Raw genomic sequence first — 144,179 nt, 5'->3', positions numbered from 1 at the left:
AAATAACCAAAGACAAAAACTGTTACTGGTAATTGGCATCCATTTCTTGTGATAGCACGCAATTATTTTTGCAATAATTGTAACCAGTAACACACTACAGAAAGTTCTCATGGGACCGACTCTCCTTCCAGAAATGAACTGTAGAATATGCTTTGCATTTCTTATTATTCTACTTCCTTATTGTCATTCTCATAAAATCAATCAAAATGATAACTGGAATATCTAGAAACAGCCAGAATTTAATCTGGAAGAATTATACACAAGTATATCAGCACTGGAAGTGTATCTGCCTAAAGGAGCCATGTATCACTACAGAGAATGCGATCTATGTTTGAAGCATTGGCATATATCTACGAGATTATACTAATTTCAGTGTAGAAAGGTGACATTATGGAACACTGCTTGGAAACATGCATGTTATGAAACTAAAAATAAATATATGCTACAAAATTTGAAACTAATTGAAAATACTTTAATTTTGTGACAGACCATATTGTAAATGTTTACATTGTATTCAATAAATATTAGCCACAAATCCTAATCTAACCCCAGATTTCACTTGGCCCAAGACTTTGGGAAAATCCAAGTGTCAGCTCAAATTTTGTACCCCTTTGACTACCAATTCCAGTCCCCGTTTCGGTAGGTAAATCCTCAGTAGTGGGGCCATGTGGCCAAGGAGCAGGGCCAAAACTGCCTTGGAGGCACTTGGCCTCAGTGCTCCAGTGGTCCTGTTTGCCTGTAGATCCTATGATTTCAGGATGTCCAGGAGGTTTGTGTGTGAATCTTGTCATCATCTTAGAAGAATACCAAGGAAATTTTGTAAAGTTTCCCTTCAAGCATTTTTTTCAAACCACATGGCTGTTACTGGATAGGGATTTAGGCTATCCCAATGGAAAACAGCTGCACTTTTCAATACATAGCACACAAATTTATCAAGTAGCTCAACTGCAATGTATTCTAGGTTCCTTGAAAATGAAAGGCTGGACGAGATGATCTTTCAAGGTCCCTTCCCACCCGGGCTGTTCTATGATTCTATGACAGGGCAACGTGATTTTACACTGGACAGTATTATTTGCATATTTACTGCTTTATTATATCTTCCAAAATCAAATAATCAATATAATTTGGATTTTACTGTGGGAAGAATGAAACTGCTTGACTGACACATGATGGTGAACTAACTGCATTAGAAGCTCTGGCTCTTTTATTTTTCTTTCACTCAGGAAAGGGCAAAAAATCTGGATTTGTTCTGTACAAAATTGCAATACAGCAGGCTAAAACTTTCCCTCTCAATCTAAAAACTTTCCTTCTCAATTTAAATTCATTTTAAATTGTTATGCTTTACAAACTTCCAAATGGGATTCTAATTGTTGACAGACATTTTACATTACATGTGTCTATCACTTTGATTTAATATGCATTTTCAATGAAATTTAAAAAAGGCCTCTAAGGTGGCAATTTAACAGCAAGACATGCTGTGAATTTTAGATATAAAAAATATCTAGTTTTCAAGGGGTTTTTGTACATGTGAAAATGGCCCTCCAGAAAAAAAAAAAAAAAAAAATCAGAGAACGTCTGTATGGCTGAATTATCCGAAGCTAAATATCTCCAAGAATATTACCTACTGTTTTAGTCAATCACAGTCATCAGAGGCAAACCAGATTTTACATTTATGCAGCATTTCAGTACTGCACTTCAAAAAGTATTAACCATGAAAGAAATAAAATGTATTTGGAAATCCTATGTCTGGTTTATTACATCTCATGACCTGATTTAATTTTCTTCTACAGAAAACCCGCATTGAAATGTCTGTAAGTAATAGGTACTCCTTGTCAACTTTGATAAGAGACATTTGAAAGGAATTCCAAATGTATTCTGAAAGATAAGAGCAAAGCTAGCTTTTCTGTGTCCCTGTAAGAGTGGAAGCCAGACCTAGGAGAGCACACAAGCTACAGGAGAGACCTGTTCTATATCAAGTCTACTTTTGAAATCATCAGAACTGTAGTTAATATATTGGCCTTAAATCTATAGACATCGACAGCACAGTGGGAACAACTCCGCATCTTTAACTTAGAATTTGTTAAACTAAATATTAGCTACTTTTAAATACTTGCATTTTCTTCATAACTTTAATACAAACATCTTGGCTTTGGCTGATTTTATATAAATAGCTTTAGATCATCTTGGCTTAGTGGTCCTGCAGGGTGTCCCAAAAACTACACTTGATGGCAAGAATAAACAATCATTAAACTTCAAAGACTCCCAAAAAGTCTAGTTATTTTGATTTAGGGGAATCATTTAAATTAATCCCTATGTTTGTGTGGAAAATATGTAATGTAATCCATTTCTCTGTCTCCAGCTTCAAGTCACTTACCATTGCATTGGAAAAAAAACCTGCTTTACTAATGTTTCCTGTCTTGAGAAACTGGGGAAAAAATGAAGACTTCATATCTTTTTAAAGAATTCTGGAGAAACAAATATTATAATACACAACTGTGTACTTATATCTCCACATAACTGCTGTTAAAACTAACACACACAATAGAGCTCTTCAGTGGGAGCAGTAAAACCAGATTTTATGTACGTGTGTGTACGTATATAATCTTTTTCTAACAAAAGAGCCAATTACTTTTTTTTTTGAATGGCTTTCTGCCTTAGCACCCCAACTCAGCTGAGTACTGTTGTGCTACAGAAAACTCAAGGTCACCTTTGTAACGTATCTTCTGTTTTGCTGAGCCTCTTTTAAAATTGGGGAGAAACTTTAATAGGATGAAGAGCTTGGGTTTTAATTTAATTTTTACTTTAAAATTAATCACTCTTCAGCCGAAAGAAGTATGTAGAGCATACTCTGTCAGAGGCACCGAGGAAAAAAAAGAAGGAATGAGAACCTCAGCTATTGTAAATCACTGTAATGCCACTGAAGCCAATAGGACTACGTCAATTTAGACTAGTTGAGGTTGTGGCCTAATATTTGTACTGAAATGTTGAGGCTATAGCTGTATCCCTGAGCTGTATAAATATTTGTTTAAAGCTGACTGTTAGGGTGCAGGGGGTAGATTGCTCATCAGCAAAGAGTTAGGAGCCTTGTCTTTTCACCTTTCTTAAGGAAACCTACCATTTTTTTGGGGTGGGAATTTTGCCCGAGTAAAGAGTACAGACAGATCCTTCTTACTTCGTGCAGGGATTATACTGTGTACAGTGAAACAGTCATTTTCATCTGGACTTTTGAACTTGCCCCCGTCTGACTGTCCTACACTGATTCATGCAACGTACTGTACATGAATGACCAGTAATGTTTACAAAATGAATTAGTTTGACTCCAACTCTCCAGCCAGAAAGTAATCAAAGTGAAGAGCAAAGCTATTTCTGAAATTCCAGCTTCCCTAGCTACAAACTGCATGCTCTGTCTTGCCAATCAGCGTATTAATGAAAAATGTACATGTTCTATACTGGAGGACAATTAATAAAATAGTGATTCTGAGCAGCATACACACATTAACTATTCCACTATTCCAAGTCTGATTGCAGCATATGGTACAGAGACAAAAAAAGTGAAAATGTCTATCAGTAAGTGATTAATCTACAAGTTCTAGTGTTGTTTTTTATTCTCCCTAAATTAAATTCCAGTTAACATTTTATTTCACTTCTTTCAAAGCCAGTACATGCATTCATAGACATATATTCAGGAGTCTTCTTATGCAAATATTTTTAGTAGGGGTATTCATAGCTGGTGTCCCTAAAGTCTTGGAAGCTCTGGTTTATTTTCTCATCAACCATCCTAATTTAAGCATGCAGCAACATCAGAACCATCTTCAGAATAATCTCATCCTATAAAACCCATCAGCCTTTGTTAGATTCAGCATAAAAATTATTATGAAAGAAAGCAATGATATTTAAGCATTTTCTTTGGGATAGTCTGAAACTTAAAACGAGTCACAGAAATTTCCCTCAGAAAACCAGCCTCCTAATCTGAAAAGCACCACCTTGTATAAAGCTGGAGATGTCTCAGAACCAAACTGTTTGCTCCTGTAAATAGTTAGAGCTTCACAGAGGGAGCGTATGAAATAAGGCTCTGTTGATTTTCCAGCAGAGCACCTGAACCGCTTCCCCCGCCCTAGTGAGTTAAAGGAAAATTAAAAGAAAAATAAATCCTGATTAGCATGTGAGCTCTTCATTTGATGCAAATCAGCACAACTCTACTGGATACCTGACTTAAGCAGAGTTATAATGGGACTTACCACCAAGAAGATCTGGGCCAGGGTATTTTAATGGTGATTCCGTGTGGGTGGGTGAGAACCTGATTCTTCACCCTTATTCAGGCTGGAAACAGGGAACGCGCTACAGAACTATAGATCAGTTGAGAAATTGATTTTTTGCAGGGAGGGAGGGTAAAGAGGCTCAGTTCTTCCAAAATTAGCAACAGCTCGTGTGGTGTATAGCTCAGGTCAAATGACAAGTGACCACGATGCTGCCCAACACCTCCCCATCTATATCACAGCTGCATCCAGCCCCTGCTAGGTTTTATTTCCAGACTAAACTTGCAAATCCAGAGGACTGACTGGTAAAAATGAATAACATCTGAATAAAAGAGCTTGGCAGGATATCTTTAACGTTACCTAAAAATCAGAGGTTAATAAACAGTTAAATTTAGCTGTAGCTTCTCTTAAGTAGTTTAAACCTAAGTCAATATTTTTTTCTTTTGTTGTCTCAGGTTTTCTACAGGAGCACAGAAAATTTCATCAATGATCTTTCCACAGTTTATAGCATTATGCCTTTGTACTGTTATCCATCTATACCCTTATCTAATGTGTTATCAGCTGTATGAAAATAACTACCCGTCCCTTCACCACACAGCAAGTATCAATAGGAAGAATGGCAGTGGCTAGTTTGCGCACTTGAAATGGTTTATTTGTTGCAATCCTGCGCACAAGATGTTTATCAGTAAGCACCAGACAGCCATGCAGAAGAAGGAGCCTTAATTCTGTCTGAGACAGCCTCTTATTGCTATTGATAGTTAGCATCAGTGTCCGGTCTGAGAAATGGAAGTGCTGCAGGCAACTTCAGTCAAGACACCCTATTGATCTACTGCTTCCCTTGCCTCCCTGAAGCTAGAGAAGAAAAATAAAAAGGGGAGGAAAAGCCTGCTGTACGAGGGGCAATGCAGCAGTCTATGACTTGCCATCATTCAAAAGGGGTGTGTACGTGCATGGATATTCCTGATATTCAGTGCCTCAGACAACTGTAAATCACGTGCACAGCCATGATAAATATAAATGTCAATGTGTTGGAAATGTCCTTTATATAAGAGGTGTCACTAGAACTACATTTTTAGCATGAAACATTTTTGCTGCTTTTTATTTTTCATTGACTTATTGTGCTTCTGTTATATCCTGTCTAACACAATCAATCTAAAGCATAATATCTGAGAGTCCTATTCATAAATAATACATATTTGGGTCATTTTCATTTGTATTCTACAATGAAGATTTACAAGCCAGAAACAAAACAAGAAACAATGTGTGGAATGCTCTTATTCAGTGGATAAGAATATATTACTGTGATCAATTAATCTGCTTTTCTCTGCATTAGGTGGACATCTTTATGGTACATCCATAAGGGTTTATAACTTAGAAGAGACAGAATCAGCTCTAAGGCTCTAACATAAAATGCCTGTACTCAGAAAAGAGAAACTTTTCCGAAGTTTTTTTTTCCAATGGGAAATGTGTTAATTTTGGCAAACTCAACTACAGCAATACCCCATCTAATAACATAGTAAGTCGCTCTGCCCTATATACTACCTCTCATGGTAAATGAAACAAAACATTGACTACATTATACCATAGATAAAAGTCAAAATAATATTTCTGTGGATTTCTATATTGCCATTCATACAAAGATAGTCACATGCTACTACAAACCATTAATTCTACAGGAGGGCAAACTGACACACAGAAAGGTCCCAGCTCAATTTTTTTTGGCGAAAAGTTAGTAGGCAAAATTAAGTAAAAAAAAATTAAATCTGTGTGCGTATAAATTGTGGGAGCAAATCATAACAAGAAAGGTGAAAGAAAGACTTAAACCGGTATTTGTATACCAATATCTCATATAAGAAACTACAGTCACCTGTGCAGTCACCTGGAGCCACGTCAGAGGAGCAGCAGTAATGGCCCGGGTATTTATAAATTTTGCCTGCACAGAAGGAACAAAAGTTAGAGCTTGATAAGTGAAAAATCAGTCAGTGTTACTTTAGGAAGGAAAGTCAGACTGTGAAAGACCTTTGCAGGCAATATAAACTGGTGAGAAGAAGGCGGGGTGAATGGTGGGGGTGAGGACAAGGCTGGCCACTGCGGTGGTTCCCCCCTTTGCCTCGAGCACCGAGAGATGCAGGCTGTGCCGTGCTCAGTGCTCTGGACTGTGGTCCTCAAAGTGGGTTATTGTATTCGTTTTTCAACTCTGGAAATTTGCTACAAGCGCATCTCAGATAAAAAGTGAAATGAGTTTTGCAACTATGGCAAAAAAGCAATTTTACATTTCATAGGCCTTTTAAAACCCTTTTCAATAGAAAATAAAAATAACAGTAAGGGAAAAAAAAAGGCTACATTTCCATTCCCGTTTTTATAGTTTGACGTTGCAGATGTTTCTGGGTCAGAGGTGAACATGTCTTTAGGTGTCAAAAGATGCAATAACCTGAGTCAAAAATGGCCCAGTCCCCAGAACCGTGACTGTGTGCCAGAATATCCCCACCTCAGAAGCTTGCTGGCAGCAATGTGCTCCAGGTGTCTTACACTACACAGACCTGGTAGTCGTTTTAATATTTTCCATGCTCAAGTAAATGGACTTGATGTGTGTTCATCAAATGTGGGAAAATCCCACAGAATTGTGTGCCATCTGTTTATAGGTAAAAGGTCTGCTTTGCTGACAATTTAGTGCAAAATCAGAAAACAGAATGAAAGCAAGCATGCTTTTGTTTTGTTCTGTTTTGGTTTTATAAATCTGAGGCTTAACATCATATCAAAAAAACTAACAAAGTTCAAAGGTTCATTCTGTTCGGATAGCATTGTCCTTTTCAGATGTACGAATATTACCTGAGCCCCATGGAGCTCTTAAATCTGCACCGCGTGGCTACAACCTGCAACCTAGTGAAACCCTGAGCACACGCTGGATTCGGCAGGATGTGGTGAGGGTGCAAGGGCCACCTCTTGGGCAGCTGGATGTCTGCACTGGTGCTCCAGACCTCTGGTTGGCCTTAAGTGAGAAACTCAAACTGAAGCAAAAACTAAAAGGCTCATTTAGAAAAAGCATCGCCTTATTTTATTTAACACCCAATACTGCATTTGCTTTTTTGTTAGAATTAAAGCCAAGTTTAATGCAATTGATATGGTAAGCACCAATCAAAGTGTCCATCTTTATTGTTTTGTTAAACAAGACTGTTGGACAAAAGGGAGTTATGTCTCATGTCCTGGAGGCAGCTATGTCATTAAAAGAAAGGTTGTGGTCACAATAGTCTTCAGCATCAGCTGATAGACATCAGCCAGTCATCAGAAGAGGAATTTGAGACCTTTCTTGTCCTTACATTGCATGTGGAACACGCGCTTATACTTTTCTACAGAGAACTGATAACTAGAACTGGGAAATTTATACCTGAATGTGAGTGAGACGTTGTTGGAGACTGTTTCAAAAGCTTATTTTCATTATATCCCATCGGTGAGGGTGAGATCTTGTCTTGGGTGAAAGACGAGTTAACATAGCTGTCAGAGGAGAAAGACATCAGAAGAAAACAAATTGACAAAGCTAATCAAACCCAGACCTATGCAACCTAAAATCTCAAACGGGGCTCAAGGTAAGCTAAAAGGACACTAGAGCATCAAATGCTGTTAAACCATCCAATACAACCTGAAGAGAAGACTGAACAAAATCTCTGTAGAGACACGCGCCAGATGCTCAGCAAGGTAGGTCAGTGTGTCTCCATTGAGATAGGCTCTATTGCTTTACATGGACTTAACCCTGCCCCTAATGGCCTAAAATGGATAATTTAACCTTGCCACCAGCATTGTACTAGGGTATAAAAGTTGAGAAAAAGAGTTTGAAAGTGCCTATGGTCAGTTAATTGGGAAAACAACCAGTTCCCCACAGTATAATCTACCCCGTTTGCCAAAAGAGACAAGTTTTACATGTTTCAATCAGAAAAGTGCAACTCCTCCAGTAATGTGGCTAAGACATTTACTTTGATAATGAGGAATCTTATTTCCAAGGTCAATCTGAGGTTTCCTGGGTTCAGGCTAAAATACTTTGTGGGGCCAAAGAAATATTTACTGGGTTCTAGGGAGCAGGGAGTGGATGTGTAGTTTGAATATATTTCAAGTCAGCCTGGGAGGTCTTTTTGTTTTTATATATTTGTGTTTCCTCAGACAACCTTTTTTTTTTTCCTGAGAAATTGGAAGTGAAGAAAATGATGGCATTTTTCGCCAGTGCATTTAAAGTTTGGTCATTTCCTGCACTGAACCAGATAACCTGCATTATTGGCACCCTTTCCAGAATGTATTTCTTTCCAGTGCATCATATGAAACTGTATAGTCAAATTTTGCCCAAGGGCTGCCATTCCTTCTGTGTTAAACTGGAAGGAGTTTCTGTATAAAGCAAGGGTTTGCTTTATGTGACCTTTGACAGTGGGAGTGTTGGGAGAATGACATTATATGTTGTAGGGCTAGTGCTAGGCGGAGCCTTGTAGGCAGTCGTAAATTAAACGGCAGCATTTTACAAATGAGCTCCATAATGAGTAGGTGATTGGAAGATGTGCTACTGCATGTTGGAGATTAACATCCGAATAGAGAAACTATCACATAGCCCAGGAATTGCAGTAAAAGGTGAAAAGAAATATTCAATATTATCAATCATATTAAAAAAAAAAAAAAGAGAACTTCTTACGGCTGCCAAAGGAGCTTGGGAGAATTAATGTGTTTGTGTCAAAAAGAGTGAGAACAAGTGAAATAGGACTACAGTGACTGCCAGAATCTTACTTGCCTGGAGAGATAACATTGGACATCCAGTTTAACTAGGCAGGTGCCAAGAATCCTCTTGTGGATGCTATGGACCAGCTTTCAAATGTAAGAATGTACAACAGCTCCCATCCTCTGGCCCTCTCTGTGCTTTCTGAGTTGCTCATTAAACCAGGGAAGCCTCCAGTGAGGTGTGATGACCTGAAAACAGAGAGGAGCTAAAGAATCAATGTTTTAAGTAAAACAGCAATTATAAAAAGATCTACAGCTCCTTCCATGTAATCAGGTAAATTACCAGGAGTGGCATAAAGCACCTAAATCGGAGAAAGAGTGGAGGAAGGGGGAGTAGGGGGGAAAGAGGGTCCCTTGGGAGATATCTGATAGGATGCTTAGTCTGTGTAGAGGGCAGAAGGTTAAGTGAAAATGAGATGAAGGAATGATCAGATATAGTCAGATCAGAGACAGTTAAATAAAGGAATGTGCTAACCTAAGACAAATGTGAAGAAGCGTGCCTGTGCTGAGTGTGTTGGTGCAGCCATTCTTCAGCAGTTCAGAACCAGAAAGGGGAAATTCCCGGTTCCCAGTCCACATCAGACCCAGCTGAAGCACTTCCCAGCAAAGAAACAGAAAGGATAAGAACACAGGTTTAAGATTTTTCTCTGCTACTCCAATAGTGTAAAAAGATATTAAAATGCTTCTAGCTACATCTCCACTTTTTGCAGGTCCCTTTTTACTACTGGCATGATATAAATCATCCTTAGTGATGAGAAAGAAAGTCATGCCTGTGCCATCTGTTGTTTTGGACAATGTGAAAGATGCTGTTTAAAGAATACGAGAAGTACTGAGAATTACTTGAAAGCTGCTAACTTTGTTGGTTGGCTAATGCTTTCATGGGTCAGGGAGCTCTCGTTAGAATGGGTTTCCATAACAACAAACAACATTTGGTTAAAAGAGGTGCATAATGTAGCAAATAAATGCTTGGGACACAGTCTAGATAAAACTTCATCAAAATTTTTGGTAAATCTCCATTCTTAGCCTACTCAACAAAAATGGCCTGCCATAACAGACAGCACCAGAGAGCTCAAGAATTATTTGTACTGACCGGGTCTGGAAATGACCACAAGAATTTTGTTCAAAAGCCTTTAGTGGCTTATAGCCTTTAAATGTTTTTAAGAACAGCCTTAAATTTTTAAACATAGTTTAGAGGTCAGTACTTTTTGTGTATCCTCAGGAGCTTAATTAACATATAAAACTAGACCAGGGAATTAGGAAGTTGAAGCTTTAACTCGTCTGCTAGATGCTAATACCTGGGGAATACCCAAACAAGATTTCTGAAAATAAGTTTTGGTGCTCTCAACAGTTTTGGTATTACAGCTTTTTGAGGGGAGAAATCGTTGCGTGCCTTTCACATGGAGTTTGATTAGTCATGGAATTCACTAAATCTAGCTGAACTTCTTATCTTTAAGACTAACACAGATCCCACATATATTTATGTCGACCCTAAGCTACAATGAAAGAAGTGTGAGTCTGTAAATGAGGAGTTTCAAATGAAAGAGGTGGTTGACCCTATTCAATCAAGGTCAGTTTTCCTCTGAATTATACCTGTTTCCTTGTCTAGCGTTTTAGATACCTTCCAAGTGTCTATCGACAGACTTTATAAGTGGCATTCAGCAATGCAGAAGAAAGAAAGCTGCTCACAAAACTCCCCCTTTCCCCATGTGATAAAAAGCCGCGTTCCAGAGGAAGAGACAAAGGAGTGTTTGGGTCCCAGTCGTATGTGCCTATGGGAAAGGAGTGGTGAAAAGAGGCCAACAGCTCCGGGAAACAGGGAGGGGAGGGAAGAGCACAAATCAGCTTTATGAGCTAGCAAATGATGGATGGCTAAACGCCAATGGAGCGCAATACATACAATTGAGTTTGCATTGTTGCCATTATTAAAGGTTATTTTACTTTTAATTTTTTGTGGTAGGTGTTCTTTCTCCTTCCTTACAGAAACCCTTGATTTTCACTCACTAGATACTTAGATGCACTTGTCATACCCAAAAGGTGATTTCAGTTCTCGGATGCCAGGAAACCTTTCTGCTGATCAAAACACAGCTGCACGGGCTTGCTGGATCTATTAATGGGTGCCACAACTCTGGGGTATGTCTGTCTATACCTGTGAAAATAGATATAATTAATATAACAGATATCATACGTATATGCAAATCCATGGTAAAAATGACTTATAGTAAGACAAAGTTTTCATTTGCCAAACCAAATCAAGATATCTGAATCACTTAATCAAGCACATACAATCTGCACTTGGACTACTGCTGCAGTGACATCAGCATGCTCTTAATTTATTTTATTTTATATTGAGCTCATTTTTTAATGAAAGATCTTAAGAAACACAATTTTTTAAACATACTTTAATTAGGTTTTTCCAGGCTGTCACCTCTCTGCAGCCTTTAAAAAGCTGTTTCCATTATTTCCCACAAGTTGCTTGGACAGAAGATGACAGACCATAGGACTGCATGAATTGCCATTCAGTGGACACTGATCCTAGGTATTAAAACAATGAGCAACTTTCTATCTGTTTTATATAAAATGCTTTCAGTGTAAGACAGGGAGCAGAATATTTTCTTATAAATAACCTTTTTATCCATTACAGAAATGGATACCGTCTCCTTTACTAACAAATAACAGAGAGAGGCAATATCTTCAGTGTGCTTTATTATATTAATACATTTTGCATTACAATTTTATCTTCTTCACTTTGACATTTATTTCCCCTTTAATGAGTCAAAACGCCTAGCCAAGAGCTCTTGACTTTAAGCACATTCTTAACATCAGCATATTAACTGTCACATTCAGGCTAATAGGCTTAACTTAGCTGTTTGAGATCTTTGTCAAACAAGACCTAACCCCCCTGATTTTAAAAAATTGATGTAAATGGAAACTTTCGCTTTAGTGACACTGGAAAGACAATAATGCTGCTTCATCTTCATCATAATGCAAACATTCAGTATTATGGTTTTGCTCCCAGATATCTTTATTTGTGATAAGCGCCTCTTCTTGTAATGAAAGATACTGAACAAAAAGTAGTTTAACGGAGATTTTGAAGTCTTGATTTCAGTTAGTCCATTACGAACCCTTCATTTCATTTCCTTTTGTATTGCGAGGGCAAACAATTGTTGTAGCTTTCACCATGAGCACAAGCATTGCATTTTAGCAGACTGAGCTTAAGTGCATGCAGATGGGTGCAACATCAACATTTTTAGGGATACTACAAAAACAACTGTAAGCAAATTAATGCAAAAACAGGAGGGCATTTTTTCATAATCCTGGGTAATTCTTAGCAAAGTTTCAAAGGACCTCAGGTTCCTCTCAGGAATCTAGATGAAGCAATTGCAGTTATGAATATTTTTGAATTCTGACTCTTAAATCACATTAGCCTGAATCACATTATCAATGCAAGGGAAATAATAAATGGAAATATACCGCAGATGTGATTTAAGAACAATTTTAGGATCAGATTCCTCATTAATTATCACTATTTCAATGGAAGGAGATAAAACAATCTACCTGGCATTTAGACAAAACTCCCATCCTTTTCCTTCCTCTTAATCCAAATCAACTCTGCAGGACTTGGAGTATCTGAAAAAACAATGGTGATAGATTTGCCGTATATAAATTTATTTTTTTCTACTAGCAGAGCGGTACATACAGTAGTTGAAATTCTCTGTGGATTTAATCTTTGCTCATAGATGGCTGAAGGGCTATTTCTACCTTTCTCAGTGGCACTGGGTCAGAGCTCATGGCTCACGGGAGCATGTCTCCGTAGGTCAGAAGTGCCTCTCGATGTCAGGGAAACTGAATGCATGCTTCAAGACTGGGTCCACCAAAGTGTTTCTATATTCAACCTGACTTTCAGTGGCTATGGTATTTCTGACTTCTTACTCTCTTCTTGTGAAACTGGGAGATAGTGTGTGCTTGCTTCCTTGTTTGCGTGTATGAGGAAGTGAGAGAAAAAATAAATTCTTTTAAGAATGAATGCCACATGAGATAATTCCATCTGCCTGCCTGATTTGGCATTTTCAACTCAATTTCTCAGTTTCTCCTGATGAATAATCCAGCTTTTCCCAGTAATATGCACTGTTTAAGTGCTGGACATATGCTACAATAATAACACTTACAAATAATTACTCTAGTGGGGTAAACGAATAACACCAATTAGATGGTGTGATAATGTTGTCATGACAAACTCCAGCTTTATGGAGTTGTTCATTTTTAAGCTTAAAAGCTTTCTGATATCCTTTGTCAGGCAACAATGTGACTTGACCACCTCAATTCATCAACCTCTCTTGCCAGATACATATGGTCATGGACCGTGCTACTACTTAAGTCGAGATTTCAATCAACACCTAGTGCAGAACTAAATTTAGGCTTAACTGTAAACACTTAGATATAATAAAGCTGATTTCCTCATGAATAGTTATGAAATAATTTAATTGCTTATTTCCTGAGGAAACTTTAAAAGAACAGAAGTGTTGGTGTGCACATGTACGTTGTTACATGTTGCCAAATCAAGCCTGGTTCAGAAGAACACTTCAGCCTGCTGTTAACTCCAGGCTTATTAACCCCAGTTACCAGATACAATGGACTTACAGACATGTCTAAACTTAAGCTTAAGTTACATTCAGAATAGAAATGCTTTACTGAGCTGAGAGCTAAACTGAGGCATGCTCTTGTTCAACGATAGAAGACAGAGCTTCTTGCTGATGGAATACATAGGTGAAAACAGGTCTGTGCAAGAGACTAAAATATTTGGTGTCCTAATAGTACTTCTGGAATTGAATATCTATGAACCTAATTCTTAATGCATTCACATTAAGCTGTTCCTCCCAGCACTGTTAATAGGTATTACAGTAATACTGAACAGTAGAAATTAATTAGTATGATTTTTAAAAGCTTTACATGTGTTTAAAATTTAAACATTACCACACCAGTGATACTAATAACCCTGAAGGTCCTTTGTGCTTCTCACCCCTCCCCAGCCAACAATTCAATCAACAAATCAACCAATCAATTTTTGCATTTTATGTGCGATTTTGTTCCTTTATGCACCACATCTTGACTGTAGAGAGAAAGAAATTCAAGAGTCATGCAGCAAATCATTGGTAAACTTTTCAGGTCTGCTGAAAAAAACCCCACAGGTTTACAATGATTCACATGTATCTGCACCATATTCTGTCAGAAGGGATGGATGCTCTTCATCCACTCTGGTATAAAAACCGAGACACATCAATATGCAATCTAGGCTTACCCCCCGATTTACTGCCACACCTTCCGTTCTGCAGCTGACCTGTGATAACCCCTTGCTCGCAGATACGGAGAGGAAGCTCACCAGCAGTGCTTCCATGGTCAAAGGCTTTCGGAGAGAGACAGACCTGTGCTTTGTTAAATTAGGCACTTAAAACAGGAAAATGACTTGGGAAGCCACAAGTCAAAAGCATGGTGACTGTTACTGTAGAAGTCCTACCTGGTTCACCCAAACACAACCAACAAGTGACCAGAGTTCTTTACTGGATATTAACTCACTGAGATGTTTCTCCACACACATTTTATGCTTCTTGTAATCAAGGAATTGTTTTCTCAAAGAGCACCCTTACCAGCCACTAGCACGCTTGGTCAGAGTTGGAGGCCTGGCTGTAAAAAAGCACTTTCACAGGGCTGTACAGTTGTTTCTCCTGCCTGATGTCTCAGTAACAGGCGCTTCAGTGCAGCTGCTGGAGCTTACAACTTTCTCATTTGCTTGGATAGCTTCTTCACTGCTATAGTGATATCACTGCTAGAGTATGTCAGTCACTAACATCTTGGAAACAGAGGAGGAAAGGAGACAGACTTAAAATGCCCAGATGAAATAATAACACTATGAATATTCTTATCACCTTTTGGCAAAAGGCTACAGCAGTTCAGAGATGAACTCCATTGATTCGGTACCTCAATGGCGTTACGCTAGTACATATGGTGTCCTGGAGTGTTAAAAAAAGTAATCAGACTGGTAACTTCTAGTTAAGTAGTGATAGGTCAGAGAATAGACTCCTGTATGTACTTCAGCAAGTCAAAATTGTATCCAGTTGATACACAGTGTTTAAAATACTAATTTTTAAAGATTTTTTTTGTTGTTGTTTTCAGACTCAAATTTCAAAATATTTGACAAGTTCCCAAACTCGCTTGTAAAAATCCCCAAGTCACAAGCCAGTCAGATAAAAATCTGTTCATTGTAAAAAGGGAAGGGGGTAGGGTGGGGAAGGAAAGGTTTGTTGATAAGTTTGCTACACTATTAAAACGTTTAACCACGGCCTGGAGCTCAAATCAGCATTCATGTGAAGTTCCTATTTATTAGAGTATATGAAAAGTATTCACAGAACTATACATTCTGTGATTCTGTGATGTTGTTTTTGAAGGAGATGCACCCAAGTAATTAGGGTGTAAGACTAGATCCATTTCTTAGGAATACAGAAATGCGAGTGATAAAAACAGCCCAAAACTCTGTCCCATTTAAAGTTTCTTGAGGACATACTCCTATTCAAAATAAGCAATAAAATAACACAGGAGAAAATGCACAAGGGAGAAATCGCAAAAGCATTTATCAAGATGAATCTAGGACCACACTGACTTGTCTAAATCTATACAAAGAAAATGGCCTGCAAGTCACTCTGAAAGTGATGGGAACCCATGCTTCAAACACATGTCTTGAAAGAATGTCGGAAATCTTGTTCCTCTTTTGGCTGCGGTTACAGATGCTTTCTCCAGACAGTGCTCACTAGTTTCAATTGTCTGGAGTACTCAAAAATACATTTTCCCCTGGAAGATAGTCTGCATATGCTTACAATAAACATTAACGAAATCAAATGACTTTCACTTCAGGATAAATACTTTCAAGTAAGTCTGTTAGAGACACTAGTAAATTGCTATTAATTAGTTTTTCCAATCTACTTAGGTTGTACTAATGAACACAATCGCTTCTAACGTATTTATTCGCAGGATAAATCCTGCCTCTCTCTATATGCCTGTGAAAGGCTCAAGGTAAAATGGAGATATTCTGCTGCAGGAAGGCATGGGAGCCACTTTAGGACAGGTGAATGATCCTGCTGGTTTTCTGTGTCTCTGAACTCTGCTGGTTGAGGAAGAGCCAGGAGAAGCTGCCTGCGCCCGCTGCCAGACAGGCGCCCTGCTGCCTGGGCTTGAGCGGGACAAATTCTGTAGCTTTCTGGCCACAAAATATCTAAGTTACATAACATGGAAACTCTCAGCTCTGCAAAGCCAATGAACCCACATATTCCTATAACCGTTACTTCCCCTTTTTGCATGTTACCCGCTTGTAATGGCTTGTTGTAAATTATATGATAGTATCTCTAGAGATGGGAACTTCTTCTCTTATGCTTGTGAACATAACCCAACACCAAGAGGTCCCCAGCCCTGACGGGACATTTCAGGGCATTACTGGAAGGACAGCAGTCATACTAATACCTCTCAGCTCCCTTCTGCTAAGCCTAAATACGGAACAGAAGTAAGAATTAGAATTACGTCTATACCACAATTTAAAAACCAATAATGTTGCCTTCAGCAATTTGAAGCTGGTTACTGGAAAATCCCATACAGCAGAGCAAAGCTCCTGGTAATTTGCTTCACCAAGTCCTAAATAGTACTGAAATGCAACCCCATTATTTTTAGAAATTATCTGCTCTATTTTTGTGTAATTTTTCTTCACAGCTCTGAACACCTAAAGCAGTACTGCAGCAGACCATAAGGCCTAGATCTGGCTGAGAAACCTGCGTGCATCACATAAAGTGTATGATTCCACAACTCATTAAGTCTAATTTATGGCATATGTAATTAAGCACCTTTGAATTGAACCCAGGTCTCTAGAGATAATAACACTTAGAACTTATATAGGGCTTTTCATCTTCAAAGTGCTTTACAAACATTAACTAATTAACAACATAATAAGACATGAAAGGCCAATGTACTTACCCATAGTGCTGCACAGCCTCTGTATAATTCAGATTTTGATGTTTTTCAATGGAAGATCCAATCTGGGTGCACACGGAGGATTTACTTGTGGTCTCCTTCACAATCAGAAAGCATGACTTTGTATACATCATATATCTGAATTCCCAGAGTACTTCCCTTCTCTGCTATTTACTGCTGAGTCAGAAGAAACAGCTCCCAAAAGTGAAGGAAGCTACGGAAAAGAGCAGCTCACAGCAGCCTGAGGGTGTTTGAGTTTCCTGGGCCAGAGGAATGGGGCCCAGCGCAGGAAGGAGGTCCTGGAGAATTCACTGCACAAGATTTCTGGTACCACCTAAGTCCAAATCCTTCCCAAGGTAAATCTAACAATAATTACACAAAGTCTCTAGGGACTGGATAAACTATCAGAGAAGACCTTATTTCAGCTAAAATACACTTTACTGGTAAAATCTGCAATGTTTTCTTGCTTCTCTTTGCTCTTCTGAAAAGTCTGGAATATCTATCCAGTTTGTTAGGTTTGTTTTTTTTTTTTTCTAAATTTTTTTTTTTTATTGCTTGGTCTATTTTACGCACAAGCCTCTTGAGACAGCGCACATTTCCCTTATTATCTCAATGAATGTTTTCTTGATGAGAGCAATGTTGCAGATGTTATATCAGGTTACTTGAATCCCTCCTGAATGTTACTAATACAGAAAGATGAAGCATAAAAGGGGAGCAAATGATACAGACAGTTTTAGCAATTGGTCCTTCAGACATCAGCCTGTGTCAGTGATCGTTTTCACGAGCTCAGCATGTTGACCATTGTCTGTGCATATGCTGTGTTTAAGCATCACCTGTCCACCGGCTAAAGAGATATCATGGCAGTATCTCGTCTCTCTCCAGACAATGTCTGCCTCTGTCCCCTTGGGGATTCTACTGCGCACCAAAAATTGAGAATTTGGAGACCAGTGGAAAAATATACCAAGCATGTAAGAGAGAACTATGCATAGGTATCTCCTATACCCTGCACATTAAAAAATCTCAAAACCAAAGGCAAATGACTCAGCGGTAGTGGTACAGGTGTAGCCCCATGAGAAATTAAAGAAAATGAGACATACTGTGGACCAGAAAACAAAACGTGTGTGGAAGCAGGAGGCTTTTGTGCTTCCCCTACAGACAGGCAGTCCAGAACAAATCCTGAAAGGTAACAATCTCACAGTAGTAAAATGCCTACAAGAGATCCTACGATAAACATAGGGTCTAATTAAAAGCGTTACAATTTTTAAATGCAAATGTAGAATAGAACTGTCAAAATGTTTTATCCCTAAAGTGTGAATGCTAACCTTCCCATACTTATTATATAGCAGTACATTTTAATTTGCCTAGAGCCGAGTCGAATAAAGCAAGCATCACAAACACAATCAAATGGATATTTGAAAGTACTGCTCTTCACAATAACTGTGTGTCTGAGCAAAGCTTCAAATGTTGATCAATTGATTACCAAAATCAAAGAATACGTTTCCCAAATGAGCTTCTAGAAAGCACTCAATAGCACCAGAGAAAACAGCATAAAGCTCCACAGAATAGCAGACTTCTCTAAAATTATTTACAAATGCAACTTTTTACTGCTTTCCTGGTTTATAGCTTAGACCTGCACAGATCTAGAGTGAAGAATAAAGCACTTCTGATAAATCAATGGTTTGATTCCATTTCAGTGTGGCAAATTTAGTTAAACAAAGATGGAAAACAGTTTGAAATGATCCAAAGGTATACTTTAAATCTTATGGCAAATCACAGTCTCTCTGGTACAATTGCTCAAATGACTTTTGAATCTTTAATAAACAAAATTACGGCAAATATATAAAATGCTTTCTAATTGCAAACTATATGTGAACAGTCTTATTTCATAAGACACGGCTCTTGATTTATTTTTCCTTAGAAATAGGACAGGTGTATTCACACTTATCTTTCCCTTTGGAATTTGCTTTCCTCACAAAATTGCCTGCAAGAGGAGTACTGCGCAGTCCTTATAAAGGTACATAAAGGTGAGATGCTCACAGTTACTATTTGCTCAGCAGAGGCCTCTGTTGAGCTAATCACAGTTGACGAGAGCGCTCATGGGTATTCTCCCCACACTGGGACAGCTATTATTGAGAACACCTAAATCTTAACCATAACTACTAGCGTTCTGTCCATCTGCCATCTCCAGGGAGTTGGTCGTGATGCTGTACTTCCATTGTTTCCTTTTTCATAAATGGGTTCCTCTGTCAGTCAACTCCAGAGAATGACTGCCCACCAAACACACACAGTTTCCATTTAGTGACTTTAACCTGAAAAAATAGAATGAAAAAAGGAAAACAACTTTCAACCTGAAACGAACCTGTTACTTACATGAGTTCACTAACACTTTTATCCTCCTCCTAAAGGCAGGTTTTCTTGTACCACCTCTGTCGTGCTGCGCTGTCCTCACGATGATAAAACCTGAGCTGGGGTGCAGATTCTGCAATACACTCCCTCTATAGAGCAAAATTCAGAGTTGTTCATAAGCAAGTAAGCTCTGAGCACCCTTGCCTTTACTCCCGCATCTCAGTAAGAGGCATTTGTCCTGAAGAACACGATGGGATTTTGACCCCATCACATGACTGCTGTCTCAGTTTGGAAATTTTAAGGGGAAAGCCTGAAGATCAAACCCATTTTGTTCACTTAAATGAAAAGTTTGCTCAGCAACAACTTTAAATACCCATTGAAATGCTTCAGACACTTGATGTTGCAGTTCTGACTCTATTAGGATGCAGATTTTATAGCCCTTAATTTTTCCCATAAGCCACTGCTTCATTAAAGAAAAAAAACCCCAACAACCCATGTCACATTACGCTCTCAGTATTTCTTAGAGTAACAGAGATTACACTGACCTGCAGAATTTTTCCCTTTTCTACATGTGCCTCTATGCTGAAATCCTCTTGTGTAAGCAAAGAGCTCTCCAGGACTCACTGCGTCTTAACCAAGTGAACAATGTTTTGTGTTACGACAATTAGGCAGTCGACTCTCCACCTGTACCTTTCATCTCCGATCCGGAAAAGAAACATGGTTGAAAAAACCTGTCAGGAAAAAAAAGGAGAAAAGGACAGAAATGGTGAATGGCCAATGTTGACAGATGAGCCAGAAACATCGGAGATCAACAATCTACAAGGAAAGGGATGTTTTTGTTCTTAAATTTTTGCAGATCATTTCAGCTGAGCTGCATTTCACTTTAACAAAAGAGGATTCATCCTCTATTTCTCTGTGCGTTATGGCAAGGAGAACTTTCAGTGATCACCCAGATAACACAGGAAACTTCCCACCATTCTGTACGTCCTCAGGGTGCCAAGGGAGATGTCACAATTTCTGTCTCTCACTGGTATTTGCCAGTTTTCCCTGACACTCACCAGGAACACCCACTCTTCCAGCAGCAGCTGGGTGGGATAAGACACATTTTATTCTACGCTGTTCTCCCTTTGTTAGTTAATAAGAGAATTTGGGGAGTAAAGCCAGGGACAGTTTTCTTCCAGTGCTGTTATTCCCATACTGCACATGGACCTGCCTTCCCCTCCGTTTGACCCTGCACTACTGCATCGTGTCATCCTTCAGTATCTCAGTCAGCTCCTAAGCTCGGGAGGAAATGGCAGCAATTCTGCCTCTGGATCTTTTTTATATAGGTCTACTCATCACATGAGCATCCTTAGTCTTGCAACAGGTGATTTAATGGTATCATTAATCCCATTTTAAATCTACAGAACCGAGGCACACCGTAATTGCCTGGACAGGAGGCTTGGCACCAAACCCAGATTTCCTGTTAAACTCTGCAATGTTCATTCATTTTCTGATACTTCAATTTTTTCTTTTTGCTCTCAAGTATTTGCATAACGGGTACAAAAAAAGGCATCAGAGACAAAAACAAGTCAATGAAAGCAATTAAATGAAAGTATTTAAATAGATCATGGCGTTTCTTCCTCCATATGACTGTCTTTCCGCACAATGAGGCAAGATGAGGTTCTTCCCGTGCTAGCAGAAAGCTGTAACTCTGCAAAGAGTCACTGAAGTGCTAATATTGACTGGACAAGATGGAACACGTTACCGAGGCAATTGGTCAGGCTGAAGCAGCGATGGCAGCACATAGGATATTATGGATGGTTGAAGGAGCTGAGGATATCAATCTTTCTGTCCATCTACCTGTTTTCCAAGATGTCTATCATCATTGAACATAGCTACCAAGGAACAACAGCAGCACTTAATCACCAATAGATAAATACTGGTTAGGCCATTAATTGGGGATCGGGTCAGATTTTCCTTGTTTGTACCTTTGCTGCTCTTTTTTTTTCTCCACAGTTGTGAGACAGTAGCATTTTCTCACAGCCTGTATGCGTTGTTTTGGGACTCGGGTCAGTGGCAACAGCATGGCTCTGTGTGAGTGCCAGTGCTTATTCAATTGAGCTCCTTTCCAGGAAAACAAAATAGCTAACTGATGAGAGTGGTTATAAAATCTCAAACTCAATGCCTTTTCATAATATCTGGGATACGATTTGGAAGTGGCGGCAGTGTGACTGGTCTCCGCACCTGCTGCTTCCCCGGCAGTGTGACGTGGCTGAAGGGCAGAAGGAGTTTCCCAAGCGATACCTGCTGTAAACCCACTACTTCCAATGCTGCATTTCCTCTATCGTTAGTATTCAGCAAAGAGACTGCAACAGTGCAGAGCTGTCTATTTGCTGGTATTTCTCTTGTTCAAAGCTTTTGAGAAGACTTTATTGAAGCATATAATGCTGCCTTGAAATTGGCCTCTCAACCACATTTTGAGAAGAAGAAACACAGGCACTTGGCTGGGTGTTTCTGCCCTGTGCCATGGCTTGCTCGAGTCAGAAAAGCACCCTGTCTCCCCCTTCCACACTTCCTCTCAGCTCAATTCTCGTCAGACTATCTGTGATTACGAGATTCCTCTCTGATACAACAGCGTCCATCTTTTTTTTTTTTTTAAATATCTTTTTGGTTTCTACATTACTTTTTTCTCCTTTCACTCTGAGATTAAGGCTCTTATATGGTTTTAAACTCTTAGGAGAATTCATTTATTAAGAGCCTTACATTAAAACCAGTCCTCCAGGGGTAACGTTAGGAGTAATCGTGGTGCCTCCTGTTTTCATCTGAAGTTTTCCAAAAGGAGAGTTTGATAGTCTAAATTAGGCAATGGAGTTTTCGCCTTGACATTTGGGAGGTTAAATTTTGCCTCTGACTGTCAGCCTCTCAGAAGAGGAGATGGCATTTGGAGTAATCCAAAACTCCTGCAGAGTTACATTACTGTGGCAGCCAGACTGGAGTAAGGCTAGTCTGAAGATCTATTGGTTCAATTACTGCTTGGGGTCAGGACATGCCATAAATTATTAGATATGCAAATGGAAAACTCTGACTGTTGATGAAAGAAAGATGGATGGATTTCTTAAATACTCATAATCAGTGCTAAGACTGATGTATAGTCATTTGCTTGTAAAAGAATTCTGTTCTTGAATTTTACCTGTGTGCAGGTAAAAATAAATTATTTTTTTGTTTCACAAGTGTGTAGTATTTTAAAAATAAACTTAAGAAGTCATTTGGAGGCCTGTTTTGAACAGCTTCTGCAACGCCCCGTAATTTTTAGAAATAAGTTCAGGAAGGAGTTCAGAAGATGCTGATTCTCATTCTGTACTCACCACAGTGTAAATCTGAAGCACTGCTCTATATTCAGTGAAGACACACTGATGGAGCAGTATTTGGGAGGAGAATCAGTTCCTTTACTCTAAGGAGGTAGAATGTCCAAAGAATGCCACAAAACTAACTCAGGCTGTGGACGTGCTGCAGAGTGAACAAGTGCTGGCACATGATAAATGTGACCTTATCACAACGTGAAGTCTGAGGTGCTTCAGGAGGATTTTGTCGATAAAAAAATAAAAACAAAATGTAATTAAGATATTATTGTATCCCACCTGTTTTTGATGTTCCTTAAATATATTATTTATAGCCTTATTTCTCAGTGATTAAAGTTGGAAGAATTTGACCCCTACTTTTGTCACATAGAAAGTCTGCTACATCTATAAGAACTTGTTGAATTTCTCTTGTGGATTATCTCTTTGGGGAGAGAAGTTTTTACAAGATATAAGACAAAATGATTATGAGTATGAGAATAATGTGAGCTATTCAACGCCACCTGCTGCTGCAAGGGAAAATATATTCCCAGATGCACCTTGACTGAGCAGAAACAGCTGCGGAACCATAGGAAAACTTGTTCTGCTTGATAGTAGGCTTGCTTTGCAGAAATACATCACAACGCATGAGGGAATATACTTTCCAAAACTGCCGCTAATTTTTTCCAAGCAGTGTGTGAAAGCCAACACTTTCTAAAGGATGCACAGCATTCCTCCCCTGGATGGTAGCTTCTAAGCAGTTTTGACTTTTGTCAATCTAGATAGAACAATTTTCAAAACTATTACAGGCTTTCTCAGGGCTCCTGTTCACTGCCTGTATATAAATCTCTTGGCCATCGCTGTTGCTATTATTATTATTATTATTTTAATAGAAGAGCTTACATGGTGGGGGATGACAACTAAACAGCAAATTGATATTTACTTAAGCATCGTCCAAGTAGACATCAGGGATTAGTTCATATCACGCAGTTTCTGTAAGAGAAAAAATATTAGGAAATACATTTTAGTTAGCTATAATATATACTACATTGAGATAAAATTATTGTTTATATATGCAGGTGTGGAGCCACCAGAGGCAACGGAATAAAATCTATTTCCCCAACCCTACAGATAGGACGTTGCAGCTCACCACTTGTACCTTTTAAATTTGTGAAAGCCAGTGATGTTGTTTGGTTAAGAGTGGTCTGTGTTTGGGGTTTGAACTGGGATTATTTGATTCTAGCCTGACACCGATATAATTTGGAAACAGCTCCTTAAAGCCAGTGAAACTGTACCTGGAGAAACATATAAATGAGATCAAAGAATCAGATTTAAAATCTTTTCCTGTGCAATTCTGACAATCATTTTAAGTTTGTGAGCAGGCTACATGAAAAACCCAAGGTGATAATTCATAATTTCTGTGTGGAAATACTAATAATAATGAAAAGGAGTATAATTTCTTAAGCCTTTTAAAGATGTTTCATTTCCAATTTTATCTGTTATTACTGTTTTTTTAAAATATTAATTTTGATCTTACTAGTTCTGGTCTGAAACAATCATGAAAGTATCAAAGACAAAATGCAACCAACTCTCCATTAACCAGACAATGTACTCCAAAGTGGATGAAATTTGAGCAAAACATCCTAAACACAGCAGAAAAACAAGCAAACTACAAACAATAATGAATACCATCTCTTAGTTTACGTTGTTAAAAAAAAAATAATCGTATATGTGCATGAACTTGACATAATTTGTAAAAAAGCAACCAAGCAAAAATCCACCTTGGGGAAGCGAAGAACTGAATAAACTGTATTTCTGCTTGACTTCTAGACAAAAACCAAGTGTAAATTCTGCCTAATGCTGCTCAGAATCTTCGGTGTTCTAATGAGCATGGTTACTTGGTATCAACTTCGGGTCTATTTCTATAGGTAGGCAGGTTTTAGGAAAGAATAATGCTAATTTCACAGAAACATTGCTTTAAAACTTAAAAGAAAGATGCTGTAGAAGTTCAACAGTATATTGGTACATTCTTTAATATTCTTTATTTCTATAACCCCAGCTCCCTCTTGTGCCACTCATTTAATAAACACGAATTAGATTTACTATATATAACTGCTATTTTACAACACAACAATTCAGTGCAAGGAAAAAAGCATTTTTTCAGTAGTTATAATAATCTGTGGCAAAAAAAGCTCTCCACTAAACCTGATGGAGTTGCAAAAAAATGTGGTTTATTGATCAGCTGGTAAATATTTTTAAATAATATCATTATTTTATTTCCATAATGTGGTAAAATGGGCCCATTCTACCCGGTTCTGTCTCATTCTTGTACAGAGATGTTTTTAGATTGTGTTCAGTAATGAGAACTTTTTTTTACAGTTAACTTGAAGTACATTTTATCATCTGGCCCTCTGCCCTCAGTTTGCTTATAGCCAATGACAAAAATAATTATAATATATTGAATGCACCGTCACTTATTTTATTGCTTGTTTCTTTACAGCCTTCCCAGGAAGTTTGTAGTTAAAACAATTTTTTCAGCTTTAAAGAACTGAAGCAAATTCATATTTCTAGAACTTAAGCCAAAAGTAACTATATTTTCAGCAGTGGAATTTTCACTAAAATTTACAAAAGACCTCTGCCTTCACTGATTTATTGTTGCATTAGGTAAAACTACACACAGTGTATAAAATACTGTGTTACTCCACTTGTAGTCTGATCTAACGTGTTATCAGTGATTGCAAGTACATTTTATAACCCCAGCTGCTGAATCGGAAAAAAGGTGATACAAGCATCAATCTCCAGGATAAAATCAGAGCACTTTCTACCACAGTTTGACCTTAGTGATGCCTTTGGATAGTCTTACTTGTCTAAGTCCTTGCAACAATTACCAAGGGACGGTTAGAAAATGCAGCTTTAATGGTGCAGACTGGAATTACTAGCAGCATCAAAGACTTGAACACTAACCCCGGAGATTTCCAAGCACAGGAAGAATTTGAGGGAACTCTGATGCCACTGCAGCAATGAAATGGAACAGGGCTGCAGACACCGGCCACGGATTTTATTTGTGCTCTTTATTGTCTGCGTCCCCGAACTCTGCAATGTCATTAGCAAATACAAAAAGCTATAAATAAAGAAACAGCTACAGATAACTAGATCTCAAGATACAGTTGACTCCAGCTATAGCTGCCAAATCTTATTTATAGCATGAGGAAATACAGTTAATTACAAGTCACAAAAATGTTAATTTCTGTCATAATACAAGTTATAGTCTAAGAATGAAAAAAACTCGGTTTTGGACTGAAATGATTTCTCTTAATAGAGCTCTGTTAATTTGAAATCCCATCTCATGTTTGTAGACTACAGAATAGGAACAGAAAAGTTAAATGTGCCTTATCAATCTATTTCATGGTCCTATATACAATAATATTGAAATTCAAATAATAAAACCAATCCATTTCCGGCAAGGCAAAGTACAGAAGGCAAAAAAAAATTAGAAAAGATAATCATAAAAGACTATTTTGAGCAGACTATTACAGCAGTTATACCAGCTTATAATTAACATTAAATAATCTGTTAATTAGTACAACAAGATTTTAAAAATGTTCAGTCCTGGTGACCCAGAAAGTGAATAAAAAAAATAAACCTTACAAAAACCCCTAAATGCTCCCCCCCAAGCAAAGAATCACCAGTCATTTCAATGATTCTAAAGCACATCGGATAATTATTAAGATAAACATTATGTAAAAGATGGAGTTAATTATATTACATATAATCAGACACTGGTCACTCCACAAGTTGTAATTTATTTTACCCTCATTTGCATTTAACTTCAAAGGTATTTCAGGAAATGTAAAATAACCTGATCTAAGCAGTTACAAAGATGAGATGTATTTAACTTCAAAACTATGTTTCAAGCTCTTGAAAATAAATTATTTACAATTTCAGGAAATAACACACCATTCTCATGCAACCTGTAATTGTTGTCGCAAAAATGGTAAACTCATTTTTTTGGAGAGGAAATATCACAATTTATGGCAACGGTATCCATCTGGCAGGTCTTAGAGAGACACAAGAAAACAGTAGGGTAATTTGCATCAATATGCTAATCCAAATTTATATACAGAGTCTACTCAGTTAAAAAGGTCATGCAACTGTAACTTTATATGAAAAATCAGCAGACTGGTTTGAATTAATATCCAACTCCTACTGCAGCTCAGTCTCTTCAGTAAAATGGGAAGGGCTGCAGCCTTCTATAGCTCATGTTCATCATCACAACTTTTTTCTTTTTTTTTTTTTTTTTTTTTTGAGGGGAGAACTTCTTGTAACCTCTTTGAGTCCTTAGTACAGGTTTACAATCCTTATGTATATGAACACATCTAAAATTCCAGCATCTAGGTCAGTACTGAGCTTTCTAAATCCTTAACAAACATCTTTTTGTATCCCTTCGTGTCAGATTTAATTGTCCATGGTGAAAGGAAACCCTAATCAGAATTCAAGAGAAGTACTCTACGACATTTATCTTTCCAACCTGAACTATCCTATGACCCTGCGAAAGCATATAAGGAAAAAAGCAACTTCTCATCTTGTTTGAAACACCAAAACAAATAATTTAAAATTCTCGTTCTTAACTACTGTATGGCTTTTATTCAACAGCTGTATAACAGTGAGGTGCAACGAGGCACACTGAGGGAAAAGCTCAGTTCACAAATACCTCATTCCTTTCAGAATCTGGCCCTGGAGGACGGTATTTGAAACATAGTATTAAATGATACGCTGCTTTTACAAAATAATTTTACAACCTATCAAAGAGATCTGTTTTCTATTCTCTGTTCCATGGTTTCCCCCCATATTCCTAATATCTGTTCATTCTACTCATTTGCCCGCCACAGCCAGTTAGGACCATTGTGGGGGCTGAGAAATAAAATAAGCATAGAGACTCGCTGCTGCTTCTAAGTAGAAACGCCACTAGTGTAATTCTAGTTTTAGTCATTTACTACACTAATACCAAGCTCAGCTTCATACCTTACTGAAAAAGACCTAAAGCAAAGATGAAGACACACAGTTGGAAAGCCACCTGCAGTTACCAAGCCCTTCTGGCCAACTTACATCAGGAGAAACCACAACCACAGCCCTTCATTCTTTGAAAACTGGTGTCTTCTGTGGGACTGACGCCTTCTGGGAACCGTTGTGGTTCTACAGTAGGTCACACTCAGGCCCAAGTTGTGTGTAAGCACCTGTGTATGTCTTCCGCTGGATACAAGGAGGAAAGCCTGGGCCCATTAAAGTCACCAGAAGCTTTACAATTGTTTCTAAAGCTGCTCTAATGTCATCCAGAGGGAACAGTTCTGTGCATGCTTCTCGGGTCCACACCTGTCCTGTGTAACAAGGACAAATCTTTGCAACTGAGATCTCTCTCAGTTTTCTTGTGTGGCCCTATCTAAACAATGATAATGAAATTCAGCCTGAATATTATTTGTTAGAGAGTCTTTCTCTGTCATATCTGGAGCACCTCTCTTATGAGGAAAGGCTGAGGGATTTGCGTCTCTTCAGTCTGGAAAAAAGACGACCGAGGGGGGACCTTATCAACACTTATAAATACTTAAAGGGTGGATGTCAGGAGGATGGGGCCAGGCTCTTTTCAGTGGTGCCCAGTGACAGGACAGGAGGTAACAGGCACAAACATGAGCATAGGAAGTTCCACCTAAACATGAGGAGGAACTTCTTTCCTTTGAGGGTGGCAGAGCCCTGGCACAGGTTGCCCAGAGAGGTGGTGGAGTCTCCGTCTCTGGAGACATTCCAAAACTGCCTGGATGCGTTCCTGTCCCACCTGCTGTGGGTGACCCTGCTCTGGCAGGGGGTTGGACTAGATAATCTCCAGAAGTCCCTTCCAACCCTATGATTCTATATTGAAAAGTGTTAAAAGAAACTTTATTTTCATAGATGATATGTTTTCATCTAAAAATAACTAGAGATATTTAAGAACATTTCTATATTTCTACATAAAATGCATCAGAATCTTCAAATAAAAGGCTTTATAAAAATGTAAATGTACTCTACAAAAATTGCAGTGACAATAGGTTTTGTTTACAGCAGTCTTGCAAGCACACGGGCAGTTGTAGCAGTGATGGTTATACAGCCCTCCCGGCCTGCAGCCGTTTAAAGACACACAGGAAAGCAAGGTCCTCGACTGGCAAAGCTGACAATTTCAATAAGGCTGACGATCTAACAAAAAGTGACAATGGCTGTGTGCAGTGGCTAGGAAGGGCAACGGTGAACAAAGAGAAGGGGAAAAGCGATCTTGCGAGAGCGCTATTTTGAAGGAATCCAGATGAGCACACTGTTGCAATACCTTAGGGTTGGTTGGTTTGTTTGCTTTTTAATTTTAGGAGTGGCAAATACGAGTGTGACCGCCCAGATACCAGCAAGGTGATGCAAAAGGGAAGGGAAGAATTTTGGCTTGGAATGGATGACGACAGAGCAGAAGGACAGGAAGAGCATCTGGTAGAAAATGCATGGGGAGGAAGGACCTAGAATTGCAGCATTTTCTCCCAGGTTTGGGTACATCTGTAAAATAGCAAAACATCCTCAACAAAGTGCTGTTGGGCAAGTGCTTGGGAGCGACAGGGGTGGTCAGGAATTGCAGCAGTACAAGTGAATACCTATCTTAATGAGGTCTCATACAAGTTTTGCAATTGCCTTTTAGAGCAATCGTAGCCCACGGTTCTTCGACAGCCAGTTTGGCACAGCTGCTGCTTATGTAGGAAACCGTTCCTATAATTTCCTTTAGGTCTAGGACTGAAATTATCCGCTGCAGTAAATTCACAAGTTTAGCATTTGTTGCCACTGTGACCAAAGGTTAATGTTTCATTCACTGACTGAATCAAGATCACCAGTTGCCCGTTACATATTTTTGAGGTCCTTACTCATACATTTGATTTCAGCAGATTTTGAGTAACCTAATTCTCTGAATGTTAAATGAAAGCCATGTATGTAAGAGATTAAATTCTGTTACTGCAGAACAGAGCAATTTCACAAATTATTTTCTTTTGCAGCCGATTGGGTCACTGAGGGTACACCCAGCCAGCACAGGCAGTTTTTGGCTGGAAACCTGATGAATGACCATCCTCCCAGTGAAAACACAAAGCAGGAAGGAACATAGCAGTCTTCAGCAAACACACAGCACCGGGGCTACAGCACCTTTTGGCACAGATGGCTGTGGGCAGCGGATCTGACAACGCATGGAGCTGTGTAATAGCCATCCCTGATGCAGATGAACACAGAGTATGAAAGACTTTCAGGGAGAAGAGTGAAGGGATTTGGATTACTATCTTCTTTGAGTCGACTTCCAAAAGCTACAGAAATTGTATACAATTTTTTTAAAGGATTTTCTAATCCAGATGCTCAATAATGTCCCACAAAACCTTGCTTTAAATACTCTGCAAGACTTGAATGAAGGCCTCTTTTATGAATTTGTCGAAAAACAAGAGTAAAAACCTGAAATTCTTTAAATTGATATGCTATTGCGTGGCTGTGCTCCTACTCAGAGTAACTAATTGGATAATTCAGCCTTAAAGTGACCTAAACAACGTTACTCTGTTGAAAGTTCACCTTTCTGTCAAGTTAGCAGTGAGTTAATTCAAGCGATTTGAACCTGTGCTTGCAAAGTTGTGCCTGAGCAGGGTCAGGGAAAGCAGCTGTGTGGGACAGGGGGCGAAAGCGTTAACCAGAGATGTTCCAGTTGAGAGCACAGGTCTGCCAGCTTCCCGCTGAACTATAAACTTGCTATGCAAATGCCAAAATAAAAAGCCCTAAACTTTTCTCCTGAAAATACGGTGAGGCTGTTAGTTCCAGCAGGCGAAGAATGGGAGTCAGTGAGGATGAGGAGGTGCAGTGCAAAAGCCAGAAAGCAAGCCTGAAAGGTAGAGGCAGCAGGCTATTTCTCTTTGTTATCGAGTGAAATGACTCCACAAATATGACAATAAATCACTGCGGGAATCAATCTGAGTGGAGGCAACTGCTCCATGCTGATAATGCATCAATCAATATTTAATGTTTACACTTTAATTAATCTGCACATAGGAAGCATTCTTTCAGTGACAAAAAAGTGATGAGAAATAAAACACCTTTTATATCAAACAGCAACGAATGGCTGCCTATCTGTTAGGCTTTGATTGGGCCCTCAATTGATCATTGCAGCCTTTTTCGATTGCACCAGTGTGCAATGTCACATTTGGGTATAAAACAAACACAGCCTCTGTGAAGGAAGGAGGGGGAGCTTCCGAATCTGCTTTTGAGTGATTACAACTTAATCAGAACAAAGAAAGACTGATAGCAAAGTATGAGTTCTTTGAAAAGACTGGGCAGAGGCAAATAAAATAAAAGATTTTCAACATCTGCATCGATGACACCTATCTGAACAGATTTTTACTGTGTATTACAATTACTGATACCTACTAAGGCTTTGTATAGAAAAACAATTCAGATGTTGACTGGCAAAACTGCCTTCCCTTATCAGAGGTACCAGCAGAGACTGACGATCGGTTTATTTTGTCGCTATTTTGTATGGCAGCAAAGTGCCAGGTGCTGTGTGGACACAGGAGAAGTCACAATTCCTGCCTCAGAGTGTTTTTCCTCAGTGCTCTGTTTAACCCTTGTAAACTCTAGTTTCTTCTTCTTTTTAAAGGGCCTGATTCATTGTTCATTGATGTCAACTGAATGACTTCTATTGACTTCAGCGGGCATTGCATTAGTCCATAGATGAATGGTATTGAAAGGCATAGTGATGAAAGACAAATGAAAAGACAGTGATACTAGACCAGTAATGTTCAATTATTCCTTTAAAAAAGGGGAACTACAGCAGTACATTCTCCATACATAACTAAAGCTTTCCTATGCTTATTTCTAAAATAATTGTTTGAAATGTATAGGCTTTTTACATTATAAATACAATAGTATGTATTTAAAAATACAGAGAGCTTAGCTTTCTGGAGCTTAGTTCAATTTAAATTGCCATAAACTCACAGAGGGTGGAACTCTGGGAAAATTCACTGTATTTTGTATGTCACATCTAAGTTATTTTGCAAAGCCTTTCATGAAGTTAGCATCATGCAAAGGACCTATGCAAATGTCAAATCATTTTAAGCTTCTAATTAGACCTGCTACTAATTAAAAAATAACTGCAATTTTATGTGTGGTTTTTTATTTTTTTCCACTGAAGAACTTTTGTTGTTTCGCTAACCAACAAATAGGAGGACTCTACTTAGGACCTAGGGACAACATGTTGACGAAATTCCTGCCCAGATTTGTAACTGCCTAGTTTAGAGTGCTCTGACTGTTGGCTTAGGCAATACTTGAACAAAACCAGAAATAATATTATGGTATAAAGTCATATACTAGAAGGAATTTGAAAATATAATCCTCGGTCCTTCTTTTTTCACTGAGACTGGATGATCATCTTCTGTGATTCACAAAATCTTTTCTGGCTATTCCAAAAGTCTAAAGCACTCAGAAACACACTCCTAAGACATTTTTGGATACCAAGAGCAGCAAAGTATTTAAAGCATGAATGACGTCAGAAGACTTCCATTTATTGGTCAAAAAGTTTTGAAATATAGTAGCATACAAAAATTGGAGGAAGTGTTCACAGAGGAAATGAAAGAAGATGAATATGGCATTTAAAATGCAATAATAGAACTTATGCTAACTTTTTACTTTTGGTGTTTACTTGTCATTCCTACTTACTTTTTTTTTTCCGCAGAACTTTGCATTTAAATAAACAAAACGCCAAAGATTTCATTTGCTCCATAAAAATGGAGACAATGCCTTCTCACTAAAATCCATAAATAGCTTTTCAGCAGATTTACTAACATAACACACACATTCACACAAAGAGTTGAGTCTGCAGTTTATCTTTTCCATAAAAACTTCTTCCCCCTTCTGTGCAAATCAGTTGAACAAGCTAAAAAAAAGGGCAAAGTCAAAAGAGAGGAATGCTCTATTGTAATGCATGATCAACTGCAAATATTTATAGAAAAGATGAAAACACTACTGTGTGCACATCGGGACTGCCCTAGGACAGCCTTAGCACGCTTAGTTAATGTTTATGGAACAAACCTAACTTACTGAATGTGAAATCTTCATTTTCCTCATACGCACCCAAAGTAAGAGTAAATTAACAAAAAAAAGAAAAAAATTACTTGCTTGATAAAATCCTGAGGGGACCATACAGAGCACTTAATGTTGTGTACAGCTTGCTGCACAGCATTGGAATAGCAGTCCAACGGGAAAGCCAAATACCGGCCCCCTATGAACTTCAGTTTCTTTGGAGCTCCAGAGAGCTGCATGGTTTGTCTGCAGCAACAATCCTGACACGCAGGGAGATCAGTCCCATACTGTGGTTTTAAAGCCCCATTAGCTGAGCTTCTGAGAACACAAGTCCGTAAGGTTCTTTGCTGTACAGATGCAACATTTCAGCTAGCAAAGGACACCTTTCCCAGCCCTGGACAGGGCTACGGTGAGTTCCCAGGTCTAATCACTGTCTCATACTGTCAAGCCCAAGTACCAGGGCACTCTCCCAGCATCACTTCTGGCTACAGGTGTGGGCATTAGCCTAAGTACCTGCACCTTAGTTATATGAGGAGCACCCAGTGCAATCTAAGAGTACCAGTCCCTATTTAGCACCAAGGCTTAGGCTACTTTTCCACCTCAGCCTTGTCACAGCTGTCTGCTGCATAAAAAGAGACTGAAATGTACTAAAAAAACCTGGAAGACTAATAATTCATTAACCTGACAAATGAAATGTAAGTCCTATCGATCAAGAGTAGAACTTCTTCGTTATAAAGGAAGCACATATTATTCTGACAGTATTTTCACAAGATAAACTGAAGTTACAAAGAAGGCAACCAATTTGATTCAAATAACTGTCTCTCCTCAGAAACATTCATGATTACAGTCATCAAGCACAAGTTGGTGGGGTAGCGTTACTACCCCCGTTTTTACAACTTTAGATAACTGCATAATATCAAGGAAATGGGGCTGTATCACTCTCAGAGCTTTTCTGACTGCTGATGCTATGGAAAATGCTAAGCAAAAGACTGACTCCTGCACCACTGAATCATAACGCTGCTAAATGCCAGCGTGGAAAGATGTGCAACCACACACACACGATAATCTCTTCTCTCTTCCATCACCAGCAGTGAAAAGTTCAGGGACTATTGTACAGCTAATGAGAACAAACACACTTGCGGCTGGCTTCCACCACCTGTAGAAGGTGAAAGTCAGCCAAAAACCTACAAGACTCTCCAGTTCCGATGAATGGATGGAAACCAAGAGTGTGGCTCAGATTCAAGTCCTAGACTAGTTATAGTGGTATAATACTGGTGCCAATAGACCCACTTAAGAGTGGGGGGCTCAGAGCAAGAGGCAGTCTCTGGTATTCTGTGATGGTAAAATATATTAGGGCAGGCATCAATTTACCTTGGTTAGTTATGTTTTTAGTTATGCTGTATTTTAGTGCCCAGGGGCCTAATTTATAATTCTAATAATAAAATGTATTATGAAGTATAAGCCAAGCACATGCAGGCTCTAATTCTATTTCCTCTCAAAGGAAAGAGCTAAGCTGTTAAGCTCCAGGTTCTTTCAACATTTCCTATTTGCGACAAACACAAAAATCTGAAATCAGCGATGTACCACTGCAAGCCTTTTACAAAGTTCACAAGAGCAACTTAAATGTCTGGTGCGTTTTTTTGTTGTTGTTTGTTTGGTTTTGTTTTTTTTTTTGTTTTTTTTTAAATCCCCAAGTGATGTTCCTGGTACCTCAGTATCACAGCTGTCACAATGCCCTGTTTTGCAGATAAACTGAAGTTACAGAGAAGCAAACTGATCCAGCTGAGACATCCTCCCCACCTCAGAAAAATTACCGTCCCTAAGCTTGCAGGGTAGTACTCCTACCTACATTCTTACAGAGAGAACGTGCAGGTCAGTTGAGGGATCTCCCCAGTCCCCAAGGATGGGGGAAGTCCTCATCCATTTAGGAGAGAGACTTTTTCTCTGCTTTGGTTGTAGAAGTTAACTGAACAGCCCAGCTGTTAATGTTATACTATATTTGCCCTTGTTTGTATGTAAGAGCTGGGGGAGAATGTTCCACCATTTCCTTCCCCCTCCACTGGAGGACACGGCACCCTGTGCCAGGCCCAACCAGGTGGCTGGTCCCAGCTCTCCATGTCCCCTTGCTGAACGCACGCACTCGGACATGTTTAGTATGACAGAAAAACAATTTGTATGCATGTGGGACCGAGTTAATGTTAACAGAAAATTAAGTTTAATGATTCAGATTGTTAGTAACTTATTCAAAAAATATGACATCAAAGAGCAAGACCAGCAACTGTATCATTAATAGTTTTTACATTACATAGTATTTATGCAATAAACATAAGTTAATAAAAAAATCACTGCAGTCATTTTCACTCTAGTTTCCACTGATTAATGTTAAAATTGACAACCAGGTAATATTGTTCATCTTATTTAAGTTGAATAAATAACGAAGAAGAGTTAATAGGAATACAGTTACCAAACATAAGAACGGTCCTTAATATTATGAAATTATTCTTTACTAAACGGCAGCATCCAGTCTCACTAATGTCAGTGGCCCAAATTCTGCAGTCCTTAATCACATACTGTTACCTTCAGGAGGAGTTGTTCTCAATTTAGGATCAAAGACCACAGTTCGCTGGGGCCACTCTTTCAAGGGAGGATTGGGCCCAGACTTTTAATAAGGGGTTTGGTGGCTTACAAAGAGGTGATTAAGATCTTCCTTTGAAAAACACAAAACGTAGAGTTCTTCTTTTGGATTATAACAGCACAGATAGCTGTAGCTTGTGGGTTTCAGAGTATTAACTGCTAATCCACCAGTGAACTGAAAGGTTTTTGTTTGTTTGTTTTGCTATTACAGTATTTAGTTAAACTTATCAACCTTCAGTTCTCAGTAAGTCATATTTAAGTTTCTTAGCAAAATATTTTATTTAAGAAACTCAAAGTTTCTGCAAGTTCTTGTTCTTTTTCATAAATTCCTCCCCACTGCCCTGAACATCTCAATGAGTATGTCCAAGAGCTTGAGAGATTTCTTGTTTAGATGCAAAACCTAGGGTAGTTTTTTTTTTGTTTGGTTTGGTCTTATTTAATGAAAAGCTTGCACTTATTCCTGAGAACTCAAACCATGAAGTTTTGGAAACTAATCCACAATATAAAAGTTTCTACTTTCCTTAAGTGACATTCAAGGATTGCTGTTTGTCAGTGACAAACAGAAAGTACTTAGTGTAATTATTATAGCACCTCAGTAAAAATCAGATTCTAGCCGTAGGTGATTGCAGCTATAAAGTTTCCAGAATAGGAACAATGAGCCCTATGAAACTAATGAAAAAAATCGCCAACTTCCTCACTCCAAAGTCTGATTTTTACAAGGACTCCATTTCTTTCTGTTTGCCAAAAATGAACAGTTTATTTGAATCTAGCTTAGGTCTCCAGGAAAACAATTTTAATGTAAAATTGAATAATGTTGCACCAATGACAGGATAATTAAGTGGTTTCAAAATCGAACGATATTTAGGTGCATTTACTGTAGCATGTCCCAATAATGAAAATAAAGAAATCATATTCTAATGATAGCATAGCAGAAGATGATAAATATCCAGACATACTCCTTGCTGTATCACTGTACTGTAATCAAATGAATTAGAAATCTAATGACTACTTTGACACAAACAGGTATTTAATATGCTGAAAATGTACCAGATTTTCCCCCTCCAGCATTAGTAAAATCCCCAAGAAAATTAAAATCCAGGTCATAGCTAAATTCCTTTGAAACTGGGATTTAAATTAAAAAAAAAAAAAAAAAAAAAAAAAGAGTTTAGTCACTGTAAGAATTCTTTGTGCTGTTACATTTTTATAAGGTTAAAGCTAAAAATAAGATCAAAATCTTTTTGGAGGTTACATTAAAAAATAGACCAGGTGTGTTCAGAAACCCATCACACATATGCCTGTTAAACAGATGCTGACCAATAAATTAATTAAAGTTACTCTCCTTTCAAATCAGAAAAGAGGAAAGAGCTGTTAGGGACATTTATGGGGTGAGGTTCTCTTGACTGACAAGTTTTTCATGCTTGGCCTCTATTGTACAAGTTACTGATACTTCTCAAACATTTTCCGACAGGAAAATGAAATGGCTGTCTGTCTGTAAAGCAGCGAATTTAGTAACCTGTTTCTAGGTAGTTGGATTGACTCTAGAGAGAGATGGCATGGCTGTTTATCAGTCACGAAAAGCGAATAAGGAAACAAGGTTTCAACACTGACCTGATGAAAATCCTTGCGAGTAATCCCTGGCATCACACTCACTCAGGAAATCAGAATTTGCATGTGAAATATCTCACCGTACTTAGCATGCTATATTTCATTGTGACAATTAGCATCCGAGCTGATCAAGTGAAAAAGTATCTTGTGCTGACCTTAAATCCTACTATACTTATAAGACTTGGAAAAATAAACAGAAAGGAATTTGAGGAACAGTAAATGGTCCTGAAAGGGCTACGTGACTGCTTGAAACATAAGCTGCTCTAGCACTTTAAGGACAAACAGCATTCATTTCTACATTTCTTCTTCCAATTATACAAATTTAATTTTTTTGGAAACCACACAATTGCTGGAAAAAGGAATTAGTCGGTATAAGGGGTTATTAAACATGGCATTCACCCACTGCTCTTACACAGAAAAGGCAGCCCTGAAAAAAACAAAGCTGATTAATATGAAAGGCAGCTAACCTAAAAACTAAAACTTGAACTGAATGGTGTGTGCTAATCTTCCTCAAATACACTTATGAAAGCTAAATTTGCTGGTATTTGTCATTGCTATGCAGGCTAAGTGTTCATGTGAATGATATCTCCTCAGTTCTGAGCGAACCAGTAAAAAACAAGGAATTCTGTCCTCAGTGGTACTTTTCTGAATCTCCTGTCCATCTACGGCTGCTTGAATAGCAAACACTTCACAATCCGGGGTCATTTGTGATAAACTTTGTTAAAAACCTGCCATTCATTACTGGTAATTTCCTTAATCCTCAAGTTGCTTGTAAGGAAAAGATTGAAATTCTGTGTTATATATTTCCTCTATTGGGTCTACAATCAAAATAACGCAACATGCTAGCCACATTAATAAAATACTTGCCAGATCAAAATCTTAATAGCCAGTCTTAGACTTGCCATTGTTTATTGATGTTTGTTTGCCAGCCTATCTGGAGACATAAGGAAAATCTTAATAGCTCTGGCCACTCATTAGCAAAGTACTGTGGAGTCTTAATCCCATAAAGATATTAAACTATTTTTCCTTACAACAGCAACAAATGGAGGGAATTCTCATTACTTATTAAGATGTGGTACATTCTTTGCATATTGAGTTTCTTCTTATACTTTGAACTCTTATCCCTCATCATTCTATTTCTGAGGCTAAGATCAAAGTAGATTGGCCTTACAGAGCTACAGACGAGCGGCCGCCTCTCGGAGAATATTAATGCCCTCTTGAAGAGCAAAGCTGGGAAGGAGGTGTAATCCCCTGAAGAGCGAGCCCTGGGAGCCCAGTCGTACCGAACAACCCTGGCACGCTCGCTGGATCAGCTGGTAAAGAGCGCAGCCTCACTGAGGTGGAGCTGCTTCTCCCAGCTCTACAATGTGGCCCAAATCTCAAAGCAATAGCAAGGCTAAGTCTTTTTTGGAACTGGAGAATCGCGTAAATGTGGATTCTGGCAGACTGGCGCAGAGCAATGTGTTTTTATAGCAGGAAAATGTGTGACCAATTTTGTATTTTGCATTGCAAAATTTTCTGGTCTTTCTGATTCAGACTTGTGACTTCTCCAGTTGTAGTTTTTCCTTCTCGCTACCTCATCCACTCAAGGACTGGTGTTATTGATGAGCTTGTTGGCAGTGGGCAAGACAGCGTCGCCCTTCAATCTCCCACTTCCAGCAGCGATCCTGCCATACAGGGTTTCTTTCTTGCTTTCAGATTGCTTGCGAGCCTTTTAAAGGGGAATTACTTTAGACCCTTGTTAAAGGTAAGAGTAAACATGCTAAGTACCAAGACATTCAGTGGGTATCGTTATATGAAAAGAAGAAATGTTATATTCATTACAGAGGAAAATCTAGTAATAAAAAGTATTACCTGCATTTATAGCCCTGTAACCTAATTTTTGTGACAAAGCAAAGAAGTAAAAACATTCCTTTCTGCCTTTCAGTGACCCCTATAAGAAACCCCCCATGGAGTCATTTAGGATAGTAATTTGAGTGAAAATATATGCAGCCTTTACTTTGCTCGCTCTTCTTAAATTAATAACCCTTACCAATGATAAATTTGGAAGTTTCAAAAGACATTTGCAAAAATGCCCTCAAATTAGTAAGCAATTAAAAGAAATAAAAACTTAAAAGACATTTTCCACAACATAAAAGAGTGACAGAACACGGAGCTGTGTTGTTCAAATGTTAAAACTGTACATAAAATACCCCTTCAATATATGCTGCCAGTAAAAACCAAGGCAAAGCAGGTCATTAAAATGTCAGACTTGGGGCAGAGTGGAAAAAATGCTGTGTTTAAAAGTAAACATGTAGACCTTTTATAATTATTTCCCCTTAAAGTTAACTGTTTCAAAAAAAAAACAAACCCAAAAAACAAAACAAAAAACCAACCAAAACAAACCAAAGCTAACCCCCAAACAAACAGCTCCGCATCATCAGGATGAAGAGTCAAACTCCATCCCTAATCTTGTTCCTAAGCAAACCTAGGGAGACATTTGGGGTCTATATGAAGTCTCTGGATGTCAGCTTTGTGTATGAAATGTCATTTTCCTTTATCCAGTTTTTCCAAAGCAAAGCCAGAGTGATGTGTTCCTGCCGTTAATATCGATGTCACGTTTATACTAAGGCTGCATATGAATAACGGGAGCGTTAGAAGCCTTGGGAGCCCCATGTGCAGCAGCGGAACCCTTGGGGAAGACACTAAGGTGCCACCGACCAGCGGAAAGACTTCCACGTGTCACTGTTGTGATGGTGTTAGTGTCCAACCGCAGGGTTTTAGCACTGCTGTAAAGAGCTCAGGCTAGAAAACTGTGCTCAATCCCTTCTTCTCCCATGAACTAAAACTGCCCATTGAAACTGGGAGAAGATTCAGTTAGCATAAAGGAGACGCTCTGCTAGTTACGGGGGAGCTGAAAGCCACATTAATGCTATTGGTTGAATTAATCCATTTTGCAGTCCAATGCCAATGAACTAAGACAGCAAAAGGAAAACCAAAGCCTGTGTCTTCAGATATGAAGTACTCTGCAGTACTGAAAATAAAAAGGTTGTATTCTGCTGTCACTTTTCCCATTTCCAAGCTTTTTGAGACAGTATCAAAGACTGATATCCTTCTGACTCATCAGTCACATTCCAGTTTTGTTTCCTTCCTACTGGAAAAAAGTCCATCATGGCCCTGAAGAAAAATATTTCCATCTCATTAATTTTGCGTATTTTAAGCAAAGTGTCTGCATATGAAGTCAGAATAATATCTGCACTGTGTGTTTTACTGAGCTAAATTCCTAAACTGTGTCTAAAAGGTGGCAATGCCCTAGTAACAACACTGTCCAGCAGGCGCACTTCCACGTTAATTGTGCTAGTGTGTATCTGAACAACACCGCTGATGCACACGAAGTAATTCACATTAACTTAGGCCTAACCAAAAAAAAGTAGTTGGCTCATAAAACTCAGATAAATTTAATGATTAGAAAATAAAAAGGTTGTACCCTCAGGCAGTTTCTGGGACTCCCACTGAAGTCCATGCAGGAACATAGGTATCTTATTTTGTCCTCTAACTTCTCCATATCTCTGTTCCCTAAAACTAACAAATACCACCGCTGAAAGTACAGGTTGTCACATTTACAATCAGTGATTAAAACCAACATTCTTCAGGTTTCCATCTGATAAGAGCAGAGCTCAAAGTGGAGAGACAATGGAGAAACACAGAACAGCACTGAGAGATTCAGCTGTTATTTAACTAGTCATTTTTCTTTAAACTAACTTCTACAATGCAAATATTTTTAAGTTGGGAAAAGGGCCTGTAATCATGGTTTGAGACATGGTATACTCAGAATACAACGACCATGGGAGAATATTAATCTTTTTACTTCGGCTATCTTTTTCTAGTTTCTGGTGTTTTATATAGGATAATCAAATATGTCAGGAGGAGACAGAGCAGTAGACCAAGTTTTAGACTGGTATAATTGACTCAGCAGAGAAAAAAAGACTTGTATCTTTAGACAGCTGGTTCCACAGCTGTTAATAACAGATCTGTTAAGATCAATACTTCCTCAGTATGTATGATCAGTATTTCTTAGTCATAGGCTTACAACGGCAACTCTAGGAAACCAGCCAAAGCATACTGTGTATATATTTTTTGCCAGATCTACAGTTTTCATTCTGTGACAAAAATGATGAGCAATACTTAAACAGGATTAAAAATAGATGTTGCAAAGATGGTTTCTAGTCACGCATAAAGCCTGCAAGTAAAAAGTCAAAATTTTTTTTAACGACTTTTGAACCAACAGGGTAGGGTGGCTTTCGTTCACTTCAATACTTAGCATCATTTCATCGCACCATTTTGATCCGGTAATAGAAGCCTAAAGCCGGGCTTAATGTATCATGGCTTGTGACCTATGGCTTTAATGAAGGCAGCACACCATGAACGTGGAGGGCTGGTACTTAATTAAAATGGTAGGTTTGAACCCCATTTCTTTTCCTATTATCTACAAGTATTCAGGATGACAATCTCAGTTTAATAGGATTTACTAGTTTTACAGCACCTCTAGAAGCTTTCATTTCCTTAAAGGCAAGCAAAAATGTTATTTTTACCTGTACTCTTTAATGTGGAATCATCTTCTAGTAATAGCAGGGATTCCAGAGGTGAGAAGTAGGTCTTGTTTTGGGTTTTTCAACCTAGATAAAAAGAATGAAATAACATTCTCAGGAAATACTAGTTTGCTTGCAGTTCATTGTGAGAATGTCAAAAGCTGGTTCTTTGCTAGTTTATTATATAAGGGCTGTTGCTGTCTTCCTAGCCATGGGCTAAAACCAGCAGCCAACCCTCCATTACCAAACTACCAAAAAAATGCACTTTGAAAGTACACGTTCAATATTTCATAAATTTTAAGATTTTCAAAAAGACTTGCCATACATCTTCTGAAATTCTGTGCCATATTCCAAGGAAATGCCTTAGAAAGATGTTTTTCATGAGTATTTGGCTTTGACTGCTCAGGAGTTTAAGGAAATTGGGCTTCCTGCTCTATTTTCAGAGCACAGACTCAATTGACACCCAAATGGAGGCAACCTGCTCAGAGTCCTCAGGTCTCCACATACCTAATACTTCTAGACATCCAGCAGCAAAAGTGTACCTCCCCAAGCACCACCTATATACATATTTTGAGATTTAAGAGCATATGACAAATGTAACATTAAATACCACTCACCGTCCACCATCACAGTCTTTCTTTAGGGTTCCAAGCTCCTACAAATTAGTAATATAACCAGCACATAGCCCAAATATGAACTACAATAAGTCATGGACATCAAAGTACTTTGTTGTTCTTATAATTGCAGAAGTTATTTTAGAGAGCTAATCAGCAAGGTCTCTAGGAGACTTTTCCCAGAACTGCCATTTTTCTGGAAGTTCCTTTTCACATTCTCAATTCTGGTCAACCCTGAAGATTGTGGTCCTGGGTTTTTTTTAATCGATGATTTGCCTTGTACTCAAACTGGCATTGCCAATGGAGCAAAGAATCACACCTACCTTGCCAGCAGGTATTTATTTCCCCAGTGTTGCCCCCTGTGCCGCAGAAGGGCAGGCATTCCTATGGGAATGTAGCGAATTCAAACAGCAGGTTAATCCAGATTAAAAAAAAAAAAAAAAAAGAATAAAAAGAAAGTGTGGGGGGAAAAACAAAAAAAGATGACTAAGTATCAGCTGTTTGCCCAGAGACTGGAAGGTCAGCAGACTCTGGGCAGGGAAAGCTGCAGCATGGGAAGACGAGGCAAGACACCTGTGCTCATGAACCTGTTAACCCAGCACAGCCGCACGTAATCTGGCTGATTTCCCCCAGTTACAGAAAGGGATAAGTTAGGAATAATTCAAATGGTCAGCCAGCAGAACTGGGAGAGTTGCAAGCTTCTACCAATGGATGGTGATAAAACATTTTCAATCAGAACAGCCGCTTATAGATGTAATGTTTGGCATTAAGAAAAGATGACTTGAACAAAGCCAGGCTGCCTGCAGTGTTGTAGAAAATGTGCATGTGATCACTTGTGCCAGAGGACACGTGGAGTTGTATGTCTACAATCAGCATTATGAGCTGTTCATGGAAACATCTTTAACTGGCACAGTTATACCTGGAAAATTGGGCAATTCACACCTTTACTTTCTCTTCTGTGTTAACTCAGTCAGTCTGTTTCTCTGTGCTGGAGTCAATAGATCTTACAAAGCAGCCCTGTGTCCTGCAAACCGCTCCACAACTTTAAACGCTGTGCTGAGGTGTAGAGCTATAGATGCCTTCCACTTGTTTCTTAGCCTCAGATTGGGAGAACACTTTCTAAGGAACAGAAGGATCTGATTTACCTTCATTTATGTTGTCATTACAGCACTGAAGTTGGAAATCAGTATTTCAAGGCAATGGGTAGAAATCTAGCAGCATTCCTGTATGAGCTGTCATCGCCATCTGCACTGCCATTGACTTTTTCTTAGCTAATCCAGTTGAAAAATAACCCAGCTGAAAAAGAAAGAAAGAAATTGTTAGATTAGTTCGAGTCCAGTTCACTGTGCCTGTGCAAACGCCTCTGTTGGAACAAGGCAGGAGAAGCAGCAGGGGCCGAAGCTGATGCAGAAACGCAAGTGTAGCCACATTCCTTGATATTTGAGTAGACGCCCAGGCTGACCTAAAGTAAAATGTTTTTAGGTGGATTCTAATCTTTTTTTATAATCATCAATTTTTTCACATTCCAAATAGAACCCATCCGCAGAAATGGTGCTTTTCCGGTGGATTTGTTCACACAATACTTTATGTTGGCAGCTCATTTCTGTCTTAGTCATGTTTTCGTTTTTTCTTTAGCAGATGTTTACAATTACTCCTTAAAATGTTTCCATTTTCTGTGATCATTGAATGTGAATGAGGTGACATTTTTAAAAAGAATTGTAGCTTTTTCTGGCCAGAACCCATGTTGCTAGATTCAAATAGTCTTTGTCTTTTAAACTGTGGTAAAGGTCTTATATCTTTGTAACAGCAGCATCTGCACTAGTTTGCCTATTCTTTTTTTGCCAAAATCAAAGTGTTATTTGTCATTATCTGACTATATCTTGTATCTGGTAATCAGATGTGTATATGTCTTTTTATTTAACCTTAAAGACACGAGGCCTATTCTTCTGAATTGGTGCTTGAGGATTTCTTGGGAGGACTGCAGAACAAATGGTATTACAGCAGCCCAAGCTTCTGAAATGCGGAGGAAGGTTTCTTTGCTTTTCTTTCAATTGTTTTTTTCATTTGTTTTTATTGACCTCAATTTAGATCAAAGTTCTCACAAATAATTGCCATGTTGCCAGCACCTGCAATTACGTTGCAACGTTTGTAACGCTTCAAACTTTCTTCAAAAAACCCATTTCTGGGAGTCATGCAAATTTTTCAGACAGCTCATTTGTTTCTTCTTTTTTCTTCTTTTGTTTAGAAAAATAAGATTTCCATTTGCAGAAGAAGTATAAAAATATGCCATGCATTTACCATAAAGGCTCAAAAAAGAGCGCCGCATATATATTTTAAAAGATCACTGTTTTTTTTTAATGCAGTCTCGTGACTTTTGGAGTGCTGACTCACGATTTTTGCATGCTTGACATCAGCAATACCACAACTGAGAGAAAATCTTTGTGAAAGATTCCTTTCTAGTCCTCTTGAGACAAAGGGATCCTCCAGGAAAAAAAACAGAGAAACAACTGTTTCTTATTCATGATAGTTCTAAGTTAAAAACAAGCACAAACCCCAACTTTAAAGCAAACAATCTAAAATATCTGCCAAACCATTCCCGCTTTCTTTCTTCACCATAAAGACTCAAAAAAGGTACAGACACGTTTTTTTCTTTTCTTTGGTAGGATGGTATTAAATCATATAATGCATGAAAATGAAACTTCAAGTATAATTTAATGTTTTTCAATAAACAGCTTCTTTTAATATGCCAAATTCCTTTTTCTTTCTTGTCAAGCAAGAAGTCTGGCATTAGGGACAGACAATGACTTTTTCATTAATGATCATATGTTATTTTTAATTATATATATATTTTTTTTAGCTTCCATAAAAGAAATGGAACAATTTTATGATTACATTCCTTCTGCTTCATTAAAAAATGTTTTCCTTTACTAGGAATTAAGTACTCTGAGAGAAACATGGAAATTTCACTCAAAAAAAATATTATAGAGCCTTTTTGCTATTAAATGAGAATATTGGCCCATGAGTTAATGCACTTTCATGGCTGTACACTAGTTGATCCGTGACCTCAAGCTTCTGCTTGTTGAAAACAATTAGAAATATTCCCTATTCCTAATAATACAGAAGGTAAGCAGTAGCTATCATTAAGATTGCTGTTAGTAGTAGTAGAGGGAATATAATAATATATTCCCTAACAGTAAAAATTTGATTCTGGAACTGGCTGATTTAGCAGTCAAAACTCCTTTATCAAGCAAACCTTCCAATTAATTCCAAATATTATTTCTGCATTGAGACTCGAGGATAAATTGCTTGTGGGTGGGATAAAAATGGTCGGTATGCGCCTGTATTAAAATAAATATTTTTGGCATAAACTCTTTCGGAGGCAAATCAGGTCAAAGGATGATTTACAAAACTGTCATTGTCATATGGCATTAATTTGATAGCTCATTTCAATTGACATCTGTGAGAAACAGTTGGACATGCTGTTTCTCTTGCATTAACCAGACTTTTTAATTAATTATGCAAAGCTGAAAGCAAACAAACAAAATCAGACTGAAAAATAAAACTATACTCGTGTAAAGGTACACATTATTCAGCTAGATTAACACTATAACTGAGTATAAATGTGTACTGTGCTATGAATTACCTTTGAATAGCAAACACCATCAGAATCATCAGTCATCGAGTGCTGCTCGGCACACAACACGAACCCTTCTCCAGCACCATAGATCACCCCTTTCTTTCCAATCATTTGTTCTACATACAGACATGAACAAAAATACTATTACTACTTCTAAATACTTATAATATTTCTAATACATTCACTAGTACAAAAGTACTATTATTTCTTAACAATTAGTCTTTCAGAACAACATTGAAATCAGAGACAATTTAAATATCTGGTTCACAAAGTTGGACCTACTGAATAGCAGACTATAAAATTTGTTATTTGATCTATGCTTCACCAGTCCTTTAGCTGATCACAAAACTCATGCTGGGTCTCTCTAAACACCAGTAAGCTAACACTGATTTAAGAATGCCAGAGCATCACTCCGTAACTGCTCCTTAATAATATTATCCCATATTCGTACTAATTCTTTGTAACCCCTATTTTACCCAGAAACTCAATTTTTCTGTTAAATTCAGTGTTTTTAGAATGACACCGTATGTTCACGCTAGCTTAGCAGAAATACATCTGAACAGAAAATATTTCCAATTTTTTTTATGTTCTCACTTGGCAAGGTGTCATTAGGACACCACAAGCTTCAGATATATCAATACTAAGTACAGGGCACTTGCCCCCCGCCCCCCCCCAAGAGATGCAGATATCCAAGATGATGCTGTGCTATTTGATCAAGATGGGTGGAAAAAATCCCTTACAAGACAATGTCTAGAAGCTTTCAACACTCTTAATGTGGCTTGAGCTTGTCTAGATGAGATCTTTTCTTTTGGGACTGCTCTCCCCCAGAATCAAAATCCTATTCTAAGATCTCAAGCCACCAGCCTTTCCCTTCTTCCCAATAAAGAAAAAACAAAACACAAATCTTTAAAGTCTCCACCTCAGCTTGTGCTTTGGCTATATAGTGCATCACTCAATTGATGTACAAAATCTCACAGAGAGGAGCAATTATTTCTGCGTATATATCACTTGGTTAAAAAAGATAAAGATTATTTACAAGTTTAGTATGATTTCTGGAAAGGACTCTATGCCTGAAATCGGCATTTAAGAAATAAATTTGTAATATGAGTTCTTGGCTATACGGATTGTTGTTGTAGATACGGGGTGGTATAGACTGAAAGGACTGTTTGTTGACTGTTTCTTTCTGACACAGTATATGAATCCCATTCTGAGGTGGTCTGCTGGTTGCCTGCAGTGCAGGAGAAGAAACTGCTTCCCTTTTGATGTATAATTTGGCTTCTGGTTTTTGTTTTGCTTTCCTTAAGGCACTGACGACTGACCATGACTGGAGCTGGTAGAGGATGTCAGACTGATATGCAGTTGCTCTTACTCACCAGAGTGCCCAGTCGGGGCGTCTTCCTCATATTAAAACAAGCTTCAGATGTGAAGTCAATTAAGCTTTTCCCCCAAATCGGATTGGTACAAACTATTAGATTTTTTTGGGCTTTACTTTTCTCAGGAGTTTTGAATTATCTGAAATAATTTGAGAATTTTTCCCCCCTTCCCAACTAGAAGTGAATGAGTCCAAAAGCAAAATATTTAGGAAACAAGTTCTTGTTTACAAAGATGAAGTAAAAAAGTTTTCTTTCTGATCTCATAAAAGCTGTCAAAGTATGACATGCAGAGCTATTTATGTTATTATGCTTTTAAATAAAATCCGTACAAATTTCCAAAGAACGTACTGTGTTCAACTACTGCATTATGTTATCAGAGTTGCCAAACTATCAAAATAAATCTCTAAAAGTCCTATATTTATGACACTAAGATTCTGAGCAAGTATCGACTGAATAAATGTCTCTGTAACAGTGCACATGTATACAATTATAGTGACTTATAAGAGGAGTAACACCATCACTCGGTGACTGAAAACTACTTGTTATTTACAGCCAGGCCTGTTTATCTGGCACCTGGCTGCACAAAAGTCCCCAGTCATGCCAAAAGGTGTCCAAACTTGGACTATCTTTGCTTGGAAAAAGCAATGTTTAATTGATAGACTGACACAGATGTAACTGTTTTGACAAGTCGAAGGGGAGCAAGAAAATAAAAGCCACCTGAACGTGTTTTCCATAGGAACTTATTATCCATAAATATCAACAATCTAAAGAGAATACGAAGGCAGTACAGAGAGAAGGTACTCTTGCACACTCTCCATTATTGACACCACATGTTGAAATACAGTTCCTTAGGAGGAGAGTGGAAATAGTTCAGACGTGTATTTTTTTTGTTTAGTGCCCAGGTATTTGTGTTAGCAGTAGAAAACACAAATGTAGAGGATTTTCTTGGCACATATTGTACCACACTGCAACAACTTAATATTGTTAGCTGGCAATTAACCTAAGTATATGCATCCTCTAATTATCATAGAAGTTACAGTACCACATAGTCTGGGGAACAGATTTAAACATGTTTATCCTATAGCTACCCAGTGGTTTGTTTTCTGTAATACAATAAACAGCGGTTTACTGATAAAGATAATAAACTGTGTTGAACCTCTCACTTTGATTCTAGCCACGTCATGTATCACTGAAATTACTGGGACTCAACATAAGATTAAATGGACAAATACAAGCCCAACCTCTTTATTAGCATCCTTTTACCAGGGATTTAGTAACCAGCCACTACTTAGAGACCCCTGCAATGAATTCAGCTACAAAACACTTCAGTCTTGCAGTATAAATAAACAGCTTGCCAACGAACTGGCATTTCACAGATGATTCTCTCATGTTCTCAAGAAATGGGTAAAACAGTTGCGATGAAATGTCAACAGAAATATTGGCAGATCAGAGATGAGCGAATGGGCTCATGGGCAAGAAATTATAGTTGTGGTAACAAGCACTAACTCTTCAGAAATCCAGTTATCCCTTTCATCTACCATTGGGAGAACTAAAAGAAAGATTTTATTAATGAACAAAATGTTACCTGAGAGATTAAGTAAAAAAAATATTTTCACATATCTAAAAAATATATACCTATTTAAAAGTTCATACAAAGCAGCATCTACATAGGAACGATGCAAATTGGTCTCCAGTTTCTGCACAGATACATCCTTATCTTTGATAGATTAGAAAAAAAATGCTATGTCAGGACAAGGAGTACATAAATTTGACATCTCAGACACATTCTAGAAGCTCGTATTTCAAAAACTGATGGCAATCTCTTGCACTATCTAATTTAGATTTCCTGTTTCATTCAAATGTTAACATATACAGAAAAATTAGGACTACAGGGGCCATTGGAGGCCTTCTGGTCCAGACTCTACCACTGCCGAATGTTCCCTTCCAGCATTTTCCCAACAGTAACTCTGTGATAGCAAGTTATGTCCTTTTTTCACGCAGACAGCCGTTAGGGACAAAACTCCCCACAACTGGAAAAAGACATTATACTACCATTGCTCGAAGAACTTATAATGGGTTTCTTACCACTATGTGGTGGGTTTTTTTGGGGGGGTGGCATGGGGTGTGGAGTCTACAAAACCCACCGTACAAATGTAGACTATGGTGAACATTTGTAGCACAGTACAAACATACTGCAGGGTACAGTTTGCTTCTGGCCAGCTGGAGTGGAACAGGTGAAAACATCTAAAATTACCATCCCTGTTTTCTACTTGCTGCCTTTTGAGCATTATACCAGAATGTCAAATTAGTGCAGCTCACGAGCTCACCAAAGCTGGAATTGCTGGCTTTTTGTGCAGGGACAACAGAAAACCCGTCATGACTTCTTTTCCCCACAGAAGGTTACATGGGAAGGCTGGTTCCCATTTGACACAAACTTTATTTTACACTCATCTCTCTTTTTATATCTAAGGTCATGAACAGAAACTATTGGAACTAGTAAGAGCTGAAAACACTAGTGTGAGTTTGTTTGGATTTTTTTTTGGTTTTGTTGATTTTCATAGCACAAATGTAGTGATCAACAATATGTTTTATGACCTGCCTTGGTGAGACCCTCCAGTCAGCATTCCTATTTGGTGGCTATTTTGAAAGAAACCTGACTAAACATTTTAACAGACTAAGTTAAAAACTTCTTAAAACTGCTTAAGATTTTTATCTGAGAAGACTTGATTTGGTCAGGCACTTTTGCCTTCCCGTCAAAAGGCCACCAACTAGTATGAAATAAACTACATATATAGCTGCTTTTTTTCTGTTCACCTAAGGTGGCAAACAGCCATAAGAAGAACGGTGTCTGCGAGGCTCTGGCAGACAGTACTTCATGTAACTTTCATGACTGCATTTACTTTTAATTGATCCTGCAGTCCTGTGCCCCTTATGGAGTGTTTTAAATCAATGTCAACCATAAAGGGGTACTAAACTGTACAAGATCCTTTTTTGGTTGCAGTTAAAGATAACTTATTTATGAGGACATGAATAAAACTCTAAGTGTGTGAATGTAAACACGGCCAAAACTTTCAGAACTCTTTTATTTCATAGATGGGAGAACATCAGGCATCAAAGCATGGATTTTTTCCATTTTCCATCATGAAAGATTCAACAGGGCCCTTTGAATGTTTTCCCTCCCCTTATGTTTTTCCCCATCCCTTTATCAGCTGGATACGACATTGATTTTCTCATTACAGAACAGAACTTCCAAAGCAAGTGGAAGAGAAGCTCCTCCAAAATTCACAGTGCTCTGGCATTCACCCAGCACTTTCATATTACCAAAACATGCACTCTGCAAGATAAGCCAGATAAGCCATGAATGACTCTCACCAGAATCAGGTCTTCTCAGCCCCTAAGTCCCAGCATAGACATTACTAGTAGCTCCTGAAAGCAATTCCTTCAGAAGAGCTATTCCATAGCAACTTCATTTACGAATGCTTTTAGCCCACTTGCACTGTACAGTAAGAATGTCAGCTCAGGGGGTGACTATGGATCACTCCATCAATCAGATCCCTTTATTTTGGGATAGTCTTCTCAAACATATTTCACAGCCTGATGTAACTCCAAAGTATCACAGTAAACAAGAGGTTTGCTCTTAATACAGAGCTGAGGAAGCAAATGGTCCAAAACCCTGGCTAAACCTGCTATGGACACTGTATTTGCGTTAATTATACAAAATTAATTTCTCAATAACCTGTCAAGGGAAGAGAACACATGGAAGAATTAGTGAAGTTGTGCTATATGGTCTTTCTCTGGAAACTTAAGAATCTCATACTGCTGAAGTATTGCTGACAGAGAACTGATGAATGCATAGTGATGAAGTGCAGAATAAGAATGCCTATGTATTATATTCTTCCTTTCAGAAAATTAGGAGAGAATAAGTCAGTATAGGAGACATCTGAAATCTCATCATAATCAATATGAAAGAAATTAAAGATGGTGAATTAACTATAAAGACTATTAGTGCTCACGAGTTACAAAACAAAGTAAACTGAAACAGAAATTGAAGAGAAACACACAGAGAGCTCATTATCTTACTTCATTTTCCCTTTTGTGGATTAGATTCTACACTTCTAGGAGTTCAGGGTTTTTTTTTCTCAGTCAGAGCATAAGCTTTATAACTCGCCTAGACAGGGAATTTTTATTCTGCAGAAATCTTCAGAGTTACACACATTAAATATACGACATATTATTCCACTGGCATGAGGCAGTTTGCCTCTGAGAATGTAGCAGAGAATAGAGTCCAGAATTCATATATTCCTCAAACCTGAGTTTTACATGAATCTCAGGAAAGATGCTGAATTGCACCTACTCAGAATTCAAAGTTAATCATAACGTCCTTAAAACCTCCATCCTGTATTTGACAGTTTAGCTCCATGTGCTTGGAGATTTTTCTACAACTGTTCTTTGAAGAGTTGAATAGGCAACCTGTGAGGGACAGTTAATAGAACGGCGGTACATGTCTCGCCTTGCAAGGGATGATGCGCAGGGGCCCTGCTGTGCTTACGGCAGCGAGAGCCAAAAAATCCTACTGTGTTTGCAAAAATAACTAACTTATTTTTGAACCAGAGCTGGTTCTTTTACATCCTGACCTAAAATATAACACATCTTTACAAGAGTTTGTTTGTGGGGGTTTTTTTGGTGGTTGTTTTTTTTTTTTTTTACATAACATTAAAAGTTTTTTGTAAGCTGTAAACTATTCAGAATAATGATACCAGGTTTGGCCTGAACCCAGCCAAGCACATGTTTAACCTTCTGCATGTCACTGGTTTCTGAAATCAATGGGACTGCTTGCAGCTTGAGAGTAAATCATGTGCTTCAGTGCTCTACCACAATAGGACCTTTACAATTGTTTTCTTCTCTACAGATAATTCTAGGAACCCTTGTAGAGCCTCAATGACTTTCACATATGATGAAGAATCTCTGCTATAGGTAGGACGCAACCTTGCTAAACACCTCTTTGTACAGCTTTACAGCCTTGTGTCCCATTTCTTTGTCAACCTGATACCAGAATTTAAACGTTGTTGGAGACATAGATTAGTTATAAGCAGAGGGAGTCAAATGCATGTATAAAAAAGGAGGCCCTTCCTGACAAACAAAGAGTGAAGGATAGACATATATAATAGAATAATTGTAGATCTATAAACTATATGTGCAACAAATAAAGGCCTCGTTTAGCTCTGATGCTGAAAAAAGGTTTGGTTTTTTTTTCCCCAAGAAGCAAACGAAAGACTATTTGTGGTACAGAATTTCATTCCTGAAAATTGCATTAAACACTCTGCAAGTAAGCACTTCAGAGATCCAGCGCTGCTGAAAGCTTGGAGCAAGGTGTGCCCTGACTGTTTGCGTGAGGACTGGTTATTAATGTTGTGACTTGAAATACTGCAAGTGCCCCAAATTAGTGTAAACACCTTTGGAACACCAGGAGCTATACTACTAAGGTTGATAGTTTTACAAAATAATTATGCCTATTCTCTCTAGAAGAATATTATTGAAATTTGGATAGACTCAATCTAAAAAGCACAAACTTGTAAGGAACTTCTGAGCAAGAATCAAAAATTAAATTGGCAATTTTTTTCCTAAATATCTTTTGTGACTTGCCCAGGCACCATCTAATAAATGGTATCACTTCAGTAAGAAAAATTAGCCCTGGTCTTCTGAACACCAATCCATCTTTTTTTGTGCAATAAAAAAAATAAAGATTCAGCTCACCTACTTGTTGCTGGCTGAAGAGGCCTCTCTCATAAACAACCAGAGTTTCTGATGAAATCTATTACGTGTATTTAAGGTGAGAAACTATTGCCTTCATCTCAGATGAAAACCACTCTCACCTTTACCTCAGGATGCTAAAGTGGTTTATGAAATAATGCTTGTGCTCTCAGCCCGAAAAATAAAACTTAAAGAAATCAAACCAAAACAAGCCCTACACACACTTAGACATAGAGCAAAATTTCACGGATTGGCAGTAAAGAAGCATGAGCAGATTTCTGCTGAGCATTGGCTGAATTTATACCTACGATCTCATTTTTCAGTCACACCTGCATCCACACATGAGTTCCTCCACAGCTCCTGTCAAGCTGTGCTTAATACTTGCCTCAGGTGAAAACCCTGACTCCTCCTTACCTACAATGTCATTACACAGGTGGCAACATGGCAAGTCTTTAATGACTCTGAGCTTAATTAATTTACCGGAATCCGGTGGGCAGGGCTGCTGCTACTGCTTTAGTGTGGTGGAAATACCCCCATACCCTTGCATCTGCAGCTGGGAAACACGCTGCTTTGCTGCCAGCATGAGGAAATATTCATGAACAGAATATTGCCTGAGTAGGATGATGAAAATGAAACCAGCATTCAGGGTATTTTGCCTAGCTGATATTTGATTTGTCAGCTTCACTCTGCATCCTTTCTCGGGCAACACCACCGGAGGTTCATACACACTAACTTCTCCATCCACATAGCTTTTTTTAAAACAGAGAGATGCTTTAAATTCACCGTGAGAGGTAAAAAACCTAATTCCTAGTGCCCACACCCACCTCTGAGTTCACTGATGTATTTCAGCCCTGCGCAACTGACATGCAGTAAAATATCAGCATCTTACAGTACCAGATACTAATTAGAAAAAGAAATGTGTTAGATGTCAGGCCTCAAGAAAGCAAACTTAACATTCTGACAGCAGCTGGAGAGTGATAGCCATAATCAAGCATTGTCCCTGCTTAGATCTGTGCCAAACAACCTCGCTTACTTCCAGCTAATTCTCCATCAGAGACGATCTTTCTTTACGATTCCAAAGAAACATGTTGTCAGTTCCCACCTGCTGGCATTGCTAGAAATAAAACCACAGTTGATCGGATGCAATAGGTCAGCAGAATAGTGCATTGAACTGTTGTTTGTGCTTCCAAGCTGTGTTACAGGGGATGCGCTAACATTTATTAACCCTTTCTCAAACCGTGCTTTTGATACGCTTTTATAAAGCGGTACGGTTTCAAGGATGAAAACACATCCTTTTAGGAATTTCAAAGGAAGCCAAATTTGGGCTTGCTGCCAGGCTAAAAGTTCGATATCATTTGAAAAACAAAATATATTAGAGAAGAAAGGAAATGCAGATGTCAGCCTAGTGACACAGAGTAATCTATTTGCTCAGTGCTTGTATTTTCCTACCAATTTTGTATTTTTCAAAAAGGACAATAAAAGAATTGTGCTCACTGCTAATTAATGACAAGCTGGTAAAAGCATCTATCCATTGTTCCATTTATTTCTTCATTTCCAGCAGTTAACAGCCCTGTTCTGAAATGAATCAATGTCGTTTACACAATGCTGTCACCCCTATTGTTTCTTTATCATCCTTGCATTTTCATAAATCGGAGGTGTTAATCCCTTAATGGCTTCTCTCAGAGCTCTAAAATGTATGCAAAATGGTAATCCATCCCCTAAACAATTCACATTTACACAGGCACCCTCTTAAATATGTTTACTATTAAAATGAATCCTTTGTTTGGATCTAACCCTATCTGTTTGTTTTCTAAACACTGAATCATAGCAGGTATCCAGAGTCTAATTTTAACTAGTGACTATCAAGTAACCCTGTCCGTTTACAAACCTGGTTATTTGTCTCCAGAGGTGAAAGACTTTTTTTTCTCCCCCCTGCACCCCGAGGAATCATATTATGTACATATGAAATTGAGTATATGTCTGTCAGGTTTTGAAAGAAAAATCAAGGGCTTGATGCAAAGACTACTAATGTAAGGAAAAGACATACACTGCTGTTAGTGGTCTTTGGTTTGGGCCCGAGTAAGCAGTGTTATACACTCTCTCAGAGACTGGAAAGGAAAACCGTGACGTTTATTTATAATACTTTAAAAGCAGAAAGATTTAATACCTTGGTATACAGAAGTACAGTAGTCTGTGGTTAAATCTTTGCAAGATTGGGACAGTAAAGTTTCTGGGACAGACTGCACCTTACCGACTGTGCAGAAATCTGCGTAGGCACTTGGACAACTGATTTGTTTGCAATCTTTTGTAGTTAGCATCAACAGAAACGTTCTTGCTCTCCAATACAGTTTATAAGTTTTTAGAAGTAAATTCTACACAGCTTAATGGCTTCACCCCTCTTAAATCATGTATTTTTTTCCACTTGGTTTTGAAAAGGTCACTATCAATGCTAATATTTCACATGCACTTTCCTAAGCCTGATTCAATGTAATTTAAATCATTGAGTTTCATTTCATTGTTATTATATGCCTTTGGGCCAGCATCAAAATGAACTGCATCGAAACAACTTTCTAGGAATTATATGCTGACAAGTATGGGATAATTTCCAAAATCAAAGTGCAACTCTCTTAAAGCAAGAATTCAAACACATTCTGATCTAAGAAAGGTATGGTTTGATGAGATATTATGCTGGCATTAGGATCAAGATGAAAATGAAAAAACCCAAAGCCTTAAAACTGAAATGTCTGACAACTAGGCGGATGAGCATTTCAATAACTTAGGGGAAAAAAGAGCATTGGTGGTAACAGAAGCAGCAGTATGAATAAAAAATAAAAGCAACAATACTTTAAGCATCATTTATGTGTTTCTGTTTAATTCATTTTTGTTTCAAGATGCAGAATCTGTACTGCTTAGAAGCGACACTGAAGTTCTCCAACAATGTGTAATTGTGTGATCTGTGCTGCTTAAAGGATGGATCCTTGGAGTACTGACACAGAGAGAGAGAAGATCAAGGCTTGGCAGTGACCGTAACATGCTGCTACACAGCAGGCAACCATTGGAGTTGAGCAGCTGCACCAAGGCGGGCTGTGCTGCCTTTTTCCTTTCTGCGCTTGTTTTGACTTGTGTTAATCACCCATTGTTCTAGGTGGGAGAGCTAAATTAAAGGACAGGGTGATCGAATAGAGCTCCCATTCAATTAGAGGAAGCAGGTCGCTTCAAATTCCGCTGCACAAGGAGGTGATAATCAGGAATCGAAGTATACCTGGAGAGGTGTATCATTTAGAAGTAGGCACAAGAGACTAATTTTAACTAAGGCTAAATGAAAATACTTTGTAGTCTTCCCAAAGGTTCAACACCTGCCAGCACTAAACAATGGAGATGATCTCTGGAGATCTTTTGCCATGAACTTACAGCACCGATTTTCAGGGGTAGAAGTGTAGCACAATGGGAGGATGAAGAGAGATAAAAGGGAATGAATGAAAAAAAATCACCTTGAACATTTTTTGTGCGTTGTTCTGTAATAATCTTCATGACACACTGTCAAATTAGATTGCCATGTCATAAATACTTTTAAGCATGGGAAGATGTTTGGCTCTGTAGAACTTTCATCCTGTCACATATGCCAGGATCCTTCCCAATGAGGGATATTACTAAGAATCATTCAACGTGGCTGTATTTAGGTGCATTTCCCATCAAATCAGAACTAGCAGGTTTCTCAAACTTTATAGGAATGACCATTGCCTTAAGATTTCAAGCCAAATTTCCTTGGGCGTGTGGAGGTTTTGAATAAAATTGCATGTGAATCCAAAAGTGTCACATACCATGATCCACAGAGCTCTTGAGGGTTTGCTAGGCATTCTCCATTCTTCATTAGCTTTCCCTAAAGCCTGTGGGATCTGGGGATGGCAGCATACGCTTGTCTTCTAGGCAGGTGGCGGGGGAGGATACACTTTGACCCGTAAGCCAAAGTTACTGAGTACTGAGTTACATGAGCTCCAGAGTTAAATTAGTAGCTACATCTTTCATGGAAGCTTATGGACCACATCTTGTGCACTCTGCTGACTTCCCTCAGGCTTTTTATTTAACATAGGTACTAAGAAATCCCTCTACGGTGTGCGGAGTGCACCTTTCCTTGATAGAACAACACAGATTGAAGAACAAAGGGTTGGTATTGTATCTGTGCCTGAGTTAATTTCTCTTAATGTGATGATATCAAAGGACATCACTGGGACGGTTCAACAAGATGTGATTTGAAAACAGAGATCAGCAGTTCTCCAAAGACCGATAATACAATTGTTCCAAGGATAAAAGGGCTGCAGATAAATTAGAAGTGTCACTCTCCAACTATAGGTAGAAATGACATCGTTGTTTGGGCATAAGCCTGTTCTCTTCCTGTGGCATAATGCAATTTTTGAGACTTTCAGTCTTCTATACTGACACGTCCTCTATTTGTGATACGCTGTCCTGGGATGGATCGCTGTGTTTTGTGGCGTATGTGAGGAGTGGACATTTTTGATCGAAGTAAGTACTGACAAACTGTATGTGAATTTATAAAAAGGGAGAAAAAGAGAAAGATCTGGAGCTGGTTTCTCTTTATTTCAATATTTTCAGTTTATAGAAATGGATAATATGGCTTTATCTGTGTTCCTTTTATTCCTTTGAGCACAACCATCAAACATGTCTTAAAAAATCAGAATTTCCTATGACTTGACTTTAAATATGATGGAATTCTCTCTACAACAAAGCAAAGAGCAGCACTTACGTGGGTTTTTTGACTATTCTAAGTCATGGACAGGAGGCAAAATAATTGAACATACATCGTCATTTCCCAGAAGAGTCCTTAAGTATTCTGCAATATATATTTTTCAAAGGTATCACCTGAAAAATTTATCCTTGAATAAGCTTGCACTGTAAGGTCTGGCAAAGTATTCCAAGTCTGGATTTTTTAAATCTAATTCTGTTGCAAATGCAACTACTCTGATTGTTTTGATTTAATCAAAGCTGGCTGTTAAATCTCTAATTCTAATGTCTTTTCAATCTTTGCTCAAAGTGACACATATGTACTCTGTGACTGCGCATTGTGAAGTTAACAACTTGTTATTTGGCCTATCAGATGTTGAATATTCAGCCCCTTGTTGGAATTGTTCAAAATGTAAAACTACTTCTGCCTTTATCACTCCTGTCTCTCAATTCATTCTTAGAGATCATAGTTTTTCCAGAAATCAATTAAGAAAAACAGAGAGAGGTTGTATTTTTAACTTCTGAGGCTCAAGGTTCCCAGACTCTCTTTGTAGTCGAAGGAGGAAAAGAATTAGGGGGAGGAAGAATAAAGTATATATTTCATCTTCTAGTGATAACCCAATACAGAAATATACCTATTTTTAAAGACTTAGTCAACAACTTAATACAGAATTAAAATAGTCCATGTATTGTTTTAAGATAATCATAGGAGTTACCAATCAATTTTTTATATGATTACATGATATTTTTTGAAGACTGGAAGATTAATTGAATCCCACATATATTAGTTCTTTTTTTTTTTTGTTATTTTTTTTAAAAGTTCATGGTGTCTTCAGGCCTCAGCATAATGAGAGGAAATAATTTTAGCTGGTGAACACTGTTCAACCCACTGAGAAAAAAAACCTGTTTACACAACAAGCCAATTAAGGCTTATATGTAAAAGAATCTTCAAGAAATGAATATTAAAATTTCATAATAAAGATTAAGATTTTAAAGTAAGGCTATCGAATATAAAATCAGACCACTGTAATTAAGGCCATCCTAATAGGTTTTCAGAAATAATTGCCAAACCTCACATATGTCAGATCTAGCTATCTATGTGCATACTTAGAGGCCAGAGTGAATTGGGACTCTGTCAGCTGATTATTTCTGTAATCAAACGCCCCTTTGATTAAATGAAGCATCGCTTGAATATCATTGAATAGAATTAAACAGAGAGTATTTATTAAATTGTTTCTAGCCACCATCACTGTTGGGAACATTTTAAATAATTCTTGTTCATATTTGTATTTCTTTTTTTTTATCATTGAGAGCAGCTGTCACGCGTGGAGAAAGTCAGCGTTTCTATGCCATTTCTGTAATGAAAAATACTTGTGCTTAAACAAATTCTCTTTTATACTTAAAAAATACTCTTTGCTTAACAAATCCTTAACCTCTCACTGATGAATTATCTACAGAATTTAGCCACAGTTTGCTCACGATAAGTTTCGTATCCTATCAAGCAAACTGGAAAAAAAATATTCATAGCCAAGTGATGCAGAATTTTATGTGCCTGGTCTAAATCTTACTGAAATCAGTAGAGACTCCTACGGACTTCAGCAGGCTTTGGATGAAGCTCTAGGTGTACATTAGCTTTAGTGACACATTATTTTGACGTTATTTTTGGGATCTCGTACCGCCTACCCAATGGGCTTGTTTGCTCCATCAACGCTAGCGCTTTCTGGCCTAGGCTGGTCTATGTCTTCAATGAAAGGATCACGTCTACTCTTATTTAGCTTTGATTAACATCATTAACCTATCATACACTGAAGCGACTTGCAGAGCAAATTGGTAAGCCAATTTCAGCAAGCAACATAAAGCAAAGAACAGCTTGGATTGTCAGATAAACATACCCAGAGGTGCAGTTAGGATGCTGAAATTATTAGGTGAATGATAGGAAGCCAAAAAATCAGTGAGCCACTTGAGCAGAGAGTATAAACATAAATATCCAAAAGCATGCCACAGTGCATGCGTATTTTATGTTGATGTGCTAATACATTATCTGCTAAGGGTTTATTTAAACCATTTTTGTATTCCCTGCAATTCATTTATCTGCATAAAGAAGAGCCACTAACAGGACAGTGCCTTATGAACAAGCAACCCTGTATGTTTTCCACTGCTGTTTATAATTCTTCATGCTCATATCTATAATTCATGAGCAAACTGGCTAGTGAATGTTTCCATAAAGGTTGAACAAAGTATGGTGCTGTTAACACTCGCGCTGTCATGCACAGAATCGAAATGTGCCCACTCTCATTCTATTCATCACAGCTCAAAGACATTTTGGCAATGATATTATCCAAATATTATTAAAACTTTGAACCCTGTCCCCATAAATTATAGCAAAATGGCTTCAGAGCCATTAGGCAAGGAGGATGTATGGGCTCCAGTTGCTTTGGAGTAATTATGTGCTTAAAAGGAAGCGTGGCTAAGCATTCTACCAGTAAAAAGAGAAAAGCTATGATCATTTGTTACTGCTTCAGTGCTGTACACAGTATTGCTCACACAGGTCAAGCCAACCTTACAGCAGGACAATTATCTGCCTAGAGAGACCAAACATCTGTTATTAAGTACGCAGAGGCACCACTGCAGCATGCTAGAAATCTTGTCCACTTCATTGGTTTGGCTTACGGTAATGTACTTCAAACACTTGGCTAACTCTGCACAACATCCCCCCTTTCTTATTGTTACTGCAACAGTTCAGCTTTGAAATATGCAGTACCTTCACTCCCCCATTACTTCCTTTAATATGTGCACAGCTGTTAAAGATGATGGTGTAACTTTAGATGAGTCGCTCTCTCTCTTCTCTCTCTCTCGCTCTCTTGCTCCCTTCTTTCTTCAAAATGTGTTTTGAGACGTTCTTGTACATTTATAAGTTACCCACTGAGAGTCACTGTGGAGATTAGGAGCGGTGCAAAAGCACAGGGACACACAGTTTTTGTATTATAAAACAAACTTTGCTTGATTTCAAACATTCCCTAGCTAGCCAAAGAGGCGAAGGATGCAGGTTGTGTGTGTTAGTTTCACACAGGTTATGTGTGTTAGTTATGAAGCAGGCATTTAAAACAAACAACGGCAGTGCAACAGATATCACTCTTCTTTCTTTTGTAAAATTAACTTTACGGTAGAAAGTTGATGAAAGAAAAAGAACCAGGGAAGGAGAAACGACTTGATTAGTAACTAAGGAGATGGCTATGTGGATATGTGACTGTAACTGAGACACCAAGAACAGATGCAGCCAAATCTATTCCAAGTGGATATTGTAAATCCATTCTGGGGTTTATTGATCCAAGGCTGATTGTTCTGCGGTGAAAAATGTTACTTAACAAAGCCCGCACTTGCTGACAAACAGGTAGAATGATCCTCTCCTGCCAGACTGATTATTCACCCGAAGTGAGGAGATTCTGAACTGTACACAATTTGCTCCACTTTTTAATAGCTCTGATGTTAATAGACAACAGTTTTTCCCCCTCTGATAGAAATTGCAGATGTAACTGACACATTTGCTTTCACAGGGCATGGCAAGAACTCTAAAAAAGAGTAATGAATGGGTGGCAGAGATGTCAGGGTTAGAAATTAGATCTATCTTATCTGTCTTGGGTTTTTCTAAGGCGTCGATCACAGTGCAATAATCAAACCTCTGGAGGAGATGTTAGGTGGGAGACATACAGAAATTAAAGATCCTAAGAATATTTTTTCTACAAGCTTTGATGAAAAATGTGCAACTTCTGTATTTGCTTTATACACACTGTACTATTGTAAGAGGAGCTGATACAACTGGCAGATTTACGCCATCCTGAGATTCTATCAGTATAAACTTCGCTGTAAAGAAACCCAGATTTCCTTATCTTAAAAGCAAATGAGAATAATACTCTGGGATGAAAAACACAGGTCCACAGTGCTGCATGCGTAGATAGAAAGTTAAAAAAAAAAAAAAAAAGATGAACAGGATCACAAGAGGAAAAAACAATCCTATGTTGAAGACGACATCATTGTGTAATCACCAGAGTATTTTGCCCCTTAGCAGAAAAAAAAGGCTCCAGAGGAAAAGGCATACCTCATCACTATGATGCGTAGCTCACTTCAGCCTTTCCCATCCACATTACGCCACTTTTCAATACGTGTGCTTGTGAATAAAAGACCGGTTAGGCAGAGAGTTTGAAATTGGATCAGTGAAGAGGAGTGTGTCTTCTGTCTGAACTTTATATTCACTCATGCCTAGCCTCAAAGGAATTACAGAATCAATTCAAAACATACCTAGAAAGGAACGATTTTAGTTAGCTTTTTTTAATTTCAACTTTGTTCGTTCTAAAGCCAAGCTCATGAACTCCTCAGAAACACTCTTCCTCTCGCAGTTATAGCAGATGCTGTATCTATAATGGGTACGTTTGTCAAACAACAGGCAAAGAATTTAACACCTAATTCAAGAGGAGGTATTTGAGGCAAGTCCGAAAACGGGTGCACTAGCTAAGAAATTTGTTTCATTGTTCTAAGATGACACTCCTGGAAGGAACTGCAACGAAATGTGTACCTTCCTTTGAATCACCATTGACTGCTGTAAGTGATAAGCCTTATAACGTTTTCAGTACATTCACAGAGGTCTGAACAGAAGAAAGGCAACGGATCCTTTTGAATAGGCCCTTCCAGAAGGTATGTTTCAAAAAGTTCATATACCCTTTCTAGAATTTTTTGGGCAAAGAAATACATTGCACAAAGTATCCAGCAATACATTTGATGTAACTGGGACATACTTCACAAGTATTTTGGAATCATGAAAGTTATCAACTGAAAAGAAACCTGGAATATTCAAGAGTACTCAGCTTCAGTAAAAATAATTTTAATCATGCAAAGAGAAGAGAGGAACTCACCTGCTGCTGTTCAGAGCAGGTAAGACCTTTGCCACAAAGACTGTTCTCCACCATGAAGAAATGATCATAATCCAGCGCAGCCTCCAAACCTCCTGACAGTCCCAGCTGCGGCATGTTACACGCCGAAGGCCAAAGTTTTGGGTGAGAGACAGAGATGTCAGGACATCACAAAGAGCCAACATACTTCAGAAATGACTCAGAAGTTGCATTGGATTGATTATATCTATAATTAAGAAGCAAATTCAAGAGTACGGCCCAGGCGGAACAAAATGACACCTCTATAGATCATAGAGATGTAATTTGAATAGAGGAAATACAGTAACTGGAATGAGATTCCTCTGGGTAGAAAAATGATCCTAATCATACGCAGAAGCGATCCAGCTGGTCTTATTACACCATGCTATTGCGAGCAAGATATTAGCAGGGTTTTCCTGTCCAAAGTACTGATACTCAGATAATTATTAAAGGCCCGATTTTTTAAAAGCAGGTAATAGCAAGTATTGTTACCTCGCTAGCAATAGGCACTTTCAAAATGTACATATAAATTCAAACTATAGAAATCTGTAACAGGATTATAATTTTATAATATTATATTTGCTATTTTGAAAGTCAAATAGACAAGGCATATTTTTAAAGAAATTCTTTACGGTTTAGAAGCATTTTCTATGCAATATTTATCTGATTTTACTTTGAATCACTTGTTTTCATCCTTCTGAGTTCCTAAGGACAATAAATAACCATGATGGGACATAAAACGACATTTTAAAATGTGGAACTCCACAGAAATCAATGGGATTTTTGTTTAAAAACTACAGCAGCCTCTGGTTACGATATAAATAGTTTTCTGTCTCAAATAACTAGTTTTTAATAAGTGCTCATGATAAACCAGGTGTTTATTTTCAAAATGAGGCCATGACTTTACTGATAAGACTCTTCCAAAAGAACATGTGTATACATATACCGTATATATTTACCTCTTTACAAAATGGACGTTTACATAGTGCAGATGCATAAATTAAAAGATGCAGCACGCTCAGCTTTATGGAATATATCAAACCAAGCTCATAAACTCGGTGTTTTCTAACTCGTTTAAACACCATTAACAACAAAGCAGGACAATTCAAGCTATTCTGTAAAATAATAGTGTTTGTCAATATGTTTACAACAAATAGGGTGGCATAATTTTTTGTGACCGTGTAAGAGAAGTGACAACAGATGAGCCAGAGCTTGAGGCTGGGACAGGAGAACGAAGCAGGAGAGGAGAAACCAGTGTTATTTTACAAATTCCAACATGTTTTGGAAGAGATGAACAAGTCAATCAATTGTTCGGAGTCTCAGTTTCCTTCATCAGTGAAATCAGACTGATTGCACTTACATTACAGGTTATTTTGAACGTAATCCTGTGGGCTGATCAGTGGGCACAAATATTCACACCTAGTGACGCTTCACCTGTTAACTGCAAGTGTACTACTTACAGTGCACACAAGTCAGTCTGAGTAAGGGCATCAGAACAATTTCCTTGAGATCACTGGATAAAACAAACTCTGTAAACGCAGAGGTGTATTAAAAAAATCCCCAAACCAACCCCCAAAAAACGTAAAGAAAACTTCACAAACAATCATCCCTGAGCGAGGGGTGCTGCACACACTGCGTGTTAATTAATTAATGCAGTCTTGCAACTCCCTGCGCCCTTTATATTTGACTATTGTCAATTACTTTATAAAGCAGACAGCATGCTAGCCACTTGCACAGCTTTCCATATAGTCTAGTGTCTCTACACTATTTGCGTATGTACACTTACACGGAAAAAGAAATATTTGTAAAATGTATGATGATAATATCTAATGGCCATTTAAGTTGGATATTTGTTTATGCAGTGACAAAAAAGCAGAATCTGCTGAAATTTTCTAAATATTGTCTAAATTCAGATTATAGAGGAATAGTTCAGTAGAAGGAAAGAACAGATATTCTCTGATACATGAGCCTTTGAAGGGCATGAATGGAAGTGGTGTGGAAATGGCTAATCTTTAGAGAGGGCAAACATTCCCCATGAAGGAAAGTGATCAGCACATTCAAGTTACCACATTTAATTGTAACAAGCTGCTATTTCTTCTGTAAGTGTAAAGAGGAAAATCACAGGCGTGTGCACATGTCAAAGAGAAGACTTACTGATGTGGTGGTAAAATTATTAATATTTAACATTAAAAGGTGTGTCTAAGAAGTAATCTTTACCAGAAGAATAACCCTTCCAACTAAAAGCTAGTAGTCTGTGATTGTTTCCAACTCCTGACTTCTGAGCCAGGATACCTCTATAGGCTCCACCAAATGCTGTCTCTCCATATTGTCATGTTATTTACTGTTTGATTCCTTAGTATTATGGCAGTTAGCAAGCTACTTAAGAAGTCCATTCCTTCCAGCTTTGTTAACATTGAAATGATTGTTTTTCCTCACCTCTTTCCTGTTTTTCTGAAACGGTATCTGGGCTGAGCCTGGGCAATCCCTTGGCAGAGAACAGGGGAGCAGAGGGGGAGATGCCGTCCACGTGTCCTCTCGCTGTGCTCATAGTTAACAAAGCTCCTGTCTGACCTGTCCTAAGTTGTACTCACACTATTACGCGTTTGCAGTCCCCAGATTCTCTGCCACAGAACACAGAGATGTGACATATAAGTGATGTCTTGGATATCCAAATTAATATCACCTGTGGAGACGCATAAATCGCAAGGAGGAAAGCAGAAAAAGAAAGGCAAACTAGTGTAGCAATCCTCCAGTCTAAATTACGTTCCTTTACTTTGTCATGCACTTCTTTTTATTCACACTTATCATTTCTGAATTTGTCTGTGTTGGTAGAGGGACTTGATATCTCCTCTCCCCTTCTGAAACAAGTCTTGGCATGGATAGTGCTCTTGGGATAAACAGGCCTTAATAGTCACTACTGAATTTGGTACCTAATTTGCTATCAACTTCATTATGAACAGCTAAACAGTATACTTTCATTCTCCTACCATGTTCCAAATGCTCCACCTCTGATCACAGGGGTTTTCCACAGAGCATGCTGACTGTGACATTATTTCAGGACTCAGTTTATAAGCATGTTCAATTACTGCCTCATTACCAGGGTAATGAAAAAATATGTCAGAAAGCAGAACATTTTTACAGCATAACTGCTTTATGACAGTAAGACATGATGAAGATTATTACTTTCTAAGGGAAAAATTCTTACTCTAGACATAAAAACACATCATTTGGGTCTATACACACAGATAGTGAAATCATGCCTATCCATTCAAATTGTACGCTTGATCATACCCTTTTTTCTCATTCTCTTGTGGGAGGAAAATTACAGCACATCCAGTCGCATTACATTTTTTGTACAGTGCCCAAAGGTTTTTCCAACAAATATCACATTATTTATAAAGTAAAAAAAAAAAAAAAAAAGAACCTGAAGCATGAGAGAAATCACTCGTAGCACTACAGGGTACAGCTCAGAGTTTATACAGCAACAGTTCATCGAAGAACCTCCTTCTCCTGACTGCTTCACCCAAACCCAACATTCTTTCTATGCTCCCAAACTTATTTGACAAGCTAGTGGAACTTGCCTTATTCCATCCCTTTTTATTTTCTTAACTCCATTTCCATATTTAATTTAAACACTGATTGCCCAAGAGATACATGCTACTGAAATAGATTTCAAGCAAAGTTTTCTTTATCTGAACAAGCCTCCAGGAAGAGAGGAGAAACCCAATAAAAAAAGCAGGTTAAAAAGGAGAAGCGTGGGAATGAGCTTGTCAAAGAGGGTTTTTGATCTGTCTCACAAAATATTTGACTATGTGAGGAGACAAGTACAAGTAGATGAAATTTTCCGTATAAGAAAACTCCTCCACAGTCTAGTTTCAAAACAAAGAAGTACACACATTAATGTCAACCATTCTGTGCCATCTGATTAATTTTTGTAATCTTGTTTTAGGTTTTCTCTTCAATTGTCAGTTGTAGTTTCTTAAGAAATCTGCATGCAGCTGCATTTTTAAGCACTCACTCTACTCAAACTAATCTCTTATATTGTAGTTGTCAAAAAATCCCCTTTCAATATTCTTTTCCCCCACGAAGGCATAATTTATGGTAAAGCACTTTCTCAAGACCTTCCCTTACTGAGAGGACATACATGAAACTGTGGGCATTTTGGACTGTTTTTTGCCTTCTTGATAACATACAGTCTAGTCTGTGTTTCTAAGGCACTTCTTTATGGAGGCAGACAGTAAAAACACCCTTCAACCGGAAGAAAAAAAATTACTTCATGCAGGTATGATTGCACTTCCAAACAGGTGAGAAGAGCAGATACTTTTACAAACTTATTTTGAAGCTTTCTTACTTTGATACTACAAAGTTACTGCTTCCTGAGGGCAGCTGCCGTGTATTGGTCATAATGAATATCCAGTTTCAGACCCAAAGATATAAACAAAGTGCCCCACTATGAGTATGTGAAAAAAAACAACTCTAGGTACCAACTTGATTTCAAAGTTTCCATGACAAATTCGAATATTCTTTTTTTCCTGTGGTAGCTACTTTCTCTCACTCCTGGATTGTGGTGGAGTTGGAAAATAACCTAAACAGTTAACATGCAATGAAAATTCAGTAGCCTATAGGGAAAAATCTTTCAGTCCATTTTCGAGAAGACAAACATCCAACCAAAACATTAACAGTTTCAGTCAGCAATAATCACCCTGGTTAGCAATCTAAGCAGGGATTGTATAGACATGGTGACTAAGGTAAAACTGAATATTAGTATGGTGTTTCTAAGTTTAGTTGGTAGGTTGAATCAGGAAAAGTGCCCTGTCTAGACAGTCTCAGCTTTGTAAATAAAGGAAAGCCCCCATTCCCTAACTGTTTATCCAGTCCTTTTATGTCTTCACTCCATGAAGACATTCAAGTTCACTCCAACGTTTAAGAAAAGCAGTATATTCCTTTTAGGAAATATATTGGACACTTGGATTCAAAATTCTAGAGAGTTTTTGTTGGGCCTTCCAGTATTTCTTGTGGTATTTATATGAGGATGATTCTGCCACTAAATTATTTGCAAATGTTCCTCTTTTGGGGGCACTTGGAGCCAAATTATAATAAGCAAGAGCAGATTGACCCAGATTAAAAGATACAATTAGTCTGTCTGATTCGTAAACCTAAAAAGTACTACTTACACTAAGTTATTGTTTTTATGACAAAAGAAGACACCCTGGCAGAACAATAAAGTCAGCGCCATGGATAAGAACCTTGCAATTTACTCCAAACAGTATGCAAAAAATCAGTTTAGAGATACAGCAATTCAAAATTGGTAGAAGTGAAATATTATACCAAAGGTAAGTCTGACAACACAAGTACATACACAAATAACTGTATATGCCTGATTCTTTTTCATACCAAAGCCATTTTACATTGTGACATGGGTGAAATTTTAATCCTATTAAAATCACATGCAAAATCCCACTGAACTGCAATAAGACCAGGCTCTCACATAAAATGGATTTTTTCCAGTGAGCATTCAGGCCTAAACGAACTTCACTTTACAGCTCCAGTGGGACCTATCTTAATATAAATTGAAATGAAAATTAGGTCTCCATGTGTGTAAATATATACAAATCTATATTTTTATTTGCACAGATATTGAATTACAAATGGATTCCTTTAGTTCCTTTCGGGACCACAGCTTAAAATATTTTTTATTCACTAAATTTAGCATTAATGACAAACAAGGCATCAGTCACTACTTGTGGAGTGGAGGGAGGACAGAGTTGAATCCATTTGCTACCTTATAAACTACTATTCTTAACGTAATAAATACATTGAGGAGTAATACTCTGAACGTTTTTATTGTGATCTGTACCACTTCCATTCAAGCACCTCAAAGCAAAGTGTTGTGCTACCATCATTCTCATCTCTCCTTAAAGCTTGAAACTTGTGCTTTTTCTGTGAACCTGTTACACGGCTCAGCTGGGGTTGCACACAACACTGCTAGTAATGTGAACTGCGGTCATGAAGCACGGGCATCTGTGAGGGGCAGCAAGGAATCCTCAGCATGAATTCCTCCCAACTTGGAAAAGTGTGTGGTCACTGCCACCTGAAAAGTTGCTACTCTAATGGATATCATTTCATCAACCAACTCAAAGCTGGGAGTTCCGCCATTTGATGCTGCTGAGAAGTCTGCTGAGCCGCACGCAGGCCTGCATTACTGGTTTTACACCACTGGCTTCCCAAATTGCTTATACGATACAGGTCATGACTAGGAGCCATGTCCTGTTTTCTCTCACAGCAGACCTCTGAGTCCATCAAGAAAAAGAGGTGTTTTTTTTCCAGGGTACACTACAGGATCTTCGAAGAAAGGCCATCACCTGATTTTGGAAGACTCACAACAGCAGGATCTCGCGGACAGCTCTCTCAAGTGGGAAATGGCAATTTTACTCGCATGTCTCTTCCATATAGAAAATCTGCTGGATTTTCCTCACTCTGAGAGACAGTTTCCCATCTGCTGCTGAGTGCTATGATGCTATAAGTGTGACCATACCCTAAGCAGTTTCAGGATGACAGTGAAATGTACATTTTTAAGACTAAAGGGAGAAGGAAAAGCCTGATGTCGAGACAGGAAGCTGATGAGTCTGGTAATAGCTGACTCTGCTATACACTATCTTTGTGAGAACAGGAGATGAGCAAAAAGCACCTCGCAAGAGATAGGAAGAAGCTCTGGGAAAAGCTTGCTGAATATTTTGAGAGCCAAAGAGAAAATCTATACAAAAAAACTTTCTTTGAGTTATTATATTCATGCTTCGAGTCTAGGATTATTTGTGAATAATGTGTATGTTTATATAGGTACATATTATTGCACACCTTCATGTGTATAGGTAGCTATGCAAGGAATTAATCCTGCCTTATATGTCCATCTGATCATACTCCATGTCAGGCTTTTTATTATCGAGTACATTTAGATGTACTAAGTGCACTTATGGATTTTATGGCAAACGATGTCAAGCATTACAATGAATTGCACATGACTCAAAATCATGACTACAAAGGTAACTTCAATGAGTTTAAAATAAGTAATAATATACCAAATTGAAGATGAGGAGCAGCAAAACTTTTCACTGAGCATAGAGAATGACCTTGAAGGAAACTGAGCACTCTGCTGTCCCTGGGGAACAGGGCAAAAAACTTCATCAAGTTTAACGTGAGGCATTCCTATTGAGCCAACAGAGTAGACAAACCCTCTCCCAAGCTGGTATCTTAAAGGACAATGCCTGGTTGTATTCCTGCAATCAAATGGGAAAAGTAGCATTTGATGAAGCAAGGAGAATGTAAGTCATCGGTGAGTGGAAAGTGAGGACTCTGCAGACATGCAACAGTTGCTTCAGCTGAAGTGCATCATTGTCTACTTTTCCCCAGATATATCTGCTTTTCTAAATGTTTTAATAATCACATATTAAAATACCAAATGATAGACAAAAGATATATGTATAAGCTCTCTAAATAACTAAAGGTATCCTACGAGGCTTAGTGTGTAGACATGGTAGAGTTAAGGTTATCCTTGAGGACCAAACTCTGCCTCCTTTCATACGCACCTATCTACACACACACACACACACATTTCCCCCCCACCTCAAATTCCAAATTGACCATGCATAGCTATTTTCCCATTCATAAGATGTGTGATGTGTGAGTACTCTCATAAAATCATTAAAGCAAGTACGACAGAAAGACGCAGGGAACAAATATCACAGCGCACAGGTATTTTTGCCTCTATCTAGTTTCTTGGTAGTATCCACATTGTGATTGAACCCTACGTTTATCCCTCGCGGACCTTCAGAGTAGCTACAAAACCCATCTGAAAACCTGGGTAACGGTCCTGTGGTTGGCTGATGGTGATTTCTGTGCTATGTTAAACCCACAGTCGCAGAAGCAACTGCAGTAAAAATATCTTTATGGAGCTTCTTAAGTTTCAGAACTTCGTTCTTTACTCTTTGCAGCTCCCTTCACTCTCGGGAGGTTTTGCAAGGCAGCTGAACTAACGTAATAGTTACCAACTTCAGAAGAGTTGTCTCACTCTTGTTTCTCCTCCATCCCACCTAACTGATCTCACCTGAGCATTAGCTCAGACACTTAATCAAACCTCTCAATAACATGGTTTAGTTTTCTGCAAGCTATTAATTTCTGTAAATGATCCACAAGGCAGAAACAACACCCTCAGACTGGAACTAGACCTATATCAAAATCCAAAAATCTACCTCTCTTGTTCAGCGGGTCCAGTGAGCCCAGGTAGTCATAATTCATCTTTTCAGACTGTGTCCAGCAATGAAGGGTGATCACACAGCCTTCTGAAAACAAAAGTATTATTTATTAATAGTAATTAGATATTTGCTCTCACCTAAGGCCAGTCATTTCTGGCAGCCTCAGCAGGGCTGCTTCCTCCGATTCTTCCCAGACAGTAGTTCTACCTCGGTCAGATTCTCCTGAACCACAAAATCCCATCTCTCAACAGATCATCCTTTGAAAACTTTTCCCCCTACCGTGTTTGTGGGACTTCTGCTCTGGTTCAAATGGCTTGAAGGGGAACCTTCAGAGTTGACAGAACTTTCCTAAATGGTTCTCTCAATGGTGTGCTGAGAAGTTTCAACTGGGGCCATTCGACACTTCCCCTCCTACTTTCCCCCCCAAATCCTCCACTAAGTGGAACCAATGTATTTTTACAATAAACATTCCACTAAACACATCCATATATAGACCAATTTGCTTATTATTGCAGAGCAGTTCTGATTTTCCAAAGCAACTTATCTTAGTCATCACTATACAACGTAGAAAAAGTCATAAAATGAGAAAGTAAAAAAGAAACTCAAACCCTTCTCTTTAACATTCCTCATTGACAACTTCTTCTTTATGTATTCCACTTTGGCCTAAGTGTTTCTCTAATGCTTTACTAACTTTATACACTCTGCCTACCACTGAAACTGAGCCAAACAGGGCAAGAGCTTAGCAGGGCACATTTTTTATGCAATAAAGGAAGTGAAATATCTTCTATCAACTTAAACTGGAAAGCTTTGGGAGACTGGAGAGGAGGCTGGGAAAGTGGAACCAGAATATGCTCAAAACACAGAGTGAATACCCATACTGCAAAATTACTATAGAATATATAATTACAAGTCCTCGGGAGCTCAGTGTTTTATCTCAACCCCCTTAAAAGCTGCATTGTGACACCGGAGTCAGTATCAACTCTAATTGTGCCACCAGTAACAATGACAGTTATTATTACTTTTTATTATATGTAAATTCTCCATTTGTTCCTACAGCTAATATGCCGCTTAATCTGGTAACAGTACGGCATAGGTGATTTCTGTTTTTACTGGCAACAACATATTCCCTGCTGGGAAAATATGACTAGTCATGGAAAAGGCTTAATCTTGAAATTCAGCTATTTTTTGTTTCTTGGTGGCCTCTAATTGCAAGCTTGAGGCAGTGCACAATAATTATCAGTCTGCAAGCATGAAAAGGAGTAAATGCCAGTCAGGGTATATGGTTGCTTTGTGCACACAACATCTAACGGACTCTGCCATGTCAGTGTTGGGCTGGCAGCTTGCTTCTTCAGTGTAATGGCAGTGATTCAGCTGGTAACTGGATGAAAAATTGCAGCAGGTTTCCCTGTTATGATTCTTTCATGCATCTCTGTCAATGGCAGTTTACATTCTGGGATTGAGATCATTTGTTTCCTGTTTGCTCACAGCTTCAGGCTTTTCTTGTTTGCCACCATGGATTTACAGCCCTCCCCCCCGCCAGCAAACCACATCTAAGGAGTTGAGGGATTATAAGGCTTAATACTTTGCAGCTCAGCACATGTAGCAGAAAGTTAAAACTACTGTAAAAGGAATGATGACTAGATACTCCTGTGAAATAGATACATGCACGTGCGCAGATATGTATATGTCTACGTAGAAAGAAGCCCACAGAGCAACCCACACAGGGGTGAGATACTAGACTAAAAGCTTTTTTAGCAGTCTGTCTTCTTGTAAACTAACAGAAAAAACCTCAGGAAAAAATATAAATACAAATAACCTTTTTAATGGGTTCCTTCCATTAACCCTGCTTGGAAAATGATAGCAAAGTAAAATGCACACTTCAAAAGACTTCCAATACTCAGAACTTTTTATAGTTTGAAGAGAAAGATGTTGCTGTATTCATACAGTCATTAAACATAAGTGAGAGCATAAACACAAGCATGAATGACCTGATCCAGTACTTACTTATCGTGCATGCCTAGTAGGAGAGATGTTTATACCCCATGACACCAGCCTATCTAGCCAGATATCTTAAACATTTTACTCACATGCTTCACTACCATCAATACACGTACCCTCCCAATGCCTATCTGAAGTAGGGAACTGCTACTATGTACATTAACAAACGTGTATATATAAGCAGACACAGGAATGCTAAGGCCTGCATTTAACTCTTGCTAAAATTAACTGGAGCTGGTTTCAGTCTTGAAAAATGTGACCCTAAGTACTCAGAATAAAACATGAGGGGGTAAAGCAGTGAGACTAGAACAAAATGGTGAGCATGAGATTAAATAGAGACCTGAATAAAAATTACCCAACCTACCATCTTTCTTACTCAGCTATCCTTTTTCTTTATCTATGAAAGAAAGTACTGTTTGTCTTTATCACTCCTGTCATGGTTGGCAAAACTGTGTGAAACACATAATTTATTTGGTAAATGCCACCTGTTTTTTGTTTTTCTATTCACTAACTGCTCAGAAGCAGTTTAGCTTTTCCTTGAAAGTGTATTTGTATTCAGAGAATTATTGGTGGTTGCCAGCTTATTCACAAGCAGCTCATTACAAGCGTACACTCTTTAAGTACTTGGTTAATTTTGATTAGATAATGGCTATAGGGTATGTTTCGGTCCCTGACAGAATCTCTAAGTGTTCGGTTTCTTGATTAAGTATTCACATTTACAAATTTCCAACTCTCTTTCTAAGACTGTTCTTCAATATTTATTTAATATGCACTATTTCAAACATTCCTGCCATAAGAAAATAAGCTTTGTCACAGCAGTTCAAGCAACAGTCTCCAGTGACTGAAGTTTTAGAAGGTGCGTTACTTGTTTCAGTGAGCACAACTGAGGTCGTCTTATTTGAAAATGCAAACATGATATATTATATTGCTTAGCTGTAAGAAAACTATTCCTTAGAGGAGTAAAAGTGTATTATACGAATCCCTCTGAGCTCACTAGAATATTTTAAAATATAATGGCAAAACCAATCAGATTGTTAGCAATGTTTCTGGATAAAGACCACAGAATCGAACCCACTGGCCTGCCCCGGTTCTTTTGCATGGCACCAGTGATATAAAACAGTTGTAAAACTGTCCTCATCAGCCAGTTTATTACCGCTTATGTCACCAGAATGGCCCAAAGAAGCCTTTTAAAGGTCGTCTTCGGCACGTAAAAGGAGGCAAAACGTTGCTACCCTAGCCTCCTCTTTCTGTCACATTCACTCCCCTTTACTGTAGGCTGTACATATGAATTGTAAGAATGGCAGAGGTGCCCTTTTGGGGAAACACTGTTAAAGGACCTCAGGACCAAATCCTGAATTACGCTGGACTTTAAATATCAGTTCTTTATGCCAGATGAATTTGAGGGGAAGGGCCAAAAGGAGGCAAAGGTCGACCCAGGGGCTAGCAGAGGTAGCCAAGGAATATAAATGACAAGAAAAGAAGCTAACCTCCTTTGCAGCGACTGTGTTAAAGCCACTGTTTGAAATGATCACTAAGAGCAGATTCTCCTGAACAGAACGGCAGGAAAAGGATAACCCACTTCTGCCAACTGAGTCAAGCCACAGTCTCCATGCAAAACTGACACTAAGTATTTTGCTCTTTACAAATAGTCTTTATAATTGGGATTTTTAAATAATCCTTCTTAAAAGGGATTGCAGCTGTAATCAATTTGTGGAGGGCTGTTTTAATAAGAAGCTGCTCGAATAGGATTAACTATGAGACCCTAGACCTCTTTCCTCCAGTCCTTAAACTCCTATTTGAAACATTTAGATACCCCATAAATTATTTATTGGTCTTACAAGGTGTCATCAAGCTAAGAAAATGATGCTTGACAAGTTGAAAACCGTAACCATTTCCACCAATTTGTTAACGGCCTCTCCCACATGGCACGTAATGTCTCACTTTTGCCTTGTCTTACAGGAACAGTGGTTATATTCAGCCATTGCACCAAAAGCACATGAGTAGAACTGGCAGATCTTGTGCGTTCTGTTTATTTCAGAGAACGTATCAGAAAATAATTTATAGATAGCTTGAAAACAGAATACCAGAGCGGATTTCCTTTTCCTTGCAAGGTTCTTAAATAACAATGAAACAGAAAAAACAGAGTTTTTTCAATCCCTCGTCTTCCACCCAAAAAACCCCTAGCTGACTCTTCCTCCGATTTCTGAATTGCACAGATAAATCCCTAAATAAACATGCTATAAAAAGGAATACAAGGAAAATCTATGTTGGCTTTTGTCAAGAAAAGAGGAATCACCCCTTCACCAGAAGTATGTCTCAACAGCTCTATGTGTCAGCTGTATCTGTTGGAAGTAAGGCTACTAGAATTTTTTGCAGGGCTTCTCTGGCAACACTGGTTATGCTCTGCAGGAAGACGGGTAAAAAGGTGGTGGGACAGGGGACATAACTTTTCTGCAAGGGATCTAGCTGAAGGATCGCCTCAAGCATGAGGCAATTTCCATCTAGCAAATATGATCTGAAGTCAGTCTTTGTACCTCTGATTATCTCAGAAGGATAGAAACTCACTGCACCTGGAAATAGGTTTTTATTCATTACTGCTTCTTGTGGAAACGTAACAGAAGGTTTCATGCTTTCTTTCATCTGTAGAGTCTTAACACACTGACTCCCATACTGACAATGTTCTGTCATAAGTTACAGCACTTTTGTGGGGCCATAAGCATTTTGTCTAAGAGTGTGTTTGGTTGGTTTTGTTTGGTTGGTGGTGTGGGTTTTTTTTACAGACACCATGAGATTATAGATTTGATCCATGGTGCAACCAATCTTTCTACCATGGAGGAGTCTGTGTTAGTGTATCACATAAAGCCGTTAAAAACTGGTTAAACAAAGACTTCAAAGTGTGAAGCTCTAATTTATTACATGCCATTTGTTTACTGTATTATTCTACTAATACCAGATCAGTCAGCCTTCAACAGCAATAATAAAACTGTCCATGGGACCAAGGCGCACGGGGGAGTGACCTCTAGTTTTGCAAGTGTACAGTTTCTATAGATGGAATATCTGAAACTAAATCCACTTAAAAGCACAAAACTGGGGAAACTACAGATGTACCCAAGTAAGGTTTTGTCTGATCTACTTCCTGATATAATTTCAAGTTCACTGAACTTCTTTGATGTTTGGTCATTTTAAGAGACAGTGACTGCTGAAAACTTCCCTTCTGTACAGTCCTGGTGCAAATGACACAAAGGAGATCAACAGCTACCACTATTAGTTAATGACTATCATGTACATCTGAGTTTATCAGACATTTTAAACATCGGGACTGGGTGTGGTCATTTAATAGAAAATCTCTCTGCGTCTTAAAAAGTGAGAAAACAGAATATGAAGAAGTGAAAAACATTAGGGACATAACTCTATTATTACTTTCAAAAATATTTAAGCTGTTTGTCTCTGCCTCATTATAGACACCATGAGATTACAGGTTTGATCCTTTGTACAACCCATCTGTTTAGTATGAAGCAGTGTTAGTGTAGCATGTAAAGCAATTAGAGAAACTTATTAAACAAAGACTTCAAAATGTCCTGTCTAAAATATTTAAAATACAATACAGTGCACTCTGCCTTTTCGACAAACTACTCTAGGGAATAGATAGTTCCCAGTAGAGTGGAAACATTAGCAGAGATGTCACTGAAAACATAAGCTTAGATTCAATGCTCTCCGTCATCTAATTTTTAAATGCTTGTATATAACTGACTTTTAAGCCACATTGGTGCTTTAAAAATAAGTCCTTCTGCTTCAAATTTACAAACTTAGACATGATGATTTCAGAAAGATATTGGGTGAAAGCAAATAGTGCTTTCCCATTTTTCTTTGAAAAACTTGATCTTGACTGTTAAAGTGTATGAATACTCAGCCATAAAGTTACCGTAAATCACAAAAGGAAAACATATCTTTTAGAAAGCTGCAGTTTACAGGTGAGAAACATTCAATAAGAAATGCCTAAATATGCAGAAGCATCTGTATATCAGTTTTGCCTTGTTCCAGGTAATTTACAGAGCTTATATGATAGTACAGCTCTGGCCATCCATGAACAAACACATTTTGTGGTTTTAGGCATACACAGGGAAGTAAATGAGTTTAAAAGACGTAGAAAGCAATATAATTTAGCAGGGGGAAAATGAAGAAATTCTTGAGCTGCTAATAGAAAAGCAGCACATTGGCCTAGAAACCTCTTTTTGTTTATAATTTCATAAACGGAGTCAGTAGCCTGAGACAAGCCTGTCACATCTTTGGCTTTGAACAAGGGTCAGTGATGGATAACTGACCTCCTTTCTCACTTTTATCAACAAATGTCAAAAAAGGCAAACAACAGCAATGACATCCTGCCCAAACAGCCAAGAGTGTTTCATTTTCTTTGCACTTCTGTTTCCTCTGTGCCTTTAATCAGGGCCGGGGGATGTAATTGCTCTGTCTGGGCACAGCTTAAGGCATGCTGTGCAACTAACAATTAGTTTAGAGACTGAGATCTATAAATTTTGAGAAAAGAGTAAGAGGATTTGGTGTGCTTGAGCTATCCTTTCTAATGAAGAAAAATATCACACCGGAAGGGACCCAGAGTGTTATCAAAGCAACTTAATATCATCTGGTAGTGATTTGTAGGCCTTGATAATCTATTGTGATCATGTTGAAGGGGGAGGAAAAAGTCCACGTGTTCCACTATTTATGAGATTTCCAAAATGATGGCCGCCATCTGTGCAAACGCCACTAATCTCAGCCACCGTCTTCATGGCAAATGGCTCCATGAGATTGTCCGAGGGAAGGGAAACACTGCAGGAATGTTGGGCTATTTATTGTTTATAAAAATAAACCAACTGGACGAAGACATATGCGAGGAATTTATATCAAACAGCTGCAAAAGCAAGTTGCCTCAATAGGGAGGGTGCATTGATGATGCAATCGGACCACACTGAAAGATCTTCCTATTAATCTTAGAATATACACGGCACACTTGAGATACTGATTTGTCCCCATCTACACCCAAATTCACCTTACGTGGATATTCTTAAAATAATTTTTGGAAACAGTTTATACAGACTGAAATTAATTTACTATGTGAGTTCATTAACTAAATAAATATAAACAGTCTAAGAACAATCTGTCCCCACATAAGCTCACCTCTCTTAACATTTCCTCCTTGCTGTCTCAGTTAAACAAGCACAATGCAGATACTAATGCTCAGTGTCAGCGAACCTTCATCTCTTGTATACCAAGTTTCTAGGACTTGAAAATTCTGTGTTTTATGGTTGGCAGTCTAATACCATTAAAATTCTTTCCTAATCTCTTAATGAAGAAGAATCACAATAAGAAACAACTTTCACTGAGAACAAGGAGTCAAGGAATAACAAGATAACAGCAAAATGATAAATGCTGTCACAGCAAAACCACAAAGTACGATATTCTAGTATTGGGCCTGCATAACAGCAGCAGACAAAGGGGAAAAGAGATCTAAGAAGAGAGACAAGCTTCTTGCCTTTGCACAGCCGGTTTACCAGACATGCTTGACACTGGAGAGAATCTTACTTGTTTAACTGTTAATGGGTTGGTATATCTACAGCAACCTCTGGGAAATTCTCTTTCTAGGTCTACATGCTTGAGAACAGCTATCTTCGCTTTTCATTAAAACCGCATGCACTTTGAAACACCTGCCTTCAGGAAAACTCTCAAGCTGATTGACTCTAACATGAGAATTAATTCTGGCTGCTTTAGTGCGTGGACAAGGCTCCACAGAACAGCGTGTCGGTATTAGGCTTTTCCATAATACAAACTGGCAAGGATTGCTCTTTTGGGAATCCTGCTCAGCTGGAATTCAAGCACTTTGTTTGACAACTGACATTCAAGGTGTGTGTCCTTTTCTTTTAAACAAACACATGATGCTTGAAAGCCAAGCTACAGCAGTGCATATATACATACATATAAATGAAAAAAGGGCAGTTCCTAAGAATTCATTTGCTATAGTTTGTGAGCGTTACTTAGCCATGCTGATGCCAGAACTTTCAAGCTAAAAGGGAGGAAAAATGTTTTTTTTGCTTAATTTATTTAAAAAGAGTGATCATAACAGCCACTAGGTAGGTATCAATTGTGTTTTCTGACTCCTAAGAGACTCCAGGATTTGGGTCTTCCTTTTTTTTTTTAGAGGAAAAAATCATTGCACAGTCACAAGACATTTTAGCTCAGACTCATTACCTTGAACTGGATGCTTGTTAGCAAAAAAACCCCCACAAACCCGCCCCCCTACCCCAAGCCAAAACCCTTAAAGCACTCCAAAGATAGCTTACGTGTTACAGGCACACTTGTGCATTGGTCACTGTGTTTCCGTGAGTGATTTCTCCGAAGCACAGGCCCCTAAACACTTGCCCACAGCACCAAACATGCCACAAAGCTCCAAAATTCCCCTACTGACCTTCCAACCCTGCCTCTTCCTTAGCTCTCACACACAAATATTTTTAAGTTCTCTGTCCACACACCCGCGATCCCCAAGTCAAAAAGCGCACACTTGGTCAGTGGCTCAGGTCACAGCTTTTCTACAGTTATGGCTAATCTATAAAACAGCATAGAGGATGTTTAAATTTATTAGTGAATCTGACAATAAACTTGCCCTTTCAGAGGCAAGAGATGTTTGTGAAACAAGTTAAAAGTTATCTGTTGTCTTAATAATCACTGAAATGCAATCTTGGTGCTGCTCAAGGTGTAATTGCCTGACATTTTTCTCTGCCAGTAAGGCAGAGAAATTCTTGTATTTCCCTCTGACTGTTCATTTCTGTTCCTGTGCTGCAGATAATCCTCTTTGCTGTGCTGAAATCTACAGAAATGGCCTCACAAAAATCTGTAGTAGCACAGCAAAGGTGGGAACCACCAAAATTGACTTCACCACCAAAGAAAATCGATCCTAGAACTGCATCAGCAATAGACTTTATTTCTGACCAAATTCTAAACTAGTTTTAGTTTGAATGCACACAAAGCCCTAAAGGCTACTTTAGTAAAACTCTCTGTTTCAAAGCATGCTCAGCCTATCTGATCAAGTAAAATAGTCCAAGAAATTAAGCTGGTAGCATTTACTGATGTCTCTCTTGGAATTGGATCGAGATGTTTTACATGAGCAATCAGTATTAAAACAGGGTGCCTAGCAGAATTTCCTTGCATCAATGATTCTCTCCCTCTTTGCAAACATCTGATCACCTATTTGTATATACATACATATTTTTAGGTTCTATTACCAAACACATAAATGTTCTTAACACACTTAGGATTGGTATGCAGGGAGACTCAGAAAAAAATTAAAGCAAATCAGCTAAAGATCAATGTGCATGAGGCAAACCATATTTAGCCCCTGCATCAGCCCATGGTCAGACACTGCAGAAACAGCTCCAACACCCTGCCCCCATGTGTTTCTGCCGTCGGTGGAAGTTAACAAACAGGATGGGTGTGAGCACACCTCGGTTCAGCTTCCCAAAAGGAAGTCTCCTGCATTGGTACTCTTGTTCCCATCTCCCGCCGCAATTTATTTCATTCTGAGTTATACCACGCCAACTGTTTATGAAGTCACGCTATAAAGTAGGTTGTAAACTGATCTGGGTTCAAAAGCTGTTGTGAATCGCTGGCGGTGGGAGATGTGAGGTTGGCAGTCTCTTAAATCAGCTGTGCTACACAAGAAATAGTGGAACCGTATCTAAGGTTATCTTTTCCCTGGCAACTTTTGTGTGTCCTATGCCACTAAATTCACAAACAGGCCACAGAACCTGACGGGAAAAAAACTGCAGAACCTGAGACTCACCAGTGAACAACCTTTCCAAGAGGAAACCTTACACTGGCACTGGTTTGCAAAAATATATGCAGAATGTCCCAGGTAAACCTAGGAAACCCCCGGTTTTCAAATACAGAAACAAGATTACATTACGTCCCCCTGCACAATCATGTCAGGGAAGCACAATCATGCTAAAGGATCTGAAATTATGCCTGGTTTCACTCCCCTTATCTCAAGCACAAAACAATCACAAAATAAAATTCGCTACTTGGCTGATTTTTAGGCTTTGTTTGAAAGAGTTCTTGATAACTCCAGTGTACTTCCTACTCCTACTTATTCCTGCATCATCAGTCATCCGCAGCACTGTACAATACCGTGTTTGTCACTCTTCTGGAATCTGAAGGTATATGCTACCTGTGATACGTTGCTTCAGGACTGCCGAGTGATTCATTCCGTGATGAATTCATACTGTGATGGGGGACAACAGGCATATCAGAGTATGCCAGTAACTAACTTTCTTCACAAGTTATTTATCAATCTTTCAACTGATTACCATATTTTTTTCTATTAAAACACAGAGCTATCACCCAGGAGCTAGTGGAAATTATGGTATTTTGCTCCTGTTCACAAAATATAGGCAAAAGTACTAGTAACCTAGAAATATATATTGCTTTTTATTGTATACAGAAGGCACAAAGGGCTGCAGACTGCAAGATGCACAATTGCTTCATTGCAAAACGAATAGAAATGTTCCAATTCTGCAGAGCCTAATTTATTATTTGTATGCTGTCTAATGTGAGGAGCCTTACATTAGCCTTTCTAATTAGCAAGTATATATGTCCAAGACAATTGAGAAATAGGGCTTATAAAGCCTTAAAAATAACATTTTATTTGCAGAGTTATTATTCTCACCATTTTTAATGTGAAAAGATTAGGTTAACAAACACATATACACAAAGGGGATCTAACCTTTAATTCTCTGCCTGAACTCATAGTTTGAGAAGTCATCTGTCCTTTAAAACAACGAGAAAATACCTTTGTTATTTTTATGATAACATTTTTTTTTAATCCTAGAGATCCTCTTTTGTCATCAGGCATCATAGCACTTTCTAAGGAAGGTAAACGTTCCAATCCCCCTCTTAAAGGTTGAATACCAGCTGATCCACTGGAGTTTAGGCAGTTTACCTAGCAGGGCAAAGGCACGGCTAAAAGTTTACCTATGTTTCAATTCCCCCTTCCTGTAAACTGAATGTACTGTCTTCTATCTATTTATATAAGTGTACTATCTTTAAAAAACGTAAGCAGATCTCTAATTGCTGAATGTATATGATTCACTCATGAATAGTTTTCAAGCCCTGGAATCTGACTTGATTCTTTTTTAAAATCTGGTATGCTGAAGGCAAAGATGGCACTTCTTTCAGTTACTACAGTACTGCACCATTGCTGTGGAAAGAGACAGGTCGAAAATCCAAAAACTAAAGTACCACTGATGCGGTACAACATAATTTAAGTGAAACACTGATGGCTACGATTTACCTTTTGGCAGAAAAGCCCACAAGAAAGGAACCTATTTTTATAAATTAAACCACTTCATTTAGCATTTTCAATAAGTTATATGGCAATTTTTTAGTTACATGATTTAATACTAGTTAATATATAAGCTGTCTAGAGTGAAGAGGGACCCGGGACATACAAGATAAAATTAATGACTGCTTTGTATCAAAGCCAGCTGAATCCACTGGAAACTTAAGGAGTAAACAAAAAGTTTTAGTCTAAACATTAGAGAGACTGAAATATATATTTTATGACAAAAACTCATTTTATCTGTAAAAATGGATAACGAAATTAATTTAATGCACCCATCATCAGTTTTTGCTTTGATCCTTTATACTCTCCCTCCTAGCCTACAAACCTGAAACCTTCCAAACCAGTAAACTCCATGTGTGTGTGTGGGTAACTGTTGCCACAAACTGAAAATTAAATAAATGAAAAGGCATTTTAAGATTCCAATCAACCTCAAACAGTATCACTGCAATATGATACTTTGTATAACCCCATATAACGACTAGAGTCATTTTATGACCATATGAAAAGCGAAAGGGGAGAGAAGGATGCAGGGCTCAGCTTTGCTCAAAGAGCTGCATTCAAAGAAGAGGCTGCCATCCGGGCAGCTTCTCTGGTCGTGTGGCTTCCTTAGAGGCCCAAATGCTATTTGACATTTATCCCAAGCATGGTGAACTACAGTTAGAAGCTAAAGCTGGTTTTCCCTTCTGATAGTGCTATTTTCTGCTGGTTTTCACACTCACTGGGGAAGGCATTGCCTCACAAAACCACCTTTTCCTCACTTTTTTTTTTTTTTTTAGTTGCTTTTCCTTTCTGAGGTTTTGTGGAGTGTAAGGATCATGTAGTATTGAGTTTAAAATCAACAAGACCTGAAAAAATACTCTGACATTAGGAGGCAGAATATAAGCTGATTTTTTTAGATTGTGCAGTCAAATAATAATAATAAAAAAAAGTAGATTAGCCTAATAGAGTGCCTTTTTGTTCATATTTTCTTATTCTTAAAAAATAAAACTGATTTTTGTGTTTCAGAATTGAAGGGAAAAAAATCAAAGTAAGGAATGTTCTCAGCACTCTTGGAACAAGTGATTCTTCATATTACTACTTTTTATGGGAGTGACTGTCAATCATCAATCTTCAAAAATGTCATAAACACCCACACATGCTATTTCAAAGATACCTAATGTAGGATATATAATACCATATTTCAAACTGGATTCAAAGCTTTTCATCTATCTAATAGTTAAGAACAAGGAAAAACACAAACATCAAACGAAATGAAATGTATTTGTTGATGCTAACTGCAAATATTCGTTTTATAAAAATTAATAGTCTATTACTATCCATTTAAAAATAATTTTTTATGTCTGAATGATGATAGAGATCCTGAAATGCCTGCATCCACACACAACCACTGATTCCAGCAGGTGATCTGCCAAGCAGGACCAATCTTAAAATGCCACAAATTATAGTTTGTTCTTGCTGTAATTGAACCAAGAGAGAAACGCCATAGAAAGGATCTACCGCGCAATCAAGGAACAGTTGTAAGCAGGTCTACACAATCCCATACAGCGTGACTGTTTAGAAAGAGCTGCAAAGGAAAACACACAGAGTGAAGTAATGAGAAATTATTAGGAGAACAGATAACTTTAAAGTGCTTCTCTCTCTCTGATCATCTTTGATATCTTAAGGGACCAGGTAGTGTTTCATCTAACACAGAAAGTTTACATATTGCTGCAGTGACAGCACTGCTGGTTGACAACAAATGGACCAGAACTACCAGAACACAAAGTTCATCAAACAGTCCAAGGACACGGTCACAGAGCAGTGAACGAAGTGGTTAGAGCTTCCCTAGAAGGATTGATGATCCCTCGCCGTGCTTTGTTCCAGCAGGCTACGGACCTCACATGATACAACCAAGCCTGAGTCTGAAGGTGAGGGGTGTGGATGCTAAATAAACGGAATTACAGATTCAAACAACATTTAACCTAACATTCGCTTTTTTTTTCACATCCGTTAAGTGAAAAATCTTCAACAACGCATGGGGAGCCTAGGTCCTAGCAAAGAAATGTAAGGAACACCATGTGCTTGCCTCCCCGTTGGCCAGGGCAGGGCCACACGTGCACCGTGTGTGCCTCTCCGCGTGGCTCCTCTCTACGATCCGGTACATTGATGGAACTTCAGGGCCACTAAAAGATACTGGATATATTTCTCATTCTCAACTCCAGCTTTCAAATGAGCACATTATTTATTCATGAGAAGTACATTCAAAGTGCTGTTTCCCTTGTTACTTGGTGAAATAAAGGAAAGAACAAGGATATCGCTCTAAATCCCAATTTACAGCTCTTAGAAGCCCCAGATGACTGTATCATAAAATTCTCCTTACCCTCCTCCTCTCCACTCTCTTCTGCCTTGCATCTGATTGAGAGAATAACTGCACGCTGCCAGGGGCTAAAGGCTGACTTGGTGGCCTTACCTAACCAGGGGAATCTCATAACCCCCAATGGTTTCCAGGCGGGAGGAAGGACAGTCCTGTACTTAACAGTCTGAGCTTGGATCAGAGGGTCACGCTCTACACGTGAGGTGCACCTGCAAATACATTTCTTCTCTGCAGAAAGACTGGGTTGAGAAAGTAAGGAAGACTAAACTGTCAGAAAGTATGCCATACGGACACAGTTCGTGTCCTTGGAGAATTTTTTCACTTCCCTGTTTGCTTACTTATCATATGGGAAACAAAATATTTATCTAAAAAAATTTAGACCCGATTACTTCCTGAATCTTGATTCTGATTTATTTTGGGAGACACACTTAAACATCGTTGTTCCTCATGCGTAGCTGAGCTTCTCATGACTGTAACACACAGTTCAGTCCTTTCTGCTCTCGTAAGCTTCCCCTGGCTAAACTTGCAGACTTACAGTCTGTTCTGTGCTGTTGTAAGAAATACCGCAAAACGCAGGCAGTTTAAATTGGAGGCAGTTTTCAAATCTGATAGCTTTAGAACAAGCTTCATATTTTATGTTCAGGTCCTGGCTTTTTATAATTATGGGAGAATTCCAACTTCGACTATTCAAAAAATTCAGCACAGACTGGACTTATGGTCCTAATCCCTGCTAGTTTTGACACATCATACTTGGAAAGAAAATCTTGAGTATGTAAGCCCCAATGCTTATATATTAAAATAAAAGGATTTAAAAAGTTTCATAGTTTTAAAAATCTAGGATTTTTTAAAATCTATGATTTTTAAACCCTGTTTGGTGATTCTCAGCATCCTGTCTGCTGAACACTGGTGACACAGCAATGTGGCTGTCAGAACCAACCCTTCAGTCAGATATCAGGGGAAACTTTGCTTCAGACTGTCCTACTGTCAGCACGCGAGAGCTTTTGCTTGCTACCTCCACTGCACTTTACCAACCTTCCTTCATTGCAGGGTGGGTGGAGGGGTGGGGGGTGATTTTTCAAAGGGTTGTAGTTGTTAAGCACCCACTTCTGACTGACTTGCGTAGTGATTTAGACTCTAAGGAGCCCCATGTGTCATTGAAGAGCAATCCTTAAAGGCAATATTATCTATCACCTCTCACCTTTCAATTCCCTAGGAGCTGCTTTTGACTATTAAAACAGTCAAGTTACTTTAGCACCAGGAAACATGAATTTGTATCTCCCCAAATATTCAAGCTCACAGGAAACAGCAGACGCTTGACCCACACAGATGTGTATGGGAAAGAAGAATACATACATACACACACGTGTAAGAGTGCGACAGTCAACTAGGACGTGGCTCCTGCTGTTCACTTAACTGTTTATACACACTACTACTTTCACACAGGCAGTAAAATACTAGCTGTTTAGGAGATGCAAACAAGTAAACTATGAATCGAGAGGAGGATCTAGCGTGACAAAAGCAAATTTAGTTTTTACTATTTGAATAGGCAGCTCAAAGAGGCTAAAGTAGGCAGAGTTAAATTAAACCAAGGTCAGAATGTAACCATTGCTAAGACAGATTTAGGCAGAAAACCCCAAATTGCTTGAGGACACAAAACCTGGTAGTTTATCTTGAAATCTAACATGCGCTATCTGGCTACGGCATTGTTTCAATTATGAAACAATTCACATCTCGGCTGACACATGTAATGAAGCTTGCTACTTGCCTAGTACATAATTTAAGGTAAAAGAAAAGAGGGTATGTTTTATCATGGTCTATCATATCTTTGTCTATTGTTCTGCAATCCATTTGCATACCTAAAGGGAAATAGCCTTTTTAATTTCTTTCCCCTCTCCTAATCATCTGAGGCCTATTAAGAAGTGTTCTGTATCCTGTAATCAGGCAATTTATACAGTGTGCACCCTTAGGCTACAGCCATTACAAACAAGCTGAAAAACTCCTTTACAATAAATGATTAGCATGGGAAGACACCATTCATAATTAATTTTTTTCTGTTTGCGTTGGCAGATGGTCCCAGACATTGAAGCATGGCCTATTGCCCATACCTTTATTCCAAAGAGAAAAGGGCAGCCTTAGAAGAAAAAGAGAAATGTCTGTAAGACTGCTTCACTTTGGGAATAAACATGCTCCCCAGCTTTTCATGAATTCATGCATGTTAAAGCCCGGATTCAAAAACTGTGGAAGTCAAAGGAAAATAAATCCCATTAGCTTCTGACCAGGACCCGAGTTAAAACCACAAGAAAAATATTGACTTGAAGGACAGTATGACTGCTTTTTTTTCATCATTTTCCATAAGCGTTATTCCTGCAGCAGCTTAAGCAGACAGATTGTACAGGTGGATTTGAAAATGATCAGGTTTGTATTTCCTCAGTTAGGAACTCACTGAGGCAGCAAAAAAAAAAAAAGAGAGTTCTGCTTTTAGCCACATCTTACAACATACACTTTCCTGCTTCCACAGAAGGACAGCTGATGACAACTTCATTCTCCATTTACTCATGTTTTGCTCACTGTTTACATGTTGCTTTTCAGTACTTTAAAACAACTTCTGATGCACTTCTGAGTTGTTGGCATTACTGCAAACTCCCCCAGAATGAGACCCAGCCAAACAGACTGTCATTTCAGTGGCCCGTGCCAGCATTTTCTTAATGGTGACTGGATAGTCCTAACTACTACATAGCAAATTCCTAACTTAAGAGTAAATAGAGCTTTTTCTGTCATGACTCAGAATACTCTGACTCTCCCTTTCGCTCTGTAAGAAAACAGCAAGCTGCATTTCCATATGTGATCTAATCCAGTCTCACTGAAGCCTACGGTGTGTTTTGGTACTGAAACCCAAAGTCATTTACTACCCATTGGAGATCGTCCGTTTGGATTTACACACACAGGAAGTGCAAAATCCCTGGATGAACTCTGATGCATGGCACAGGGATTACAAGGTTTTGTTTAAAAAATTAGTTAGCTTTAGCCACATCTCATCTCTGTGGTATCTTATCATAGCTGTACTTGCCAGGAAGACACATTTACCACAGCCTCCTAGGGCCAACATCAGATAAACCAGGTGAGCTGGATGACCTTCTCCAAGGAAGATGTGACATTGTGTCCTTTAGGTAGTGACACTACCACAGAGCAGTCACACAAGGTTAGAGGCTGTACTAAGTTCTAGCCTGCTTTTGCCTCCACTCGCCATCTCCATAGGCTTTATGAAGTTCTCACCGCTGACTTCAGGTATTTTTCCTCTGAAACTGTAAGAGTCCGCTTGTACTAGCACCTACAAGGCATTATACTTTCCAAAGAAAAAAGAAAACAGTCTCCAAATATTTTCCTGCTCAGTGAAGCTCATCTTCATCATTGTCCAATTCCAAACGGCAGAGTTAGGTCTGAGAGCCAGGCACGGGGGATCATCCCAGGGCGGTACAGCCACCTACAGTCACTTCCAAGCAACACATGGGTGGGGGAATGGAAACTGGGTACAGACTTTCCACTGTGGTAAATCTTACTGACTTCTGCTTTAATAGGGTTTTGGGGATCACCAGAGTTGCTTACTGTTGCTTTGGTATTCTCTTTTTCCCATTGTGCCAAAGCCTACTTGCCTGAACAGATGTTCTGAAATACCAATGGGAAAGCTGTTTTCACTCTAATTTCAACCTGGCTTAAACCATCAGTTTAACCACCACACCACATGGATTTCCATATAAAAGCCAAAGAATTTCATCTAATTTGGAAAAAATAAAGCTTTTGGATTTTCAAGTTTTGTCATTTATCATGTGTCCTAACCCTATCTGTCCTATCTCAACACAGAACTGACGAAAAAGCTCTCTGAAAATCTCTAATTCTGAAGAAATAATCTACTGTTTTAAAAATGGCACTGTTCTCTCTGCAACGCAGAACCATCTGGATGGTAGTAGAGAACTAGGAGTCACTAGATATGCCACTGGCCCAAGGAAATGTACTTTCAAGAAACCAATCTGCTTCCTTCAGATGAACACATTACTCTCACTGCTTTTTGCAGTTGATGCAATACAGATGTGTTCCTGTTTCTCTACGCGGTTCTAGCAATACCTGTAATAATAATAGATTGCTACTGACCTTCAGAATGAAAACTAGCTTATTTTATTAATACGACCAGATCTTAAGGCCCTTAAAAGATTGTTTTCTTAGCCCTTCATTGTGTATTCAGTAGAGATAGTAGTAAAGGTCCCTATCTTTTTCATTTCGGACACAGAATAGTTGCTTTCTCTTCTCCCTCCCTCACTGATAGATACTTAAAATCCAAATCGCAATTATACTAGACCATAACAATATACAGGTAAGCCAGATGTTGGGAGCGAGCTACTTGACAGAGCTTTTTTATTTGTTTGAATGACTTAATAAACTGCAGAAGCTGAGGTCATCAAAACCTCTCAATCATGTTGCAGGCTAGTGCCAACAGCTGTAACAGAAACTGATGATGTAAAACATGCTAAACATGCCAAACCCACGTTTCAGACAAGGCAGTCTGTTACGAGATTATTTTCTACTTGAACATTACACAGCAGTGTGCTCAGGTTTGTTTATGCTGTTCTTAATAGTAATAACCAGAAAAAGCCTGTTTCACTTTTTCAAGGATGAATGCAAAGACTGTTTTGTCATGAAACAGTATGAGATCTATATTTCTCTCAGTTCCAGCTAGGCAGAATGCACGTATTCAAACTGAGTTTCAGAATTTGGGTTTCATCTTTTGTAGGAAAAGAAATTCTCATCTTCTTAAAACATACTAGTTATTACAAGATTGGTGGGAGAAAGAAAAAAATAAATTTATGTCCTTTACCTTTTTCTGCCTCTTATTTAATTCTTTACACTCTAATTCAGAGTTAGTCAAGAGTGTCATAAAAAGAAAGCATGAATGGAAAAAAAAATATAGAGCAAAATTGATTGATCAGATAAAAAGGCCTTAGGCAGGATTTCAGATTGTGAAAAACAAGCTACAGGCAGAACACAGACAGATTGCTTTATAGGTAAACTATACTGCAGTATATTAAGGGAAAGAAAGTAAATAGAAAAGAGAGTAGAAGCAACTCTACATGGTTTTCCTGGGACACCACTGTGGCAAAGCCGAAGGGTCAGATTCCAACATCTAACGCACAGCACGTATTGCCACACAAGTCTGAAAAAATCTGCTGACACTCGTAAATTGCCACATGTTTGGATTTCCAGCAAGATCTCACAACAAGCTGTGTTACTGCAAGTCATTATTTCCTTTGGGGGAAAAAAAATGTCTCTAGTGATGTTAAAACTCATGGCAGGATGTACTACAGTGTCAGGATAGCTCACCGGGGAGCATTCCTGCCTCAAGGCCAGGAGGTTGGATATAAATTCTGCACCTGGCCAGGGGCTGGGGGGAGTGGGACTAAAGTTTATCCAAAAAGTGTATAGAATCAGTGGTTATGGACAATGCCATGCTGACAAATCCTCAGAGAGAAGGTAGACACAGGAACAGCACAAGCCCTCCCAGTGCTTACGCATTTCAGAATTGTCCTGCGTGGAAAGTGCATCTGAAAGATGCTTACGCCGGCACTTGCCTTTTCAAAGGTATACACGCTAATTTATAACAAGTTTTAGAGATTTTTATGCCAGAGACACCCATGCTCATTAGCTAGTCTGCATTCCTCCAAAATCACAGACCAAAGAACCTCTTGTAATATTTTGCCATGCATACGTGGTATGTACACTTGCTGGGTTTTTCTGAAATATGGATTCAGAAGAAAATTACCAGAAGCACTGGGTCAGCTTGCTGATTTGTCTGCGATATTTTCCAACTGATCTATAAGATCCAAGAAGTTCTTAGGTGCTTTCTATTTTATGATGTCACACAAAAATATGATTTCTTCCTATATGCAGAAAAAACGATACAAGATATTGATCTGAAATGGCTTAAAACTAAACATTGATGGCCTACATAAAGCTTAACACCTTGTCTGTTTTGTCCATGTTATTGCTTTAAAAATCACATGGATTTGTGACATATTGCTGGCCTCAGCCTCCTGTTGATGTGTTGTTTCAGTGGCCTAAAGTTAAGACTAAACATACAAAACCGTTACTGAACTTTCCCAAGTTTGGACACAGAGAAAAAGGGGAGAAGTTTAAGCACCAACTTTGCCCTTTGACAGGTAAGAAGAGGCGAAGTTACGTATGTGAAGTGTTTTTAACTTCCTCAGCAGGGTAGAAATCAAACATCTTACTATCATGAACTGATTTTTGTCTTCACAACCCTGCTGAGAGACAGGAAAGTCCTGCCGCAGTCTCACGCTTACCAAAGTGATGTGCCATGGATGCAGGGGATGAGCCGGGAATGAAACCGAGCGGAACTGAGTGTCAGCCCAGTGCTCTACAGACAGCAGCAGCCCCAGCGGTCCCAGCTCACACCAGGTCTGCGCTCACAACCGCACGCAAGTCAGGGCCAGCTCAAAGGCTGGCGAGAACCACCACTGACAGGCTTTTCACAATATGCTGCCTGCACCCGTTCGGCTGAATTCAGTTTTCACAATGCAGCTGGCAACAGTTGGCAGCAGATAGCACATAAAAATCCATGGAAAAGAGAATTAAAAAGCTCCCCCCTCCCCAAAATAACACAGAACTGGATATCAGGGCAGGCCATGAGCATCACCACATTTGTATTTTTCAAGGACACATCTGTATCAAAGCCGAAACTGAGGTCTGTTCTGCCTTTTCAAATAATGTCCATACATGAGCCATCACATACCAAAACCCGAATATGGCATTAGCCTTCCATCAGCCCCAACACATCTTACTAAAATAGCCTAAAATTTCGTATGCGTGAACACTACTGCTAATGGCGTGTGACAGACTACTTTTGCCAATGTAAGGTTTGGCCTGAAGTTGATAGAAATCTTTCCACTGGTTTTAGTGGGCTTTGTACCACTGTAGGCGGCAGTAATACCTAGTCAAATATTGAATAAAAAGCACTTTGATGAAATTAGGATATGAAAATTCAGATCTTATTCATGCATGTTATGCAGTACTGTGGCACTCTTTAGAATCAAAACTAAGTATTTATTTTATATTATATTTTGAAGGAAGGAAACTCCATATACTTATATTCCTGACTACTGTTTAATTTAGTACATTAAATTCTCCCAGGCACATGCCTTTCTCTTACTCAAAAAAACCCCCAAACTTAAAATATCTTATACATTGACTTCTGACTTCAAGTGGAAGAAGAAATATTATGAATGTAATAACATGCTCCTCTAGATATATCCTCATTTCAACAGTATTGCTGCTTTCAATCACACGGTATTTTTGAAGTATATAAAAAAACATTTGTCACAAAGCCCACTAAAAAGGAACAAGCAATTCATTAACAAAAACCAAGAGAAATTTAAATTAATACTTTGACTGGGAATCATAAGTTATCTTCTCATAAAAATCTTGTAATTGGCTTATATATTTACGCATAATATTTACAGTTAATACAAAATTGAGTGGAAAAAAGACTTGTACTAGCAGTATAGGCTCGACTTAATTTCTTAAAGAAGCATTTTATTTTATATACAAAAAGTATTTCTATGTGTGCAAACTTGTTAAGAACATAAAGTAACTTCTCATGCATAAATGTGCTGAGTCAAACAGGAAAAAGCTATGAAATAATTTACTGTATAAATCTCTCAATTTCTATTAAAACACCTGGGTATTATAAATATACTAGCAAAGGACCTCAAACTGGGATCAGCTGGAGTTCCCCATTTGTTTTTATTAGACTGATCACTCATTAATTTTTTTTATATATATGCTGCCATGAATCTTCTGTAGCTTAAGAAAAATGTATGATCTACAATATATGCCCTAGATATATATGTACATATCTTATTGAGTAAATTAATTTATTCACTAGATATATAGAGGGTGGGACCCAAAATTACAAGACCATCTAGGCTCAAAAGGCACATCTAGTGATGTTTGAGAAGGGTTTAACTCACTTCCTGTGACAATCCTTGAAAATACTAACCCACATCTTCATGCCCCTAAATCTGACTCCCTGTTTGTATTACAGAAAGAGGTCAGAGCCTGCGCTTTAACTGTGTAACCTTGTAATGGGACATAACAGGACTATCTCAGTACAAAAAGGTCTCATATTCTATGATTTTGGCTAGAATAAAAACCAGTTTTCCCAAAACATGCGTTAAAAGACCTGACCTTTAAACACATTTGTGTTGGGTGAAAGCAACCCAAAACATCCTGAATTTATTGGACTTTGGAAGAGCAGTTCAGAGGACCTGATTCAGAAAAGCCCATTTTCATCTTACTCGGAACCATGACACACATTTAAACTTTAATCAGGCACGTGTACAATGCGATCATCCATGGGGTGGAAATCAGGAGAATTTAGGACTCTCACGACTATACAAGTGGTTAAGCCTGCTCTTCATGGCTGTATGCATCATGTTAACCCTGATTTAGTTGTATTTCACACAGATTTTTTTCAGCAGATGGAAATGATGAGAAGAAAAGGCAAAGGGTAGAGTCTAACATTTTATGAAGTAACTGTATGAAACTCTTGAACATTTTGGAAAATAAATATGCTCTCTTGTTTTCATAAAACTGTCACAATAACGTGCTTTGCGGTGGGGGAGTTTTTTAAAAAAACAGAATGGGATGACATGGCAGATTGACAATATTATGAAATCATCTGTTACATACGTATACTCCTCATTTTTAATAAAGTCCATATAATATTGATCTGTAACAGTTTTGAGTCTCTATCTTCAGTTATGCAGTTGTAGGTGACAACAATATTCTGAAAAACGATAAATAAGATTCTTATGTCCGCAGGAACTAGTGACGTGAAAGGTTTATACTACTGTTTGAATGGAGAATAATATCATTTCTTTAAACTAAATATGTACACAAACACAACACAAACGCAAATATATATAGCACAGATATTATTATTTCTCAAAATGTATTAGACTTATCTCCACAGATCTGAGCCTTCCAGAAACTTACGTAATTAATTACTTTATGTTATGAATATTTTAGTCATTTAAGTCAACGAAACTAGTTATGTGTCTTTAGATACACAGATACATAATGGCATGTAAGGATTTGCTAAAATTAGTAGTGAAAAAGCAAACCCATTAGCACACCTATTTGTAATTTACCCAGTGTACGGCAAAACATAGTGAGTCAATCCCTGCTTAGTATAAAACAGCACACCTTACTGACAGGAATGGAATTATGCTGATTTACACCTATTGACATCACAACCTAATAGACATAAAGATAAATGTGAAAATACTGATTTTTTTTCTTGTCCAATGGCCAGTTAAAAAAAAAAAAGTGGAATAAGTTATAAAAAAATCTTCTCCTGAAGAAAGTTTAATTTGGTGAAACTAAGAAAAAGAAAGGGAAAAAATAATTAGATATTCAAGGATTGTTACCCAAAGATATTCCAAATATAGTTTACAATGAATTTCATTCCCTTCATCAAATAACATTTAAATATTCCATAAAAAGGAGATGCCATGGGGGTAGTACAGTTCCTTGAGACATCAGAGTCCTTGGTTAAAGTTCAGTCTCTGCTGGATTCAGGGCACCGGCAGAAATTCAGGTTTTTCTGTCTTCCTAGCACATGTTCAAACTACTAGGATGTGAGAACGATTCCTTTTCTGCTCAGTGATATACAAGTTGACCATGCAAAGTGGATCATCACCAAGATGATGAGAATCAGAGTACACATTGTCTTATGGAAGGCTGAGGGCACTGCCCTGGAAGGCAGGAAGACTGAGATGTGCTTGAGCCAAGGCATCTCACAGCATTTATTTGTTAAGAGGACACAGCCCTCAAGTAGTTCTGTGATCTTAGCCTTTTATTTCCTTGGCTTCCATTACAATGCACAAAACTAAAACATTTCAAAACGTCAAAACAGTTCATTTTGACATTTTCAAAATGAAGCATTTCAGCATTGCACTGAAACGTTTTTGTCAGTTTTGTTTCTACTCAGACTATTTGTCAAATAGTTTCAGCCACTCTGAAAATTCTTTGTTTGGAAATAAATGTTACCCTGATTTCCACCCACCCCCCGCCCCCGGCCCTTAGCTTTGATTTTCAAATAGCTTAGCCACAGCCCTACTTATCACAGAATCATGGAATGGTTTGGGTTGGAAGGGACCTTGAAGATTGTCTAGCTCCAATGGTTTAAAAACCATTACCCCTTGTCTTACCGCTACAGTCCCCGATAAGGAGTCCCTCCCTGTCTCTCCTGTAGGCCCCCCTTTAGATACTGGCAGGGGCTATAAGGTCTCCCTAGAGCCTGCTCTTCACCTGAACAACCCCAACCTACTTTCAGCCTGTCTTCATGGGAGAGGTGCTCCAGCCCTCTGATCGTCTTTGTTTATACTCGGTAAAATTTTTGTTCTATTTCATTTCAAATGGTAATTTTAAGTACAAGGCTTGCTGTAATCTGCAATGCAACCGACTGCTTAGTCAACACCAACGCAGTGAATGTTTAGGAGACCCTATGGTGTTTAGAAGGAAACAGGATATGTAACATTCTGCTAATTGAATAAGACAGCTTTTATTACTAAGCAGTGTCTTTCCATTTCTCACTATGGTCAAGATATTTATATGCATCTAATGCTTCAATTTACAGGCTATAAACAGCAAAATCATTGCAATGCAATTAATAATTGCTAGTGTATTTGCATGGAAATTATGCAGCAATTAATATTTTACAGGAAAGAGTAACATCTAATTTTGGCTTCACAAGACTATCTAATGACATATTTCCTAGACCTCAGAAACAACAGGCTTAAAAACCAGGTTGACGTTGGTAGAAGATGATTAAAATCCAGAATTTTCAAGAATTCGTTTCTACACATTCAGATGTGTGATTTATTTAGGAGCCTTTGCTATAGGTTTGAATCAACAGTAGAAAAGCATGCTGAAATGAAATGCCTGTATCATTCAGATCAAGTGAAATAAACAACACAGGTTTCAAGGAATCTCTATGGTCTTTTAGTCAGCGTGTTTTCATTCAGAGAACAGACCAGAAAGGCCAGTATTGTACCATCTCACATCAGGGAAATCGCTTTAAAATGTATATTTTAGGTTATTAGTCTGTTTTGAATGTCTTGAAGATCCAATGATATCAAAATATATCTTACAAGCGTTACTGAAATCTTAAGAGAATGTTATATTAAAAAATGGCAGGCTCAATATAAATGATGGCATGGGAGTGTATACACTCAAGCTCCGTCACTAGCTGGAAAGATAATTTAAAGCCAGCCCTGGATTAAATGTTCTCCTGACTTTAAGGGAAAAGTTTCAGCCATGCTCAAATATGAGCACATGTTTCTAGACACATACCTGACTTCCTTCCGACAAATGTAAATATTATACTGTGTACTAACTGTAGTAGAAATTAGAGTGTGCGTCATTTTGACTTATAAACAGAAATGGAATCTGTTGCTGTTTAAAGACATAACCTATATAAAACTATGAAAATTGTAAACCAAAAGTTTTTTTAAGCAACAAACTACCGCAGTTTATAATCAGCCTTATCAATGTTACTATTATTAATCCTTTGCACTGGAGTTATTTTGCTGATTCTACAGTAATCATCATTAATAACACTTCATTTGACATATCAAAAAAATTAATTAAATAAAACAGAAGTTTTTTCTACTGAATAAAAATAAAAATAAAAAAAGAGGTCTTCATTACAAGTATGCTCTAAAGCCCAGTGAAGTTAAGAAGCAATTTCCCTATCATCCACCCAAACCCAAGTGCTTCATAGGGATAAAGAAAATACATTTAATCACATTTACCTTGTTAGTAATTATGCATTTTATCAACTTCTTAATGCTCAACCAAATCCTACAATCTAACATGCAAGGAAATTTTGCAAATATGAGTCGCACGTGGAAGTGAGAAACGCTCATAAAATATGATTCTACAAAGGCTCAGACCCAACTTACAGTCAACAGACTTGAAGACCTCATCAGTGACTGCAAACGGTGAGGAAGACATTTGTATGACTGAATTGTAAAGAAATGTTGTGTTTCTCAATGTCAATGCAGCTTCTCAGGAACTTCAGCGAGGCACGCATACTTAGCTGTTTCTGGGATCAGGATCCTAAATTGCCACTGGTATTTTCTCCAGAAATGTGCACTACTATGATCCTTAAGAATCAAAATTCAGAAGATGCACTATGACAATAAAATTAAATTTGCTAACAGTTTCAAAAGTCTGCTAGACACTCTCTTAAAACTTCTATCTTCAAAGACCAGAGCACGAAAGATCACAGATTACAAAGAAAGGAAACAAGATGTGTTTCAAAATATCTGTGAAAAAAATTTAAAGCTTGTTGTTTTTAAGCTTTTCTTGTCATCATTCATTAATTTATTTGCTCACTCAAATCCTCAAGAGAGTAAGACCCAAATCCTGACGAAGTCACTGCACAGAACATTATTTTTAATTTTACATGTGTTGCTCAAAGCCTTGTGCTCAGAGCTACAAGGATACGCCTAGTCTCCGAGTCAAACATGGTGTGGTTCCTTACATTGACTGGTAACTGTTAGTAATACGAGCAAAAGACATTGCACGGCTGGTGCCAAAGCTTTGAACAAAATTACTTCCTTTAACACACCGCCACCTTAATTATGTGCTGGGGAACATAAAGCAGGTCAGACAATTTGTACTGGGACATCATAATTCCATCAGTATAATGCTGACATTGCTAAAGATTTATGAATGGAATGTCGTAATTATTTTTTTAGTAAACATATCAAGTTTCACTAATGGGGGGGCTGGAAGTACTAATTAGCTTTTTTTTTTTTTGCATTGTATCATATAAGATGTGGGGAGAAGAGGGTGGAGGGGAAGGATCTGTAACAAAAACAAGCACACACAGAATTTATGTATGGCCTGTAATTCCAGCAGATGTTCCTATATAAGGGCTGCAGGGATTAAAGCCTTTCTGCACATAATTCCATTTGCTAACTACTTTCTGCCTGCATAAGTTACGTTTCTTTAAAAACAAAATGGAACAGAAGAAAAAGAATCTTAAAAATTTGTGCTGTTAAGTGCCAAGGTTTGGCAGCTTGACTGAGGCTCTTTAACCAGCTGCGTGATTCCACTGGAAGTTCTGTTGGAATAACTATAACTGCATCCAACAAGCTACAACTCTGGCAGAGTTTCCTTTGGAAATCCAGTCAAAACGGCCCTTGAGCATAGTAGGCACTTACACACCAATGCTGCAGAATGAAATTGTGTTCATGCTAAATCTGAAGAATTCATGTTAAAATAATATCCAGAGCCTCCCCCTTTGTGTCCATACCCAAAGATTTCTCAAGATAAATAAGGAGCTCAAACAGAAGAAAGAAAGAGGGAAAAACAGTTAAGCAGTCAATATTGCAATACTACAAGATGGCAATACCACAATACAACATCAATACTACAAGTTGGGGGCAGAACATTCCAAAATTACGATTTTTTAACCCTTGCCTGACAGACAAACTGCATCCAAAGTAAAAAGGTTGGTCACAACAATAAAAAATCCTAAAGCTTTCACTGAAAATTATACTCATGTATCTAGAGAAAAAAGTTGGCCAAAAACATTTCCTCAGACGTGTTGGTGTGATTCCACCCTGACATCATTGTAGCAACTCAACATTTGCACCAAGCAATATCCAGGTACGTCTTCAGACAAAACCTTTTTCTGTGCTCCCTTAACAGTCAGATACCGGACTTTCTGTGAAGGAAACGTAATAAACATAAAGGTAATTCTTGTAGCAAGGAGGAACTGTTCAAGACTTCAGATTGCCATTATTCCTCCTCCTCCTTCTTGAAAAACAGAAAAAAAATACACCAAGATAATCTTTCTACAATAGCGACATTACTTTTTTACAACATTTCCTTCTTAGAAGTAAGGAAGGAGAAACAACCATGAACTAATTCTTCTTGCCCCCTGTCACGCCTCTACAATGGAATGCTTGTAACTAGTACAGTTCTTACTTAAAAAATGCTCCAGCTCTCTAATATGGAGAGAGGCAGAAAGGAATGGGAACTGGATGCGGTTCTAAAAGTGGAGCTGGAACTGAATTTTCACAGCCCTATGTGTCATGTTGTTAACTAGCTTGACACATTTTTAAAAATTGAATAAAAAAGGTTAATATTTATCTCATATAGCTGGTGTAACTTTTATTTTTGTCGGATTTCATAAAAAAGCTAAATGCTACCCTACTGCCATCTGCAAATGACTTAAATAGTTTTAAATACCTCATTTCAAGAACATCTTTACCCACATCTACAAATAATGGACTGACACGATCTAGTTCAGGAATATTTTGTACAATCATCTTTTACCATCTCTCTGCTTTATGAAAATTTTCCTGAATATGCTGCACAAACACTGGATTCTTAGTAGCATGCATCTCAGTGCACCTCAACATTTGTCAAATTATCTTTGAAATAAAAGAATTGGAAGTAAAGCAAACAAGTCAAGGACATGAACCTATAAATGTGACAGCTAACATACAGTGATAGGATAGATTTCTGATCTCAGAATAAAGATTAACATTAAATCTTTATCCAGAGATAGGCTTTCAATTATCCTCACATTAGAGCACTTCCAAAGAAATCTGGATAGCATCCAGATAGCTTGGGATCACTTATTTTCTTTGAAAAGGCTTTTAATACGTTGTTGATCATAGACACTCCCATCTTGTGCTTCGAATGTGTGACAGAAATGAAATTTCTTTTTCTATGAATCACCCAGCTGCAGCACCTGCTCTTGTGTTCACTTTTCATATTTCACTAGTGATTTGAAGCTTTGGATAACAGCTCATGGCCTTGTTATTTAATTGTAGCCTTCCTATTGATGTTTTCGTCTTCAAGACACTGAGTATAAAATGGAGAGCGATACTGAATTATGTGCTTCAGTAGTACCAGTATGAGTATACCACATGTAAAGGAAAGCTTTTGTCACATGCCACCCTTGAACTGACTTCAAAATTTTGCATATAAATGATGAAAAAACCCCCCAATTATTATAAAGACAAAAAGACAAGCGTACTTACTTGACTCTGGATTATATGGTTAATAAGATACTAATTTTTTTTCAGCATGTCCGAAATAACTAATCCTCAAAAGTTGTGTTTAGTCAATAAAACTACAAAAAAACCCAATCAGGACATGACAGTGGAAGCTTCTGAGACAGACAGACAGACAGTCAGAGATCACCACTCAACTGTGAGATCTCCCTCAGTGACGCAATGATCAGCTCTATGTGGTGTCAAAGGAAAACCCTGGGTAGAAACTTCCTTCACAGTCTCAAAGGAGAAAAACAATCCTCAGAGTGATATAAATAGGAAACAAGGTAGTCTGAATCTTTTTTTTTTTATCTTATTCATACTTATATTTTTGTTTCAAACCTTTGTACACTTTTGCATCAGATATTAGAAAGATTTTTTTTTCATGTGAAAGCTATAGTTATAACAAGATTAGGCTGAAACTACAAGCCCATTCAGCATTTATTTTTGGTAATATAAGGCAGAAATTGTTTCCTTATTCACTTAAATCTGAAATCCAGTGTGCCTAGACAGAGCATTAGAAAATGTCACATGACATTTTTATAGTATTTTCAATATTATTTCATAATTATTTTTAAGTACTTGCTTTAAAAATACTTACACCTTCACTGAAAGAAAATGAATGGGGGAAACATATTTCTTCCCTTTTATATCACAGACTAATACCTTCTTTGTACTACTTTTAAACACTTCATTGGTGAAGAGCACATCACAAGAGATTAAAACGGGATAAAAATACAAACTCAAACTGACATCTCGTAAGACAGAACAGATGGTGAAATGCCAACATTACTGGTAGTAACAAGAAATTCAGAAGTGTAAGAGGAAGCAATAGTACAGGGCACAGCACCAGCACCAAATGAAACTTTTCTTCTGTACAGCTTTAAAGACTATTACTTGCCTGGATCAAGGACTTGTGCCACCAGTGGTCTTGATAAGAAACATATGGATGCATTTTACATTGGTGTGAGGATGCGATTCTGGTATTATTAGATCAGTTGACAGCATTCCCCCAGGCAATGGGCATATTGTGAGCATAATGGTATTAATTCTACTTCATTTGCTACAGCTTAGTTGTTTCCTTAGCATCACGATCCTTGTAATGAAAAGACAGAGGTCAGAAAGTTTTCCAGTGTGCTGAAGTTCCACTGTACACCATTTAGATGCATATTCCTAAATCACTCTGTTACAAGGGAGAAATTATTAAAAAGCAACATGTTATTTTACTGGTTTCAAAGACTCAGTTGTGCATCTCGGTGCTGTAACCTCTCACGTAGAATGCCAGGTATCACACTGTTTTGTGAATATTTGTTCAACCAAAGGATTGCACATGAATGGAAGGGTGAGTAGGAAGAATCCACTCACATACACGGAGTCCTCTGAAGGGTTGGTTTGGCAACAAAATTAAGTTTCATTCTAACAGTCACAAGTGAAAAACAGATATTTCACCCATCTGCAGTTGTTAGACAAAGGGATTCTGAGCTGTCTTCAAACTTCACTTTTTTCAGCTACAGCTTTTGCTTAACCTAAAGATTTTTGCACTCAAAGGAATCTATAATGCCTGCTGTGTACAGAGTTTGCAAAGATTTCTAATGAGAGCAAACTCTTAAAACCCCTCTTCTTTTTTTAGATAAACATATTTGATCTTTCCAGTCATTATCATTTTAACTTGCAAAGTGACATTATGCCAAAAAGAAGGAATTCATAAATTAGTTCCAATTTAGAAAGTTTTCTTGTCATTGTATAAATGACAGATCTTTAAAAAGACGACTTAAAATGAAATGCAATAAAAAAAAATTTCACTTTTGTGGCAGGTTTTTCTTTTCTCCTTTTTTTTTTTTTAAAGACTGAAAGAATAAAACAATGTGCTATCAAAAAAGAAATGAGTAGTACAAAAATTACAAATGTGCATGGACAGGAAACTCATTTAAATTCTCAGATTGTTTTAGGAAAGCTAAATTTAGTTGGGACAGTAACTAAATAAAATGTAAGCAGAAAACACACTCTGCGAAGTTAAACTCACTTGTCAACAGAAATTAATAAAGCAGGATTCACATCCAGGTTCTTATTTCAAAACCTGCTGGTGGCTAAGAGCTATTGATATTTCAGATGCAAATCTGCCCTGTGAACTCAACTAGAAATTTGCTAATCATGCTACCAAGCCAATGTGTCACTCGTGCATTTTGTTTCTATCCTCTTTAAGCACTGTAAAATTTAGATGCAGAGTTGGGTTTGCCTTTCAAATACCTTTAATGTTTGGGAAGCACTTGACTTGAATTCCTTGAGCAGAATGCATTTCTGTAATGAAAAAGAGGATATGTGGAGAAGTACAAAAAAAGGTCATGAGCACAAGTGATGCCAAGGTGACAAACAGAGTGGAAGCTAATGGAACACTTCCATCAGTGAAGGGGAGAAAACAAATTTAGGGTTATGTGTGAAGATTTTTCACACTAGGAAAGCATTCTTCGTTTTGAACCATTCAAGCGAGGTACCACTCCAGGCAGTGACTACACACAGCTCCTGGGGCTTCTGGGACCAAAGCGATCCTTCAGTGGATTCATTACTTTAGCTTGATCTCAGCTCAAAATGTTGTTTACCAGGAGTCACACACGGCTGTTCTGGACTCATGGATGGCAAACCCATCCAAATACTTATCTATGTACTGAAACCGAGCAACTTAACCACACGGCCACTAACCTACAGAAAGTAACTTCCTGACATCATCTTGTCTCCTGCAAACTATCCACAGCGACATGCAACCCTTAAATTCAAGGATCCTACCTGGCACGACAACATTTACTTTCACGTTTAGTAACTACATGTTTGGTTCTGTAGTTGAAAACGCATTCTACAACATTACCTTAGCAGCTGCTGTGGCCAAAATCTGCTGAAATACTGTTAGAAAGTGAATAAAAAAAGGAGGAAGCCGGACACAAAGAAAATTATGTCTAAAGGTTAAAAACACTTGCCAAACTAATTTGTAGTCATATCTGAAGAGAATATTTGTATGGGAGAACATCATGTACTATGATCACAATAAATAATTCTTTGATTCACAGATGCATTCTGAAAACTCTGCTTTCCTGATCTCAAACTTGCAGGAAATACAAGTTTTGCATCACACTTTGAGAAACCTTGAGAATAACAGTTTTGAGGGAGTTTCAGATCAGAGTGGGGTGTCTGAGGATACACACAGCCATGTTAAAAAAAAGAATGGGGTGACAAGCCTAATCAAGTACCATCCAGTCTCTGAAAAGTCTGGGGGTAGATAGGAAACAAACATCAGCTTTTAAAAGAATCTTAATAAAACCTTCAGAACACATCTTATTAATACTGTACATGAGATGGAACACCTCGAAGCAAATGTTAAGAGGACAAATACCTCATGTTAAGGCAGTAAGATACAACTGCATAGTATCTGTTGAGATATTATTCTAGAATGAGCTTAACAAACAACCTAGAGCTAACCTGGTTTCAGAAAAGTGCAGTTTAGATCCTGAAGACAAATGGGTCACGAAAAGCAAAACATTCTATTACTCCTTTACGTCTCTCATATTAACTAGAAAAGCATGGTAAATTGAAAAAGTTAGCATGAATTCCTGTCTTCACGTAAGGAAATTCCCTTGACTACATTGAAGCAGATTTCACCTTCAGTATTGGAAGCACAGGGGAAGACCATCAAAACTGGACAGGAATACAATGACGCTACTGGATCAGCTTCTAATAATAAAAAATTTAATTTCTTGAACATTAATAGCTGTCAAAGTATAAAGAGTTCATAGCCTTTCATAGGTTATAACTTCATTCTTCCAAAGTAACACATTCAGAAAATGTCTTTCTCTTCAAGCAATCAACCTTATTTCGGCAGGGAATGTTGAATCTGAGTCTATCTAGTACAATTTTAAGATAGGGAAACTGCAACTGATAGAAACTTCAACAGGACTAGAATGATCTGTTATCCCCACATATAAACTTTTCTGTTTTTCATTTCTTCCTTGTGTAGTAGACCTCCTTTTATTACTTTAATGGCTACATTTAAGGCAGAAAGTGAAATGATTTTTAGGATAATGTTTTAGTGTCTGTTTCACAATGGTTTTTATTGAGCTGTAAAGCACTTGCATGCACAGAGAAAAGAAGGTGCATTTTAGAAATAAAACTATTAAGTAACATTATCTTGCCATGGATCATTCCCACTGGGATAGAGGAACCAGTTGAAAAGCATAACTGAATTCAATTAAAATATGATAAATTTTGATCTCCATCTTACCCACATTTTCAGCATTGCATGGTGATCAAGAAATTAATAAAAGCATGAGTTTATGTTTAGAACCTTTTTTCTGATCCTGTGTTGTACAGTGCCTTCATATTTTTCCCCTACTACTTACAATAGGGAATAACTCGACTATACCAGTCCCCTCCCAGAAAGGTGGATGGACACGTATGTTCCCATATCCGATTACCATCAGTAGCAATCAATATTATGTGCCATTCCCCAGAAGAAACGCCTTTGCATATCATGGCAAGAACAAGAGGACTCCAGACAGCAGAATAAAATGACTGCTTGTATCTGACACTAAATCATAGAAATGTGTATCCAAAGTAAAATTCACAGAAACAACTTCATCACAGTTTTTCTGGAGGCCAAACTATAAGTACTGTATCCATCTTCTTTTCTGTAAACAGACGTTGTCAGAGACCTTGGAGATACGCCTATTAATTATTTTGAAAAGATTGTTTACTGATTCTCTCTAAAGAAGATAGAAACCATCTTCTCTAGTTAATTGAGAGTTAAATTAGTATGTATTTCCAAAATACAGGCCCCGTATCCGTTTTGCAGGTCACTGGGTCCTATGAGTGATCTGCATGCAGGAGATTAACAATGCCTTTTGAAGTATATTGGTTCTCCTATCACACTTATGAACACTGCCCAATATAGAAAAGTAATATTATAACCCAAGTACACAGTAGGGAAACACCATTTCTGCTTTACAGATGGCCAGCTGAGACATGAAGAAATTAAGTGATTTTTCCAATGTCAAACAAGAAACCTGTATCAGAATGGAGAAAATCTAGGCCTTCTCAGTCTTGGCCGATTTCCTGAACAATCAAACTATTCTTCTGTTCTGGCATGAATAAATCTCTGGTTGCAAATTGAATTGGTGAAAGCATCAGTTCATCATGTATGAAAAACAAAAAAGAGAACAACCATCTGACACAGTATAATATAATCTGTACAGCAGCTTTCTTCTCCAAAACTATATCCCAAAATCTCATATAAAGTTAAATAACACAGTAATTAAAAAAGGAACAAAAGAAAAATTAAGTATCTTGGACAAAGAGAAAAAGATGTTTCAACTGATGCATGAAAATAAATGTAGATAATTATGACTTATGCGATGCTTTTCATCTTCAAAATGATGTATAAATATTACTTTTAAAATCCTCACAACACCTCATGAGGTGGGTAAATATTAAGCATAATGTAATAAGTTACACCCTCGTATGATTTAAACCAATTGTCATTCTAGAAAAAAAAAGAAAAAAAAAAGGTTGGAAGGCTAAAAGGGTTTGTTTAAAGCACCTGAGCTGGCCACGTTCTACAGAAAAAACCCTACACTGCCATTTAAGAGGACTGCAATTCTCACAGACTACATGAGCTAGCATTAATTAACCTAATACAGACTCAGCACAAGCACAGCAACTAGGGTTCAACAAGACTACAAAAGTCTATGCCAGACTCCAGGCAAATACTGTAGGATAGCCAGCCTGGATTGCATTCAGCACTATGTGGTCACTAGCACGATACAAGTTAGCTAATTAAAAGCTGACCTGAGTACCTTGTACAAAGGGCTGTCATACGTCTAGAACGTAGCACAGGCAGATCCAAAGCTGGGACTGGAACTGTAGAGCTGGCTCCGAAGTGTTCTCCCACAGCTCAGAGGCAACCAAGCAGGCACGCACGGCGAGGCTATTGCACACATGATGGAGCTGTCGTGGAGATGGAGCTTTTACACCTGCAGAGCCTGCCAAAATAATGTAAAAGGGCAAAAGGGAAGGTGGTAAGTCTAATCAAAGACAACGTTTTAAGCTGAATAAAACACTTAACTGCATGGAAAATTCCATTAGGTTGATTAGATACTTGCCTTAGGGCCCTCTTAAAACAACTGTTAAAAAAAAAAAAGATAGCTGTTGCAATGCGGCTTAAAAATATTGGAAAAGCAGGAAATGGAGCTTATTAGAGCTCAAATTAGATCCAAGATTTATGTGAAGAACATTTGGCCTCTTTAAAAGGCCTGCTTAATCCCTAGATGGTTTTTATTGTTTCTATTATTATTATTTATTTATACAGTGCCATAGGTATACATAGCACTTTACAGACAAATAAAAAAAAACACGGGTCCTCCCCCAGAGAGTTTACAATACCTGATCCGGCAAAGAGTTAAGTACATGAGTAACTTCGTTTGCAGGACTAACCTCCTCTGGAACCAATGAGATTTTTAAAAAATCAACTTATTGACATGATTATCTCTTCCAGATCAGACCCTCTGCTCTCAGTCATTCAGTCTCAAGTCACAGGTGTAGACCCCATCCCAGGTGTAGACCACCTCAGTTTCAGTAACTTCCGTTGAGCAAATATCACAGTAGTATTTTGTTCCAAGTTACGTATGATAAAGATAAGCCAAAGCAACAAAGGGATGAAGCTAAACTGTTTTTGTACGGCTACGTTGGCTTCACCGAAAGTCTTTTACTAGTATTTGTAATATTTTTGCAACTGGAGCAGCAAAGTTAGTCAGTGATTGAGAAAGAGCTACACGACAGGGTTTAGTGCAAGACAGGGGGAAGCTGCCTTTTGTCTGTGTTCCTTCTTACTGTGCACTAGTGTTAACGAGCTGTTGCTTTAGGGACGACTGGCCAGATCTCTCTATCTGGACTCTAAAACTACTGAACTACATTACTACAGCACATGTATTATATTTCAGGTATAAACCTGAACTAATATTGTATAGAAGTGTTCTTTTTTATTTTACTTTGCAAAAGAAGCACTTCTGGTTCCCATTGAAAAACCCAATATACTGTCGGGTTTTGTTTGGAAGATAAGGGGACTCTATTCTCCTTCTTACTGTCCTGATGCCCCTATTTCTGTGAGTGCAAAATTGGAGCTACCTCAAGCTACTTCTCTTTTGGAGGGTAGTAATGACTACTCCAAATGTGCAACCCTATTTGCCTGCATATAAACTTTTAATAATGTTCATTAAACTTTATTAGAATTGTACGTGCAGCCAGATCAGGGTTACAAATTAAAACCTCAATTCTGCAAACACTTAAGGAGCTTTATTCATGTGAGGAAAAAAAAAAATTCTTTCTATACTCACGCGCTTAAAATGAATCTATAATGTAAATACAATGCTATTTTGTTTTTATCCTGTGGTATTAAAGTTAAAAACATATAGTCAAGGAAGACTCCTAGTGCACAAAAAAGAAGCAAACAACTCCCCAGCTTTTTTGAAATTGCACCTTTTTAAAAATTATCTTTATGTGGAAAAAAACCCTCTGGTGCAACAGGCTTGGAAAAGTCAATGAACAAATGAAGTATGACTGTATGCACGGAATTACATGCAAAAGTCCTAGATGGAAGAGACACTGAAGCCTGTAGAAGTTTTGCGATAAATTCTACTGGCAAAAGGATCAAACCTATAGAGCCTGATACAAGAGCCCAGTGAAGTCAGCAAGGACTTCCCCATTGATAAGCTTTGAGTCAGATGCAGAGCGACCAAGGGAACGGCACAACTGCAGGCAAAGAAGCAGACGCATAAGCCAGAAAGAGGTTTTAAAGAAAACAGATGTGAGTGCCATAAAGCCAAGGTCAAACTCCATCACCAAGACAAGTGTGTGTGAGAGAGTTGTATCTCTTTTAGGGCTAAGTACAGTATTTATGATTATTCATTTATCTTGAAACAAAAGGTAAATTAATCCATTTATTTTAAAAACCATGTTTTCATCACATTGAGTAATTTCCTTTGAAAAAGAAAAATGTTTCCTAAAACCATTAGCAGTTAAACTAGATTTTTTTTTTTTGTTTATATCTGAGATGAGACTGCGGATCATTATTCATGCATAATCTGATTCCAAATGATTCCTTGTTTACAATTTGTTTTGTGTATTTTCTTATGTAAGCAAGAATTAATATACTTGGGCATGGAAGAAATATGCTATATTATCTTTTATTGCATTTCTTTAGAACATGCCATACATCATCTTTAACTCCCCAATGACATTCAAAATAGCCTGAGGAAAACACAAATAAATACACATATAAACAAGGACAAATACACTAATAGGAAAATGATATAAGATACAGACTTGCATAAAGGTATGTTAATAATGTGTAATGTAAGCAATGGAAATTATAATCTGACTCCAAATTTTTGAATAAGCAGCCTGGATGATAAGCAAAGTCAGGGCACTGACACACATTCACAGCTCGCTCTCCTACAGCAACTAGATGACTAAACCTCAGATCTTCCATTTCGATTCCTCCGTGTGGAAGACCCCATCACAATTAGCATACTCTTTTCTAAATACTAGCACCCTCCAGTGTGCACACCCAGGAACATACACCCACCCCTTGCTGCTCGGTCAGCTTCCTAGCGCAAGGACTGGAGCCCTCCGAGCAGGAACATGGATCAGATGCGAAGTAGCAGAGGTTTTGGTACAAACCCTGGACTGCATGATTCTGAATTGTGGTGTTCAAGGAACGATGGAAGTGTGTAAAGATCTGGCAATTCTGACAGAATAACTCAGATGAGAAATCACTGTGAAAATTTGGAGACTTACCTTCAGATCCACCCTTTCTAACTCCATGATGTTTCCTATCCTCATTAATTTCTTCCACCTGCGATTTCTTTACACATTTTCAACTAGCTTTACATGAGTGAAGGTCCCAGACCACCTTGACTTGATATAACTTACTTGATTCTTTTCCTTTTGACTTTGTAATTTTTACCATGGTGAGTCACAGAGCCTGAAGCCTTTTATCACACATAGACAGGCATCTCCCCTGAATCCTTGAATTCCTTATTGTTATTTGTGAGGAAAAAGGGACAAAAGTCTTTTTTTTTTTTCCTCACCGCAGATATGAAAGAATATATCCATTACAATAGGTGAATTTAGAGTATGGTAATATTCAAAAGGTTATGTCCCACATAGCTAATTTCAGTTCAATCCTGTGCTTCTTACTGCAATATAGTTTTGATATTTCTTGTTATTTTGGAATTTGAGTATATGCAATGACAGGAAAAAAATTTAATGTTCAGAACGCCAAGACACTGTTTCTCCTTGAGCAGTTAATAATCCGGGGGTTTCTGTTTCTTTTTCTCTTTTGTCATCCTTAGTCATACTTATCTTTCTCTCTCAACTGTTAGCTTGGTTTTTATCTATTTTTACTGTGGTGTTGGTTTTTTTTATAAAATATTTGCAGTTATCATTGATTTCTACCTACATGTAATAGTATATTTTTGTGGCATTTTAAGAAACTGAATTTCATATGGTCTATCTTTCCAAACTGTAATTTTGCAAAAGTAGTTCTCAAATTCACATACAGGAAAGATGAAACAGATAAAACATCTCTGAAGGAATTATATATGGCAGTAACTAGGTTGTAAAGTTTGACCTTATGAAACAAGTAATGTGATGACCATTGGAAACTAGACCATTGGAGGTCTATAGTATTTCAGGCCCTGCCACAGCGTCCCTCTGAATGCTCCTCAGAGATATAAAAGCTGTCTAACCTGTCTTGCAACTAAAATTAAAGTTTATTCTTACTAATCTGCTCACAGCATCAGATTCTAAGGGCAGCTGTGACTCAAAAAAATCCAGGCCATATTCATCTTTATGGAAGATATCTAGGTACCTCTTTTGCACTTCAGAATTTCTCTTTCGATCTAAGGTTTAACAAGAAATCAAATATTTTATTGTAAATTTGTTTATAGTTAAGAAAGTATACTTCTCATTGAAACGTCTGATTTATATCACTGCAGATTTTGCCAGTAGCGTTTTCCAATGTGCTAAAATCAGTCATACCCTCAAGTAAGTACTGCAGATCTTCAAAGATATTTATGAGCCCAAATTCTAATGATTTACTGCAAAGTAACCACACAATGTCTTTCAGGATGTGGATTGAAATATCGTATGATTTTTACTAATAGATTAGTTTTGATACACAGAGTCTTAAGTAATATAGCTGCTTTTGAAATCTGTATCTTTGGCATGCCATGACCAAGAACGATGGTGCAACGTGTTGACCACACTTTATAGCTAAATCTGTCCCTGCAGGTGAATCTGAGAGAGACACGTGCATCTCTGAAGGTAAATCAGCTATATATTGATTTATATAAATCAATAACATCATGCAAAAATACATAGTAAGAAAACAGTGCCAGGGAGCTAACTAACAGGTTTTGCAACCTGTTTTTTATACTTAGATTTATCAATAAAGAACCAACACTGTTTATTATCAGGCACATAAGCTTCAAAGCTATATTTTTCAGTTATACAATTTTCATGAATATTGTCTCTAACCAAAGTAGCCTCCTTGCTGATTCATGTCCTGACATGGCATTTCAGAAGAGGGAGTCAAATTCCCTGACTGTTTTAACAAAAACTGTTTGATTGATCATATCTTAACACATTTTCAAATGAAAACTCAGCTTACTTTTAACTCTAGAATTGTGATCTGCTTGCAGAATATTAAAACCTCAATCTTCTTTCCTCATGAGAAAGGTCGGTATAATTTTATTCTCTTTTTAGGATCATGGCATAATTCCGGTTGGAAGGGGCCTTCGGAGGTTTCTAGTTTCTAGTTCTGCCTCCTGCTCAAATCAGGGTCAGCTATGGTCTGTAAAGACCAGTCAGGGCTTTATCCAGTTTGGTCTTGAAAATATCTAAAAACGAAGACTGCACAATCTCTCCAGGTAACCTGTGCCCCTGCTTGGCTGTCCCTGGGGGAGAAAGGCTTCTCTCCACCTCCAGTCTGAACCTCTCTTGTTTCTACTTATGCCTGCTGCCTCTTGCCCTCCCACTCTGCATCACTGTGAAGAGTCTGGCTCCACGTCCTCACTAAACCCCTCACAGGCACTGGGTGCTGCTGTGAGGTCCCCCCAGAACCTTCTCTTCTCCAGGCTGGATAAGCCCCAACCCCTGAGCTGCTCCTTGCATGGTGAGTTCCCCAGCCCTGACCATTGTGGTGGCCCTCCAATGAACTCACTCCAGTTTGTTGATGTCTTTCTTGTTTTCTTTGATATTTACTAACAAACAGCAGCAGCTATCACAAAATGATAGGCAAAATAGAATCCCAGAAACCAATATTGTCTTCTGATTAAAAAAATATTTTTTACAAGGCCATGATGTAACTGGTAGATTCTATTCTGAAGTCTTATCACCGGCACACTGTATTTCTGAGTTCACTCATTCTTACCTTTGATATTTATTAGTGTCTCTGCCTCTTCTAGGCATTTCATGACTTATTTGTTCACAAGTCACTTGAGAAAAAAAGTTGACACAGTAATATTTTTGTACTTCAAAGTAATGGAAATAATGGCGAGATGGTGCTTATTACAATATGATCACTGACTTGAATTCCCTAGAACAAGCATAATTCCCATTCTTGTCCTCCCAGGAACAAAGTGGTATATTCAATTTTGTTTTCGGTTCCTAATTGCAGGAGTGTCCAACTGGAAAATGCACCTATCTTCAATTATGGCACCCTTCTATGCTCCTGACCGCTCTTTTCCAGTGATTTAACTTAACTGCAGCAGAGAGAGGCTGGATGAGAGCAGTGAGAGATGACATCGCATCTGCCTGAATTAACAAAGTGATAAATAAGTACAGTAAGTCCAGCTGAATGGATCAACAAATAAGTAGAACTACGTTTTCCCATAGCTGCCTAACATAAATCACAAGAATTCCAGTCTTCAGAAAACTCTCCTTTAAAACAAGACTAATTAATTTCACATTCTTGTTTTTTGTACATTAATACCTTTTATAGGTCATTAACCTCAACAGTCTTTTGACTTTTCAAGTTTTAACGTGTCATATGTCTTTAATAAATAACTGCTAGGGTTGTTTCTTCCACCTTATTTCTCTCCTATTCACACCGTATGTACTTCTACATATTTACAGTTATTACAAATGCTGTGCCTGTGTCTATAAATTATTAAGGACTGTCTATATGAAAGATGTTCTACTTTTTTTTTTTAATTTCACTGATTAATACTTCTATTCACCGATCATGTATCAATAGTTTTAACCAACTCTCTTGTTTTGTAAAAACAATGTAAAAATGCTCACAACTAAATGACAATAATCTTTCCTTTCATTGTAACATGTACAATGAAGAAAATTTTGTTTGTTTGTTTTTTGTTTTGTTATGTACCATGTTTAGAGCCGAGAAACAAGAGTCTGGAAAAATAACTCCCATCCTTGATTTTGCCACCAGCTTCCTTTCTGATCTTGACCATATCAAACAAAACCCAGGCTAAACCTTTGCCTTCAGAGTTTCTTAATATTTAATTCTGATACACTGTATGAGGGACTGAAGTTGCCCGTCAGGGACCCTCAGCGCGGTCACATTACAGCGGCAGCTTGGCTTGCCTCCTGCCACCCCAGAGGAAGTGAAAAAGAAATTTATCCACACAATGGAAAAGAGCCATTGAGGATGGTTAAGAAGCGTGTTTTCTAGGGCTTGGGTTAAGGATTTAGCTGGACGAGAGCCAGGACTAAAAGAACTGCAATAACTCCAGATTGTAGGTCTCAGCTGATTGTCCAGGGGGTTGGCTTAGCCCAAAACCACTCTGACTTTTGGCAAAACCTAGGTTCTGTCTCTTCATTTAAATCTCATTAACAATTCCAGAGACATGATTCTTAGAGAAACATCACCAAAGAAGCATGCACAAGGAAGAAAATGTGAGGAAAGGTAAAGGGCTTTTGACAGATGAGCTTCATGATCAAGCATGTGCAAGTAATAATGGGGAGTTTTAAGACTTATGTGACCTGGACTGACAAAAGCTGGTAAGTAAACCTCCCTGGTATCTCTGAGAGAGGAAGCTGTAAGAAACTCCATATTTGAGAAGATTTATGATGCTGAGTTGAACATTCTGAAAGTAGACTGAAAATCTTGGCAAGGTCTTCATTTCCAGTACTAAGAAAGAAGTAAAGAACTGGACCTGCTCCCTAAAACTATTCCCCCTGCTGTTTTCCTACTTCATTTATTTTCCCTGCAGAGGCTTGGGCTTCAGCTCCACTCTCTAGATAAAGCATATCGAGAACAGATGGGCTAATATGTAATAGCAACATCAGAGTGTGCAAACCTGTAGATGTTCTCTGTGAAGAGAACCAAGTAATCAACCAAGCCTCAGTGTTAAAACTCAAAACATTCTCTGATTGGATATTCCGGCTTTTTGCAGGCCCTGCTGAAGCTGCAATGTCAGAGGGGACAGATTTTTGTTTAACATTTATTGATTGATATTTGGTAATTTTTCTATTGCAAACATAGGTGCAAGACTGCCAAGTCCTCCCGTCCATACATTTCACTACACTGCACCAGCACCAGCTCCTTAGCTGATATAAACAGGAAAAGCATTCATGTCTCCAGTATTCATGTACAAACTGAAATTACGGAGTAATTCATTCACAATATTATGATGGTTCATAAAGAATTCTTACAAACTAAGTAAACTGCAAGTGGTTTTACTTTTTTTTTTTTTTAATTTCAATGTTAACAAATCCCATTCACTCCCACTCCTTCCAGACTCCTTTCCTGCTCCTTAGGACTCCAGTGGATTGTAACCATAAGGGAAAACTCCAGCACTTACTCAGTGATTGTGGTGTGGTAATACCACTTTTACACTTAATGGCGATAACAAGAAATGATGAAATTGAAGGATATTTTCAGGATGAGTCAATCTAGGTCTCAAATCATATTTTCTATAGCCAATTTTCACAGTTCCACATCCAAGAATGTCAAGAATAGGACTCTTATAACAACACTTTAACACCTGTTGGTATGTAACTACTGACACAGTATTTTCGCAACAGACCTCTAGGAAAATAGGAACGGATTTTTCATTATTTTTCATTTCTAAGAGGCAAACTGAGTAAAGACAGAATAAAAACTTCCTCCAAGAGTTATAGCATAAACTGGATCAAGAACAGGTGTTCTTGAAACTCTTACCTCCTTTAATGCAGATCACTAACCTTTTTTTTCTGAAACCATTCAGAGCTGCCCAGGTATTGTGGGCTGCTTATAAACCCGTTGCTCTTCTGCAGCTCTACTATTTCTATGCAAAATGGTAGAATTTAAATGTATGACTTTCACCACTGCTGTCCATACGTTGTTCGTTGAAGTCCTTAGTTTTGTTTAATATTAGATAACTGAAGATAATGTTCATAAAAGTCAGTAATACCACATCAAACTACCCGTCTTCAAGAAAAGACCTGTTCCACTAAAAGACATTAACGGAATCCTAATGACACCATTTTGTTAAGAAGCCCTCTCAATTCTTGACTTAAGGGTGTTTCAGTGTGCAAATGAGACCAAGAAATGAGTATTCTTTAATACAAACTCTTCTCTGCTTTATTGGTCCCATTAATGCCCAACCCAGCGTTCACAGAAGCGACTGCTCAGGGAGCTTATTGAGCACCAGCAGAGGGAAAGAGGGACCATATCGTATTCCTGTGGCGCTCGTCATGTTGGCCCACACACTGAGCACCTTCTCAGAGAATCCTTCTATAAAGTACAGATACACTAGATGGATCTGGGGCTAGTCACCTCTAAAAAGTGAAAACATATAGGGACCTGTAAAACATACTTACCAATTTTGTATGAGACTGGTTGCTGCTGCCCAGACTGCTACTGTATAATTTGGAGGGTAATCTTAGCCAAATGAAGAAGATATTTGCATTTTGCAACTGACTGGCAGTAGTCTAAACAAGAGATTAAGATGACTATATAATTTCTTTGCTCCTTCACCAGAAACAACTGTGTTTATATTTACCAGAAATCTACATTAGCATTCATTCCCAAGTGAAACTGTTCTACCCTATGTATCAGCTGGTTTAGTTTCCCTAAAAGAAAAAGTTAATTTATAACGGACTATTTCTTTGACTATTTCTCTAGCCCACTTAGGCCAAGAATGATGGGCAAGACTGATGACTGTAAGGTTTTATCTATACAAAGAAATGTCAGTATTTTTTTTGCTGCAAAAGATATGAAATCAGAGCTAGTAAACTCAGTCTGGTGGTACGCACACTCTGAAGGTACATGATGTACAAATCTCCTCGTGAGGTTTTCTCCTGAACTGTTATTGTCCTAGTGTTCATGAGCTGTAAGTTAATAAACATTTACAAAAACTGTTTTTAAACTAAATATATGACTGCTTAGGATAACTGACATTACTATGATTAGAAAAAATTCCAAATTTGAATACAGAACTAACAGACATGAAGGAACAGAAATATGACAGACGAAATGGAACCGGGGTCTATTTCTAACACACAAAACCCCTACCATCTTCCTATCAACATGGTGATTAAGCTTTATCAGCCATACGACAATTGTTGCCTTTGTTTATTTTTTGCATTGTCAAAAATGGAAGCTGCCTTTCAAATGCAAAAATGTAAAAGTCACCGTAATTAAAGGAATTGCTACAAGTTCATTTCCGTGAAATTGAATTTAAAAAAAATATCAAAAAAGGAAAAGAAGGAGGAAGGAAGGAAGGAGTTTAAAGCCTAGATGTTTAGACAGCCCTGCAAGCCCCCTTGTGACCTTACTCTGATATTTAACAAAACATTAATCTTCTTGCCAGCAATTATAAAGAATACAGTGATGTAGCTGGGGCTCAGTGAGTGAGTAATAGTAATTCCATTGTTCTCTTTTATTTATGCCTTGGCTGTACCAGGCAGATGAGGTAAGTTGGGGCTTTTTATATGTTATTATTCTGAACTGGCAATACATAAAGGCTGATTACACAAATATCTGTCTGTTTCTGAAGCACTGTTTCACACCTCCTTCCAGCTCATGATCAAAGCGTTTCAACATTTTATTATGAAATCATGAATCCCCCCTTAGTTTGCATATGAATTATAGTCTTTTTTTTAAAAACACTGGTGTACAACAGTGACAGTGCCTTTTGAACCAAGGAACAAAACAAGGTGTTACACATTACTTCTTGAAGGCAATGACTTGCTGAATAATTCTGTTTGTTGGAGCACAGTCCAACCTCCCTATTGAATACAAAAGCCTCGAGACCAAGGAATTTTTTTCTGTGAAAAGGCCAGTGATTTTGTTTCACTTGTAAGAAGAAAAAAAAAAAAAGCAAGCAGAGCGCTATTAACAAGTTGAGAAAACGTTGCTACGTAGCTGTAATTATAGCAAATCTAAAAGAGCTTTCCTCTGTTTTTCTGAAATGCGGTAGTTATACTAAATATTGAAAATAATTTGATTATTTAGTTAATAACATCCCACATTCTGAAAGGTTCTAAGTGAGTTCCACATATGTGCCCTAAAGGGAAGAATGGCCAGAAAGGCAGCAAAGCACGGCCCAGTAAGGTATAAGCTGGTATGTCCTGCACATACTTCTTAGGAGAACTGTTGTGGTATCTTTAAGATTGATGCTTACTACATTTCAAGGATCAAACTCACGATGCTCAGTCTTTCTAGTTCAGAAGTTCCCACACTGATTTTTTACCCTCTAAGAAATTTGCATTTCAAAGTCTCAGACCCATGAATCAGGGATAAGGTTTCCACTGACTTTTACAAGAACAACATCCAGTTGTCGATGCTTATGCTAAGATGCATATTCCTGTGTGACATACATACCTAATGAAATGCCAACAGTTGTTCTTTTACATATACCATGTTTTCCTTCACTCTAGTCTGAAAAGTGTGCCATTCCTATAAAATTATATTTATATATTTATATTCTAAAGATTTTTCAAGTTTGCTTTACAGAATCCAAATATTAACTGGGAACAACCTTATGAATACAAAGGACATTTTATTAGGCTTTACCATCGGTGATTTGCAACTGTTCATGCCATTTGTGCCACTTCAGTCAAAGCAGGATTTGGTCCATAATTATTGACCTTTTTTGTTTGTAATGCCACCTTCTCCCTCTGTTCACTTCTCTGTATTGGCAGAGACAGATTCAGCTCATCTCTAGAAATCTGATAATGTCACCAAATCAAAATTTAAGGTGGGAGGGTAAAGAGAAATTGCTTCTATGTTTCATTACCTGCCTAAAGAATGAAGGATTTAAGCTCTGATCACCGCACTTCCACGCAGCTATACAGTGAAAGATCATATAGCCAAGGCAGCAGCCTAGCTAAGAATACTTGGTTTGTTAAAAGATTTTTTTCAGATCATCAGTAGGCGGCTGAAATAATTAAACTTAAAACAGCATTTGTTTTCTGAACAGCTAAAGGTTTAGCTTCTTCCACTGAATGGTATTCTCCTCTCGGAGTAAACCCATGGAGGTTATCCAAAAGCAGATTCAACTCAATGGCAGCAAGCGTAACCTGGCTGCGTACGACGAGCGGGACTGCAGTGCTGGCGCTGTGAAAACTCACACGTTTCTTGTCATGTGAAATAATTCCTTTTGCCAGCCAATTCAGTACATTTGAAACATTTTGCAAAACTGGCTACCGCTTCAGACGTTCTTTGTGAAACAGCTTTGAATATGCATCTTTGACCTCACGATCGGTTCTTCAGTACAGCCTAGAGCGGGGGTAGATTCTGCACATTAACAAAACTGCTTTTTCTATACCAGCATATTTTAAAGCGGAACAGAATGGCATTGCATTCTGTCAGACTAACAACTACCTTTTTATCAGTATCAATACATTATTACTGAAATTAATTAATTCATATATGAAAACCCCTAATAGTACTCAATCTCCTTGTGCAAACTTAATAGAAACGCCAGACCAAAAAAGGAGGTATCTCTGTCTGAATGTCAAACTTCAGAAAATAATCCATCTGCTCCTATTCACAGACAGACAGGCCATGTCTCCGAGCACCATGCTCTCCAGGCATGAGACACGAACTCACAAAGGCAAGAATTCAGAGTTGAGCCTTAAGCCCTGTTCATAATTTGTTTCATTGTTGCAGCACATATGAGATATGTAAGACCCCCAGCAGCTTGGAAGCTCCTGCTCTGTTCCCGCACAATAGGGGTGAGTTAAGGATTGCATTGTGTCCATATCCCCTCAGCCTGGTGCCTCTGTAAGCTTTAAAGAAGATATTTAATGTTATCTGAATGAGGTTTTATGACAATGTTGAAGAAACAAAATAATATTTGGGAAAAGTAATATAATCCTCTCTCAAACTAAAATACATTAAAACTGCCTCAATATATCACACAACTCATTATGTGAGGTTACAACATTCCTCTGAGCTATGAATTTACATAGTACTGGAAACCATGAAAGATAAGAAAAGGCACTTGTAGCCAATTCTGTAAGAAAGACATTTTTTAATTTGAGAAAATATATTTTTTGCAGGACAGATACTTATAAGACCAACCTAGTAAATTTCTACTTCAAAAACTAATTTTATGGAACAAAATTTATCAAAGTTAATGTTATATAATGTGGTCTTGCCCATTTTTTACATTATTATCTTAATTATTTTGTAGTCTTATGAATCCCAGAGTTTATAGGATGATATTGCATTCGCCATACTTTAATGGATCACAATGACAACTACTTTTAGAAGCATTACTGTATCACATGCACAGAATCCATCACCATGGAGTATTTAAATAATATGAAATCCATACAGAACAGTATCACAACTAGATGCAGTTATCAAAACAAGCTTCATTTGAAAAGCTTAGAAATCCTCATCCTTTACCTCTTTTCTACTTAACAGTGCTTAAGTGTTTAGAACATGTGAACCTTTCTGTAAAATTTGTAAAAACAATGCTTTCAATATTATCAATTAAGCTGTAGGTTGCATAAAAATTTGGAGTACATCTTGAGGCACTCAGAATGAAAAAGGCTACCTAGGAACAAAATGGTACTGTTTTATGCTGATGCAATTAACATATTTTACCATTTGTCATGTTACTGGCCCATGTGGCCTTGTATTCTCTGCCTAGAAATATCTGATATTTTTGCAGGTTGACTAGAGGTAAGAGCGTTCACAGTTCTAGAGCTCTAGGTCAAGATGACTTTTAGGTCTCCCAATACTGGAACACATAGAGTATTTTAGTTAAGTATTGCTGAATCAAGGACATCTTTAAGAATGAAAAAAGAACCGCAAGCACAGCACAACTAGTAGAAATGCTAGAGTGTGAGTTATCTTAATTTCAGGTTTCTGAATTATCAGGGCAAAAGTGCTATAATGAGCTCTTATTACCCAGAAGTAAAGTTGCAAGTAATAATGGTTTAAGAAAAATACTGAACAAACACAGGGTGGAACAGCGTGTTCTCGGAGTAAAATAACCTTCAGCTTCCTTAGGGTAGGTAGAAGCAGTTATACCTTTCCTTTGAGTACTGCTGCTACCAGAACCCTGAAGGGGAATTAGGAGAGAGCTGGGTATCCTTCTCGTTTGGGAAAGTGGTCAGGGAAAAGTAAAGGGGGAGGATATAAACATTGGCTGATCAGCACGCACGTATCCTATTTTGAAATTTTTCTGAGAAATTTTGCTCTTTTGTTTCTCCAGCTGCACAGTTATTAAACTTCTGCTAAAGTGGATGAGGAAGAAATGTTATTTTTTAGCTCTAACGTGGCATTCTACATCTTGACTGTTGTGCAAGATAAGCTTAGCTTGCCTTGCACTTGTTGCTGCCATGTGGAATTTAGAGTAGCCTTTGACTGGTTTCTTCTTTCATATTCTGACCCTACAATTTCCACTTGTCAACTGCATTTAATACACATTTCCAAACTCTGTGGCTCATGTGATTTTCTTTTTTTCCACAAATTTTCTCATTACTGTGCCATTTGCTACATTTCTGGAATTCATTCACGTGTTTCACACTGATTCTCAGTTTACAAAGCCATTTTGCAATACCACCTAAAAATATGACCATGATGATGATTACAGAAGCATTTAATGATTTTTGTAACTTTGAAACAAGATGTTATGGTAAGACCTATACATAGTCTCGGGTAAGAAAGTACAAACCTGAAAGTTCAAAAGTTCTCTCTTGGCAACCAATCTCAGAAGCATGTAGAAGATCAAACACACTGGCTCAACAAAAATTTCCACTAGAAATGTGAGGTTCTGCTCTTGGGCACACTTGGACCATCATTCACAGAGTCCACAATTAAAGCATTCTTTTCCCTACACCCCCACAGTTTGAATAAACTTGCACCTCCAAGCACAGCTGGTCACTCCTCCTTTCCCCTGATGGGTTGCACCTCTTTTGCCCAGCATATGACGGAGCTGGAACCCATTCCTGAAGTCATTTTAACCTACTTTTCCCACCTTCTGGATAATTTTGGAAGGAAAAATTGTCTTCTACTGAGGCTACCCTACGCTAGCCTAGCCAGCTCTGGTATTATGACTCACAGATCTTTTAACAAATTAACAAGCAAGATCAAGGCACTTAAAACTGGGTACCATATCGATGGTGGTAAAGGCGCTGTATTAAACAATGACGGAGCTACGCCCTGTTTATGGGCTAGGCCAAGATCTATGGAGGTACCAAGGTGCCTAATTCCTCTCCAATTCAATGAGATTTCAGTTTTTAATTCCTACAGTCTGCAGCTCAGAAATATTTACACAAAGGAAATGAGATGAAACTTGGGCTCCCATGCAACTTCATGTCATCTTGGGTACAGAAATGACTTGGCAAGCACACAGAAGACAACACCTGACTGGCATAAGCAGGGAGGTAAGCATTAAGTATGCATAAGCCACAATTACACTGCTGAGCAGAACAACTGTTAAATACTTTTAAAAGTTAGACTCTGAATACGTACAGAAAATGGCTATGGGATTAGGCCATATACAGTTTTTGAAGATATCTTTTGTCTCTGTAGCATCTGTTCTCACTATGAACTCATTTTCTTATCTATGCTTGGGTCCATTTCTTAAATCTGAATACTTGACAAATATTTCCACCAGCTTACATGGATAATCAAAGCCTGAAAATAATACTTTCAATATGGTTACTTCATTAGGAAAATAAAAAATACATTTGCACTATTTCAGTGCTTCGGCTTCCAATGAAATTTTACATCACTTTGTAAATAATGCTAATATTTATCTATATAATCTCAGCATCTTTAACAAATTAACAGTAAGGAGTATCAGTGAAAAGCAAGTTATATCCACTTGAACTAAGTTAAGATGCTATTTATATCTGATACACATTCTTCCCAGTCATAATGGGACTGATGTAAGACCATCATTTCAGTCAGATATTTCTCTCTCTGAGACATTTCCTTGCTCTCTGTTGCCAAAGTCTATCGTTAACTGTTCATAAAAGGTCTTCCTAGAGACTGATATGTTGCATGGGGTCCTTAACACATCTCTCTATTCATGCTGAGATCATATCTACTGATTTTCTAGCTCTTCTCCTCCAGGTTCTGTGCTGCAGTCCCTTCCTTTTTGAAGTTTCTATTTTCATAGATGACCATTACTTTCTTATATTTAATTCCTCCTAAGTGCTGTAATTTCCCAAATGTTTTTAATTCCATAAGCTGTTTCCTGTGATCTTCTCCAGACTACTTCTCAGCATGGTTTTCAGTTTTCTCTGGGGCTATATTTTTTTTTATCCACCTCTTCCTCTCCTCTCTCTTCCCTCAGCATACAACAGCACTGGCCTCCTTCAGCCATAGCTCATTTGTCTGTTTAGCATCTGTTTGTCATTCATACCCCTTGATGTTATAACACTCATCTTTTTCATATTCTCATCTATAGCCCACTGTGAATACTTGCACAATGCTTTAGAGTCACCACAGAGCATTTCGTTCTATTTCTTCTAATAGGATATTTGCCTCCTTATCTTCAATAGTCTCCTTCTTCCTCAGGAAGTTTTAATATTGTCATCACTATTTTAAATTTACTGTTTCCTGCAGCTGATCTTTAATTAGAAAGCTGTAATGGGACAGTGTATTTGCAGAAGCCCCGCTTGTCCAGCCTACAGATATAAGAATTCCCCCCTAAACACCGAGTTTGTCAGATGCCAAAAAGCAGGCCTTCCATTACTTTTATTACACGCAAGGAAGCCCACTGAAAATATCCTGATTTGTCCAAATAGTCAGAACACATTAATACCAAAAATAAACCCGTATACTTCATGAAAAAAATGCACTAACTTTGTAGAATTAACTTTGGGCACAACAATGGCCAAAATTGGTACGTAGTGGGCATACTCTTCGAAGTTTTACCTCTGCTGTTTCTCTATACAGCTATGAACCAATGCAAGCTGAACAAAGTGAAATTTTTGCACAAGGTTCTGTCCTGAGGCTAAATGAGTTTTGTCCATTGCTCTGAAATTATTGTAATCAGTATTTATTTTTGACAAAACTTGAAGGCCAGAATCATATATCAACGCCCAGTTCCGACATGAAAAATACACCCATTTTTTATATAAAAGAAGAAAGCCTACAAGCTATGCATCTGAGAGATAAGGTGAATACAAAACAGATGAAGAAAGCCCAAGGTAACAGTGAGATGATAATGGCTAGTGTAATAAGCAGGGCTACTGCACCTCAACTGCTTGGCTATGATTAAACTAATTTAATAACTGCTACCATGCTAAGAAAAGGAATTAATAGCAGAATGGTAGTTTATTGTCTTCTCTCTTCTGTAATTTACTCAGCACCAAAGTATTTATTAGAAACATATTTATTGTGTACTCACTTGTGGACATGCCATATGTTCTTCTACTTATGATGTAATAATTTGTGTTTGGATTTTTTTTTAAAGCGCTGTATAAAAAGACTAAAGCTGAAACTGGAAAAAGTCACTAGATATCAGTGCTGAAAGTGAGATCAATTTCATAGGAAGAAATTCATGCCTCTAATGAGAAGTTTGCTGTAATGAAATGAAGGAGATCAAAGCTGATAGAAAGCAAAGCTATGTAATGAAACAGTGATTTAAGAAGCCTGGGACATTCATTTTATTTTCATTGTAAGATAGGTTACTTGCCTTACTGTTTGGTATTGTTTATTCTGGTGTCTGTACATGGTTTTGATTATATTAATTAGATTATTGGCCAAATTCTAAACTGTTGTAAATCAAAATTGCTCTTCTGACTCCAGTGAATAACGGTGACTTATACCAGCTGATGATCTACGCTTCAATGTCTTACAAACACAGGATAAAGATTTTGCAAAACTTCTAAAAAGTTTGCTTGTTTGTGAAAACGTTACAATTTATTGTAGTTTTGCAAATGGATAGAATTTCTTGCTGTAAATACTTTAATTAGTATTATAAAATGAATTGAAATTTAATTAAAGATGAAAAAAAGCACAGTGGAAATTTTTAAAAGGACAAAACCAGCAAGAAACACTCCCAGATTTGAATGCCATTTCAACAGTAATCTGAACCAACATCTGAAACGCGTTATATAATTTTAAACATATACCAAAAATTATTTTCTTCCATCTTAGAGCAAGTGCAGACTCAATAGTTGTTCCAAAGCTTTTAGTTATTTTCCCCCTTAATCTCTAGACGTAAACAAACAAGAATGCTAATTAAAAATGTTACTGCAGGCAAGAATCTTGTCAAAGTAGTTAAACAGGGTTAGACTCAATCAACAGAAGGTAGGGCAACCTCTAGAGAAAGCATTCGTCACGTAAACACATTGTATTTATTCAAACAGTGATAATCCAACAGTTTGAAACCGATGCCTTAGTACATTATTGAAAAACACTACTGTTGCTCTTAAGAAAAACAAAACGTGTTCACCTCTTTTAATGTATATAATGATCATGGCACATTTGTGACACTAAGTAGCTGGGCAGGTTTTATTGGGGATTGTTGTACCCTTAATTTCCTCATTTCTCAGAGACCGTTGTCAATGGCGCCGTGTGCAGTTTCTCCACTGTGACTGCAATTTTACCAGGGTTTATGAACCGTCAAGTACAAAAGGGAAAAGGTAAACTTGATTTCTAAAAGGAGGTCAGACTAGCTTGTATGCAAGCACAGTTAAGATGACAAGAGCTTGGCTGTTAACGTTCTTTGAAATAAGGCATGTAAATTCAACAGGTTTTACCCGGGTACATCTAAAGGGCTGGAAACCAAAAGCATTTCTCATGGTCTGAATCTGGCTACACATCCTTCCAGCGTTCCCTCTAGAAGGTGACCTAAGCATTTGAGCAGAGAGAGCTGTGGTGCTATCACAGCCTGTATGGTCAACAGGCCAGGACTTTAAGGTACATCATGGGGGCACTGGCTTCCAAGTTCAGACACAGTCAATGAGACTTGCTTGACTTCAACTTGGAAAGCATTTATCTATGTGAATAGTCCAAAATGACAAGAACTGATGCCTCTTGAATGCAAGAAAGCTCCACTGAAGAAGGAACACCCTATTCTGTGAACCCATTGAGACCTATGACACTATTAATTGAGGTCTCCATGAAAATCAATAAAATCCCTAGCAAAGATGATCACTTTATGGTTATTCTATTCCAATGGCACACACTGGCCCTGAAAGGTCTTCAGGGATGCAGAGAAGCTGAGAGTCTTCAAGGGCAGGAGATGGAAGCAGACACGGCTGGAACCCAAATGGACTCAACAGGATTCACAGGAACCCAGGGCTTGAGACACAGCACCACAAGGTACTTGCTCCGCAAAGAGCCCAGTCCATTGCTATTGGTGGCAATTATGTTAAATAATCCAGTTTACAAAGGTAAGAGTTCCATCTGAAACCTTTTGTCTATTTTGCTTATATAAAGAAGCAGTTCCTCAGTTTAAATAAGCACTAAAAGTTTGAAAACTTTCTGATAGTCTATTTTTATTTACCATCTCATTCTATGTCTCTCTGGCAAACGGTCTCTGCTATGTCTACACACAGAGGGGAACACTCCTGCAGAAAGAGTGTGTCCAGGTTCTTGATGCTCTGGATTTGGTCTGGGTGTTTTTCTTCTGATATACAGTGTTAATGTCTCAATGGCTCTGCAGAATTGCCATTGGTTTTTCAATTGTTATTTTGTCACTTAATTGAGTATAGGGTTACGTATTCTCTCACTTTCTATTTTTGCATTGTATTTTTAATGAGATTGCTGATTGTACTTTTTACCTGTAGAAAAAAATCTAAAAGTCTGTTTGACGCAGTGCAATGATGGAGAAGTGCAAAAGGAGCATTGGTAAAATTTACCATTCAAATAGATCCTCATATATTCTGCGATACACATTAATACAGTCACGGCAGTCTACTTTATATTCAAGACAACAGTCGTTCAGTAAGTTGAAACTTTTTTCACAGATGCCTTTCATCTGACATAATTTTGAGTAAGTTCTATCTGGAAAATTATCAGGTTGTGTAGTATTTTAGACTTTCCAAAGCTTCATTTCAATGTATTTGAAACAAAGCTAAAAAAAAAATTCACTTGATTTCACATTCCTGTTTTTGACTTGTGGGGCAATATAACTATACGTTAATATACAAATAGGATATTACAAAAAGCCAAAGCTGACTTAATAGTAAAATAAATATGCCCATATGTTCAGATAACTAAGTGAAATTCAATTGTGTCCGTGTCTGTATATTTAGGTAGCTACCTTCAACAAAGAACCTACATGCTACAGTTAGTAATGTAATGAGGATTTGTATAGATGGGGGAGCTCAATATGCAAGTTCAAATGAACTTGTGTTCTTCTGTAATTTATACTTTTCTTTTTAAGACAATATGTTCTCATGTTTTTCCAAGAATAGATGTATAACTTAGTGTTTTGGGCACTGATCCATTTTACACATTTCCTGATCTGCCCTTGTGTTACTGGAAAACTTATTCCAGGATGAAAGCTCAGTTTGTGTAAGAAATAAAATCAATTCAATTTAACAGAAATGACTGTTGCACAAACACGTGTATACTGTGTTACACACAAAGGCTGACATTTATCAGCACCATTTATAGAAGCAACCAAATAAACTCCTTCTAGTGGACCAAATTTCTAATGGGTATATTTGTGTAACATTTGCATCCAACTTAGAACAGCCTGCACTCTGTATAATGTTTCAAATAGGAGTGCTAAACCGGTGCATTTCTATCCCATTGAACTAAGATTTTATGAATCTGGCAACAGTTTTGGAAGATAATGTACTTGCTAGCCAAAAAATCCATTCAGAAAATAACCTTACTCCTACTTTGATGTACAAATGTAACAACAGACTTCTTTAGGAAGGGATATGACCCATCTTATTTTTACATGTTATATTCTTTTTTTCCTAATGTCAAAGATGCTTATCTTAGTGAAAGGCTTCTCCACGGATTATATTTTCCTTCTTTTCTTTCTAGGCTACCCTCAAGATGAATGAACTTTATCTTTTCAGGAAGTTAAAATTTTTATTTAAAATGTGAAATCTTGTTGAGTCCCAGGGTTAAGTGCATGGTTTCAAAGCTGATGTGCTTTGAACATATGGCTCTCTTATTTCTAGCTATATTTAACATTCTTTTATCTTGAAACATTTTGTTGAATTTCTCAGAAATGCCATTTGTTTAAAAACGCTTTTTGAGGATCAAGTCTCCAGAAGGACTATCTCTTTCCTCTATTTATATATGGGACACAATCCTGGCAACAATTTAACTCCAGCAAGTTGGAGAAATTCCACCTGGACTAAATGTCCCACAATCAAACTGTCGGTGTGTTCCAGAAGATGGTTCACTATCAGATGGCAATGGAAAGTATATTGCATTTCTCTTTGCATCAAGGGAAACAAAAACATTTATGAACAGGTTTTACCTCAGGGGATGGGCGTACCTTAATCCACTTTAAGCTTGTCCTTACTCTCCGAGTGCTTTATATTGCAATTTTTGCTAAAGCGCCCCAGGTCACACTGGGATTCCTACTGAATCTGGAGATAGTACACTTCATTCTAGACTATATACACTTCATTAATACTTTTTTAAAAAAAACACCACTCCCAGAAATCTGCCTATTAAATATTTCAGTTGAGGGATCAGGGCCTATGAGATACAAAATCTATCATTTCAGTGTTTTCAGTGTTTCATAGATACTCAGAAGAGAAATGCTAAAATGCGTTTTGGGGAACCATGCTACTTCCAGTATCACTAGGAAAGAACGAATCCTGAATAAACATGAAGCATTTTGAGAGCTACAATAATGAAAACACGTACAAACTTGACTTCAAGTGTGACTCGTATGTGCCATTTCCATTAATGAAAGTGTTCTGTTAAGCAATCTGGATTATATCCAGAGTGTTCACCCCTAAGAAAAAGCAATCCCTCTTGTAGCAGTGATATTACATAACAAGATAAGGCTACTCGATATATTAAAATTACAAGAAATAACAACTCTTGAAGGTACTTACAATTAGGATACTGTTAAAAAAAGCAGAATCGAGTGGCACATACTTCTTATCCCCTGAGTCCCAATCCAACCAGTTCTGCCCGTATACCTGCACAAGAACAGAAGAAAAATGTGTAAGGTTTGAGTGAAAAAGTAGGCGTCCAACCTGGGCTAATCAGACACATGGACGTAGCAGCATTCTCCCCACTTGCAGATCTCAGGGGAATATTCTAGCCACCGCCTAGATATCTTCTGTATCAACTCTCTTAACTTCTCCTATTAAGCTTTTAATTTCTACAATTACATAGAGATAATGTAGAACTATCTACATTGTAGATGGATTCTACAATCTATATTGTAGAAATATTTACTGGAACAGAGATTCAAGACTTGCTTTCACAAAGGAGGGGATAATCCTAACATTCAGTATTCTAGTGCAGAGGCAGCTCTCTTGCTTAGACCAATCAGTGTAATCTGGACGCAATTACCTTTTTTCAGGAAAGATTTATTTTTAAGGAAACTAAGACCACTGTATGAACCTTTCTGTTTTTAATGAGATTATATTTTCTGAAGACAGACATTTTTCTCAAATGATTCTTAATATTGCTCTACAAAACAGATTTGTCATATAAAAGGTAGCTACAGCAAATTATCTGTTAAAGCATGCTGCACGGCCCCTTACTTCCTGGAATGTTCCACTGAACGTAATAGAAATACTCTACTGGAGAACTACTACTCAGGATGAATAATTGTGAGACTCTGCCTACCATATATCTGTCATGATCATCTAAGATAAGTGATATTTGGGACAATGTATTCCACTACAGACTTCTCACAGAATACCCAAACTGTGTAAAATAGCAGAAACCTTACAAGAGCTGCAGATAAATAACTAAGATTGATTATCTAATACCATTAGGTCTATTACATTCAAGGGCCTTAAAATTGAATAACAATAATAATTTTTTAAATTTACAAATAAAATGCTAAACTAAGGTTACAATAGCATAAAAACAATGATGATAGACTACTGTGATGACAGTTCAAAAGGGATGTGAGATTTAAGTCTCTGCTGCTAATACTTTTATTAAATGCTAAACCTATACATTGGAGACTTCCGATCATGAAATATATTGGCATTTACATTAAAGAGAGAGAGCTACTCATAGACGTTACTATTTATAAATGATATCTCTTTTATGTATATACTACCAGAATTATTTGAAGGAATGCTGATATTGAGAAATGAGTATTGATTAAAAGAGAAAAACAATCACCAAGAAAATGAAGCACTGAAATCAGACCAAAACATTAAATAAAAGAATGAACAGTACCGCTAACTTGGAGTAGCACTTCCTAAGAAACACATACAGTAGCAAAATCTGTTTTAATTGCATACGGGGACTTTGCCTGGATTATGCCCAGGCACATGACAAACCGCTACCAAGTCCCCTGTTGGGAGTGAAGGACAAAAAGGGCTTTTACTTGGCTTGTTGCCACTTTTCTCAGCAACAAAAAGTAAGTCACTAGTCACAAAACAAGAGTCCCCTGGATCAAGCCAGCCACCCCCTAGGGAGGCTCTGGCTGGCAGCAGTTCCAGCTTCCCAGTGCCCAGCACTGGGGGCTGCCAGCTCTTCTCCTTGGCATCAACTAAACTGGGCTCCCCAGCTGTCCCCTCTGTTTACCTCTCCTCTGCATTGCTCTGGATCACCACCTTCCTTTTAAAAGATATTGCATAGCAAAGAGAGGCCGTTTAAGACTCCAAGTCATTAAATATTCTCCTGATTATGGAGTTGTCATATTTTATGTTTCAGAATGGTATGAGATTTCATTGCCTCTGGCAAGAGCAATGTGTACACGCCTACTGCATCACGAGTAGGCACAGAGTCATCAATGGTTAACTGACTAAATAAAGGACAAAAACTATCACTGGGACACAAGCAAGGGTCATAATAAAAGATCTGGGTGGGTTCTAATTCCTTAAGAACCTACAAGGCTTAGAGATCCTATGAGAAATGAGTTGTATAGTTCTTGTAAGCACTCAACTAGTATATTTTGAACTTTCCACAGATGTCAGCAAAGATTGATCATCAAATAAAGAGATATTGTCTGTCTGGTGAACAGAGAACAAGAAACAAATCTCAGCTACTCAGAAACTCTGTTTTAATGACAAATGGAGAAACAAGCTATGGAAGAGATCATTTCCGGTATGCATTTTGCAATACTTTTTTATGTATCTTTACAGACAAGGGGAGGAGTAAAATAATTGAGTGTCACTTGCCACCATGATACCACCACACAGACCTAGCCTTTCTCCACCTTCCAAATTTCTAACTTGATCACACTGCTGCTGAAAATGACATTTTATCAGTTTCCCCAAGAATCACACAAACGTTGAACTAATGCCTAGTAAAGAGCGTTCACTGGGGCATTATTCAACATTTTGTACACTTGCATTGGAAACCATTCTTCTGTTTTCTGGTGCAGATCTAAACCTTCCTTGGCTGGAACAGAGAGTCGTATCTCTGGGTTGGTTTTCTATAAGAATATTCTTGCTTTTTATTTTTTTTTTTTTTTTTAGTTTTTCAGTTAATCTCAGGAGAACCATATTTGCTTTTCTTATAGCACTGTATTGGTTTCAGAACTTTTAAGATTTATAGTTCTCCAACAAATTTAGCAATATCACCCTTGACAGAAGATAAATAAAACAAAGGAAAATTATTATATGACTTCTAGATACATCAGAAATAGCGTATCAAGACCATTAAGAAATTCTTAACCTTATAATTTACCTATTTTTATAGTAATATAGGATTTTTCTCTGCATTTTTATCACCACTGCCCTATGAGAAAACAGCTGAATTGAACTACCTATACTTTCCCTTGGAATTATGTCTGAAATGTTTATAAATAGTTGATAAAATTTAAACTAGTTAGCACAGCGAACACTGTTTTATGTTTGTAACCCTATCTAGATCATCATTGCATTGGCTTCAGATAGGAAAAGATAGTACATGAGGTTTTTTCATAACTACAAAAAAAAGATAATATAGAAAACCCCAATAGAAAGGCTGTAGGTTGGATTTCCCTGCTGTAATTAATAACATATACAACAACATAAGTAATGTTAACTCCTTTAAATAACCCTGATCTCACCATTATATTTTATGCCTTTGTTTCAAAGTGTCAAGAACAATTTCAATATAAATAATAAAATGTAAAAATAAAAGTTAAGAATAAAACCAAACATCCCAGGATCTACGTCTTTAATGGAAAGAAGGATGAGGAATAAAAGAAAAGACCCACACACTTGCACAAACACTGTCATCTCCGGCTGGTTAAATTGTTCGTCAAAAGGGAATAACACACAACTTCGGAGTAAGCGTTCTTTGAAAACGAATCAGTTCCAGGTCTTACACAGAGATGCTAATGTAACATATCCCAAATATGTGTGTTTCATTGGTTTTGTAATAATATATCCTCACTCCAAAAACAACGCTATGCCCAAGTGTTTAATTTAAGAGACCTTAAACACATGTACTTTTTTAGGGTTATTTTTGGAGAACTTCCTTAAAATTTTGTTCTGTCGGTTTCTTTGATTTTTTTTTTTTCTTTAAATGGTGTCCAACCCCCAAGGCAACCTTAATAAAGTCAATGAAATTATACAGGTGGAAAGGACAAAAATGCAGTCTCTGGATTTCAAATAGTGGCGACATTGGTCACACCATTAAGCCTGACACAAGAACCTTTTAATTTAAATGTAATCTCCAAAAGACCAAATTACCAGCAACATGTTCTCATTAATTCCTGTAAGGGATGCTCAAGCTTTGACCCTTTATTGTTCTCCTTATCGAGAAGTGGCTGAGTCATAGTATTAATAAGCCATCACTCATTTAAGTGGTCATTCACTGCTGGGCGGGGAAAAGATAGGCTCATCCTTTTGAAGTGGGAATAGGCAAGCAAGGCTGCTGTAATAGGCTGTGATTATTTTCACTATGAATGCTCCCCCAGCTTTCAAAAATTAAAAGGAGCACTCATTTTCCTGCTTGAGTATTTCTCACACTGGCAAAAAATGAACACTTTGAAATGTAAATGATTTAATCTTTGCAAACCCCTGCTTCAGAGGGAGGAACAGCTTCATTTACAAAATGAAGACATTTTAGGAAATGATTATCATTGTAAAATTGAGGCCAGCAGGGAGTCTGAGTTCAAACTCTTAGAATATCAGCAGTGTAACAAGTTTGATCTTCCTTACTGCATTGCTTGCATTTGCTTCTCCGGGTTCCAGCAGAGAGCCATTGTCAGTCAGAACTTGTTCCCACTCTTTTCCCTTGGTTAAATAAAATAGTTATGCTTATTATTTAGAGTTAGTCAGTCCAATAAAATTCAGGGCAAGACTAAAAATAAAAAAGGAAGTTCAAACTTATTTTGGTTAATGTAGACGCTATCTGCATATTCAACTTAGAACTTTAAAAGGCTGACAGTGCTGAAGGCAATTTTTTTATTTTTTATTTTTTATGCATAGTTCAGGCAATAGCATTGGGTAATGTCACTACACTGTCCTATCAATGTTTGGGAAGGAGACCACCCATAACGGTGAGAGAATATTTCATTTAAAATTTAAACATTAAGTCCTTAATCTCTCTTCTGCAACTTCCAACTAGAATGACAATTATTGTTGGTGGCATTATGGGGTTTTATGGTATCAGTCAGGCTCATTATGAACTGGTGGAGATGACAAATTTGTATCACAAATGATAACAGCTACCATACGGTAACAGCCATTGACACGAACTACAGAGTCTGACCAGTACAGACACCTTCCCTGCACTGATGGGCATTTCAGCTGGAAATGATGGAAATTTATTAGAAACAAGGATCAATCTGTGTGAAGCAGATCTCAGAATTGAGGAGTTACAATGCTATTGGTGATCTTGAGATATAAGTTCATCACCTTTTAACTAGTGTTATATTTTAATTTTCAGCGGAGTTACTTATCTCTGCCATTCCTGAAGAGCCATTTCTGTCTCCCAGCCTGATACACTGAAAAGTACAGCTTAAAATTAAAATGTCAAAATGCCAGTTTCCTTACAAAGATCCTTGCTACACCCCTGAAGCTACACTAAAAAATCCTTCAATAGCACGGACGAGACTCTACAGTTATTTTGTGCAAGAAATACACCTGTGTATCCATGACATATGAGAGAAAAATACCAAATTAGGCAGTATTCAGTATCTGTCTGATATTTTGTAGAAGGATAGATAAGATTGAAGGGCTGCTTGTATTCAAGTAACGCAGTATGATTTGAAGTAGGTTTAAAAGCTGGGTAGCAAACATGCAGGATGCTTGTCCAAACCAAATTTACGGAGGCTTATCTTTACTAATGATGGAAAGCAAAATACTGGCACTGGTTTTTCATGTTCCATAAAAAGAGAAGAAAAAACACGTTTCTACAAACAAAAACCCACAATTTTTCAAAATGTCCGAAATGCAGAAAAATATGTTAAAGTATTTCAAAAAAGACAGAAGAAAAAGTCTAAACAACATCCAACATATAGCCAGTCTCGTTGCTTACTGGTTTTTCTGGGTTTAAGCAGGTGTTTTGTTTGTGTGCACTGAAGTGTGAGGCAGCTGCTCTCTCTGAGGTATGAAGGACTCCATTATAAGCACCACTCGGCTCCCCTTCCAAGGCAAGTTTGCAAGCTGGGCGATGGCTGCGGAGGAGGAAGGCTCCACGCCCTTCCTTCGGGCAGCGCTTCTTTTCCTTAGTGGAACTATATACCTGACAAGCCCTGCAGATGGAAAATGAGGGAGCATGACCAGAAACAAATGCGAGAAAAAGTCACACAGAGTAAACTGAGGTTTTAATGCACATGGTCAAGTGCATCTCGCTGACTCCTGAAGGCTTTATGCGAGTTCTGGTTGACACTGACCTGAAAGATAGCTGTTTAGTGGAAGACTGACCTCTTACTGTCAATATTACTCCTTTAGCTCTTTAAAGGATCTAAGAAGTTTTAGATTTGATGCTTACAAGAAGTCAAACTGTGAGAATGTCTAGAGCTGGATAAACATAAAATTAAGAATATATATGTTTTGATGAACTGATAGTGTAACAGATAACCAAAAGCTACTCCAGATCATCAACTCCCTGGAGCAAAACCTACTCATTTATTTGTACAAAAACAGCAAGACACCACTTATTGGGTAATAAGTAAGGTATCCCTCAGCCTTTCCCTGCCTCATACCCTGCAGGAGAGGGGCCAGAGCACAGGAGGGAGAAGGAATCGACGCAGTGAAACTTTACTGAGCTAGAAGGGAAATCAAGGAAATTCACAAAGTTTCTGAGATCTGAACTTTTAAGCAGACTGTGACTTTAACCCTAAGAGAATTTATATTACGATTACTATTAATTCTATCCTACTGCCAACAACGCTTAATATTGTGTCTCCCAGTTATTTCTCTCTGTTGAGAAATTAAGTTTAACACATCTTAATTAAGTTTCTCAGAATATTGAAAAGTGAAGTTCAGATCAAAGGTATGAACTCGAACACTGCATGTACCATTAAACTCGGGATGATAGGTAACAACGGTACTGTGTGGATTCTGCTTCTTTAGCTCCACATTCTGGGCAACTAATGCAGTATTTTACACGACATTTTTGGAGAAGTTGAAATCAACTCTGTGTGACAACTTCTGAAAGTCGTGAAGTAGGGAGCTTAGCTACTCGCCCAGGACTCTTTAGGAATGATCTGCTTTGAACTACTTAACAAATACTGTGCTTTGTCATTAACTCATTATCTCTGAAGTTCCCACAAACTGCTTCCAAGTAATTTTCTTAATATTCTCTTCAGTGACAGATATTTTACACATTAAATCTATTTTTCATGTTAGCCTAATGAACAAGAAAGCTGATGTAATCCACTGGGGGAACATATATTCTAGTTTTCATTCATGCTTTAGAGTATTGTCACAGTTCAGCACAAAGGAATAATCTGATTGTTTCTCGTAAAGCAAGAACAAATCATGATTGAAGGATTTCTTCTATTTAAAGCTATGCTTTGCAAAGCCTATTGAACTTGTTAGAAGAGTCATCTCTGATGCGTACACTAACTACACAAAGCTGCTGCACAGTTGCCATTCAAGAGCTAATTTAGTACCAAAAGGCCAATATTGCTGACTTGCAGATTACAAATATCATGAGATATTAATTTATTTATATTTAAATCAGGCTAAAAGATTAAGAGAAACTTTCAGTAGATCCATTTACAATTAAAATGAGTGTAAGTTTGAATTACTTTCTTATGATTTGGTACAGCTGGGATTTGAAAGAGTTGCCGCCAGACTGCTGCAAAGCATTTGCCTTTGACAAAACAATGCGAAATTTGTGTAAGTGGGTGAAAGAGCATTAGATTATGTCACCTTGTAGGTCAGCTGGAAAATACAATATGTATTCTGATTATGAGAAAGGCAAAAAACAGGTGCTTGGCGATCGGGGCTGCAGAATGACAGTAGGGGAGGATGGCGGAGGCCGGATTCCCCCCCCCCGCTATCACCTTCCTTCGCTCAGGCTCCCAAAGGAGCAGGGGCGGTTCTCATAGGTTTGACCTCTGGGCAAAGATAACTCTTTCATACCCCCTGTTCCACTTTTCCACTTTGTATCCAAGTCCTCTGCTATAAAATGTAAAACCAGCACATAGAACATACTGCTTTGGAGGTCTGCCACTTGCATTCAGGCAACCATTTGTACTTTTGCAGGCGTAATCAATCTCCTGTTGCTATCAGCAGGGGAGTGGAGCTTTGCTGCTTTATGGCTTAAAAGTAGTTTTGTGCAAATTCTACTTCCCTCCCCCTCCCTTTAGCTCCACTACTCACAGGATTTCCAGGGACATGGGCTAGAGCTGAGAAAAGGAGCTTGTTTGATTTAAGCACAGAGGGGGTTTTTGTGTGTGTGTTTATATTTTCTCTGCATCTATTAAGGGGTGAGGGGGAGAGACTTCATTTATATGTTAATATTAGCCGGCACCCTGACTAAACTGACAGAACTATTTCATGGGAAGCTGACAAATTTTGTCAGCTAGGCTATCTTTCCACATCTCAATAGTGGCAATAATCTTGATTAGCAAAACAATTGGGGGCCAAAGAAGTCCTGCTGCTCCAAAGACCCTCTTCTCAGGTTACAGTTTGCTAATGTGATGAATCCAGAGAGTCCTTCAAGCTTGAAAAAAATTCCCCAAAGCAGCTGAATTTAGGCAAATGAAGGGAACCATTTTGGAGGCCGGACAAAAGGGGTTAATTTGATCGACCATGTCTCCATAGTCTTATAACAATCATTTACTTAACAAGCATAGAGAGAGTCATTCCATGGAAACTGGTGGAGTTAACAGAGGAAGTTCGAATAGAATATCTGTTTATCCCAGATGTGTGGGAATTTTAGCCAAAAACCAACACCACATAATTGCTGCCTGCGGTATTGATTCTTACATAGAAACAACTGCAGAACTAAAGGCCTCTAAACACGTTATGAAGGCCTTGTCTATGAAACAGTACAAGCTTCCATTTTTATTAGCTCGTTGCATCGCTAATAAAATCATTAGAAATTAACTGTTGCAGGGAACAGAAATGAACTAAAAAGGTTTGCGCAGTCCTATTTTCAGTGCAATTTATGGCACCTATTTTTGTTTGCAAGCTAAGTTATTTTGTAGTATTTTTGAGGCATATTGATTCATCTTCATGCTGTTTATTGCATTATTACATAACGAACCAGATTCTGAATTATATTTATGCAGCTCAAGTCTGATGTATTTCTTCTAGTGGAATTATGCTGTGTTTGCTTTAAAACAGAACAAATGGTTACTAGAATTGTAATTAGATAGAAATTTACTTGGTCCAGGTCAGCATAGAATATAAAAATACAATACAACATAACCATCTTGGTTTTGTGCCCTATCCCACACTTATTTATGCATGTAATTAATTTATAAATCTGCCATAAATTGATCTAAAGTAGCTATTATTCATGAGATGGATTCTGTTTAAATCTGAGGGCCGATGCAATTTGCAGACTTGCATTGAAAAGTTCACAATAAAAAGTACTAAAACTTCATCTCTTTTCACACAGTCTCCCCCTATTTTTGGAGTAACTTCTTTATTCTGGTACTGAAATAAAAATTACCATTTATAGCCTGTTTTGTAACAGTAAGGGATTTGACCTAGTGTGTACACACTGGTGAATATTAGCGTAAGTATACATTTTGCCAGACATCAAACACAGGGTTCTTACAAAATGCTGAGCTTCGAAGAAGACCCATCTGTCTTCGATAGGTTTGAGAACTAAACCTCACTTATACATTCTGCAAGTATGAAAGAGGGACCACTTATTATGAAGAATGAGAGGAAGAGAAACTCTGGCATTTTTGGTTCTTGTTCTTTTGTACATCTGTGGTGCTATACACGCCATTTAGCAGGAATCCACTCTTTCAAAGATGCCAGTTATAATCATAAGGATTTTGATACATTTATCATGCTCCCTTCACACTTCAAAATATTTTCTTGATAACTTAGAATCTATGATAAACGTCTCCAACTTAATTAATTTTAACGTGAGCAAGTAAATTTTCTTCTATTTCACTCAAATTTGGGATAGGATGTAAATGGGAACATATTTTTAAAATTTATCACTTGCACAGTTAAAGATAAATACACAGGCAGAAAGTTTTGGTCCATAGTTGGCACACACTTTCACAGTGACAGCAGTCAGGAAAAAGAGCATGCAGAATCTCCACTCATAAAGAACTTCCAACATTTACACTATCATAAATTAATGTGCACTTACATTTAATTTGTAAGACAGATATCTGAACTGTACAATCAGAAGTTTCTCTCTTTCCTTGAAATCAGTGGAGTGCCTTTAAAGATTAAGTAATACAAATTACGCAGAAAAACTCTGTTTGATGGCAGTTGAAATTTTGCCTGAGTTAAAAGATTTACCAATAATGTGGCATACTTGCAACCAAACAAAGCAGACTTAAAAGAGTTTTCTCCCCACGCCCCCCCAATATTTGTTTGGAAACTCTGCACACAGCCTCTATTTTTCAGCATTCTGTGCTTCCAGATGTTCATAACTGGATTAATTTTTTAGGAAGCTGAGGTGCTCTGTTTTATACCATCTGTCACAGAGTAGTGAAAAAGAAAAGGAAAACACATTATATGACTAACATCAAACTGTTACATGCTCTGTAAGAATCATATATTTTTTATCATATAGATCTCTACCTCTACACAAGTATCATAACTCTCTCATTTAAGGCTGCTTTTAACGATGGCACAGGTTACAGTGGCAGTAGAGGCACAGAAGCTATGCAGCCCTTACATCATGTGGCTCCTAAGGAACTCATTCTCCATCTACCTGTGATGACCATGAAATTCTTTTACTTTCATTTGTTCAACCTTGCCGAACATCAGACAACATCTAAATCTGAAGTTTTAACCCAAACAAAAGCTTCCTTATGGCGTCACACTCAGTTCATTCCTTTTTAGCTTAATATGGTACAAACTTTCAAACAACTAAGCGTGAAATCTTTTATGCAACTTGAGTGGACCAAAGCTCTCATCCTAACTATGCACACCTTAGATTCTAGCAATGACTGAGTAAGGCTTGGAAGCTCTCACTGGAAGAAGGACTTTTCCCCCCTGTAGCCAGGGCCACAAATAGTCCACTGAAAGGCAATGAGCTCCGATGTGCATTATCACTCTGGAGTGCCCTCTCTGAGGGATCTTGGAGGAGATAAAGATGGAGACAGCCTGGAGATGACACAGAGCCTTGGGGTTAATTTGCTTACCAGTTCCCTGTGATATAGGATATTTCCTTACCAATTTTTGTTAATATTTACACAGTGAGTTCAGATAGTGACTGGCCATAGTTCATTTCAAACTGTAATTGTTTAAGTGACAGTACATATTCTCCGCTTGCTACTGGGAGAGACAGCCAGCATTCCCTTTGAGGTTTTGTTTAGGCAGGATATCCAAGGCTTCTGTCTGTAAAAACATAGAACTAGCATAGGTACTGATACTGCTCTGTTCTAGTTTTGTCCCCTTCTGACACATTTCCAAAAAGATCGTAAGTGAAGAAGAAACTCACATCAAAACACTGACATAAATGCTTTGCACTATTTTAAGGAAAAGATAATAGCTTTGGTCTGGTTCCAAATATCGTCAGCAGGATGAACAGAGGACAACATTTAGTTATAGATTAATAATCCAAAGTACAAATAGTTCTGAACAAATAAGAAAAACATAAAACCACAATATTAAGCAAACCAGAGGACAAAGATCACTCTAAATTCTCAGAGCTACATTATTTTTAAGTGGTGACACAAACCACACATAAGTCATTGAACGCTGTGATGTCAATATCAAGGTGAATCAGCCTGAATCATACATGCCACAAAGAGTTATGAAATGTAAAAGCCAAGTAAAGCATGTGGAGCTTAAACGAACAGCAGTGAACTCACTGAACCAGAAAATGGAAATTTTTTCAAAAGTTCACAATTCAAATCATCTGAGTTGCAGAGTATAATGCCAAGTTATACATTAAATAATCAAAGAAAATTTCACAGGAAAGCAAATCAGCTATAAAATTCTGTTATTCTTATGTTACTGTAATAGGTTAAAACCATTGGAATCAACTTGCATTAGATAATCCTCTGCTTATAAGAATTTACCTAAAATAACTGATTGTTAACTTATCTAGGAGCAAATGAAGAAAACAAGAGACAAGGATTTCTTCCACCAGGAAAACAGGAACACGCTTCTCTGGAGAGACAAATTTTGAACTATCGTGTAAACTGCAACTCACCTCACAGTCTGATTTTGCACCGTGTTTTTCAACTGCTCATCCTGTAGCTCATGCATCATTACCTCTGAAGAATTATTCTGCGAAAGCTAAATGTGGCACAGGCCAGAACACTACATAAAACCTGCTCCCCCAATCTTCAGTGCAGAATTAAAGATAAATACGTGTTTCTGTATAGAGTTGAATTTTGCCATGAATTTTGCATTAATTCTCAGACAATAATTTTGTAATATCACTAGCCTAGGACATAAACAATTTCCTGTCATCCATTGATAACACCAGAATGGTCATCCATCTATCATTGTAAGAAAACTATTTTGTCAGAAAAGGTTGTTAGATATCACACAATGAATGCCTAGGCTATCAAATTAACTATTATCTATCCACCCCAGACAATCTTCAAACTGTGTTTCTCCTCTAAAAATTAAAAGCGTACAGCGCTGTAGATCTCAGGTCACGGGCACATTAACGCATTCCCATTATATCAAGAATTATTTATCAACAATGCTTCCTGTAAATTTACCTGCTCCCACTCCAACACAGATCTTTTCAAAATAATCCTTACTTTGTGATCAGAAAAAAAAAAAATTACGTTAAGATTGATACACTTATAGAGCCAAATAATTTTGTGCTCTGGAATTATACACGGATACTTTCATTACTATCATGGTTTGCTTCATAACTTTCCTCAGATCTGTTACCTAATAATATTTTATGTAGGTGAAGTGTCACAGAAATGGCTATACCCCCTAGTGAAATATAAACTCTGAACTTGCACGATTGTGCATCTTCTTTAACAAAAGCAACTTGGTCATAATTTCCAGCTGCTTTTCTTTATGAATATATTTATTTTTGCCTTATAAATAAATAGAAATACTGAAAATAAACAAACAAAAATATTTCACATGCTTACATTTTGAGTTCAGCTGCATAAATCTACATTTATGAATAAAACATCATAGAGAATGGAAAAAAGAGAATGTTTCATGCTTTGAATTGACACAATTTATACCTGAAGATCTCCCGAACAGTCTGAGGTTTGGTAACCCTTGTGTTATAACTGAAACTTTCCCAAATCCTATCAGCTTCAGCTCCCTGTGTTGCTGCTGAGAGTGTATTGTGCTAAAATTTGATACAATGTAACACATAAAATAGCTTTCTTTTATCTTCTAAAAAAATATTTCTTTAAATTCTCAATGAAATATGAATCAAAGTTTGGTATTCAAGGTGAACTGTTCATTAATCATAAACAAAACGATTAAATCAAGGACACATCAGCACATACTGTAAAAATAAAAGATTGCACAAGCCTTTTATTTAATATTAACTTAAGTATGCTTTTCTGTGAATTCTAGGAAGTTGGTTATTCCAGCTTAAAGTTAATATTTCCTCAGAAAAAATTGTATCATGTGATTATTCTTCATGAAGTTAGATAGCTTTATACATGTTAATGGTTAAACTACTTCACAAATAGCATTAAAATAGAGAGGAGTGCAGAGAAATTCTATTGATTGTCTTGTCTTTGAGTTGCTCTGACATATAATATTGAATAAAGCTTATAATAGGAAGAATGATGAAAATATGTTCAGAGGAGCATATGCTGCTTTTATGGAACTACACATGATGTAGAAGAGAAACTCAAAGATCATATATTTGCTATCCTTAGATCTCGGGACAATCTGCAGGCCAGCCTAGCTCCTACTGCAAATTCGAGCAGTTCCGCAAAGAACTCCTCTTTCTGTTTCTGCTGTTTATCTTCTTTTTCATAAATTGACCAATCCATTCAAACAATATGCAAGCTACAGCTGTTCATGAGAGAGGAAAAGGGGTCATACCTTCGATAGTTATCACAGTTTTCACTAATAACTGTTGTTTTTGGTTTGTTTTTTTTTTTTGGCGGGGGGGTGCTGTAGGGGAAAGGAACTCATCAGTATGACAAGTGTTAAAAGTAATGGTTTGTATTCTCAACATAGTACCTATCTCCTTCACACATATTTTACATCCACTTTTAATTTAACAACGGAAAGCTGGGGAGGGACTCTCTCAGGGAGTGGAGCGATAGGACAAGGGGTAATGATTTTAAACTGAAAGAGGAGAGATTTAGATTAGATATTAGGAAGAAATGTTTTCCTGTGAGACCCTGGTCCAGGTTGCCCAGAGCAGCTGTGGCTGCCCCATCCCTGGAGGTGTTCAAGGCCAGGCTGGACGGGGCTTTGAGCAGCCTGGTTTAGTGGAGGGTGTCTCTGCCCAGGGCAGGGGGGTTGGAACTAGATGGCCTTTAAAGTCCCTTCCAACCCGAACCATTCTGTGATTCTATGAATAAGCCTCAAGTTCTTGCACATGTAGGACTTCCCTCCCACCAGAACATAAGGTTCCCACCGGAACATAAGTTCACCTGCTATCAATAGGCCATGCACGCAAGAAAAAAACAGTTGCCTAGAACTGACAGAGACACCGCGTCTGTAAGACCCACACAGGCTGCAGGAGATGCTGTACGGCTCGGGTAAAACAAAGCATTTAGCCTTAGGACACACACAAGACACGTAACATCACAGACTCCTGCTTCAGGATGCCATATTCCAAGTTTATAGTGAAATGAAAAAAAATGGGAGAAATGGTAAAAACTTCAACAGGAGAGATACTAAAAGCCAGTATAACCAGATAATGGCTCGCTGCTTTTATGGTCCAACATACCAAGTTTCACGCGGACGGTTACACTGCAAGGCTACACCCAGCAGTCACAACATCTTCATCAGCAAGGTAGCTCCTGGATTCAACAAAGCCAGTGAGACTATTTGGTTTTGCAAGGTAGAATGTGTGTTTTAAGGAAACATGATGGCTAATCATATCAGAAACACAACAACTAAAAATCCAAATCAAGAAAGAAATCTGCAGCCACAAAAAGTTTGGTCCCAGATAAACACAACACAGATAAGACAACCATGTCCTTACTTTTCAAGGGTCTTTAAGTATTGCTCCAAAGTAACATATGAACAAAATGGGAAAAAAAAAAAACCCAACCAACCTCAAAAATTCAGTGTCACATTGCATCATGAAATTCATGTTCAAATTTTCCACAACTTATCCAAAGAACTGATACAAGGCCTGGAGGGCTGCTATAGTACTCTTCCCCATATCTTATCCCCTCAACCTCCATCCGTTAATAATGAGCTACGTAATCCACATGTCATGTGATATAGTCATCAAAAAGTGATGTACCTGCACATAACACATACAAAACAATATGAGAAGATACTTTTAAAAAGAAGAGAGAACCTTAAACATTAATAAGTAGCAAATCTGTGAAATCAAAGCATTTTCCTCCTTTTTTTATAATAGCCTTTCATTCTTTTTATGATTTGTCTTTGAAAGCTCTTAAGCTCTTTCTGTGGATGACAGTTGATATTGTTCTTCCATCCTGCTGCAGACAGCATAAGGGAGGGAGGGAAAAGAAAAAAAACCCCTATTGTACAGCTTTTCGTCTCTGAAACATGATTTTTATAATTAATATATACAACTGAGAAGAGAAAGGTACGTTATAATGAAGTGCAATTAAGAGGTGTTTGTTCCTGTCCCACACATAAGATGACTATAATTTCCTTGGCTGTTTAGAAGTCAACCATTATCATTACATTTCACACATCTTTTCTACTTTTTTTTTTTTTCGCACTTCTGATTTTGTTTATTTTCAATTAAAACTCCAAATAAACACGCTTACAGAAAATCTGATATTCAGGTAACATCATCTTTTAATTATATTGTGCACTGATCATTAAACCTAATGCTAATGCAAACCTATTTGGATTTAATTTCATAGGCATGAACGGATCTGTCCATTTTGCATTAAATTCACGCGAGGGAGAACAGAGTGTGCATTTACCCAGTCTATACTGCATGTAACCGCTCATGTATTATTAGAGGAATAATTGAAATGTGATCTTTTGGAATTGTTGTTTATTTTTAAATTTCCCAAATTCATATCACAGCATAGTTTTCTATTTTGAATTTTGCATTAATATTATTTGTATTCTTATAGTGACTACCCCCTCTAATCTCATCTACACCCCAACAAGGAAGTCATCACTGCCTGGGAGACCTTGCAAAGTGAAGATATTAAAGGGACAAGAAAAAGACAGATTCTGACTGATGCGATGCTGACATTTTTGTTAGCCTTAAATGCAACTCTACTGAGAGGGTTCCTTAACATTTCTATTCTTGCTGAACTTGGAACTAGGCTAGCTAAGGGCACGGTAGATCGAAGCTGGGGGTCCAGGCTCCCCTGATTCAGAAAACAGCCCAGCAACGACCGGGGAAGATCAGAATTAAAGCTGAATCTGTGTTTCGAGCTGAACTGTCATTAATGCCATGGGGGATCTAAACAAATACTGTCTTTCCAGTTTAAATTTGGAAAACCTTTATAAACTAAGCCCAGAAGGTTCTAAAAAGAACCAGTTGCTGACAAGGGATGCAGACAGGCAAACTGAAAATTATGGCCTAATTAACGTATGGAAGGATTAACACTGAGCACAGTGGGCTTCTGCGTGGAGGCAATTTACCTCAGTAGGAAGTAGATGTTACCTTATCTTCAAATAAGAAAAGCATTTTCTTTTTTAGGTACCTCTATTGTTGAACATATTATTTGCCACAAAATTACTTGACAATTTTTTTTTTCCAGTTTTGCTCATGTGTTCTTATTTCCGTGGAAAATTTTGATAGACATCATTTTAATTCCCTATGTGCACTTGTGTCAATTAAGCTAAATAACTCAATTGTTCATACAATGAGTATGAACTCATTTACTGGAGTAAATATTTTCTTTCTATTGTTTTTGTATGTTTTTGTTGCTACAGAATACTTCCTTAAAAAAAATAGTTTAGTTCTAGTTCTAACAAGCTAATTCTAATCTATGTAAGACATCATTGCGATTGCTACTGCTGGTTTTTGGTTTTGTTCGTGGCTGTAGTTCTAAAAAGATCTAAAGAGAAAAATTTAATTAACTTTTCCATATTGGAAAAATACATATTGTCCTTTTATTCTTTTAGGTTACAAGCTTATCTTCATTTTGTCCTCTGTCCCTCTTTT

The 144,179-nt window shown here is 37.8% G+C and overlaps 2 long non-coding RNA genes across 2 annotated transcripts; both read right to left on the bottom strand.

The window, feature by feature from the left end:
- Nucleotides 1–9,504: 9,504 nt before the first annotated feature.
- On the bottom strand, nt 9,505–20,569 carry LOC128908791 (uncharacterized). Its single transcript, XR_008466098.1, has 5 exons — nt 19,907–20,569; nt 17,019–19,324; nt 12,564–12,635; nt 11,036–11,154; nt 9,505–9,604 (listed from the first exon to the last, which is right to left on the bottom strand). It is a non-coding gene; the product is annotated as an uncharacterized LOC128908791 (long non-coding RNA).
- A 3,019-nt stretch (nt 20,570–23,588) lies between these two features.
- LOC128908790 (uncharacterized) lies at nt 23,589–139,063 on the bottom strand. The gene is made up of 7 exons (XR_008466097.1): nt 138,967–139,063; nt 127,268–127,354; nt 105,598–105,783; nt 43,349–43,499; nt 42,527–42,587; nt 41,593–41,676; nt 23,589–23,671 (listed from the first exon to the last, which is right to left on the bottom strand). It is a non-coding gene; the product is annotated as an uncharacterized LOC128908790 (long non-coding RNA).
- Between the last annotated feature and the right edge of the window lie 5,116 nt (nt 139,064–144,179).

Source organism: Rissa tridactyla, chromosome 4 (genome assembly GCF_028500815.1).
Source record: "Rissa tridactyla isolate bRisTri1 chromosome 4, bRisTri1.patW.cur.20221130, whole genome shotgun sequence".
NCBI classification, from domain to species: Eukaryota; Metazoa; Chordata; class Aves; order Charadriiformes; family Laridae; genus Rissa; species Rissa tridactyla.
This window is presented reverse-complemented; position numbering and strand designations above follow the sequence as displayed.